The sequence below is a fragment of the Macaca mulatta genome, chromosome Y, assembly GCF_049350105.2.
Source record: "Macaca mulatta isolate MMU2019108-1 chromosome Y, T2T-MMU8v2.0, whole genome shotgun sequence".
In the NCBI taxonomy this organism is placed as follows: Eukaryota; Metazoa; Chordata; class Mammalia; order Primates; family Cercopithecidae; genus Macaca; species Macaca mulatta.
The window spans coordinates 9798633-9931331 of NC_133427.1; the positions used below are offsets into that span (position 1 = coordinate 9798633).

The window sequence follows — 132699 nt, forward strand, 5'->3', positions numbered from 1 at the left end:
GAGAGGAAGAGCCCCAGGGCCTGGGGCCAGGAAGGAGGGTGAGGAAGAGGAAGGGAAGAAATAGGAGTGAGACAGGCAGTATCCTTGAAGGCTGGGAAGGGAGGAGAGGGAGGAAAGGAGAGAGGGGCTTGGAAAGAAGATTGGGAAGGAAGAGGCTTGGGAGAAAGGGGAGAGGGGGCGCGCCCTTTCCGGGCTCTAGCACTGCTGGGTGGTCCCGCTACCTCCCCCTCTGCAGGGTGGCAGAAGCTCGGAGCGGTGGCACCTGGGAGGCCCTGGCAGCCTGACCCTGGCAGCACCATGTGGAGCAGCAAGGCCTGGCCTTCCGAGGTCCCTGTGTCAGGGGAAGAGAAAGAGGTCAGAGGGAGACAGAGACAGGGCAGCCAGAGGGGCGGGCCCTTACTTTCCGAGTCTTCCTCTGCGGTGTCTTTGAGGCGGTAAAAAGCACAAGCACACATGCAAGAGAAAAGCCAGCATGGCTGCGGGGGAGCAGTGGGCATGGGGTGTGTGGTGGACAAGGGGCCCCTTTCACTCGGACCTTCTCTTCCCCAGGGTGTGCCTATGGGTCCATACAGGTGCCCCGAGCTTAGGCCGGGGAATCGATGCTTGCGGACAGGGTGGAAGGGGCTGGGTGCCCAGTGGAGCCCCTCCCCTGAAGATCTGGTGGAGAGGAGGGGGCCATGGGGACCTCGTGGGGCAAGGTAGGGGACTAAGAGCACTGGGTCTCATCTGTCCCCCAGGTCTGTCCTCGGGTCTGGCAGGGCCAAAATTGGAATCTGGGACCCTCACCACCAAGAGGGCGTAGCAGCTGGGATGGGTGCCGCCCCATCGTTTGGTGCTTCCCAGAGTGTGACCCCTGCCTGTAAAGTCTGCGTTACTGGGTAGAACTCATCAGGTCATGGAATGACTACAGGCCCTCAGGCATCAGGAGCCTCTGCCGGCAACGTGATGTCTAACTCCTTGCTGGTCTCAACTCTAGGAGCCCCTACCCGAGTCCAGAATGTCCACCACAGCTGCTGTCCACGGGCCAGGAGCCCAGGTGAGGTCATCCCTGACCTCCCCAGGGCCTGCCCGCTGACTGCCACATGGCTGCTCTCCTGAGACTGGGACGGGCCCCTTTGGGACACCCCGCTACTTCTCCCTGGCCACCTCTGGGGCCTGCCTGGCCTGCCCTGGCCACCCTCATAACTGGTGGTTTCCTTTCGGGTACACTCTGCTGCTGGACCCTGGGTTGGACCTGGCTGTCCTGGCCCAGCTGGGCCCAGAACGGGGGTCTGCTGCCGGCCTAAAGGCACTTGCCCACCCTGACCCATCAGTCCCTGCTCTGGGCCTTAGGTGGCAGCAAGGTCGCTGACACACGATGCCCTCAACCCTCTGAGTCTGAACCAGTGCCCTCCTCTGCACTTGGCTGAGGTCAGCAGGCCTGGGCCTGGGGGTGGGAGTGGGGGTGCTGCCCAGGGGTGGGGGTAGGGTCCTGCCTTGCCAGTGCCCAGCCCAGTGCACACTGGCCCTCGAGTGTCCTCACTGGCAGATCTCTCGTTGCCTGGGAGCCCCCTGCATATACCGCAAAGCTCCTGGTTTTGCTGGTGGGCCTGAGGTCACCCGTTCTGGATACCTTAGTGGGTGTGTGTGCATGGGGAGTGAGCGGTGGGATATCCTGAGCACTGCAGTCTGGCCAAGGGCCCAGAAGGAGTGGCGTGGTGAGGACGAAGAATGGGCTGCCAGCCCCGGCCTCCCTGACTTAGGGGTCTTGCTGGACGCAGTACCTGGCTAAGGAGGAACCCCTTGTGGTGGTAAGGCTGGCCAGAAAGGAGTGCGAGGTCTGGTAAGAGGCTGAGTGCTTGTGGGGAGCGGCCACAGAGCCAAGCGGCAAAGCTCTCCTGGTGGCCCTGCCTCCTCTGCTCCTGTCCCACTCTGCCCTGCTGTCTGTCTGTCTGTTCGCTCACTGGCCTCAGTGCTGCTTCCAGAGTGACCTGGTGGCCCTGTGTCTCCCACAGGCCATCTATTGGACACCTTCTCCCTGCATGGCTGGAGCCCCATCCCCCTCCTAGCATGTCCATCCTTGTCCCAGGGAGTCTCTGGGGCTGGAGTCATGCAATAGCTCAGTCCCAACACGCAGGAGCCCCTCAGCCCCACAGGCTTGTGAATGGGGGGAGCTGGGAAGCACTCCCCACCTGGGGCCCCTGACTTGAATCTGCAGCTCTCCGACCTCTACCAAGTGGTACTGCCGGCCCCACTGCCAGGGAGGCCAGGCCCACCCAGGGGGTATCCTCATACCGGGTGTGTCTGGCTCGGGCCCAGGCGATGGGTGGGATGCTAGGACCTGACTGTGCCTTTGCATGCATGGCCCCCGGCTGTTTCAGGTCCCCAGCATTCCCACCTTGGGCCTCAGCCTGGCTTTCACTCCACTTGCTCCTCCACAATCCCTCCCACCTCACTCCTCCCTACCTTCCTGCTTCTGGCTTGCCAACTGGGGCAGGGTGGAGGTTTCTCCTCCTGCACTCTTCCCACCCTACCCCCGTGGATGCAGAGGGTCCCACTGGACCCCAGCACTGTCCTCCCAAGGCCTGTTCTGCCTCGGACTCAAGGTTGGCCACCCCCAACTCTCATCTTCCTGTCGGTGGCCCATGAAAAGCCTCGTCCACAAGCTATAAATCAATCCTCTCTGCCTGGGAGACCTGCATTCCATCGGCCAGCCATTCCTCAGCCAGGGTCCTCACTCTGTCCCCAGCCCAGAGGCCAGATCAGGTTAAGTGTTTGGTGGCAAACCTCACAGGGGGTGTGCAAGAGGGAGGAAGTGAAAGAGGACAGAAGGGAGGACAGGGGCTCTGACCTGGAGGCTGGGGAGCACCGGCATACCTTCTTGAACTTCCTCTGCAGAAGCATCATCATGGTGGGCAGAAAGGGCAGGAGGGAGAGAGAACCGGTGTGAGTGGTGGCAGCCCAGAGAGGAGGAGAGGGCAGGGTCGAGGCGGTGGTGTGAGCAGGCCAGGCTGTGTGGGGTTACGGAGCCCCTCTTGTTTCTTCTTGGGTTCTGCACCCCCCACATGGCCACACCTGCCCATGTGGTATTGAAATCATGCACATACCTGGTACATGAACTTCATGGGACAAGGAGGCCACTGAACAAGAGGTAAAACCGTAGGTCAGCGGTCAAAGGAGAAGGGTCCAAAGTTAATGGAAAAGCCACCCATCACCACTGTAGCCCAAGGGTGGGGTGTGTGCGGGGAGCTAGCGAGACACGGTGGAGAGTTAGCCCAGGAGCCGCCACTGCCCCAGTCCCATGTCCCCAAACCCTGATCTCAGCATCTGGGAGCACCCCAGATGGGGAAACTGAGCCTCAGAGGGTGGCCGGGAGCTGTGGCTCTTGCCCTTAGTGGTGGAGGTTCAGAACTGGGGCTGGGCAGTCCTTTGCTAGTCCCCATCCCCTTTCTGTCCCAGGGCACCTCCGAAGGGTGTCCCTGCCTTTGGTTGGGGCGCCAAGGCCCATGTGTGAGGTTGCAACTTGGCTGGGCAGCACCAGGGGCCCCCAAGGGCAGGGCTGGTGGCCCTGGGAGGCAGAGCCACAGATGGGCTATGGGAGGAGTCCCCCGGACCCCCACTCCCTGCCATCCCAATAGCTGACGACCCATTCGTTCTTTCCCTGATGGGATTCTTTCCACCCTCCCAGGGTACTGGCAGCCCAGGGCGCCAATGACAGCTCTGTCTGCTGATCTGGGCATGACACCCCAGCCGTCTTATCTGCCCCCAGGCTGTGTGCACCACAAGGGTCTCATAGCAGAAGGCTGTGCGGGGGCCTGGCGGCGGGGGTGGCAAGGGCATGCGCACAAGGGAGCTGACAGTGCCAGGTTGCAGGGCTCTGCCCCCTGCTTCCTTCTCTCCCCTCACCCTTTACTGTCCCAAGATGTGGCTGGGGTCCTGGCCAGGCCCAGGGGTCAGTGCCACCACGGACTCTCGGCTGCCCACCCTGGGGTGGAAGCCTAGGCTGCGCCCGCTTCTGGCCACGAAGCATCCCCTCTGGCCCATGCCTGGGGATGCCCTGGTGACAAGGAGGCTAGCCTGCACCTGCCTGGGGAGTCCCTGGCCCTACTGCTGCCTGGAGGACTGTTGGGAAGGGGTCCCACCCTCGAGACCCCATTCGCTCTCTGGTCAAGCATTGGCCGTTGTTAGTGGGTCACATTAGGTCCACTTGTGGGGGCCCCTTGGCTGGCTGGTAGCTCGTGCCCCTTGGCTGTTGGGTACCCTCTCCCACACTCCCATGTGGGCTCAAGCCAGGCCCTGGGCCCCTCATGGGAACCAGAAGTCCTGTGTTCTCATACCTTTCCTCATGGATTTCTGCAGCTGATGAGAGCTGGGGCTTGCAGGTGGCAGGGGGAGATAGGAGAGGATTAGACAGGGACACACGGCAATCCTTAGAGGTGAGGTGGACGTCAATGTCTTGTAGGGCAGAAAGGCTGGGGAGGGGGAATGGGGATCGGGGCCTCGGACCCCACTTACCTTCCCCCAGGGCTTCCTCTGAGAGCTGGAGAAGTCTGGAGCAGGAGAAGGCGGGGTTGGGGGAGAGAAAGAACAGAGACGGTGATTAGCGCGTACTCAGGTCGCAAGGACAGGAGGCTGCCTGGCTGAGAGAAGAGGCCTTGGGCTTACTTGGCTGGGGTGAAACATGGGGGTCAGTTCTGAAATGTGGATGTTACAGTTCCCTGATGAGCCTTTCTCCCTCAGCCCATGAATGGTCTGGGTTTGTTCACTGCAGTCTCTTTTCTGAACTTTGGGTTCTCCAGGCGTCTCATAGCTCCAGTACCCACAGGCCTATCAGCCCCCAGCCGTGGCCTCCTCTCTGTTCCCTCTCTGAGGCCCTAACTCCCTCAGGTAGTACTACAGTGGATTGAGCTACAGGCCCTGGCTGATGATCTGGGGGACTGGGGAAAGTGTTCCAGGACATGTCAGGTCTTGGCTCAAAGTCAATTCCCCAGAGGCCAAGGAATAACCCCCAAGCTCCTTTCACATGAGGCTCCACAGTGGCCCCACCTCAGCAAGGCTGCAGTCTTAGGCATTCACAGTCAGGCAACCAGCTGAAGAACCTCAGTTAGGCAGAGTCCTGCTGGTAGCTGGGGCTTGACCTTCATGATCCCGAAACCCCTAGCCTGCAGTGGAATGAGAAACCCAGTATCCTAGAGGGAGAGGGGTCCCAAAGTCTTATGCCAGGTGTACCCTTCCACATACCACCTCCCCTAACATGCTGCGAGGCACTCCTTTTAGGAGGACGCCAATGCAGTGCTCCTTCATGATCACTTCCATGCAGAAGTAAGTGTGGTGAGAAGAGGGAAACTTCATCCTGCTGCACGTTCCCGGGACGGCTGAGTTCTGCCACCTGCCTGGCTAAGAAGGAGAAAGGGGAGAGACTCAAGGGACCATTTCATCTAGATGGGTGGAGGTGGTCTGCTAGCTGGGTGAAGCATGCTTTTCTTCTTCTCAGCTCTCCCGCTGAGACACCTTGTGGCACCAGGGTGACATCAATCTGACGCGGAAACGCCACCTCTTCCCCAGACACAATCTCCACAGCCTGACATGCAATTCCATCATGTAGTTAAGCAGGACTTCATGTTGTGTGATCCGGGCTGACTTCTGGGTGTGCACGTTGGGTTTTTGGCATGAGCCTGCTGGAAACAGGCATGGGGAGTGGCGATGGTTTCATGGCTGGCATGGCCATGCAGACTCCCCTTCCTCCAGGGACTTTCCAAGAGAAAAGTGCCCTTCAACAGTCTGCTGTGTGTGAAGGGTACTTGGCGCTGTTATTCTCCATTGTTAGTGATGATCTTGGCTCCCCGTCCCTACCATGTGCTCTTGCGGCACCTGCAAACAAGCTGCCCTCCTATCTATAGGAGCCTGACCTTGGTGTCCCTCCTGTTTTCCATCCCCTATCTTCTGGCTGACCCTGGGCAGCTCTGGCCTGGCCCCACCCCATCTTGCCTTGGGAAGCCTAACACCCAGCCCCAGCTGCCAGCCATCCGGAACAGGCAGCTGCAAGGTTTAGGATCTGGCCCAGAAACTGGGGATGCCCTGGGGTCTGGGGTGTTCATGTAGCCCAGCTCCAAGAGAAGAATGTTCAGAGTCCTTTGCTGGCTGAGGCCAGAGCCAGGGCCAGTCTGTGCCCTCTGATCCATCTGCTGCCACTTGGTGTCGGCCTCCTCCCTGGCCTCCACCTGGACCACCGCCATTATGTTGTCCACAACCAGCACTGCATCCTCCCTCAAGGCCGCCTCCTCCCTCTGCACCACTGCCGCGCTCTCCTGCCTCAAGGCTGACCACGGGGGCCCTCCTCCAGAGCTCCCACAGTCCACGGCCTACTCCTTCCTCCCCACACCTCTGCAACATCTGGCCTCTGGGGGCTGCTCCCCTGGAGGACCGCGGGCGTCTCCTGCTGACTATCCTTTGCCACACCTACGTGGACACAGTGCTTCTGGTAAGCCCCACCGGGCCCGCAGCCCGCCTTACCCGCTGCGGGCCCTGGGCCGCTGCAGGGTCACTGGCGTACAGGATTCTAGGGGCCATAGGCAGAAGTCCTGGTCTTGCGGAGCCCTGCCAGCAGACATTGCGGCCGCAACTGCGCTTGCGGGAGCCTCTGGGTCAGTAAGGCAGCACGGCACAGCGTCCACAAAGGCCATCGATGGGCATCCCTGGCTGCTGGCCTCCAGTGTACCCAGGGCACTGTAGGAGAGGTCCTTCGGAATGCTCAGGGAGAAAGCATGATACTGGGAGCCTGTATTTGCTAGACCTGCAGGAGTCCCTGCAAGGGTTTTGTCCTCAAGAGCAGGGGAATTCCTGTACTTCTGTAATAGAAGGCGACTTTCCTCCCACGCTCCCGCCCGACTCCACTGTGCCTAAGCCGCCCAAGCACCCGGCGCTGGTCCCTCTCTCTACACACTAGATCGGCAATTCTCAGTAATATCTACCTGGTCAACCAACCGAAGAGAGATGTTTCATGTGTTCACTGTGGGTCAATGGCTTACAACAGTCAGCATGCCAGTTAGGGTGCAGGACTTCCAAGCACCCAATTTCAAAGTGCACACTGCCGGTGCCACCTGATAGAAGCTCTGATGGCTTCTCGCAGGAGTCTTTCCCCGGGAGGCTGGAACTGCAGGCCTCCCGGATGCGGGAAACCCCGGAACACGCCCACCACCCACGCACTGATAAGTCGCGGAGAGTGGCGCCTGTTCCGGCACTTCCGGCGCCCTTGGCGTAAAGTGCGGATGTGGCATCGTACGCCCCAGTCGGCCAACCGTCGTCTTGAAGCCAAGTGCGTGTGCCGTGAGGGCCCCGGAACCCAGAGGCTGTTTGTCCTACTCAAAAGCATCTTTATTTTTTGTTTCTCTGCTCAGGTTGGTCTCTCGGCAAACATACAAAGACAGCGAGCTTTTTGGGTGTTGTCTGTAAAAGCGGATGGGTTTTCAATGTGTGGGTGTTGAATTATGGGAGGAGAAAGTAGGGAAAGAAATCGCTAGTGTTATTAAGGAACTCATTTTTATGAATTCATTGTCTGTTTCTTGAGGATTCTTCCCTTTACCGTCGGCCGTGTCTGACCGGTGGGTAAGTTGTGGGACAGCGAGCTAGGGCCCCGTTGTTTTCATGTTCACTTTTTATTATAGCGGTTTTTCTTTGTGAATGTGGTCATAATTTAAATATACAGGCGGCCGGGCGCGGTGGCTCAAGCCTGTAATCCCAGCACTTTGGGAGGCCGAGACGGGCGGATCACGAGGTCAGGAGATCGAGACCATCCTGGCGAACCCGGTGAAACCCCGTCTCTACTAAAAAATACAAAAAACTAGCCGGGCGAGGTGGCGGGCGCCTGTAGTGCCAGCTACTCGGGAGGCTGAGGCAGGAGAATGGCGTGAACCCGGGAGGCGGAGCTTGCAGTGAGCTGAGATCCGGCCACTGCACTCCAGCCCGGGGAACAGAGCGAGACTCCGTCTCAAAAAAATAAATAATAAAATAATAAAAATAAATAAATAAATAAATAAATAAATAAATAAATAAATAAATAAATAAATATACAGGCAATATACTTTACCACTGTGATTAAAACCTTGTCCTTTTACTCAGCACGTGTCGCATGTCTGATTTGCCTGGCAGGAATCAACTTTGGAGGTAAATTGCGTTACTTTAGTGTATGTAGAAGTCTGAGGCCATAAATAATCACAGTTCAAATTTGTGTCTGTAAAGCCTTGAAATGTCTGCCTTCTTGTAAGACAGTATTGGTAGTGTTTCCTGTATCTCTGGTATGGTAAATACTTTAAACCGGGTAGGTGAGTGTAATCCAGATAAATGGCGATAGATAGCCTAAAATGGAAACGAAATAATCGCACTCAAGTTATTTTATTAACCTAGCACGCCGATGTACTCTGGTAATCCTGGCATTTTGAGAAGTCAAGGTGGGAGGGTGGCTTGTAGTCAGGAGATGGAGACCAGCCTGTGTAACATAATGAGCTCCTTTAATCTGTTGCCATTTTGGCACCAAGGACTGGTTTAGTGGAAGGTGATTTTTCCCCAGACAAGGGGTGGGTAGGGTGAGAAGGCTGAGCGCTGGACTCGTCGGGGTGGATGGTGGGCATCAGGGCCCCAGTGGGTACGGGAAGTGGCGGGGCTTCGGGTCAGAGCAGTGTGACGGGGGTGGGGATTGGGCAGCCAATCTGTGAGGGGGACAGGGCATGGCAGCGGGAGGATAGGTGGGATGGTTTCCAGATGAAGCTGTTCCACCTTAGGTTGTTCTCAGACATTACGTTTTCCTAAGGAAATTGCCACGTAGGTTTGTCGCATGCACAATTCACAGTAGCGTTCCTGTGAGAACGCAGTGCCTCCGCTGATCCCACAGGTGGCTGGGCTCAGGCAGTGGGAGTGGTTCACCACCTTTTGTGCACCCGGATTGCTAACAGGCCAGAGACAGGTACCCGCTGGAGGCCAGTGTTTGGGGATCCCTGATCTCTTGTATATTTCAAATCACTAAACATTTGTAAAATATTTAAAATATTCTCCCCCAAGAAAGCAAGTACTTTAATTAGGTGAATTAAATCATTTATCCAAATATCAGTCTTGGCGTGGTGTTTCACCATTGAAATCCCATCAGTTTCATAGCCTCATGCCGTCAGATCACTTGAGCCCAGCAGGTCGAGACCAGCTTCGACAACATAGGGAAACCTGTGTGTATTCACACACACACACACACACACAGACACACACGCCCAGCTAAGGTTGCAAGGGCCTGTACTCCCAACTACTTGGGAAGCTGAGATGTGGCACGATCACTTGAGGCTGGCTGGAGGACACTTCAGTCCTCCTCTCAGGAACAATGAGAGAAAGAAGTCAATATTTATTTAATGCTATTAATGGAAGTACACTTTGGCTAAAGGAAATTGAAGTCTCTGGGGGAAAAAAAGGAAACAAACACACAAACAAAATCACATGTACCTCCTAAATGTATAGTTTTCAAATTAAAGTATTTAAATGCGGGCTTCCTGAGTATTGCAACTTTAGAAAATCACAATAGCTTTTGTTATCTAAGTTTTATAAACGAGTTTTTGTGAGGTTTATGGTAAAATGCAGCGTTTGTCCATGAAGTTGGTGCTTCTTTTGCTCTGTATGTTATACCTTTTTCATGTTTCAAGTAAGAAATACAAAGAAGATGTCAGCCTCTGTAAGGGTATTTCACTTGAGGTTTCAACACAGTATGTAATAAAATTTTTATCTTTTGGGCTTCCTTCTTGTTATCTGACTGTAAATAATTTTTTACCCTTTACAGCTAAATGATGGAAGTGAATCAGCCTGGCAAGCTTTTCATTGGTGGGCTAAGCAGAGAAGCCAATGAAAAGACGCTTAAAGCAGTATTTGGGAAACATGGTCCCTTGTCGGAAGGTAACTCTTAATGCCAACATATATTTCTGTATATTTTGTATTTATTTTTTACCACAGTAAACATATACTCAAAATATTTCCTTAAATTCTTAAAGTGTTTTCTTGTTTTGTTTTTTAACTGTTGTTTTGAAGTTTCTGTTTGATATTCGGATAATTCTCATGGCAGCAGCTGAAGGGTTTGTGGAAAGGGTCACCTACTACTTCAGAAGGAAAACGAGCAAAAGTAAATTATTTGTGCAGCTAGTGAGCAAAATGAAATATAATAGGCAGACTATACAGATGACTTAGTATTAAGAATCATAGTGATGATGTGAAATGCAATTTTTTTAAATTTCATGTAACTCTAAGATGTTTAGTACTATGATAAGTTAGTTATATAAATGTAAAATGTTTTCATATATTTTAGTTGTTTGGAAGAAAGATCGAAAAAACAAGTGTAGAGGCTTTGCATTTATTACGTTTGAGAACCCTGCAGATGCTAAGAATGCTGCCAAAGATATGAATGGAAAGGTAAGGGTCCCTAGTGAATAATGTTTTAACTCCGTTTTTCAATTAGCAGTATCACTAGGTCCTCTTAGTATTACTAAACTTTTGAAGATAGCAGATCGCCATATGATTTAAATGCTTTAGCCATCCTCTTCTTTCTGCCTCATAGATGCAAGTGTGTTTGAAAGCATATAGAAATAAACATTATATGAATTACTGTATGGTAATCCAGTGTCCGTGTTTGTACTTCAATACGAGTGTAAATAGATTTTCAAAAGCTTACAAAGGTTTAAAACTTAGAAAGAACCCTCAGGAATATGACAGAAAGAAGTCAATGTTTATTAAATGCTGTTAATGGAATTACTTCCAATTCCTGGAAATACTTTTGTAGCATAGACAAACTGTGGATATATACCTAGACACACTTACAAGAAAGAAATCTTCTGTAAAGAGACACCTAGACAGACTCACAAGATGGAAACATTCTTGTCCATTCTCTGAAAATATATTCTAGAGAACGTATATTTAAAGAAGACCTTTTCACTGAAGGAAGTGTTAAGAAGTTGAACATAGAAAATAATGTGAGAACGTTGAATTTGGATAACAGAACAACTGACTGCCATTTTTGCCCCATTGTTGCCCTTTTCTCCTAAGAACATTTTTAGTCTGTCACCAAAGTGATTTATGTAACATGCGTACATAATTCCTGATTTTCCCAGTGTATTGGTGGACTTGTTTTGATCCAGTCCATGGTCTCTTGTCCTACTGAATCTTAAATTTGAGGGAGTGTGTGTTTATTACAGCTTTAAACTTTTCTGTAATACTGTTAGCTACTGAATTCCTGTACGTTTTGCAGTTAAGGTCATTCCATTCTGGACCCTTTGGAGCTTTTTGTGTTTTATAACATTATCACATATCACAATCTGATTTTAGTTTCTGTTACCCTTCATGCTATCTCGAGTATGCTTTCTTGGACTTGGTGAGCATTGCTGTTCTCTGTAAATGTCTAAGAAATAATAATTTATTCTTCAAAAACACCTTAGATTTTATAGTTTCTTCCTAGGCATATATACTAGGTGTTTTGTACTCCCTGTACCATGTATTAATCTCTCGATTGTTAAATTGTCTTTAGTGCATATTTAAACTTTCCTAGTTGCTTTTATTTCTGTTACATCTAGCACACTTCCTGGTACATAGCAGACAGTATATTTTTATTCACTCTTATACTCTTGTATTTGAAGGTGTGGTAGAACATGCTTTCTGTTCATGTCATGGTGTCGGGACTGGAGATAATTTTGACTTATGTGTAGTAGTAATCTATGATAATTGTTTCCACTAGATTTTAAGCAGCAGAAGAGGTAATTTTTGTAGATGTGATTTCTAAACCCCTTCATCTCACATATTTTATTGTATAAAAATAAATATAAATGTTATATGCACATAACTATTAAGAATGGAAATAAGGAGGTACTTAGAGTTTTCAGGAGGAATGAAGAGTTTAAGAAATTTTGGCTGACCTTGGAATACTGGGAAGCAAGCAGCCAAGTGCAAATCTGGGGAAAACGTTTTTGCCGAGAAATAGCAAAAGAAGTCTCAAGGTAGGACCAACTGGCTATGTGGCTGCAAGAGATCTTGGAAGGTATTTAAGATCTTCCCTCAAATAACAAAAGCCATGTAATTTTTAAATAGAGTTCTTAGCTGAACTGTTTTCAAACATTACTTTGGCCTATAGAAAAGATAAAACTGAAGAAAGTTATTGTGAATTTAATTAGGACATTTAAGCATTTCTGAGAAATAACATGCAGTACTCTACTAAGAACTGTTTTATAGGGACACATCTAACGCCAAATAAGAAATTAGTACAGCAGAAAACATGAAGGAGACCAACTCTAGGTCACATTTAAGGAAACAGAAGTAGAGTAAATATAGAATTGTAAATCATACTGGGAGATTGTAGGTAAGTGTGAGCACAATAAATAAGAAACTGTTCAAAATGAATAACTAATGTCTTTGAATAACTAACATTACTTTTTAAAATGACACATTCTTTTATATGCACTTGAAACACTGAAGCTTTTAAATAAGTGAAGTGGGTGCAAAGATGAAGTAAATTATGTATTGTAAAGAACAGATGTGCTACATTGTCTGACTGAATGTGTGATGGGTTAATTTTTTTGAGGTGTTATTTTTTAATACTGGAGGCTTTTCAAGGAATTTGAATAATAGAATTTGTGTTTATCCCTTCATGGAAGGCATGAGCTCAGCAAATTGTGAAGGACGTGATAATTTCAGGAAAAAATAAAAAGAAAAGAAAAATGTTTGTGTTCAGTGAAAACATGTAGAACTGAAATATAGTTGATGTAAAATGTTTGTAAAATGTGTTTAGGTTAAATGTGACAACTATTGATAGTATACTTTATTCTTTCAGTTTTTGTATGGAAAAGCAATAAAAGTAGAACAAGCCAACAAACCATCCTTTCAAAGTGGTGGTACGCGGAGAATACCACCTCCTTCAAGACACAGAAGCCCCTTGGGAAGTCTGAGATCTACAAGAAGTAGTGGAGGAACAAGAGGGCGGCATCACTCACGTGGAGGACACTTGGGTAATGTTTTAAAACATAAAGATGGAACCATAGGACTGAAAGACAGTGTTGGAAGATGTAGAAATTTCTCAATTTTATTTACTTCCTAGGAAAAGTAAATTCTTGTTAATAAGCAAAATCATTTGTAAATACTAAAGATGTATTATAAGAAAGATTGAACTAATATCTAAAATTTGTTTTAAAATCTTAATTACTTTGCTTGGGAATAATGTAAATTTCTAACTGAATTGAGTTTATGAATGCTGATTGTCTGTACTCAGCAGGTTTTCTGCAGAACTCATTCACATTCATAATACTTTAGAGTTTCTACTTTGGGGCCCCGTAATTCATAGATACTGCATTGTCAAAATACAGTGAAATCTTGAAAACCTTCCAAAAGGACATTAGAAACTCAGTATTTTAGGATTGCTTTCACAACATTTATTTTTCTGTGTATACACGTAGACACATGGATGCAAATATTTTGATAGGGATAATTTGCATAGTGGCCTGCCATAAAGCATTTTCCACTTAAGGGATGTGGAACGTTAATTATTCAAAAGAGTCTGTGACTCAGGAAATATCTAAGTTTAAGTCTTTCTTGAACTTCAAAATCCTACTCTTGGCCGGGCGCGGTGGCTCACGCCTGTAATCTCAGCAGCGCTTTGGGAAGCCAAGGCAGGTGGATCACGAGGTCAGGATATTGTGACCATCCTGGCTAACCCAGTGAAACCCCGTCTCTACTAAAAATACAAAAAATTAGCCAGGCGTGGCAGCAGGCACCTGTAGTCCCAGCTACTCGAGAGACTGAGGCAGTAGAATGGCTTGAACCCAGGAGGCAGAGCTTGCAGTGAGCAGAGATCATGCCACTGCACTCCAGCCTGGGGAACAAAGCAAGACTCCGTCTCCAAAAAAAAAGAAAGAAAGAAAAAAGAAAAAATCCTATTCTGACACTTCTTTTAAATAAAACCTTTTGACTATTGCAGGCCTAATGAATATCCTGACAACAAAGGCAGAGGAAAGCAGATATTTCCTAATAGTACTTTAACTGATTCATGCTTTAGTGGTATCAGTAAAAATGTTGAAATAGGTCAACATACCTTCTATTATTTTATCATCACCGCAGGGACCTCTCGTGGTGCACCACGTGAGCGAGGGCCTCGGATGATGTAGGTGGAAGGAGGCACCACGTTATAACAGTATACGAGATAGACATGGCAGAAGTCTGAGAGTTACTCAAGGAGCCATGGTGATTTCTGTTCCAGTGGTGGTGAGCATGGTGGAAGAAGGGAACGGCGCACCACCCTCCTTGTGAAGCACATTGTAGCTCAAGTTACAGGGCTTCTATAAGTTGTGTTAGGGAAAGCCGATCTGAAGGAGGAAATGGAAGTAGATATTTAAAATAATAGTTCTTGCATATCAATTCTTGCTCACATATCGAAAATTAAAATGGTGTTTCAGCATTATTACCTGAGTACCACTATAAGAAATAGGTTTGTTTTTTATACCTTGTAAGGAGAGGTAGATACTGATTTCTTCCATGAGTTTTTTGAGGTATTCTGAATAAAAGGAATTTTTTCAAAGTAATTTTATAATTTTGAATGCTATTTGAAAACTGTCTGTTTAGATGTAATATCTGTAACTCAGTATTTTTTTTTTTTTTTGAGGCAGAGTCTGGCTCTGTTGCCCAGGCTGGGATGCAGTGGGGTGATCTTGGCTGACTTCAAGCTCCGTCTCCTGGGTTCATGCCTTTCTCTTGCCTCATCTTCCCAAGTAGCTGGGACTACAGGTGCCCGCCACCACACCTGGCTAATCTTTTTGTATTTTTAGTAGAGATGGGGTTTCACCATGTTAGCCAGGATGGTCTCCATCTCCTGACCTCGTGATCCTCCTGCCTCGGCCTCCCTGTAGTGGGACAGGCCGCAGGCATAACCTCTGAGATACCAAGTTGTAGAAGGAAGGGCTTTATTCAGCTGGGAGCATCGGCAAGCGACCGTCTCAAAATCCAAGCTCCCTGAGTGCACAATTTCTGTCCCTTTTAAGAGCTCACAACACTAAAGATTTCCCAGGAGAGGGTCGTGATTGATTTGAGCAAGCAAGGGGTATGTGACAGGGGTTGCATGCACCGGTGGTCAGAGAGAAACAAAACAGGGCTGGGAGTTTCACTGCGTTCTTTTACATAATGTCAGGAACATCAGTCATAAGTTGATTTTTAACTATTAGGTTTAGGCCGGGCAAACCCGGCCAGGCTGCCTGTCTTTAGTTTTGCTTCATTGTTTCTATTATTAATTTTTTAAAGAACAAGTGCTGAGGATACAACATTGTGAGAGGGTCTTTTTCTTTCCTCAATTCCCCCCTTTGAGACTTTCACTCATTTTATTAGTGGGAGCTCTCACTCTCATTATTTATGTTTTCCTGTGTAATAGATTGATAGTGATTTATATAGTACGCTTGTGCTGAAGCATTTTGGTGAACTAAAGTAGCGACGAAGCTTTTTATCATTTGGAGAAGTATAGGTATCATACACGGGAGCAGTAAGCAGATTCCTGTTATTATTATTATTCCTATTATAAGAGTTTTAAATCATCCTATTGCTGGAAACCAATTTCCAAACATGGCTTCCAGATTAAATCCATGCCACATTTGCATGGGTACATGTGCCAGTTGTGTAACTATATCTTCGGCTACCTGCCCCGATCATCTATGTGTAGACAACCTGCCCCTGATCATCTATGTGTAGACAACCTGCCCGTGATCATCTGTGTGTAGACAACAATTAGTAAGGTTGAATTTTCCACAAACTCCTCCTTCAGCTGCTAGCAAGTAGTCAAGAACTAGTCTATTTTGATAGATAGCATTTCTCATTAGAGTTTCTTACTGGGCAAGAATAGTCAAGGTTTGACCGGTTTTATTATTAATAATTTCTAAAACAGCTTGTAACCGTATGATTCAGTTGAGCATGTAGATGGGGGTCTGATATCCCCATGAGTCATCTTGAGCCCACGTGGCGGGGCCATAGTATTGTATGATTCTTTCTGGGGGCCATTCATCATCTTTCCAGTTACTTATGGCTCTGCTCCATTTTTTGTGGGAAGCATAAACTGGGAAGCCCAGGAGTTCACCTGTTTTTATGGGCAGTAAGAAGAAAGATGGCTTAATGCTACCAATTACACAGCTACCTGTCCACTGATCAGGCAGCTTAGCATAAGCTCTGTGTCCCCGTATCCAGTATAACCGCCGTCCAGTCTTGGTGGAATTCTGGGTGGGCCCAAACAGTCTGCAACTTTGGAAGTTTACTGAATGGATTTCTTTCTGTGTAGTTGGAACTCCACCGTGTAACTGTCTTTGTGGTACCATTATACAGCTTTTGCCCAAGACAAGTCAGCCGCCCTACGGATGAGTGAATCCCTTTCCTTCTCTAGCTATGCAATACTGTCTAATAATTGAGGTTTTTAGAACCCAAAAATTGTTAGGGTGGTTCTTCTGGGCTGGGAACTCATCAGGAACTGGGTCTGTAGGAACTAATTCTCGGGCTTCCCATGGCCAGTGATCTCCTGTTACGGTTCCTCCACAAACATAACATGAAGTGACATTTAGAGACTGGGCTACATGCTCAGCTACTTGCAAAAACAAATTTTTAGTTTTTCCTGGAATCTCAGGTACTGGCACATTTAGTTCATCATAGAAAGTCTGAAATACTGGTTCTGGGGAGCATCTTTGAATATCTCCTTTTATTAGGAGGCTTACGCTAGGATCTACTCCTTTCCCATCAATGCCTCATGTTGCATATTTTCCCTGATTCCATTCTGGGTCTGAGGGGTTTGTGATGATCAATTCTAAAGGATTGCAGCCCCCACTCATCCAGGAGGGGCTGGCTTTTCCTTTTTGGAGGAGCCAAACAGGACCTTTTCCATCTTCTTTCCAGGTAGCCCAAATGACACAAGACCAGTACTGACACATGTCATGTGAATATGATTCTTGACAGATATACTTATTTTCTGCTGTGTAACTTTTTCCCCAATCTAGAGAACGGCATCCTATCCTGTGCAGCTTATTATTAATAGTGGCACAGGCATCAAATTTTAAGGTTACATTTTTGAGGACCCCCCTTTCTTCTGTTTTAACTATTATTTTACTTGTGTCTTTTAGGAAAGGACCAGTCCTTAGTCTTATTTCAAAGACTGTGATCATGGGAGGTTGAGAGGGGTCCATGTTATAAGGAAAATAAGTCCCACGACAATTTTCCTCATGCTTCGGCCATGCGTAGACCAGTCAGCTTCCGGGAGTGACTGGAGCAGGGCTTGTCGTTTTCCTCAGGGTCACTTTGCAGTGATTGTCCAGGCTTGGTTTGACCTCCCAGGTCTCAGCTGCTGCAGGCTTCACACGACTATGGTGACTCCAGGCTGGGATTCCTTCCACCTTTACAGCTGTGGGAGTGGTCGGGACAACAGTCTGGGGTCCCTTCCACTGTGGCCGCAATGGAGTCACGTTCCAGTCCTTGATCCACACATGGTCACCTGGAGAAAAAGGGTGAACTGCGGAGAATAAGCTGACTGGGCACCTCTGATTTACCCAAGCTGAGATAGTCTGGGCAATTTTCCCCAAAGCCGGTAGCTGCCGCTGTAATTCAATCTCACCTAACTCTTGGGGAGTACCCGGAAGTCCTCGCAGTATAGGAGGAGGCCTGTGATATAGAATTTCATAAGGGGAGTATCCTGTTTTCTTAGAGGGGTACACCTAATTTTAAACAATACTGTAGAAAGGGCTTGTATCCGTTTTAATCCTGTCTCCTGACATACTTTCCCTAGACTATTTTTGATAGTTTGATTCATTTGCTCTACCTTTCCGGAACTCTGAGGTCGATAAGCAGCATGTAACTTCCAAGTGATTCCTAATATCTTTGCCGTCTTCTGTGCCAAGTCAGCCACAAATGCTGGCCCACTATCTGAGCCAATTCATAGGGGCAGTCCAAACCTAGGGATGAGATCTCGAAGAAGCACACAGGTTACTTCATGAGCTTTTTCGGTTCATGTTGGATAAGCCTCCACCCACCCAGAGTAAGTACACACTAGAACCAGTAAATACTTGTTACCTCTGCATTTAGGCATCTCTGTGAAGTCTACCTGAAGATCTTCAAAAGGAGCTGCTCCATAGGCTTGTATGCCGGGAGGCACAGAGGGGCCTTGTTTTGCACTGTGTTGTCGACAGGTAACGCATCGCTGAGCCACTGTTTTAACAAGAGCTGGCAAGTGTGAGATGTAGAAATACCGGCCTAACAGCTTTTTGAGTGATTCTTGGCCTAGATGGGTAGTTTCATGTACAGCCAGCATGACTGCAGCTCCTAACGGCTGTGGCACAGCTATTCTTCCATCTGGCAACTTTATCCATCCTTCCTTTATTGTTTGTCCTCCCTCTGTTTGAAGAAAGTCTTTTTCCTCTTTAGAATAAGTTGGCACCAGGTCAAGCATTTGAGGGAGTAGTGGGGCTGTGACTGACGCCCGGTAAGGAGTAGATGCTGCTTTTTGTGCCTCTGTGTCTGCTCAGGAGTTTCCTTGGCTCACTGAGGTGGAAACCCGCTGGTGTCCCCTGCAATGCATGACTGCCACCCTTTGTGGTTTCCACACTGCTTCTAATAATTGTAGAATTTCTTGTTGATATTTTATGTCTTTTCCCCCAGAATTTAACAGGCTTTTTTGTTTATATAATGCTCCATGTACTTGAAGGGTTAGAAAGGCATATCGAGAATCAGTATAGATATTTACAGTCTTACCTTCACTGAGTTCCAAAGCCCGAGTAAGACCAATGAGTTCTGCTTTTTGGGCCGAAGTGCCCTGAGGCAATGGCTTAGCTTCAACAACGTCATCCAAAGTTAGTACTGCATATCCTGCACACCTTTCTCCTTGCGAGTCGATGAAGCTGCTCCCGTCCACATATAATTCCCAGTCTACCGATGCCCACGGCTGGTCTCGAAGATCTGGTTGGCTAGAATAGACAGAGTCCAACACCTCTACACAGTTATGTTCAATAGGGCTGTCAGATACCGGGAGCAAGGTGACAGGATTTAAAGTGTTACAGACTTCAATGGTTATGTGGGAGTTTTCACGTAACAAGCCTTGGTACTTAGTTAATCTGGCATTTGTTAGCCAATGGTGTCCTCTGGTATTCATTAAGGTTGCCACCGCATGGGGGGCTTTTATATTTAGGTTCTGTCCAAGGGTTAGCTTGTCAGCTTCTTGTGCTAACAGGGCCGTTGCTGCCAAGGCTCTTAGACATGGAGACCAGCCTTTAGAAACCCCATCTAATTGTTTTGAGAGGTAGGCCACTGGTCTTGGCCAGGGCCCCACAGTTTGAGTTAAAACTCCCACTGCCATTTTTTCTCTTTCTGACACATAGAGCGTGAAAAGTTTTGTCAAATCTGGTAATCCTAAAGCTGGGGCCAACATAAGTTTTTCTTTTAACTTATGAAAGGCTTGCTGTTGTAGAGTCCGCCATTCAAAGGGCTCTCTGTCGCCCCCCCTTTGTAACTCCATACAGTGGTTTAGCTAGCACTGCAAAGTTTGGGATCCATAATCTGTAAAATCCCACAGCCCCTAAAAATTGTCTTACTTGCTTCCGGGTTTTAGGTTCCGGTAGGCTGCAGATGACCCGCTTTCTTTCTGACCCTAGGCTGTGCTCCCCTTTTTGAATAGTGAATCCTAGGTAGCATACCTGTTGTCTGCAGATATGAGCTTTCTTCCTGGACACCTTATACCTACAGTCCTCCAGGTGCCGAAGCAGGGCATCTGTCCCTTTTGCACCCCCGACTGCCATGGAGTGTCCTAGCAGAAGGTTGCCTACGTACTGGAGCAGGGTGCAGCCTAGGTCTTCAGCAGGAAACTTCTGGAGATCCCGAGCCGACGCTTCCCCAAAGATGGTGCGGGAATTTCTGAACCCCTGGGGAAGCCGAGTGCAAGTGTACTGAGTGGTGACACCTGACCCTGGATCTCCCCACTGCAAGGCAAACAGCTTTTGGCTCTCAGGAGCTAGCCTGATGCTAAGGAAGGCATCTTTCAAGTCCAGGCAAGTAAACCAGCCGTCCTCAGCTGGCAGCAATCCTAACAGTGTTGTATGGGTTAGGAACTGCTGGGTGCAGAGTCACTGTAACTTGGTTTACCAAGCGTAAGTCCTATACAGGTCGATAGTCTTTGGTCCTTGGTTTAGGGACAGGTAGGAGGGGGGTGTTCCATGGAGACTGGCAAGGAACTATAATCCCGAAGCCTTTTAAGTGTTTAAGATGAGCCTGTATTCCTATAAGGGCTTCCCTGGGAACCGGATACTGCTTTTGTCTGAGTGGCTGGGCCCCAGGCTTAACTTCTGTGAGTATGTTTGGGGCTTGATTGATTGCCAGCCCCAGAGGATTGTCCTCTGCCCATACTCGGGGCCATCGCTCAGCTAGAGCTGGTGTTATTTCCTGGCCTGACTGGGTTAGGAAAAGTCTCCACTCTTCTTTGCGGGGTACTGTAAGGGCCATGATGACTGCCGTTTCTGGTAACTCCAGCTGTGAAAAGCCCTGTTTTGTAAAGGAAATATTGGCTCTCATCTTGCTAAGCAAGTCTCTTCCCAACAAAGGCAATGGGCAGTCAGGCATATACAGAAATTGGTGAGTCACTTTATGCCCTCCTACCGAGCAGGTCTATGGTTGTAGAAAGCCTGCTTGGCGGACACTCATGTTGCTCCAATTATATCAATGGTCTTTTTAGATAAGATAGCCACTGGGGTGGTTACTACTGAGTGTTCAGCTCCGGCATAGACCAAAAACTTAATGTCCTTGCCCCCTATTGTTATCCTGACCATGGGCTCCTTGCGGGACATTTGAGCCCGGTCCCCTTCAGTCTAGCAGCCCTTCAGCTAGATTGAACAAAATTCCTTCATCTTTGTTTGAGATCTTTTGCTCTGCATCAGTCTGTTTTTCTCTTGGTTAGGGACATTTGTTTTCCCAGTGTCCTGTTTCTTTACGATAGGCACACTGGTCACATTGCAGACGTGAGTGATTGGACTGGGCATTCCTTCTGGAACCCCCCTTTTCTGGCCCTTTCTGGGGGATCTCTTTAATTGCCGCAGCCAGCAAATCAGCGTTTCGCCTGGCCTGGCGGCTTGTTGCATCTCTATTTACAAATACTTGATTAGCTATTTCCAGTAGCTGTGAGGTATTCATTCCTGCAAGCCCAGCCTGTTTTTGCAATTTTCTCTGGATATCTTCCACTCTAACTAAAGCCATATTAATCATACGCTTGTTTTCAGGACTATTCGGATCCAAAGGAGTGTACATACATACAGTAAGCTTTACAGAGTCTGTCATAGAACTGGGCTGGACTTTCCTCCTTTCCTTGGATGACTTCAGAAACTTTATTTACGTTAGTAACCTTTTGAGCCCCTTTTCTTAACCCTGCAGTTAATGCCTCCTGGTATTGTTTTAGCCTCTCCATATCTGGTCCTTCATTTGGGTCCCATTGAGGGTCCGTTCCTGGCAGCTGAATTCTTAAATATTCCTGAGGATTTTGATAATCAACTGGGATGTGCTCCTCTAGTCATTTAGCTGCTGCCTGCAGCACCCTTCGTCTTTCACCTGTGTTAAAGAGGTACATGAGTAGCGGGTGGCAATCAGCCCAAGTAGGATTATGAGTCTGGATAATTGTTTGGAGCAAGTCAATTAGAGCTTGAGGCTTTTCAGCGTAAGATGGAGTGTTATTTTTCCAGTTGAGGAGGTCAGCAGAGGTGAAAGGGTGATACACAAAGGCACGCCTTTCCACTATGTGTCCGTCCTCATCTACCCGGTATATCGCTGCTCTCTTAGGGGCCTTTGGATTCCAGTCTTGGGCTGTAAGCAGGCTGCCAAGGGAGGAGTTTTTCCTGCAGCTTCACTTTCTTTTTTGTCTACTCTGGATGGTCTAGGGGGCTTCAGGTTCAGGAGAAGGGGGCCTCCCCGCTTGATAAGCGGGGGTGGGGGGCACAGTTGGTGCCATCTCTTGCCATGAGTCCTCGGGCTCTGAGTCAGACAGAACTTTAGGAACCGGCTTCCTTTGTCCGGTGGAGCGAGAACCTTCCTTAACCAACTGTCCCTTTGCTACTGGTAGTGCTGCTGCCTGCCCCCTTAACAACTGCGGGGGATCTAAAACTAGCTGTTACCAGGAATCTATATATGGAAATTGATCTGGGTGTCCAGGCTTGCCTGTTACTTTGTGCCATACTTTTGAAACTAAAGACCTGTCTAAGCTTCCTTCTGATGGCCAGCCTACACCTAATGCTGGCCAGTCTATTTCACACAAAGTTCTAAGTTTTCCTGAAGTCATAGTGACTCCATAGTCTCCACTGAATCTTCTCTTGAAAGTTTTTAGCATAGTTCCCAATGGGGTGGGCTTGCTTTGTGCCTGACCCATGTTCTCCAGGACAAAATACCACACTCTCACCAGAAACACTCACCACAAAACAAAGAACGGGTAAAAAGGGCACACACACACTTTTATCGTTTATACCAAACCAAAATCAGAACACCACAAAATTCAAAATCCGAGCACCAAGAGATTTAAGCCAAGTCAAAACCAAATCCAAAGTATCCAGCAATTCAAGTCAAGACAAAACCAGAACAAAAGTGCCAATCCAGGCACACCGTGGGTGATCAGGCCACGCTTCCACTCAGATGGAGTGGGGCAAGTTCCAAAGACTAGTCTTACCAAGTTTCAGATGTCCGGACTCCAAGTGCCAGTTCCTTCCCAGTGTTCAGCCACTGCGTTAATCCTCCTTGGGGGCCTGCCGTGCACTGCTCTGGTGAGGCGTTCCACTGGGGCAATTGCCTATGGGAGCGCTCTTTGGATGGTGTCACTCAGGCTGGCCGGAGTCCCCCACAGGGATGCTCCATAGGGCAGGCCTAAGCCGCCTAAGGGACTGCCTTGGCCATCGGTCAGTTACCTCGCTTCCTGGTCAGGGAGCCAAGAAATGTAGCAGGACGCGCGGCAGGCAAGACCTCTCAGACATCAAGTTGTAGAAGGAAGGGCTTTATTCAGCTGGGAGCATCGGCAAGCGACCGTCTCAAAATGCAAGCTCCCTGAGTGCACAATTTCTGTCCCTTTTAAGAGCTCACAACACTAAAGATTTCCCAGGAGAGGGTCGTGATTGATTTGAGCAAGCAAGGGGTACGTGACAGGGGTTGCATGCACCGGTGGTCAGAGAGAAACAAAACAGGGCTGGGAGTTTCACTGCGTTCTTTTACATAATGTCAGGAACATCAGTCATAAGTTGATTTTTAACTATTAGGTTTAGGCCGGGCAAACCCGGCCAGGCTGTCTGTCTTTAGTTTTGCTTCATTGTTTTTATTATTAATTTTTTAAAGAACAGGTGCTGAGGATACAACATTGTGAGAGGGTCTTTTTCTTTCCTCATCCCAAAGTGCTGGGATGACAGGTGTGAGCCACCACGCCCGGCCGTAACTCAGTATTTTAGGATTGATTTAACTATATTTGTTTTTCTGTGTATACATGTGCAAGCATCTATGCAAATCTATTTTATTTTTCATTTCATATGGAGAATTTGCAGATTGGCCTGTCATATAGCATCTGCCATTTAAGGAATGTAGAACTCTAATTTCTTCAGAGAGTCTGTGACTCAGGAAAAGTCTAAAAATCACTGCACTGCTTCACAAATAAGTATGTAACTTTCTTTGCTGGAGGATGAGTCACTGTAAATGGTGTTTGTGATTGATTTACTCGATAGGAATGAGGGGTCAAATTTTACTTAAGAAAACCAAAGCAAACCATGCATTAAAATATACCTGTTAGGTAAATTGTATTATCTCTTAACATTTCATTTGGAGTTTGAACAACTAGATGTGTGATTCATTAGAGATGTTTGCTCAAGTTGAAATTGCAGCATATGATTCATTCTAAGAGACAGAGCTTTGTGTCTTTTTTGATCCAATTGATCTTGCTCTGCCATGTATGAGAATATCCCTGTTATTACATGTGACACCACCAGGGAATTGGAATCTGTCCATCCATCTATCTATCTATCTATCGCTTGATCGATTGTAATATTTTTCATTATTTAATGTGCAGTTCTTAAAGGTTACTATAATTGAGCATAGCCCAAGCTGAAAATTGCTATTAAATAAGGGAAATTTAAGAATTCTAAATTATGTTAACAAGTTTCAGAGACCATGTATTTTTCTAAGGTGTCACTTTTTGATTCTGTAATTATTTGAGTTCCTTTGAGTGGAATTTAATTTTACGATATGTTTTGATGAAGCTTTCTTCATGCCCGAATGATATGAGTAGCCATTTATCACTGATATCCTAATATGTTTTTCTTGATCTAGATTATGTTTAGAAATTTGACTTGTAGATTTCTGCTCTCTCTTCACTCTCCACGTATCCCACATCTCTCTCTCACACCAATGTATAAAGATTTCTGATTATTTTTGTGGATTTTCTAAATGGACTTTTATTGCTTGAATTAAAGTAATTTCATATAGAAACACTAAAGTTTATTAGTTTAGAGAATTGTGCAATTTTACGATTATAATGTGCAGGAAATATTTATACACATCTAAAATTTAGCCATTTAAGAAACAGTGATGTTTCTCAACTAAAAAGATTTTGTATGAAACACAGGTGATGGCGGATACACTCTTAATCTCCACATGAGTTCTTCTAGGGGAACGTTTGGAGTTAAAAGAGGTCCATATTCAAGAATTGGAAGTCCTCCTCCTAAAAAATCTGCTCCTTCAACTGTGGCAAGAAGCAATGATGGGATGGGAGGCCAAGGTAAATGCTACCTGAGAGCCAGACCGTAGTTTTTGTATGACTGAAAATGAACTATTTATCTGAATGCTTAAGATTGAGGAACATATTAGAATTGACACATACATGGGCCTATTTATTGATTGATAGCTTTTATTTTAGTTTGAATCTCACTAGGCGAATTTCAGATTTATGGTGAAGAAATATTTGACCTTCTAACTGCAGATCAAAGAAATGATTACAAAGAGGCAAACGCTCCATTTAATGCTTTTTTTGCTAGAAAATTCCTTTTAATTGTTCTTAAAGTTCCTGGCAGTATTCTTTGATAGGAGGCTTCTTAATCTAAGGAATCCTTCCATATCCTACGTCCCTTTGTATTTGACCCTGGTGTTCCAACCTAAAAATTGCATGTTCAGTTTTTTTTGTCAGGTTGGAGTCTTGCTCTCACCAGGCCAGACTGCAATGGTGAGATGATGGCTTACTACAGCCTTATATTCCTGAGCTCATGCAATCCTCCTGTTTCAGCCTCCTGAGTTTCTGTGGCTCATGGCATATACCACCACACATATCCAATTTTTCTTTCCCTATTTTTGTAGAGACAGGATCTCAGTACATTGTCATAGCTGACAGTAAAGCCCTGGGCTCAAGCAGTGCACCTGCCTCAGCCTTCCAGAGTGGCTCGAAGCATGAGCCACTCTGCCTGTCCATACAGTTTCTGTGACCTTGGTAATGCTTGTGTGCAAGGCATTCTTACTGGTTCTTTGAGGATACTACAAGAGCATTTAGCAGAAAAGCAGTCACTGGGCTTTAATACTATTTAACAGGGTAAGTAGGCATTGAAATGGAGACATGAAGGAGTCCAACATTTTTCACAGAAATGCAGAGTTGTGAAATTCAGGGGCTGTATATCTACCATTAAGATTGTACAGGGATGTGTACGCCTTCACACAAGTTCCTTAGTGCAGGATTTGAAATTATTTGAGGAGAGAATTTAGAGCTAAGCAATAAGAGGTGAGCAGTAGGATTGAACAGAAGTAATAATCTTGAGAAGGAGGAGAAGAGTAAGATTTCAGACTGAACAGAAGAAAGCAAGGCAAAAAAGTGACAGTTCTCAGCAAAGAAGCTTAAGCAGAACAAATTAAAATTCTTACTAAGGCGTGCATCATATTGTGGAGGAAATGGAAACCTTCCATTTTCAATTTTCCATTTTGTATTAGAGGATTGGTGAAGTTAAATAGTAATTGAGTTCACAATACATAAGCTAGCAGATTTCCACTAAAAGATTAGCCAGTGAACACATCATAGGTGAGAGACTGACCTGTAAGAAATAGCATGTGAAGAGTATATTACAGGAAAACCTGTTTTGTTTTGAATGAGGCACAATGATGTAGTGACTTTTTTACCGGTAGTTTTTATTCCATGTAAAATAAATCTTAGCCATCATTAGAAAAGCTTGAGTAGCATATTTTAATTTGTCCTCATTTAAGATAGAGCCAACCACTTAGAGATAAAGGAGAACTTTTATGTATAAATTTCACATTCGGTAGTTCACAGGTTACAGTACTTGTGTGTGTGAGATGGACTGAACAAGGTGGATAAATTTACTTTTTTCAGGTGAGATAGGATGATACATGTAAACTTTAATATCAGTGTACATTTTGATGGTTTTACATGTTTTCCCTGTGTCATTAATAGTCATCAGTAATTCATATGGAAAGGAAAATAATAACTAGCTAGTTGTTAACAGTTAAGAATGAACTGTTACCCTGAGAATTAATGTTTAGCTTAAGCTGTGTTTAAGAAGAACTGGGCTTGCAGGAGCCAAGAGATTATACAAAGCTTTAAGCTATAATGAGGGTGTCATGAATGTCTGGTAACTCAGGGAAAGAGAAAGAGAGTCAGGGGAGAAATAATTTTTAAAGTCGTTTTAGAGAAGAAACGATAGTATTTGAAATTCTCTGTACTTTACATAATACGTAATCATGTTAAATTAAAGGTCCCATGTCACGTGGAAGAGAGAGCTACGCAGGTCCTTTACGCAGAGAGCCATTCTCCTCCTGGAGAAACGACAGTATGTCACCAAGAGATGATGCTTATGCAACTAAGGATAGGTAAAGGAAAATTGAAAAAATAGTTGATTTTTGTTGTGGTGATGAAATTCACATAACAAAATTAAACATTTGGGGGTTAACAAATAAGTGACATTTAATACATTCTGTGTTGTGCAACAACCACCTCTATTTAGTAGAAAAGCATTTTCATCACTCCAAACTACAACTACACTACCGGTTAAGCAGTCCCTTTCATTTTCTTCCTTTGCGCAGCCTCCAGGAAACACCAATCTGTGTTCTGTTTGTGAACTTACCTGTTCTGGGCATTTCCTTGTATTGGGCTCAAACACTACACGGCTTTTTCTGTCTGTCTCTTTTCTTTCTGCTGGATGCCCTGAAGGTTTATGAACATCGTAGCACTTCACTCCTTACACAAGCCGTTAACTCATTATTTTGTTTGGGTTGTTTCCACCGCAGTATCTCTAGGCACAAATATTAGTTTGAGTACACTTACTCAATTCTGGATATATATGTGTGGAGTTACTTGATCATATGATAATTATGTTTGTTTTCTTGAGGACCCACCACATGTGTCCATAGTAGCTGCATAATTTTCCATTCCAACAAGCACTGTTTCATGGTTCCAGTTTACCTACGTCTTCTCAAAGACTCTATATTTCTAGCTTGTTACAGTTTATAGGCATTCCAGTATGTGGGAAGCATGGTATCACATTTTGGCTTAGAAATGCATTTTCTGAATCCCTAATTATGAGTATCAGTTCCACGTGCTTTTTGGGTATTTGCATATATTACATTTGGAGAAATGTCTGTTTAGATGTCTGGCCCTTTATTTATTTATTTATTTTAGTTGTAAACAGGTTATGTTTTGGATACTAGAAGTTGATCATTTGAAATTTGTTTCTTTGACTTATGCAAGCAGAAATCATCCAGGTTTTCGAGACACCAGGTGTTATGCTCCACCACGTAAAGACTATGCATGGTGTGATTATGGTCGTTCTCGCCGTGATGAACATTCCTCTAGAGGATACGGGTACTATATAACATTTTCTGGTTTTGTTCAATATATATCTTAAACTGTTCATTCTGACACTAACAAAGTATTGTGTGTGTGTGTGTGTGTGTGTTTTGTAGTGAACATGATGGCCGTGGTAGAGATGATTCAGAACCAAGTGGATGTTCTTACAGAGAGGCATATCAGAGTTATTGTAACAGTCCAGGTATGTTTTGTAAATTATAGGATTATATTTAGTAGACCAGATCATTGTTGTAACAAAATTTTATGGAAAATTACAAAGGAAAAACATAACATGTTTAAATATTGGGAAATGTTAACACTATAAAGCCTATGGATCTATATGAAGGTTAGAACTTCAATTCATTTACAGAAAATGTGACTCAACCTTTATTTTAGAATAAAGTTTCTTAAGCTTCCAAATACTACTCTGACACTTCTTTCAAATGAAACATTTTGGCTATTGCAGTCACAATTAATATCCTGTCAACAGAGGCAGAGGAACGCAGATGTTTCCAAATAGAACTTTAACTGGTTTCTGGTTTAGTGATACCAGTAAAAATGTTTAAATGTAGTTTAACATAAGTGCTATTATTTTATCAACCCTGCAGGGACCTCTCGTGGTGCACCACCTGCACCAGCTCCTCGTATGACTTTTGGTGGAAGCAGTCGCCATGATTATAACAATACACGAGATAGGTATGACAGAAGTCGGGAGAGTTACTCAAGGAGCCGTGGTGATTTCTATTCCAGTGGTCGTGAGCACAGTGGCAGAAAAGAACGAACATATCCACCTTCAGTGGATAGGGTGCGCCGTGATCCTCATGAAGAATATGGGAGCTCAAGTTACAGGGCTTCTAGAAAAGATGTTGGGGGAAGACGATCTGAAAAAGGAGACTGAAGCAGATATTTAAAATAATAGCTCTTGCATACCAAACCTTCCTTGGTTATCGAAAATTAAAATGTTGTTTCTGCATTATTACCGGAGTACCATTACTAGAAACAGGTTAGTTTTGTGGGGAGAGGTAGATATTAACTTCCTCCATGAATTTTTTGAGCTGAAAAGGAATTTTTTTTCAAAATAATTTCATTATTTTTAATACTGTTTGAAAGCTATCTATTTAGGTGTAATGTGTGTAGTAAAATTTTCAGAATAAACCTATACATGGAATGCAGAATGCCTGATTTTATTGCTACACATGCTGAAAAGCAAATTCAATAGGAGAGTAAATTGTGTTGTTTGTAAAAAAATGCCTTTGTTGGTTTGCACATAAATACGTACAGAAGTAGGCACATGTGAAGTCTCCCTTGGAAGCTGCATAAGTTTCCTAATTAGGCTGTGTTTCTTTTTTAAAAACTTATCAGCTTCAGCTGGGCAAGGTGGTTCACACCTGTAATCTCTTCTCTTTGGGGGACCTAGTAGATGAATCACAAATTCAAGTTTCAGAAGCCTTCAGAAACTGTCTGCCTCACGCTGAAATGTTTATCCTTTGGAGGAATAGTAAAGGTCAAAAAATAATACTTAGATATTGTTGAAACTAGAGTTTAAAACATCCATTCTTCTTGAAGCATTCTGTGACTGAAGCGGGACAGTGGTAATGAAAACATACTTTCCACGGAAATCAAAACTGAACCGGCTAAGTTTCTAGGTACATAGCGTAATGAAATTAAATGGTCCTAGTTTACATAGTGAAAAATGAGTGTTTAGTTTTGGGAGGTACTCACATTAATATTGTCTTCAAATATTTGGCAATGGATGTTGTAAGCAGTGTTTTAGCAATATATTCTTACAAATAGGAATAATCTAGGAGGGTTGCAAATTTACTTTTTTTTTTTTTTTTTTTTTGAGACAGAGTATAGCTTTATCATAACCTAAGCCATGGTCCAGTGACTGGACCTTGGCTCACTGCAACCTCCCTCTTCTAGGTTCAAGCTATTCTCCTTTCTCAGCATCCCGAGTAACTGGCATTGAAGGTGTGTGCCACCACAGCTGGCTGAAATTTTGTATTTTTAGTACAGACAACATTTGATTATGTTGGCCAGGCTTCTCTAAAAATCCTGATCCACCCTCTTCTGCCTCTCAAAGTGCTAGGATTACAAGCAGGAGCCACCACGCCAAGCCTATCAGATATCATTGAAGATATGAATAGGAATACTTTAAACCATATGCTTTTTGGAGAGTTAAGTGTATAAAACAACGGCATAAAATTTCAGATAGGGGATGGCTTAAATATTTAATAAATTATCTGATGACAAAAATACAAAGAATAGGAGTCACGTAAGTAAACCATTTAACTTTCCTGAACATGCAACTTACAGAATGGAATATATGAAGTTCCATAAGTTTTATAGCCCATAATTCTTCAGTTAGCAAAATAATCTGCAAGGAGGAAGCACTTTCATGAGAAAATGTTGACAGGATCATCAATGTTTAAAGGAAAAGGCTGCAAATAATTTTAAAGGAGAAGTTACCAACTTTGATTTTCAAGTGAGTTATTTATGTTACGAAGTTATGTTTTCCTTCACCTATAACGTAGGACTGTGAGGATTAAATGGAAAGATAAAACTCTCTAGTATCTTCACAGTGGCATCATAAGAAATAGTGTCTTTCAAGATGTGATGGTTCAGTTCTTTAATTCCAGCATTTTTGGAGTCCAAAGCGGGCATAGCTCAGGAGTTTGAGACAAGCCTTGGCAACATGGAGAAATCTTGTCCCTATAAAATAGACAAAAAATTGCTGGATGTGGTAGGGCATCCATGCAGTCCCCCTCGTTTGGAACTGAGGATCACTTGTGACCATGAGGACAAGGCTGCTGTGAGCATGTTTGCTCCACTGCATTTTCACCTGGGTGACAAAGTGAGACCCTGTCAAAAACAAAACAAACAAACAAACAACAACAAAAAAAAACAAAGTGTCTATGATACTCTGGGAATTTTTAACCTAAATTATCACCATGAGCCATTCTGTCATAATGATTTAAAGGAGTGGGGAACTGAAGCGTAACCTGTAAGATACAATTTGTATCTTGGAATAGGGGAATAGGAATATTCCCTTGGAATAGGGGCTCTGTTTCTGCAGGTTACAGTAAATGGTGAAAAGCCTTTATTTAACAAGAGCTAAAGCCTGATTGCTTAATTTTCTTAGGAAAGTTATGCTTTTAAATGAATAATAGGGTACATTTTATGATCTGTGGTCACTAGGATTGTTACGAGAAAATACCTGGACTTGGTGGTTTATAACAAACATTTCTTGTTATCTTAGAGCCTGAAAAGCCCAAGATGATGGCATCAGCAAATATAGTATTCTGGCAAGGGCCCACTTCGTGGATTTTAAGCAGCCGTCTTGCTGAGTCTACACATGGTAGAAGGGGCTTGGAACTCTTGAGTTGCTTATAGGAGAGTATTAATAACATTTATGAGGGTGCTGTCTTCCTGACTTGATCAGTTCCAATCAAAGGCCCTGTTCCCCATCCAGAGGTCAGCCAACTGACATTTCTCTATGTTGAGATTAATGTATATATTTTAGATGATGGAGTGAGGATGGCAGTGATGATTGAATGAATTCCCTGGTTTGCCGTTCTTAGTGTCTCCGCTGTTACCATCAGGTATTAACAGCGTGAAGATGATTTTCTTAAATGTTGGTACTGAGTCATCCAGCTTCAGATTACAAGGTTTGCGGACAATTGGGCAGTTTTAGATTTCAGTGTTGCTAAATCATGAAAGGGGGACACAGTGTTGAAGTTTGAGTTTGGAGCGTTGTAGCAATATATTGAATAAAACAAGAATTGAAATGTAGACTAATAAAACTTGTAAGATATCGCATGTGGATGTTCTATAGTTTTCCATTGAAGCATAATTCTCTTGACTCTTATTCACAGTTACTTCTCTTGACTCTTATTCACAAAGGAAGCCTGGTCTTACTAGTTTTGTCATTATTTATCTAAATGCAGTAAGAGTGGTCATTGACCACAAAGGCCTTTATTTATTTATTTCTTTATGTATTCATTATTCCTTTTTAAATTAGAAAGAGTGTCTGACTCATTGCAGCCTCTACCTCCTGGGCTCAAGTGGTCCTCCTACCTCAACCTCTGGAGTCACTGAGACCACAGGCACACACCATCATGGCTGGCTAATTTTGTATGTTTGCTTGTTTGTTTTTGTCTACTGTGTTGCACCATGTTGCCTAGGCTAGATGTGAACTCCTCTGCTCAAGTGTTCCTTCCACCTTGGCCTGTGGGAGTGCTGGTATTACAGGTGAGAGCCACCATTCCTGGCCACAGAGGCCTCTCCAGTTTGCCTTGTGAGAACTTTCTTTTCTTTTTTTTTTCCTTTCTCTGTGTTGAGCTTAATGTATATTTTAGATGGTAGAGTGAGGATGGCAGTGATGATCTGAATGAATTCCCTGGAGTGCAGTGGCTCAATCTCAGCTCACTACAAGCTCTGCCTCCCAGGTTCATGCCATACTTCTGCTTCAGCCTCCTGAGTGCCTGGGATTACAGGCGCCCGGCTAATTTTTTTTTGTATTTTTAGTAGAGACGGGGTTTCACCCTGTTAGCCAGGATGTTCTTGATCTCCTGACCTCATGATCCACCCGCCTTGGCCTGGGAACTTTCTATAATTAGTCTCAGATTATATTTTGTAAAGCCTTGAGACTAGATGCTAAGCCAGGAACTTCTCACCAGGCTTTTCTGTGAGAACTCGTACATTGGGTTGAATTCCTCTCCTCTCAGCATCCCGAAATATCATGAGTTTCCAGAACTGCCCAGAAGTGACCTGTCTTTCTCATCTCTTAGGCTAGGAACTCTGTAACCAATTACGAGGCTGCTTTTCCCAAGAGGGCTTTGTAAGTATTGTCCCGACAGTCACCTTTAGTTTTTAATGCTGCCTGGTTATATTTGATTCCACAGAAATCATTCTTAAATGTGTTTGATATTTCAGACAAGGCTTGGCAATAAAACCAGTTTCCAATAACATTCAATTCAAAAAAGAACACTTTTTTACTGAACAGCAGAAATGCCTCTATTGTTACAAAAAATGCTTTTAAAATATTAAATGTCCAGTGAATGTAATGCAGCTCAATTAGTGAATTGGTAAATCTAAGAAGAATCCAAATGTGTTCTCCTTTTTAAGGTTTTTTGTTTGTTTGTTTGTTTGTTTGTTTTCACCGACACGGTCACCCTCCTTCACCCAAGCTGGAGTGCAGTGGTAAGATCTCAGCTCAGTGCAACACCTGCCTCCTGGGATAGAGCAATTTTCCTGCCTCGACCTTCTGTGTAGCTGGGATTACAGGTGTGCACCACCATTCCTGGCTGACTTTTGTATTTCTAGGAGAGATGGAGTTTTGCTGTATTGGCCAGGCTTCTCTGGTCTCAAACTCCTGAATTCAGATGATCCACCTGCCTTGGCCTCCCAAAGTGCAGGGATTACAGGCATGAGCCACCATGCCTGACCCACAAATGTATTCTTGCACTTGATAATAACAACAACTCGTAATATGTGTCTGTGTGCAATAAACCATTTTAAACTAATCTCATTTACTAAATATTTGCATGAGTCATGTGAACTTGGTCATCTATTTCTGGGATTTTTAAGAGTGTGTAATTCACAATAATGCTCACTTGCCTCTAAGCCAATTAATATGGTACCCTTTTAAGTGATATTCAAAATTAACTGGGTGATCACATCCAGAGGTAGTAATATATCACACACACACAGTGTATATGCAAAAAAATACAGATAGTGGAAAACAGATTTTACAGCTCTCCTAAAATTTAGTCATGAAGTAAGCAACAGGGTAATATAAATCTTACTGGTTTATATCCATTTTATATTTAATCTGAATTGTGCTTCCAGAAAAATGAGACAAGGTTACCTATTCAATAGGAGGTCTAATACGTTTTGTCTGTACTGGTAAAGAAGAATTTTCTGAGATTATTTTGCCATAGTATTTAATCTAGTGAGTCAGAGGACTGCATTTTACTTAAAACTGATACATCCAGTGACAGTCTGGATGACTCCAAAAACTGGCTAATTAAAATGCTCATTCTCTTCTAATTAGCCATTTTTCTTTCTGCTTCAGTTAGGTAATTTTTTGGAGGGTGGGGAAGATCCTGGAGTCCCTCAAGAGCCTCTGATTTAGAAAGCCTAAATTTCTCGTGACTATAGTGGTTGAGAGGCTGAAATAGAAAAGGGCTTGTTTAGTGGATAGAAGGATGGACAATGAGAGGTTTGAAGTAGGATATGTCCAAGAATTCAAGGGAGCTGAATAGTAGACAGAAGATAGTAAGAGGACAAGCAAGGAACACGAGTAATAGGAAGGAAGACATCAAAATGCACCAGTGTGGGGAGTTGTTAAGTTTCTCAAAGATCATTGAAGTTCCAAAGTATCCTTAAAAACGCATCCCAACAACAAGGATGTCTGTTTAGCAAAGCCTAAATTCACCATGGTTCAAGAAGATGGGTTTTAGTTGACTAAGAGAGTCTCATGGCAGAAGCAAGTATCCAAATAAAGAACAAAGAGGTGTCAAACAGCTTTAATTGAGATAGAGATAGAATTAGAGAGATATAGAGATAGAGACAGAAATACAGATACATAGAGATACAGATACAGACACAGAGAGATATAGACATAAAGACATAGACCTTGACATGAACATAGACATAGACAGACATAGTCATAGATGTAGACCTTGACATAAAGATAGACATAGACAGATATAGTCATAGACATAGACCTTGACATAGACATAGATGTAGACGTAGACATAGTGACATAGAGAGAGAATCTTCCACAAAGATCAGGCAAATGGGAAAATTGGGCTCAAACCTAGGGAGTCACTAAATAATGTCCACTCAGGAAATATGCTAGAAAGATGGGAACCAAACCCATGGTGTTGCCCCACTACTTGGATTGCTGGATCATATGGTGGGTGGTTCTGCTTGTAAATTTCTTAGGAGTCTCCGTATTTAAATGGATGTAAAGCCCTGTGTAAGGCCTGCACTAATTTATATTCTCACCAAAAGGGTGCGTGTATATCCTTTACTCTGCATCCTCACCAGAAATGCATTTCTTTTGTCTTTTGGATAACAGCCATTCTGACTGAAGAGAGATGACATTTCATCGTGGATTTGATTTGCATTTACCTTATGGTTTAGGGATGATGAGCACTTTGTAGTATGCCTGCTGGGCAACTGTATGTCTTACTTAAATAAATGAGTATTCACATCATTAGTCCATTCATTTTCATGCGCTTTAGTCATTTGAGTCCCTTATGTACTGTAAGTATTCACTCATTGTAAGATGTATGAGGATCCAATAATTTCTCCCATCCTGTAGGATGTCTCCTCCCTCTGTTTAGTTTCCTGTGTTCTTCTGAAGCACCTTAGTTTGACATAACCCCATTCTCTATTTTTTATGTTCTTTACTGTGCTTTTGCAGTCACTTTGAGATCATCATTACCGTTGTCATGGAGCTTCTTCCTTCTGATTTCTTCTGGTATCCTTATCATTGCATGTCTGACATTGGTGACTGGTGGGAAGTTATCCATTCTTTTATTTTTTATATATTTATTCATTTATTTTTGAGACAGAGTTTTGCTCTTATCATTCTAGTGGAACTTCAGTGGCAAGATCTTGGCACACTGCAACCTCTGCCTCCCGGGTTGAAGAAATTCTCCTGCCTCAGCCTCCCAAGGAGTTGGGGTTACAGTCACCTGCCATCATGCCTGGCTACTTTTTGGTGTTTTTAGTAGAGACAGATTTTTGCCATGATAGTCAGCCTGGTCTCGAACTCCTGACCTCAGATGATCCGCCCACCTCAGCCTCCCAAAGGTCTGGAATCTCACACGTGAGCCACCGCACATGGCCAAAATAATCCAATTTTAAAATCCTTTACATAGATATTCAGATTCTTCTTCACCTAGTTTATAGAAGAAACTCAATTTTACATCGTACATTCTTGCTTCCGTGGGAAAAGGTCGAGAGAAGCAAAAGCAGTGACTTACTTCTGTGCCCCTATTGTTTTTCTCTAGCTCGTGTGTCTTCATTTCCTCCAGTGCTGTGCTATTTTCCTAAGTAACACTTTGCAGAATATTGTGAAGTCAGGTAGTGTGATGCCTCCAGCTTTGTGCTTTTTACTGGCTTGCTGTGGCTCTTTAGGATCTTCTTCAATTTCATAGGAAATTTAGGATTTTCAGTTTGTTCTTTTGTGAAGAATGGTTGTTGATATTTTTACAGGGTTTGTGTAGAATCTGTAGATCACTTAGGTAGTATTGATGCAAACGTCATTTAATCCTTGTGACTGGGTGCACATGCTTAGGGACAAGTGACACTGGGTGTTTGCATCAATACTTAGGTGGACTGTAATGCCCAGCCACATTCCATCCCTGGACACACACCCATTGTCCCCTGCCATTTGGACCTCTCTTCAATTTCCTCCCTTCTGTGAGCTTAGTATGGTCACCCAGATTCGCTGTGCAGTGGCCTGACTTGTCTGCGTTGCCGTGGTAGGGTAATTGTGGATTGCAGAGGGGAGAAAACATGTTAAGAAAGCCTGGGGTCATGGTAAAAGTATGTGACTGGCCTGGGAGAGCCATTCTGAAGGCACATAGATGTAGACGAACCTGGGTTGGACATCGACATAGAGGGTGAGAGGGCCCCAGCTGAGCCCAAACTGAGCCTCAGGTTGTAGCAGACCTCAAGGCGGGAAAGGAAGCCTTTACGGGATGATGAAGCAGCTATCCATTGAGACTTGCTTATGCCTCTAAGATGGCTTAAGGTTTCGCAATCCTGAAATGTCGATGTTACCGTTCCCTGATGGGCATTTCTGCTTCAGCCCATGGATGGCCTGGGTTTGCTCACAGGAGTCTCTTCCATGAGCTTTGTGTTCTCCAGGGGTGTCCCAGCTCCAACACCCACAGGCCTCTCAGCCCCCAGCTCTGGCCTCCTCTCTGTTCCCTGTCTGAGGCCCTAACTCCCTCAGGTAGTACTACAGGGGATTGAACTACAGGCCCTGGCTGATTATCTGGGGGACTGGGGAAAGGGTTCCAGGCCACATCAGTTCTTGCCTCAAAGCCAATTTCCCAGAGGCCAAGGAATAACCCCCAAGGTCCTCTCACATGAGGCGCCACAGCGGCCCCACCTTAGCAATGCTGCCGGACTCTGGGCAGTCACGGTCAGCTAACCAGCTGAATAACTCAGTTAGGCCGTGTCCTGCCTGTTGCTGGGGGCTTGACCTTCATGATCCCAGAACCCCTGGCCTGCAGTGGAATGAGAAACCCTGTATCCTGGAGGGAGAGGAGTCCTGAAGGGTTATGCATACCCTTCCACATATCACCTTCCCTACCATGCGGGGAAGCGCTCCTTTAGGAGGACACCAACACAATGCTCCTTAATGACCACTTCAGTGCAGACCTAAGTGTTGTGACAAGAGGAAAACTTCATTCTGCTGCCAGGACCCAGGATGGCCGAGTTCCTCCACCTGCCTGGCTAAGAAGGAGAAAGAGGAGAGACTCAAAGTGACCATTTCATGTAGATGGGTGAGGTGGCTTGCTAGCTGGGGTGAAGCAAGCTTTTCTTCTTCTCAGCTCTCCTGCTGAGACACCCGGAGGTACCAGGGGGACATCAGCCTGACTCAGAAACCCGACCTCTTCTCTAGACCGAGTCTCCACAGCCTGACATGCAGTTCCATCATGTAGCTAAACAGGACTTCATGTTGTGTGATCCGGGCTGACTTCTGGGTATGCACATTGGGTTTCTGGCATGAGCCTGCTGGAAACAGGCATGGGGAGTGGGGATAGTTTCATGGCTGGCATGGCCATGCAGACTCCCCTTCCTCCAGGGACTTTCCAAGAGAAAAGTGCCCTTCAACAGTCTGCTGTGTGTGAAGGGTCCTTGGTGCCGTTATTCTCCATTGTTAGTGATGATCTGGGCTACCCCTTCCCTACCACGTGCTCTCACAGCACCCGCAAACAAGCTGCCCTCCTATCTACAAGAGCCTGGACTTGGTTTCTCCTCTGTCCTCCATCCCCTGTCTTCTGTCTGACCCCCTGCAGCTCTGGCCTGGCCCCACCCCATCTTGCCTTGAGAAGCATAACACCCAGCCCCAGCTGCCAGCCATCCCGAATGGGCAGCAGCAAAGTTTAGGATCTGGCCCAGAAACTGGGGATGCCCTGGGGCCTGGGGTGTTCAGATAGCCAAGCTCCAAGAGTTGGATGTCCAGAGAGTCCGTTGCTGGCTGGGGCCAAGGCCAGGCTGTGCCCTCTGGTGCTTCTGCCACTTCTCATCGACCTCCTCCCTGGCCACGACCTTGACCATCGCCATTATGTTGTCCACCACCAGCACTGCATCATCCCCCAAGGCTGCCTCTTTGCTCTGCACCCCAGATGCCCTCCCCTGCCTCTAGGCTGAACAGGGGCACCCTCCTCCAGAGCTCCCACATACCATGGCCTACTCCTCCCACCCCACACCACCGCAACCCCTGGCCTCTGGGGGCTGCTCCCCTGGAGGTCGGTGGGCGTCCCCTGCTGACAATCCTTTGCCACACCTACGTTGACCCAGGGTTCCTGGGAAGCCCTGCCAGGCCCACAGCCCGCTGCACTGACTGTGGGACCCTGGGCCACAGCACGGTCTGCTGCGTACAGAAGTCTAGGAGCCATAGGCCAAAGCCCTGGTCTTGCAGAGCCCTGCCAGCAAGCATCGCGGGTGCCTCTGTGCTTACAGGAGCCTCGGGCTTGGCAAGGCAGTGCACAACAGCATCCACACATGCCATCCATGGGCATCCCTAGCTGCTGGCCTCTGGTGTTCACAGGGCACTGGGTGAGAGGTCCTTCAGAATGCTCCTGGGAGTTCAGCATGGTATCATGCTCAGGGAGGAACTATGGTACTGGGAGACTCTATTTGCCTAGACCTGCCAGAGTCCCTGCAGGATTCCTGGCCTCAAGAGCAGGGGAATTCCACTGTACAAGGCGACTTTCCTCCCACACTCCTGCCCAGGCCCAGTGCCCCAAGATGCCCAAGCAACCAGCGCTGATCCCTCTCTCTCTCCACAAGATCGGCAATATGCAGTACCATCTTTCTGGCCTGCCAAAGGAAGAGAGATGTTTCATGCGTTCACTGTGGATCAACGGCTTGCAACTGTCAGGATGCCGGTTAGGGCATGGGACATCCAAGCACCCAATTCCAAAGTGCACAATGCCGGCGCCACCTGGCACAAGCTCTGATGGCTTCTCGCAGGAGGTTTTCCCCAGGAGGGTGGAACTGCAGGCCACCAGGGTGCGGAAAGCCTCAGAAGATGCCCACCGCCCTCGCACTGATCAGCCTCAGAGAGAGGCTGGGTTTTTCCAGCACTTTCGGCATCCTTTAGGTATAGTACGGATGTGACATCTCACCCCGCAGTTGGCCACCTGTGGTTCCAAAACCAGATGCATGCGCCGTGAGGGCCCCGTGACCCAGAGGCTGTTTGTCCTACTCTAAAGCAACTTTGTTTTCTATTTCTGTGGTCAGGTTGATCTCTCAGCAAAAATACAAAGACAGCGAGGTTTTTGGATGTTGTCTATAAAACAGGCTGGGTTTTTAATGTGTCTGTATTGAATTACGGGAAGAGACAGTAGGGAAAGAAATCGCTAGTGTTATTTAGAAACTCATTTTTGTAAACTCATTGTCTGTTTCATGAGGATTCTTGCTTCTACTGTCAGCCATGTCTGACAGGTGGGCAAGTTGTGGGACAGCGAGCTAGGGCGCCTCATGTGCACTTTTTATTAAAGCAGTTTTCCTTTGTGCATGTGGCCATAATTTAAATAGACAGGCAATCTACTTAACCACTGTGATTAAAAACTTGTCCTTTCAGTTAGCACATGTCAGATTTCTAGTTTTGCTTGACAGAAATTATGGATATTTGACATAAAATGCGTTACTTTAGTGTACGTAGAAGTCTGGGACCATGAATAATCACAGTTTAAATTTCCCTCTGTAAAGCCTTGAATTGTCTCCCTCCTTACATGACAGGATTTGAAACTTGTTTCCTGTATCTCTGGCATAGTAAATAATTTAATCCGAATAAGTGAGTGCAATCAAGATAAATGGCAATAGCCTAAAACAGAAGCAAAATAAATGTGCTTAAGTTATTTTATTTACCTGGGACACTGACTTACTCTTGTAATCCTGGCATTTGGGAAGGTGAAGGTGGGAGGATGGCTTGTGGTCAGGAGATGGAGACCAACCTGAGTAACATAATGAACTCGTTTAATCTGTTACCATTTTGGCACCAAGGACTCGTTTAGTGGAAGATGATTTTTCCCCAGACTAGGAGTGTGTAAAGGGAGAAGGCTGTGAGTTGGACACGTTGGGGAGCCTGGAGGGCGTCAGGGTTCCAGTGCGCACGGGTTGTGGCGGGGCTGCGGGTCACAGCAGTGTGACGGGGGTGGGGATTGGGCAGCGGATCTGTGAGGAGGACAGGGCGTGGCAGCGGGAGGATAAGTAGGACGGTTTGCAGATGAAACTGTTCCACCTCAGGTCGTCCTCAGATATTACATTTTCCCAAGGAGAGCGCCACCTAGATCTTTCGCATGCGCAGTTCACAGTAGGGTTCCTCCGCTGATCCCACGGGTGGCGCGGCTCAGGCAGTGCGAGTGGTTCACCATCCAGGTTGCCAACGGGCCAGAGATAGGTACCCGCTGGAGGCTAGTGTTTGGGGATCTCTGATCTCTCGTATATTTGAAATCACTAAAAGTTAGTAAAATATTTAAAATATTATCCCCAAGAAAGCATGTACTTGAATTAGGTTAATTTAGTCATATATCAAAATATCAGGCTTGGCGTGGTGTTTCACCCTTGAAATCTCATCGATTTTATAGCCCCATGCCAGCAGTTCACCTGAGCCCAGGAGTTTGAGACCAGCTTCGGCAACATGGGGAAACCTGTGTGTATTCACGCACACACACACACACACACACACGGACACACACGCACATACACATACACATACACACACACACACTCAGCTAAGGTTGCGAGCGCCTCTACTCGCAGTTACTTGGGAAGCTGAGACTTGGCACGATCACTTGAGGCTGTGTGGAGGACGCTTCAGTGAGCAGTGCACTTTGGCTAAAGGAAATTGAAGGTTCTCGAGGTGGGGGCGAGGGGCGGGGGGCGGGGGGGAAGACAAGAAAACAAACAAAATCACATTGTACCTCCCAAATGCATAATTTTCAAATTAAAGTGTTTAAATAGGCTTCCTGTGTATTGCAACTTTAGAAAATCACAAGGCTTTTCTTATCTGATTTTCACAAGCAAGTTTTTGTGAGGTACATAGTAAAATGCAGCGTTTGTCCATGAAGTCAGTGCTTCTTTTGCTCTGTATGTTACACATTTTTCATAGTTCAAGTAAGAAATACTAAAAAGATGTCAGCCTCTGTAAGGGTACTTCACTTGAGTTTTCAACACCGTATGTAATAAAATTTTATCTTTTGGGCTTCCTTATCGTTATCTAAATATAGATAATTTTTTACCATTTACAGCAAAATGATGGAAGTGAATCAGCCTGGCAAGCTGTTCATTTGTGGTCTAAGTAGAGAAGCCAAGGAAAGGATGCTTAAGGCAGTATTTGGGAAACATGGTCCCTTATCAGAAGGTAACTCTTAACACCAACATCTATTTTGGGTATTCTGTATACATATATTTTTACAAGTACAAGTAAACATATACTCAATATATTTGCTTGAATATATGCGTCCAAAGTGATTTTTTGTTGTTGTTTTTAAACTGCTGTTTTAAGTTTCAATTTGATATTTGAAAAAATCTCATGGCCTGCAAGTGAAGGGTCTGTGGTAAGGGTCACCTACTACTGTGAAAGGAAAACAAGCAAAAGTACATTATTTGTGCAGGTAGCGAGCAAAATGAAGTAAAATAGGCACACTATACGGGTGACTTAGTATTAAATCACAGTAATGATGTAAAGTGCATTTTTTTTTTTTTTGGTTTGATGTAACTTTCAGATGGTTAGTACTATGGTTATTCCGTTACATAAATGTAAAATGTTTTCATATATTTTAGTTCTTTTGAAGAAAATCGAACCGACAAGTGCAGAGGCTTCACATTTATTCCTTGTGAGAACGCTGCAGATGCTAAGAATGCTGCCAAAGATAGGAATGGAAAGGTAAGGGTCCCTAGTGAATAATATCCTAACTCCGTTTTTCAGTTAACAGTATTAGTAGGTCTTTTTAGTAGGATTAAACTTTTGAAGATAGCAGAATGCCACATGAACTGAAATGCTTTAGCCATCCTCTTCCTTTTGCCATATAAATGCAAGTGTAGTTGAAACGATATAGGAATGCACATTACATAAATTAGTATATGGTAATCCAGTTTCCATGTTTGTATTTCAATAGGAGTGTCAGCAGGTTTTCAAAGCTTACAAAGAGCGGTACAACTTAGAAGAAATCCTCAGGAAAATGAGAGAAAGCAGTCAGTATCTATTAAATGCTAGTAATGGAATTATTTCCAATTATAGAAATAATTGTGTAGCATATACACACTGTGGATAGACACCGAGTCTGACTTACCAGAAAGAAATCTTCTGTAGAAGACACCTAGACAGACTCACGTGATGGAAACATTCTTCCCCACTCTCTGAAAGTACATTCTAGAGAAAGTATATTTAAAGAAGGCGTTTTCATTTAAGGAAGTGTTAAGAAGTTGAAAATAGAAAATAATCTGAGGACATTGAATTTGGATAACAGAACAACTAACTGGCATTTTTACCCCATCGTTGCCCTTTTCTCCTAAGAATGTCTTTAGTCATCAGAGTGGTTTATGTAACATGCATACGTAATTACTAGTTTTCCCAGTGTATTGGATAACTTGTTTTGATGCAATCAATGGTCTCTTGTCCTATTGAGTCTTAACAGTCAAGGGATTGTTTGTTTATTGCAGCTTTAAACTCTTCTGTAATACTATTAACTACAGAATTCCTTTACGTTGCAGTCAAGATCATTCCATTCTGGACCCTTGGGAGCTTTTTGTTTTATAACATTATCACAATCTGATTGTAGTTTCTGTTACCCCTCATGCTATCTTGAATATGCTTTCTTGAACTGCGTGAGCATTACTGTTCTCTGTAAATGTCTCAGAAATAACAATTTACGCTTCAAAAACAACTTAGAATTTATAGTTTCTTCTTCATCCTATATAGTAGGTATTTTGTACTCCCTGTGCCATGTATATCATATCTCTTGATTGTTAAATTGCCTTTAGTGTATATTTAAATTTTCCTAGTTGCTTATATTTCTGTCACATGTAGCACACTTCCCAGTACATAGCAGACAGAACATGTTTATTTATTCTTCCACTTTTGTATCTGAAGGTGTGGTAGAACCTGAGAGTTTCTTTTGGTTCATTGCATGGTGTCAGGACTGGAGGTGTTTCTGACTTATGTATAATAATCTGTGATAATATTTTTCCACTAGTTTTCAAGCAGAAAACAGGCAATTTTTGTAGATGTGATTTCTAAATTACTTCATGTCACAAGGTTTATTGTGTGTGTGTATATATATACTATAGGTAGTATATATATTTATATTATATTATACATACATGTGTGTGTGTGCGCGCGCGTGTGTGTTATATGCACCTAAGTATTAAGAATGGACACAAAGGAGGTACTTTCAGGGGCAAAGAACAGTTTAAGAAATTTTGACTAACCTCAGAATACTAGGAAGCAAGCACCCATATGCAAATCTGGGGAAAATCTTTTAGGACTAGAAATAACAAAAGAAGTCTCAAAGTAAGAAAAGTTGGCTATGTGACTGAAAGAGATCTTGGAAGGGATTTAAGATCTTCCACCAAGGACCAAAGCCATGTAATTTTTAAATAGAGTTCTTAGCTGAACTGTTTTCAAACATTACTTTAGACTATAGAAAAGATTAAACTGGAGAAAGTTATTGTGAATTTAATTAGGACATTTAAGCATTTCTGAGAAATGACATGTAGTACTCTACTAAGAGTTGTTTTTTAGGGACACATAAGAAACGAGTAAGGCTGAAAACATGAACGACACCAACCAAGGATCACATTTAAGGAAACAGAAGTAGAGTAAGTGTAGAATTTTAAATCATACAGAGACATTGTACATAACTATAAGCCAAATAAACAAGAAACAATACAAAATCAATAATGTGACTAATCACTTTGACTAAATAACCTCACCTCACTTTTTCTTTTCTTTCTTTTTTCTTTTTCTTTTCTTTTTTTTTTTTTTCAGATGGGGTCTCCCTCTGTCACCTGGGCTGGAATACAGTGGCGTGATCTTGGCTCACTGAAAGCTCCACCACCCAGGTTCACGCCATTTTCCTGCCTCAGCTTCCTCTAGTAGACTACATCACACCCAGTTTTTTTTTTTTTTTTTTTTTTTTTTTTTTCTGTAGTAGAAATTCAGGTTTCACGGTGTTAACCAGGATGGTCTCCATCTCCTGACCTCATGATCTGCCCACCTCAGCCTTCCAAAGTGCTGGGATTACAGGCATGAGACACCACGTCTGGACAATAACCTTACTTTTCTAATGAGACATTCTTTCATATACACCTGAGACACTGACGTTTTTTAGTTAATGATGTGGATGCAAAGATGAAGTATATTATGCATTGTAAAAAAAGATGTGCTACCTTGTCTTATAGAATTTATGACAGGTTAATTTTTCTTGAGGTGTTATTTTTTAACACTGGAGGCCTTTCAAGAAATTTGAATAATGGAATATGTGTGAATCCCTTCATGGAAGGGCATGTACTCCGTAAATATCTCAAGTTTCACCTTGTGAATGGTGTGGTCATTTCAGGAAAAAAAAAAAAAGAAAAAAGTTTGTTTCAAAGAAAACATCTAGACCTGAAATACGGTTGTTGAAGAATGTTTGTAAAATGTGTTTAGGTTAAATGTAACAATTGTATTGATAGTATACTTAATACTTTTAGTTTTTGCATGGAAAAGCGATAAAAGTAGAACAAGCCAACAAACCGTCTTTTCACAGTGGTGGTACGTGGAGAACACCATCTCCTTCAGGACACATAAGCCCTTTAGGAAGTCTGAGATTGAAAAGAGGATGTAGCGGAGGAACAAGAGGATGGCATCCCTCAGGTGGAGGACACTAGGGTAATATTTTAACACATAAAGATGAAACCAGAGTAAATGAAAGACAGCGTTTGGAGATGTAGAAATTTCTCAATTATATTTACTTCCTATGAAAAGTAAATTAAATTCTTGTTAATGAACAAAATGGTTTGTAAATCCTAAAGAAGTATTACAAGAATGATTGAACTTATATCTAAAAATTGTTTTCAAATCTTAATTACTTTGCATAGAAATAATGCAAATCTCAAACTGAATTGAGTTTATGATTGCTGATTGTCTATACTCAACAGGATTTCTGTAGAACTCATTCCCATTCCTATTACTTTAGAGTTTCTTACTTTGGGACCCCAAAGTTCATAAAAGTTGCATTGTCAAAATACGACGAAATCATGGAAACCCTCCAACAGGACATTAGTAACTCAGTGTTTTAGAAATGATTTCACAATATTTGTTTTTCTCTGAATACACGTGCACACACGTAGGCAGATCTATTCCTTTTTCATTTTGATATGGAGAAGATGCACATTGGCCTGCCATACAGAATCTTTCATTTAAGGAATGTAGAACTTTAATTTCTCCAAAGAGTCTATGACTCAGGAGAAGTCTAAAAACCACTGCTTCACAAACAAGTATGTAACTTTCCTCGCTGGAAGATGAGTCACTGAAAATGGTATTTCTGAGAGATTTACTCGATAGGAATGAGGGGCCAATTTTTACTTAAAAAAACAAAAAGCAAACTATGCATTAAAAATATACCTATTGGTTAGATTGTATTATCTATCAACCAACCTTCAAAAACCTAACATGTCATTTGGAGTTTGAACAACTAGATGTGTACTTCATTGAAGATGTTTTCTCAGGTTGAAATTGCAGTGTATGTTCCACTCTCTTATAAGAGACAGAGCTTTGTGTCCTTTTTAGTCTCAATTGATCTTGAGGTTGAAGTTTAATAATACTCTGCCATGCAGGAGAATGTCACTGTTGATGCCTGTGACACCACCAGGGAATTGGAATATAACTACATTTTTTGTAGACATATAAAAATTTTTCATTATTTAGAATGCAATTCTTAAAGATTATTAAAATGAGCATAGCCTAAGCTGAAAATTACTGTGTTTCATAAAGGAACTGTAGGAATGCTAAATTCTGTTAGCACATTTTACAGAGAATTAATTTTTCTGAGGTGTCACTTTTTGATTCTGTAACTATTTGATTTCCTTTGAGTGGAATTTGGTTTAACATTCTGATGTTTTGATGAAGCTTTTTTCATACCATAATGATATGAACAGCCATTTATCATTGATCTCCTAATATGTTTTTCTTGATTTAGATTATAATTACATATTTAACTGATAGCTTTCTGCTCTCCACTCTCCACTTATCCCATATCTCTTTCACACACCAATATATAATGATTCCTGATTATTTTTGTAGATTTTCTAAACGGACTTTTATTGCTTGAATTACACTAATCTCATATAGAAATGCTGAATTTTATTTAGAGAAATGTGCAATTTTAAGATTGCAATATGTAAGAAAGATTTATAACATCTAAAATTTAGCCATTTAAGAAACAGTGATACTTCTCAAGATTTTGTTTGAAACACAGATAAGGGCAGATACACTGCTGATCTCCACCTGAGTTCTTCTAGGGAACATTTGGAGTTAAAAGAGGTCCATCTTCAAGAATTGGAAGTCCTCCTCCTAAAAAAGCTGCCCCTTCGACTGTGGCAAGAAGCAATGGTGGGATGGGAGGCCAAGGTAAATGCTACCTGAGAGCCAGACCGTAGTTTTTGTGTGACTGAAAATGAACTATTTACCTGAAAGCTTAAGATTGAGAAACATATTAGAATTGACACATACATGGACCTATTTATTGATAGATAGCTTTTATTTTAGTTTGAATCTCACTAGGCGAATTTCAGATTTATGGTGAAGAAATACTTGACCTTCTAACTGCAGATCAAAGAAATGATTACAAAGAGGCAAACGCTCCATTTAATGCTTTGTTTGCTAGAGAATTCCTCTCACTTTTCCTTAAAGTTCCTGGCAGTATTCTTTGATGACAGGCTTCTTAATCTAATCAATTCTTCCATTTCCTAGGTCCCGTTTTATTGGACCCCCGGTGTTCCAACCTAAAAATTGCATGTTCAGTTTCTTTGTCAGTTTGGAGTCTCGCTCCCACCAGGCCAGGCACTGGTAAGATGATGGCTCACTGCAGCCTCAAATTCCTGAGCACATGCAATTCTTCTGTTTCAGTCTCCTGAATTGCTGTGACTAGTGGCATGCACCACCACACCTATCCAATAGTTTTTTTCTATATTTTTCTAGAGACAGCATTTCACTACATTGTCAGAGCTGACATTAAAGCCCTGGGCTCAAGTAGTCCGTCTGCCTCAGTCTTCCACACTGGCTCCAGTGTGAGCCACTGTGCCTGGCCATAGTTTCTGTGACTTCAGTATATGCAAAGCATTCTTACTGGTTATGTGAGGATACTAAGAACTACAAGAGCATTTAGCAGAAAAGCAGTCACTGGGCTTAAATACTATTTAAAAAGGAAAGTATTTGTAAGCCTTCAAATGTGGACACGGAAGAGTCCAACATTTTTCAGTTAAGTGGGTATCACCGAAACGCAGAGTTATGAAACACGAGGGGGCTGTATATTTATCATTAAAATTGTACAGGGAACTTTACACCTTAACACAAGATCCTTAGTGCAGGATTTGAAATTATTTCAGGAGAGAATTTAGAACCAAGCAACATGAAGCGAGCAGTAGGATAGAAAAGAAGGAATAATCTTGAGGAGGAGAAGAGTAAGATTTCAGACTGAACAGAAAAAACGAAGACAAAACAGTCACAGTTCTCAGCAAGAAGTTTAAGCAGAACAAATTGAAATTCTTACTCGAGCCTGCATCATAACATGGAGGAAATGGAAAACTTCCATTTTCAATTTTACATTTCAATTAGAGGATTGCTGAATTTAGGTAATAATTGAGTTCACAATACACCAGCTAGCACGTTTCCACTAAAAGATTAGCCATGAACGCATCATTGGTGAAAGACTAACCTCTAAGAAATAGCACGTGAAGAGTATATTAAAGGAAAACTTTAACAGACGTTTCTGTGTGTGTGTGTGTGTGTGTGTGTGTGGGTGTGTGGGGGTGTGTGTGTGTGTGTTGTTGGGTCTCAAGCACCTGGGATGATGTTTCTGTATGTGTTTGTGTTTTTGTGTGTGTGTGTGTGTGTTCTGGGGCCACACACCTGAGATGATGCTTGTGTGTGTGCGTGTGTGTGTGTTGTGGAGGGGTGATTTTGTGTGTGTTTATGTTATGGGGTCTCACACACCTGGGATGATGTTGCTGTGTGTGTGTGTTGTGGGGTCACACACCTGGAATGATGTTTGTTTGTGTGTATGTGTGTGTTGTGGGTTCACACACCTGAGATGATGTTTCTGTGTGCGTATGTGTTGTGGAGGGGTAACGCTTTGTGTGTGTGTTTGTGTGTGTGTTGTGGGGTCTCACACACCTGGGATGATGGTTCTGTGTGTGTGTGTGTGTGTTGTGGGGTCTCACACACCTGGGAATATGTTTCTGTGTATATTTGTGTGTGTGTGTGTGTGTGTGTGTGTGTGTTGTCAGGTCTCACACACGGGGTGATGTTTCTGTGTGTGTGTTCTGGGGTCACACACCTGAGATGATGTTTGTGTGTGTGTTGTGGAGGGGTGATATTTTGTCTGTGTGTGTGTTGTGAAGTCTCACACACCTGGAATGATGTTGCTCTGTGTGTGTTTGCATTGTCGGGTCACACAACTGGAATGATGCTTCTGTGGGTGTGTGTTTGTGTGTTCTGGGGTCACACACCTGAGAAGATGTGTGTGTGTGTGCGCGCATGGTGGAGGGGTGTTTTGTGTGTGGGTGTGTATTTGCTCTCACACACCTTGGATGATGTTGCTGTGCGTGTATGTGTTGTGGGGTTACACTCCTTGGATGATGTTTCGGTGTGCGTGTTTACATGTTGTGGGTTCACACGCCTGAGATGTTTTTGTGTGTGTGTGGCCCCCTCATGCCTGGCTCCGCCTTTCTGGGGGATGGCAAAGTCTCCTTGGCAGCCTTGCCCTCCTCTCTCACCCCCTCCTGAGGCAAACTTTCTCTGCCCCCAGTGGATTTAGAGCTAGCATGGACGGATGGGGTCTGGGGCTGGTGGTGAGGTCTGCAGATCTCTCCTGCATGAAGACCCCGTGGAAGTGGAGAGTAGAGGGGTCCTATAGGCTACAGCAGGAACAAAGCCGACATTTTAGAGGAAAAAGCCATGGGCAGCATCTGATGGGCATTCGGGCACTGCCCTGGCTGTAGCAGCTGGTGGCACATGCTGGCCAGTCCTCTCCTCAGCTGGCCTGCAGGTGGCCAGGATGCTCTGCCTTTGGGCAGCCCCTACCCTCCCTCACCCCATGTCGCCCAGGGCCCCCATGCAAAAGCAAGAGCACACTGTGGAGGGAGGTCTGAGGCTTTATTCACAGGCCACGGGAGGACGGAGGCAGCGAGGACAGAGATGGGGGCGGTGCTCCAGGATGGCCTCTCCACCCCCAGGATTGTCAGGGAGCCCCTGATGATAAGATTGTGGGGCTGGAGGATGCGAAGTCCCAGGAGAGGCGGAGGGTCTCTGCCTTGAGGGTCCTTTCTGGCCTCTCTACTTCCAGCACCCACCCACTTTGCCCTTGGCCCAGGACCCAGCCTTCTTGCTCTTGCAAGTGGGAAGCAAGTGGTCCTTGAGGGTCAAGGCCTCTGGCCATACCCCTTTCACTCCCCGACTCTGGGAGGACTGTCAGCCCAATGCCAGGCCGCTCTCAGGGCGCACACCCAGTTTCAGTCCAGGCAGAGCGCACTCACCTGTGCCTGGCGGGCCTGGGTCGTTAGTGTGGTTAGGGGGCTAGCACGTGAGCCCGGGACACACTCCCTCTGTCCTTCCTTCCTTGCCTGAGGTACCACTGCAGACAGACCCCCAGCTGGGGAAGACTGTCTTGGCAGACAATAATCCTCCCAGATGCTTGGCCTCAAAGGAGCTCATGGCCCTCCAGGCGGTGGCCTCCGAGGGGTGATGATCCCAGGAGCCTGCCCCATTTGTCAGAGGGCTTCACATGGCCGTTGAGTGAGGAGGAGCTGGGTGTGGCTGAGGGATGGAGGCAGGCGGGGGAGAGGAGTGCTTGGGCCTGCCAGGCCAGCCCCTTTCAGACAAGGCTACTCAGCAGGATGCGTGGCTGGGAAAGGTCGTGCCCTCACACGTTCCTGAGCACCCTCAGCACATGCACACGTGCACACACGCAGGCACATGCACACCACGCCAATTGCCTGCCCTCAGAAGGGCCTGCACAGGATCTCTGACAGCACAACGGGGAAGCTGTGACGTCACCTGCACTGTGGAGGAGACTGCCCTAGGCGCCGCAGGGAAGCCAGGGCCACAGGAGGAGGGAGAAGAATCCCAGAAAACATCCAAACTCCAAGTAGCCCCCAAACACGGCGATCCTTGGGGAAATGGAACTGGCTGCACAGCTGGGCTTGGTGACAGGATGCCCAGCGTGACATCGTTGGGAGCACCCTGAGTGCAGCCCCGTGCAGGTGGTCGAGTAGCTGTGCCAAGGGATTCCACAGCCTCCAGGGACACGATTTTATGGAAGAGGCATCACCATCCTGAGGAGTCCATGATTTTGCCCAGCGTCACAGAGGGGCTGGTGACAAAGCCCTGGCTGCTTAACTTCCTGTCCTAGGTCCCTGGGAGGGCAGGTCACTTGAGGGCCCCGGTTGGCCACACCAAAGGCCACCCTCGCAGCTCCATCCGGAGGTCCCTTGGCTGCCTTCTCCCTGCAGCCAGTGCCAGACTCGGGGCGAGGGCATGATGGGCGAGTCCCACTGGGCTCCCTCCTCCTGACTCTGCCATCCGCCAGGGCTCCCCTGGGTGCAGGAGAGGGAGGAGGCTCCAGGTCGCTGGTCACAGGCCTGCAGATACTGGCCCGAGTGGCCTGGCCAGATTAGTCTTGTTTCTGTCCTGCTGAGACCGGCCACCACCAGCCCGTGTTAGGGATCAGCAGCTGGTCCCACAGGCCCCTGTGCCTGGCATGGAGCAAGGACGGCAGGACTACTCATTGCTTCTGGGCCTGGTCAGTGTACCTCCTGAGCATGGTGATCTGTGAACAACACGAGTGACTCACTGTGACGACCCGAGGGTCAGGCCTGCGTGCGTTGGTCAAAGGCCCATCTCCACCACAGGGTGGGCGGGGCTGCTGGGACCCCACCAGGGCTCTTCGGTTCCCTTACTGTCTCCTGGCTCCTTGTGCAGGGCGACGCCGTCCTTTGGCCCTCTGGCTCGTACCTGGTCTTACTCTCAGTGGCCTGTACTGGACTCGGCTGCCACACACAGCAGTCCAGACCTGGCCACTTACCTTCAGCCTGTGGCAGGATGTGGGGCGGGGAATGTGAACCATGAATGGGGCAAAGGTGCAGGTGACGCCTGCGGACACCTCCTTCCCAACTCTGGCTCCCTTCAGCCTTGTCCCTGAGGCAGAGGAAGTGGTGAGGCTTACCTGAATAAGCCCCCAAGGTAGGGCCAGGCCCCTGGAGTCCTCCTCCAGCCAGCGAGGAACAGGGGCCTGGGGTGCCTGGGGAGGAGTTGCCAGGTCCTGCAGGGTCACCCCCCGACCCTCAGGGCTGAGTCCTGCAACATCTACCCCTCACCTCAGTTTGTCTTCACTGAGGTGGTTGATATCGGATCTCTCAGACAGAATCTTCTTCATTTTGCAATCCGTCTGCTTCTTACCTTTCTTCTGGTCAGCCTGTAGGGTCCAGGCCCAAAGAGAGGGGCCTGGTCTCTGGAGGGCACTGGGAGCAGCCCACACTGAAGGCTGCCACCATGCTCCCAGCAGCGGTACGCACCTTGACCAGATAGCTGCTGTAGTTGGCTGCCATGGAAGACAGAGCCTTCCTCTTCTTCAGATTGTTCTCTGCCTTCCTCATGGTGTCCTCCTCCTCACTTCTGGCTTTTTCCTCCAGTGGAGACCCTGGCCCCAAGATGCTCAGGGATGGAGGGAGTGCTGTGCTTTCTGGGCAGGCTTTAGGGACCCACCCTGGGCTTAGAACTGTCTGGAAGGAAGCTCCAGGTCTTGGCCAGGATTGGTTCCCTTGTGCGGGTTACTGCAGGGTGTGGGGGTCTTAGTCAGTGGCTCTGCTCATTGGCCAGTGACCATGAGAAACCCGGGAGGAGGAAGGCCTCAGCCCCCTACATTTCTCTGGACCTGGGTTTCATTCACTGATGAGGCAGTGGTGGGGATGGTGCACTCCTCACTGCCAGTCTGACCTGGCGTTCCCTCTCCTTCTCTGCCCGAATCCTCTGCTCCTCTGCTGTCTCTGCACGGGTGCTTCTCCTGCTGCCAGAGACCGGGGTCTGCTCAGCCATGTCCCCAGCTCCTCCCAGGGTGCCCACCAGTCCGTGCTGCAACCTGAACTGCCCTTCTCACGATTCTCTCCTTGAGAGCGATCAGCTCTTCTTCCTCCTTCTTCCGAGCCTCAACGTGGCTGTCAATGAGGGCCCGGAGCTCCATTAGGTCTTTGTTCGGACGCTTCTTTTGGATGTGCTGTGGGCAGGGTCAGTGGGCGTCAGCCCCAACCCTCTCTCCAAATGCTGCCCTGCCTGGCCTGCCTTGCAGCAAGAGGCCCCTTCCCTTGCTCCAGCAGAGAAGCCCTGTCTCCCTTGGCCACCATGAACATGGCAAGTGGCAAGGAATGTTTTGCCTTCTTCACATTCCCATGGCTGCTATCCCCATAGGGGCCAAGGGTGACCTGACTGCAGAGCCACAAAGCAGGGATGGTGCCTAGCCAGAAGGTCCTCAGCATCGTTGGGATGGACTGATTCTGACTTGCTCTGTCATCAACCTCAGAGTTGCCCTAAATGGGCCTGACAGAGAGAAGACTGCCGAATGAGAGAAATTTGTTGGATAAATAGATGGGCATGTGAACAGATGAACTCATGGATGGGTGGATGAGTGATATAGGATGGAGACAGATGAGTGGGTGGATAGATGGATGATTGGAGAAATGGAGGATGGATGGATGGATGGATGGGTAGGTGAATGGATAGAAGAGTGGGTGGATAAGTGGGTGAGTTTACAGATGGGTGATTGGGTGGGTAGATGGATTGATGAATGGGTGAGTGGATACGTGGCTGGTTGGATGGATGGAAGTAAGGATGGATGGATGGATGGATGGATGGATGGATGGATGGATGGATGGATGGATGGATGGACAGATGGACGGATGGATGGATGGGTGGATGAGTGGGTGGGTGGGTGATTGCATGGGTGAGTGGATAATGGATGGATGAATGAACGGAAGGGTGAACGGGTGAGTGGATGGATGGAGAGATCTATGGTTAGGGGGGTGCATGGGTAGGTTGGTGGGTGGGTGGATGGATGAATGAAGGGATAGATGGTTGGGTGAATGGGTGAGTGGGTCGGTGAGTGTATTGATGGGTAGGTGAATCCGTAGGTGCTTATGTGGGTGGGTGGATGGATGGATAGAAAGATAGATGGAGGAGAAGGGAAGAGAGATGTTTGTTTTTACAGAGGATTCCTCTGGTCCAGGAAAAGGTTATGGTAGAATTGCCTGGATCCAGGGGTCCTCAGCTGTGCGTGCTGGGGAAGAAGTGACCTTCTGAGGCCTGGCCTGGAGCCGAAAAGCTGGGGTGTGGGGAAATGGTGGCCATGTTGACCGGAGCCCTATAAACTTGCATGGAAGTCCACTTTCTCCTTTTCTGGGATCTTAGGAGCAGTGAGTCTCAAGAGCAGACAGAGAGGCTGCTGAGTAGAGACCCGGGAAGCCATCCCAGAGGGTCAGCCTCGTGCCTTTCTCTGCCTGGCTCCTCCTGACCCTGGTGACCTCCTGCTCTGGCCCCCTCCTGAGGATGCCCTGCCTAGTGGTATGTTTGCCCTAGCTTTATGCTTCTGAGGTTTGTAGCCCACCATCCCAAGAGTGGCTTGAGCCCCGTCAAGAAGGCCTCAGCTCCAGCGCCGCTGTCTGCCTTTTGGCTTTCGGCCATTGCAAGTGTCGCTGCACCCCAGCTACCAGGAAGGGTACCTCCGTTTCCTTCTCAAACAGATAAACTAACGCAGTCAGGTCGTGTGAGCAGCTATGGTGCGGTGGACTCCCTGGGCAGGAATGGCCGCTGCAAGCCTTTGCCTTTCCCCAACTCCTGATTTTCTCCAGCCCCTCTTTTTCCCCAGCCCCTCTTTCATCTTTCTCTCTGGGGACCCAAAGGAAAGAGGAGAGGAGGCTGTGAAGAAAGCAATCTGAAGGGGAAATGAGGCCCCCTCTACGGATGGGTGTGTGATCCCCTCCTCTCACCAACACATTCCAGATGCAGCAGAGTTAAAACAACACTTTTTTTTTTTTTCAACAATATCAATCAAAAACTGGAGGAGGGAAGGGTTTCCTAAGCTCAGAAGCAGCAGAAGGTGGCTCTAAGGGAAGGAAAGCCAGATGACGCCACACAAATGAAAAACTTATGTATGTGAAAAAAAAAGAACAATATAAAGGCCAAAAAGAAAGACTCAAAATATATTTTCAGCAAATACAGAGAGGACTTACATCCTTAGGCAAACTGATGACTAAGAAAACACAGAGACGCCTCCACCATGAGACAAATGAGCAACGGCCATAGCTACGAGTTCTTAGAGAGACGACCCATCCACAAATACAGGGAAACGTTGGCCCCAAGTGACTATCGGGGCACAAAGCCAAGCAACCATGAGGTGCTCTTTCTCATCCATCACAGGCTGTGACATTAAAGCACGTTTCTGTGCTTGAGTGAGGAGGGTGTAGGACACAGACCCGTTCACATCGCACGTAGAAGACAATGTTGGCCAGGCCTCATGGGAACCAATTTGGCATTGGATGTCAAAGTCTTAACAACATTCATACTCTTTGAGATAGTAATTCCAGTTCTGGGAATGTGGCCTACGGAAATAACCCTAAAGACCAAAAACGCTTTCCAACCAATGTTATTTATGACAGTAAAGTATTGGGGAAAGCCTGCAATAGGGGAATGGTGAGGAAAATTACGGTTTGTCCAATTGATGGAATATTATGTGGCCATTCAAAATATTTAAAAAGACTGTGTAAAAACATGGAAAAATACTTACGAATAGTGCTACATTGTACAAAAGCAGAATTCAAGGCTGTATAGACAGTATGATGTTTGAAAAACAGTGCCCAATTTAAGTCTTTTTTTCGAGGCCCTATGTATGGGAAAAAGGAACAGATAAGGCTCTTTATTTATTTCTTTTTATTATCTCTTTTCCACAGTGTGGCTGGCTGGGTGGGAGAATTATAGATGACGTTTTTTCTTCATTTGACTTTTATATATTTCCAAATGCTCTTTCATGAGGTGCCTTGTTTTCTTTTTTTTTCTTTCTTTCTTTTTTAAAATTATTATAATACTTTTAAGTTCTAGGGTACATGTGCGTAACGTGCAGGTTTGTTACATATGTATACTTGTGCCATGTTGGTGTGCTGCACCCATCAACTCGTCAGCACCCATCAACTCGTCATTTACATCAGGTATAACTTCCAATGCAATCCTTCTCCTCTCCCCCCTCCCCGTGATAGGCCCTGGTGTATGATGTTCCCCTTCCCGAGTCCAAGTGATCTCATTGTTCAGTTCCCACTTATGAGTGAGGACATGCGGTGTTTGGTTTTCTGTTCTTGCGATAGTTTGCTGACAATGATGGTTTCCAGCTGCATCCATGTCCCTACAAAGGACACAAACTCATCCTTTTTTATGGCTGCGTAGTATTCCATGGTGTATATGTGCCACATTTTCTTAATCCAGTCTGTCACTGATGGACATTTGGGTTGATTCCAAGTCTTTGCTATTGTGAATAGTGCCGCAATAAACATACGTGTGCATGTGTCTTTATAGCAGCATGATTTATAATCCTTTGGGTATATACCCAGGAATGGGATGGCTGGGTCATATGGTACTTCTAGTTCTAGATCCTTGAGGAATCGCCATACTGTTTTCCACAATGGTTGAACTAGTTTACAATCCCACCAACAGTGTAAAAGTGTTCCTATTTCTCCACATCCTCTCCAGCACCTGTTGTTTCCTGACTTTTGAATGATTGCCATTCTAACTGGTGCAAGATGGTATCTCATTGTGGTTTTGATTTGCATTTCTCTGATGGCCAGTGATGATGAGCATTTTTTCATGTGTCTGTTGGCTGTATGAATGTCTTCTTTTGAGAAATGTCTGTTCATATCCTTTGCCCACTTTTTGATGGGGTTGTTTGTTTTTTTCTTGTAAATTTGTTTGAGTTCTTTGTAGGTTCTGGATATTAGCCCTTTGTCAGATGAGTAGATTGCAAAAATTTTCTCCCATTCTGTAGGTTGCCTGTTCACTCTGATGGTAGTTTCTTTTGCTGTGCAGAAGCTCTTTAGTTTAATTAGATCCCATTTGTCAATTTTGGCTTTTGTTGCCGTTGCTTTTGGTGTTTTAGACATGAAGTCCTTGTCCATGCCTATGTCCTGAATGGTATTACCTAGGCTTTCTCCTAGGGTTTTTATGGTATTAGGTCTAACATTTAAGTCTCTAATCCATCTTGAATTAATTTTCGTATAAGGAGTAAGGAAAGGATCCAGTTTCAGCTTTCTACTCATGGTTAGCCAATTTTCCCAGCGCCATTTATTAAATAGGGAATCCTTTCCCCATTTCTTGTTCTTCTCAGCTTTGTCAAAGATCAGATGGCTGTAGATGTGTGGTATTATTTCTGAGGACTCTGTTCTGTTCCATTGGTCTATATCTCTGTTTTGGTACCAGTACCATGCTGTTTTGGTTACTGTAGCCTTGCAGTATAGTTTGAAGTCAGGTAGCGTGATGCCTCCAGCTTTGTTCTTTTGACTTAGGATTGTCTTGGAGATGCGGGCTCTTTTTTGATTCCATATGAACTTTAAAGTAGTTTTTTCCAATTCTGTGAAGAAACTCATTGGTAGCTTGATGGGGATGGCATTGAATCTATAAATTACCTTGGGCAGTATGGCCATTTTCATGATATTGAGTCTTCCTATCCATGAGCATGGTATGTTCTTCCATTTGTTTGTGTCCTCTTTTATTTCACTGAGCAGTGGTTTGTAGTTCTCCTTGAAGAGGTCCTTTATATCCCTTGTAAGTTGGATTCCTAGGTATTTTATTCTCTTTGAAGCAATTGTGAATGGAAGTTCATTCATAATTTGGCTCTCTGTCTGTCTGTTACTGGTGTACAAGAATGCCTGTGATTTTTGCACATTAATTTTGTACCCTGAGACTTTGCTGAAGTTTCTTATCAGCTTAAGGAGATTTTGGGCTGAGACAGTGGGGTTTTCTAAATATACAATCATGTCATCTGCAAACAGGGACCATTTGACTTCTTCTTTTCCTAACTGAATACCCTTGATTTCTTTCTCTTGTCTGATTGCCCTAGCCAGGACTTCCAACACTATGTTGAATAGGAGTGGTGAGAGAGGGCATCCCTGTCTTGTGCCAGTTTTCAAAGGGAATTTTTCCAGTTTTTGCCCATTCAGTATGATATTGGCTGTGGGTTTGTCATAAATAGCTCTTATGATTTTGAGATACGTTCCATCAATACCGAATTTATTGAGCGTTTTTAGCATGAAGGGCTGTTGAATTTTGTCAAAGGCCTTTTCTGCATCTATTGAGATAATCATGTGGTTTTTGTCTTCGGTTCTGTTTATATGCTGGATTACGTTTATTGATTTGCGCATGTTGAACCAGCCTTGCATCCCAGGGATGAAGCCCACTTGATCATGGCGGATAAGCTTTTTGATGTGCTGCTGGATCCGGTTTGCCAGTATTTTACTGAGGATTTTTGCATCAATGTTCATCAGGGATATTGGTCCAAAATTCGCTTTTTTTGTTGTGTCTCTGCCAGGCTTTGGTATCAGGATGATGTTGGCCTCATAAAATGAGTTAGGGAGGATTCCCTCTTTTTCTGTTGATTGGAATAGTTTCAGGAGGAATGGTGCCAGCTCCTCCTTGTACCTCTGGTAGAATTCAGCTGTGAATCCATCTGGTCCTGGACTTTTTTTGGTTGGTAGGCTATTAATTATTGCCTCAACTTCAGAGCCTGCTATTGGTCTATTCAGGGATTCAGCTTCTTCCTGGTTTAGTCTTGGGAGAGTGTAAGTGTCCAGGAAATTATCCATTTCTTCTAGGTTTTCTAGTTTATTTGCGTACAGGTGTTTATAGTATTATCTGATGGTACTTTGTATTTCTGTGGGGTCGGTGGTGATATCCCCTTTATCATTTTTTTATTGCATCTATTTGATTATTCTCTCTTTTCTTCTTTATTACTCTTGCTAGCGGTCTATCAATTTTGTTGATCTTTTCAAAAAACCAACTCCTGGATTCATTGATTTTTTTGGCGGGTTTTTTTGTGTCTCTATCTCCTTCAGTTCTGCTCTGATCTTAGTTATTTCTTGCCTTCTGCTAGCTTTTCAATGTGTTTGCTCTTTCTTCTCTAGTTCTTTTAATCGTGATGTTACAGTGTCAATTTTAGATCTTTCCAGCTTTCTCTTCTGGGCATTTAGTGCTATAAATTTCCCTCTACTCACTGCCTTAAATGTGTCCCAGAGATTCTGGTATGTTGTATCTTTGCTCTCATTGGTTTCAAAGAACATCTTTATTTCTGCCTTCATTTCGTTATTTACCCAGTAGTCATTCAGGAGCAGGTTATTCAGTTTCCATGTAGTTGAGCCGTTTTGATTGAGTTTCTTAGTCCTGAGTTCTAGCTTGATTGCACTGTGGTCTGAGAGACAGTTTGTTATAATTTCCGTTCCTGTACATTTGCTGAGGAGTGCTTTACTTCCAATTATGTGGTCTATTTTGGAATAAGTGTGCTGTGGTGCTGAGAAGAATGTATATTCTCTTGATTTGGGGTGGAGAGTTCTGTACATGTCTATTAGGTCTGCTGGCTGCAGAGCTGAGTTCAATTTCTGGATATCCTTGTTAACTTTCTGTCTCGTTGATCTGTCTAATGTTGGCAGTGGGGTGTTAAAGTCTCCCTTTATTATTGTATGGGAGTCTAAGTCTCTTTGTAAGTCTCTAAGGACTTGCTTTATGAATCTGGGTGCTCCTGTATTGGGTGCATATATATTTAGGATAGTTAGCTCTTCCTGTTGAATTGATCCCTTTACCATTATGCAATGGCCTTCTTGTCTCTTTTGATCTTTGAGGGTTTAAAGTCTGTTTTATCAGAGACTAGCATTACAACCCCTGCTTTTTTTGTTCTCCATTTGCTTGGTAGATCTTCCTCCATCCCTTTATTTTGAGCCTATGTATGTCTCTGCATGTGAAATGGGTCTCCTGAATACAGCAAACTAAATGGGTCTTGACTCTTTATCCAGTTTGCCAGTCTGTGTCTTTTAATTGGAGCATTTAGTCCATTTACATTTAAGGTTAATATTGTTATGTGTGAACTTGATCCTGCCATTATGATATTAACTGGTTATTTTGCTCGTTAGTTGATGCAGTTTCTTCCTAGCCTCGATGGTCTTTACATTTTGGCATGTTTTTGCAGTGGCTGGTACCGGTTGTTCCTTTTCGTGTTTAGTGCTTCCTTCAGGGTCTCTTGTAAGGCAGGCCTGGTGGTGACAAAATCTCTAAGCATTTGCTTATCTGTAAAGGATTTTATTTCTCCTTCACTTATGAAACTTAGTTTGGCTGGATATGAAATTCTGGGCTTAAAATTCTTTTCTTTAAGAATGTTGAATATTGGCCCCCACTCTCTTCTGGCTTTGAGAGTTTCTGCCGAGAGATCTGCTGTTAGTCTGATGGGCTTCCCTTTGTGTGTAAGCCGACCTTTCTCTCTGGCTGCCCTTAACATTTTTTCCTTCATTTCAACTTGGGTGAATCTGGCAATTATGTGTCTTGCAGTTGCTCTTCTCCAGGAGTATCTTTGTGGCGTTCACCTGTATTTCCTGAATTTGAATGTTGGCCTGCCCTACTAGGTTGGGGAAGTTCTCCTGCATGATATCCTGAAGAGTGTTTTCCAACTTGGTTCCATTTTCCCCCTCACTTTCAGGCACCCCAATCAGACGCAGATTTGGTCTTTTTACATAATCCCATACTTCTTGAAGGCTTTGTTCATTTCTTTTTCTTCTTTTTTTCTTTAGATTTATCTTCTTGCTTCATTTCATTCAGTTGATCCTCAATCGCTGATACGCTTTCTTCCAGTTGATTGAGTCGGTTACTGAAGCTTGGGCATTTGTCACGTATTTCTTGTGTCATGGTTTTCATCTCTGTCAGTTCGTTTATGGCCTTCTCTGCATTAATTATTCTAGTTATCAATTCTTCCACTCTTTTTTCAAGATTTTTAGTTTCTTTGCGCTGGGTACGTAATTCCTCCTTTAGCTCTGAGAAGTTTGATGGACTGAAGCCTTCTTCTCTCATCTCGTCAAAGTCATTCTCCGTCAAGCTTTGATCCGTTGCTGGCGATGAGCTGTGTTCCTATGCAGTGGGAGATGTGCTCTTATTTTTTGAATTTCCAGCTTTTCCGCCCTGCTTTTTCCCCATCTTTGTGGTTTTATCTGCCTCTGGTCTTTGATGATGGTGACGTACTGATGGGGTTTTGGTGTGGGTGTCCTTCATGTTTGTTAGTTTTCCTTCTAACAGTCAGGACCCTCAGCTGTAGGTCTGTTGGAGATTGCTTGAGGTCCACTCCAGACACTGTTTGCCTGGATATCAGCAGCAGAGGCTGCAGAAGATAGAATATTGCTGAACAGCGAGTGTACCTGTCTGATTCTTGCTTTGGAAGCTTCCTCTCAGGGGTGTATCCCACCGTGTGAGGTGTGGGGTGTCGGTCTGCCCCTAGTGGGGGATGTCTCCCAGTTAGGCTACTCAGGGGTCAGGGACCCACTTGAGCAGGCAGCCTGTCCGTTCTCAGATCTCAACCTCCATGTTGGGAGATCCACTGCTCTCTTCAAAGCTGTCAGACACAGTCCTTTGCATCTGCAGAGGTTTCTGCTGCTTTTGTTGTTGTTGTTGTTTAACTGTGCCCTGCCCCCGGAGGTGGAGTCTACAGAGACTGGCAGGCTTCCTTGAGCTGCTGTGAGCTCCACCCAGTTGGAGCTTCCCAGCGGCTTTGTTTTCCTACTTAAGCCTCAGCAATGGCGGGCGCCCCTCCCCTAGCCTCGCTGCTGCCTTGCAGTTAGATCGCAGACTGCTGTGCTAGCAATGAGGGAGGCTCCCTGGGCATGGGACCCTCCCGGCCAGGTGTGGGATATAGTCTCCTGGTGTGCCCGTTTGCTAAGACCCTTGGTAAAGCGCAGTATTGGAGTGGGAGTTACCCGATTTTCCAGGTGTTGTGTGTCTCAGTTCCCCTGGCTAGGAAAAGGGATTCCCTTCCCCCTTGCGCTTCCCAGGTGAGGCGATGCCTCGCCCTGCTTCAGCTCTTGCTGGTCAGGCTGCAGCAGCTGACTAGCACTGATTGTCCGGCAATCCCTAGTGAGATGAACCCAGTACCTCAGTTACAAATGCAGAAATCGCCCGTCTTCTGTGTTGCTCGCGCTGGGAGCTGGAGACTGGAGCTGTTTCTATTTGGCCATCATCCTTATTTTCTTAATGAATAAACAAACACTTTCTCTAAAATGAGAAAATATCTCGTGATCCGGCATTACTTTACTTAAAATCACTGAAAAATAAAATGGAAAGGATGGAAATATGCCGGCGATACCCTTTGGATGTTCTCACTCTTCTTCTGAGACTCTGCAATGCTCCCCAAGTGGGAGCCAACAGTGAGAGTGTGCTAACATACTCTAAGATTGCCCCCGGTGCAGAGCAAAACACAGGCAAAAGCACTCAAGAGATGAATCACATAGTGAGTGCTGTGGCTTCTGAGTACTGATCAAAAGCAGAAAAGTTGCAAGAGCTGCAGTAAAAAAACAAATCCATGAACTGCTCACAAGCAAGTACGATGAGAATAAGAGCCTCCAAATTCTGCCCCAAAGGGGAACAGGGGCCCCTGCACAGCAAGCTATTTTGGACATGGTCAAGGTGTCATTCTGAGGGGGGTTTCTGGGGTGAGTCCCCCACCTTTCTCCCACTGCCTGATTCACTTTCCCGTTGATTTTCACATCTAGGGCTCTGGGAGTCCTCGAAGTATGGTGGGGCATACTGCAGTCTCCCGAAGCCTGTGGGTGTTGCGGTGGTCTGACTCCCTGCACCCTGTCTTCCTTCCTTGACTCTCTCCCACCCACCTCTCCTCCTTCCTTCCTCATCGGTAGCCTCCTCCTGCATGAAGCCCTCCTTGTTTGCACCACATGACCTTGGGCAAAATCACATCCTGCTGGGCCTCCCAAGCCCATCTCCCAGGTGACCCTCGTCCCTCCCACCCTGCACTCTGAGCATTCCTCCAAGCATCTCTCCGAGTGTAGGCTCCAGCCAGCTGGCCCTGGCCCACTCCCCTACCCCCACCATGGAACACACTTGGTGCCAGGCCTGCCAGGACCTCACACTCATTTGGGTCTTGGCTTCTCCTCTGGTCAGCACATCACCAGCGTGGGGAGAGGGAGAGAGACAGCTTGCATGAGACTAGGCGGCCTGGAGCCTTGGGTTCCCCCTGCTGAAGGCTGCCCTCCTTTTCAGCTGGGCGTACCCCTATCCCCCAGAAACAAGACAGTCCGGTTTCTGCTCTAGGCCTCCAAAAGCCCCAAGCAGAGTTGGAGAGGAAGAGCCCCAGGGCCTGGGGCCAGGAAGGAGGGTGAGGAAGAGGAAGGGAAGAAATAGGAGTGAGACAGGCAGTATCCTTGAAGGCTGGGAAGGGAGGAGAGGGAGGAAAGGAGAGAGGGGCTTGGAAAGAAGATTGGGAAGGAAGAGGCTTGGGAGAAAGGGGAGAGGGGGCGCGCCCTTTCCGGGCTCTAGCACTGCTGGGTGGTCCCGCTACCTCCCCCTCTGCAGGGTGGCAGAAGCTCGGAGCGGTGGCACCTGGGAGGCCCTGGCAGCCTGACCCTGGCAGCACCATGTGGAGCAGCAAGGCCTGGCCTTCCGAGGTCCCTGTGTCAGGGGAAGAGAAAGAGGTCAGAGGGAGACAGAGACAGGGCAGCCAGAGGGGCGGGCCCTTACTTTCCGAGTCTTCCTCTGCGGTGTCTTTGAGGCGGTAAAAAGCACAAGCACACATGCAAGAGAAAAGCCAGCATGGCTGCGGGGGAGCAGTGGGCATGGGGTGTGTGGTGGACAAGGGGCCCCTTTCACTCGGACCTTCTCTTCCCCAGGGTGTGCCTATGGGTCCATACAGGTGCCCCGAGCTTAGGCCGGGGAATCGATGCTTGCGGACAGGGTGGAAGGGGCTGGGTGCCCAGTGGAGCCCCTCCCCTGAAGATCTGGTGGAGAGGAGGGGGCCATGGGGACCTCGTGGGGCAAGGTAGGGGACTAAGAGCACTGGGTCTCATCTGTCCCCCAGGTCTGTCCTCGGGTCTGGCAGGGCCAAAATTGGAATCTGGGACCCTCACCACCAAGAGGGCGTAGCAGCTGGGATGGGTGCCGCCCCATCGTTTGGTGCTTCCCAGAGTGTGACCCCTGCCTGTAAAGTCTGCGTTACTGGGTAGAACTCATCAGGTCATGGAATGACTACAGGCCCTCAGGCATCAGGAGCCTCTGCCGGCAACGTGATGTCTAACTCCTTGCTGGTCTCAACTCTAGGAGCCCCTACCCGAGTCCAGAATGTCCACCACAGCTGCTGTCCACGGGCCAGGAGCCCAGGTGAGGTCATCCCTGACCTCCCCAGGGCCTGCCCGCTGACTGCCACATGGCTGCTCTCCTGAGACTGGGACGGGCCCCTTTGGGACACCCCGCTACTTCTCCCTGGCCACCTCTGGGGCCTGCCTGGCCTGCCCTGGCCACCCTCATAACTGGTGGTTTCCTTTCGGGTACACTCTGCTGCTGGACCCTGGGTTGGACCTGGCTGTCCTGGCCCAGCTGGGCCCAGAACGGGGGTCTGCTGCCGGCCTAAAGGCACTTGCCCACCCTGACCCATCAGTCCCTGCTCTGGGCCTTAGGTGGCAGCAAGGTCGCTGACACACGATGCCCTCAACCCTCTGAGTCTGAACCAGTGCCCTCCTCTGCACTTGGCTGAGGTCAGCAGGCCTGGGCCTGGGGGTGGGAGTGGGGGTGCTGCCCAGGGGTGGGGGTAGGGTCCTGCCTTGCCAGTGCCCAGCCCAGTGCACACTGGCCCTCGAGTGTCCTCACTGGCAGATCTCTCGTTGCCTGGGAGCCCCCTGCATATACCGCAAAGCTCCTGGTTTTGCTGGTGGGCCTGAGGTCACCCGTTCTGGATACCTTAGTGGGTGTGTGTGCATGGGGAGTGAGCGGTGGGATATCCTGAGCACTGCAGTCTGGCCAAGGGCCCAGAAGGAGTGGCGTGGTGAGGACGAAGAATGGGCTGCCAGCCCCGGCCTCCCTGACTTAGGGGTCTTGCTGGACGCAGTACCTGGCTAAGGAGGAACCCCTTGTGGTGGTAAGGCTGGCCAGAAAGGAGTGCGAGGTCTGGTAAGAGGCTGAGTGCTTGTGGGGAGCGGCCACAGAGCCAAGCGGCAAAGCTCTCCTGGTGGCCCTGCCTCCTCTGCTCCTGTCCCACTCTGCCCTGCTGTCTGTCTGTCTGTTCGCTCACTGGCCTCAGTGCTGCTTCCAGAGTGACCTGGTGGCCCTGTGTCTCCCACAGGCCATCTATTGGACACCTTCTCCCTGCATGGCTGGAGCCCCATCCCCCTCCTAGCATGTCCATCCTTGTCCCAGGGAGTCTCTGGGGCTGGAGTCATGCAATAGCTCAGTCCCAACACGCAGGAGCCCCTCAGCCCCACAGGCTTGTGAATGGGGGGAGCTGGGAAGCACTCCCCACCTGGGGCCCCTGACTTGAATCTGCAGCTCTCCGACCTCTACCAAGTGGTACTGCCGGCCCCACTGCCAGGGAGGCCAGGCCCACCCAGGGGGTATCCTCATACCGGGTGTGTCTGGCTCGGGCCCAGGCGATGGGTGGGATGCTAGGACCTGACTGTGCCTTTGCATGCATGGCCCCCGGCTGTTTCAGGTCCCCAGCATTCCCACCTTGGGCCTCAGCCTGGCTTTCACTCCACTTGCTCCTCCACAATCCCTCCCACCTCACTCCTCCCTACCTTCCTGCTTCTGGCTTGCCAACTGGGGCAGGGTGGAGGTTTCTCCTCCTGCACTCTTCCCACCCTACCCCCGTGGATGCAGAGGGTCCCACTGGACCCCAGCACTGTCCTCCCAAGGCCTGTTCTGCCTCGGACTCAAGGTTGGCCACCCCCAACTCTCATCTTCCTGTCGGTGGCCCATGAAAAGCCTCGTCCACAAGCTATAAATCAATCCTCTCTGCCTGGGAGACCTGCATTCCATCGGCCAGCCATTCCTCAGCCAGGGTCCTCACTCTGTCCCCAGCCCAGAGGCCAGATCAGGTTAAGTGTTTGGTGGCAAACCTCACAGGGGGTGTGCAAGAGGGAGGAAGTGAAAGAGGACAGAAGGGAGGACAGGGGCTCTGACCTGGAGGCTGGGGAGCACCGGCATACCTTCTTGAACTTCCTCTGCAGAAGCATCATCATGGTGGGCAGAAAGGGCAGGAGGGAGAGAGAACCGGTGTGAGTGGTGGCAGCCCAGAGAGGAGGAGAGGGCAGGGTCGAGGCGGTGGTGTGAGCAGGCCAGGCTGTGTGGGGTTACGGAGCCCCTCTTGTTTCTTCTTGGGTTCTGCACCCCCCACATGGCCACACCTGCCCATGTGGTATTGAAATCATGCACATACCTGGTACATGAACTTCATGGGACAAGGAGGCCACTGAACAAGAGGTAAAACCGTAGGTCAGCGGTCAAAGGAGAAGGGTCCAAAGTTAATGGAAAAGCCACCCATCACCACTGTAGCCCAAGGGTGGGGTGTGTGCGGGGAGCTAGCGAGACACGGTGGAGAGTTAGCCCAGGAGCCGCCACTGCCCCAGTCCCATGTCCCCAAACCCTGATCTCAGCATCTGGGAGCACCCCAGATGGGGAAACTGAGCCTCAGAGGGTGGCCGGGAGCTGTGGCTCTTGCCCTTAGTGGTGGAGGTTCAGAACTGGGGCTGGGCAGTCCTTTGCTAGTCCCCATCCCCTTTCTGTCCCAGGGCACCTCCGAAGGGTGTCCCTGCCTTTGGTTGGGGCGCCAAGGCCCATGTGTGAGGTTGCAACTTGGCTGGGCAGCACCAGGGGCCCCCAAGGGCAGGGCTGGTGGCCCTGGGAGGCAGAGCCACAGATGGGCTATGGGAGGAGTCCCCCGGACCCCCACTCCCTGCCATCCCAATAGCTGACGACCCATTCGTTCTTTCCCTGATGGGATTCTTTCCACCCTCCCAGGGTACTGGCAGCCCAGGGCGCCAATGACAGCTCTGTCTGCTGATCTGGGCATGACACCCCAGCCGTCTTATCTGCCCCCAGGCTGTGTGCACCACAAGGGTCTCATAGCAGAAGGCTGTGCGGGGGCCTGGCGGCGGGGGTGGCAAGGGCATGCGCACAAGGGAGCTGACAGTGCCAGGTTGCAGGGCTCTGCCCCCTGCTTCCTTCTCTCCCCTCACCCTTTACTGTCCCAAGATGTGGCTGGGGTCCTGGCCAGGCCCAGGGGTCAGTGCCACCACGGACTCTCGGCTGCCCACCCTGGGGTGGAAGCCTAGGCTGCGCCCGCTTCTGGCCACGAAGCATCCCCTCTGGCCCATGCCTGGGGATGCCCTGGTGACAAGGAGGCTAGCCTGCACCTGCCTGGGGAGTCCCTGGCCCTACTGCTGCCTGGAGGACTGTTGGGAAGGGGTCCCACCCTCGAGACCCCATTCGCTCTCTGGTCAAGCATTGGCCGTTGTTAGTGGGTCACATTAGGTCCACTTGTGGGGGCCCCTTGGCTGGCTGGTAGCTCGTGCCCCTTGGCTGTTGGGTACCCTCTCCCACACTCCCATGTGGGCTCAAGCCAGGCCCTGGGCCCCTCATGGGAACCAGAAGTCCTGTGTTCTCATACCTTTCCTCATGGATTTCTGCAGCTGATGAGAGCTGGGGCTTGCAGGTGGCAGGGGGAGATAGGAGAGGATTAGACAGGGACACACGGCAATCCTTAGAGGTGAGGTGGACGTCAATGTCTTGTAGGGCAGAAAGGCTGGGGAGGGGGAATGGGGGCCGGGGCCTGGACCTCAGACTTCCTCTGAGAGCTGGAGAAGCCTGGAGTAGGAGAAGGTGGGGTCTGGGGAGAAAGGATACAAAGACAGTGATTAGAGCGTACTCAGGTTGCAAAGAAAGAAGGCTGGTCAGCCAGGAGAAGAGGGCCTGGGGCTCCCTTGGTTGGAGTGAAAGATTGTGTTCAGTCCTGCATCTCTGGCCAGCCTCGGAAGAAACGACTCCCACCAGCAGAGCTGGTCAACATCAACTGGACTGGGCCTGGCCCCTGAGGGGGATTCTGAGGCCCTCTCCCTCTTGGGGGCCTGCTATTCTCATACCTAGAGGCATTTGTACACAGAGGCCCTTGCTGTGTCCTGCTCTACAGGTGACACAAGGGAGGATGGAGACAAAACCCAAAGGGCTTGGGGGAAACCCCGGCTCTGTGTGCACCCAGAAACAAGGCTGGCACTGAGGGGTCTTTGGGGACATGTCGCATGAAGACCCCTTGATGGCATCTGAGCCTGCTACGTGGCTACCTCAAGAGAAAAGATGGCTCCCTGGAGCCACATTTCCCTTACAGAAATGAGTCTTTCCACCTTTTTGGCAGTAAGAGAAATATTTTGCTTACGTTCTTAGGGTAGCTAAGTATTTTCAAAATATTTTGAAAACATAGTACTCAGTACTCCTCACAGGACAGCCCTGCCCCTGCAAGGTTGTGGGAACCTGCTCCCAAGTTGAGTGGGTGCCAGGGATTCCAGGGCAGTGCCATTGACCAGAGAACTGCCACCCTGCGTGGTTCCCAGGTGTGCCCACACCTGCCCACACCTGCCCGGGCACAATGGAGGCACCCACAGACCAAGCTTTGCCAGCACAGGGAGGAGGCTCCAGGCTCTACCCAGGGTTACAGCACAGGGTGGGAGTGGGTGGTATGGAGAGATGGAGATAGACAGAGATGAAGATGGAGGTGCGGAAATGGAGACAGAGAGCCCAAGAGAGACAGAGGTTGAGAGAGAGAGGCAGGGGGAGACAGAGACCAAGAGGCTGAGAGATACAGAGACAAAGAGAAGCTGAGAGATACACAGGCACACAGAGAGATGAGGGTGCCAAGAGAGACATGGAAAGGAACTGGAGAGAGCTGGAGAGACTCAGATGCTGGGAGGGCAGAGATAGAGAGAGACACTGAGAGACAGCAGCACTGGGCATGGTGGGGCATTCAGCGTTAATGACAGTGAGGCCTTCATGACCAGCCCCAGCGAACCTCACACAGCCTTGCAATTGGAGGATGAAAGATTAATGAAGGATCATGAGTGTATATTAATTAATTAAAGAGATTGAGATTAGTGATGATTTAGTGACTGTCATTCGTCATTATTTAAGTGATGGTGAGAGGTGAAGCAGACTGGGCCTCTGGGTCGGGTGAGCACTTGGGGAACTTTTCTGTGTAGCTAAAGAATTGTTAATGCACCAACCAGTGCTCTGTGTCTAGCTAAAGGTTTGTAAACACACCAAACAGCACTCTAAAAACGAACCAATCAGCACTCTGTAAAATGGACCAATCAGGTCCCTGTAAAATGGACCAATAAATGGACCAATCAGGTCCATGTAAAATGGACCAATCAGCTCTACATAAAATGTACCAATCAGCAGGATGTGGATGGGATCAAATAAGGGAATAAAAGTAGGCCACTTGAGCAAGCTGTGGCAACCTACTTGGGTCCCCTTCCACGCTGTGGAAACTTTGTTCTTTTGCTCTTTGCAATAAATTTTGCTGCTGCTCAGTCTTTGGGTCTGCATTATCTTTATGAACTGCAATATTCACCATGAAGGTCTGCAGCTTCACTCTTGAAGCCAGTGAGACCATGAACCCACCAGGAGGAACAAACAACTCTGGATATGCCCCCTTTAAGAGCTGTAACATTCACTGCGAAGGTCTGCGGTTTCACTCCTGAAGCCAGCGAGTCCAGGAACTCACTAAGAGGAATGAAAAACTCCAGACACACCACATTTAAGAGACGTAACACTCACTGTGAAGGTCTGCTGCTTCACTCCTAAAGTCAGCAAGACCACGAGCCCACCAGAAGGAAGAAACTCCAGACACATTTGAACATCTGAAGAAATAAACTCTGGACACACCATCTTTAAGAACTGTAACACTCACCACGAGGGTCCGTGGCTTCATTCTTAAAGTCAGCAAGACCAAGAACCCACTGGAAGGAACCAATTCCAAACACATTTTTGCAACCACAAAGGGACAATCACCAAGTGGTCAGTACCATCACACCCCTGTCTCTTTCTATTCTGCCCTATTTTTCCTTAGAATTTGGGGTATAAATACCAGACACCTGTTGTCCAATTAAAAGCAATTAGTGCAGCTGTTGGACTAAAGATAAGGGTGTCAGGCTTTCTGGGAAAGGGCTCTCTAACAACCCCTGACACTCTTCAGAGTTGGGAGCGTGGGTTTGCCTGGAACTAGCTTCTGCTTTTCCTGTACTTCTGGTCTGAGCCCAGGGTTGACAGAGAGGAAAGCCATTCAGCTCCAGGGGCCTGACAAGTTGGTTGACCCTGTGGTCATGAGCAGAATTCTCAAAGTCATGTCGCCCAAGTGAGACTCACTCGTCTATCCTATCTATTCTGACCCTTGCCTCATGGTTAGTAATGCCTGTCAGACAAATTTCCTCTTGCCTCTCTTCTGTGAGGTTACTCCCACTTCTAAAAACCACTCCTTGTCTCTGGTGCTTTTCTAGTTTCTCCTATAAGAATGATTTCTAGTATAAATTCCAGGACTCTGTTACATTCTTTTGGCACCTGGTCTCACCAATCAGAAAGACATAATTTTTGCCTGAAGCCCCATCAGGGCGGGGGCTATCTGGAATTTTAGGCTTGGCCCTCAGACTAGCAGGCATAGCAAAAGCTATTCCTGCAACCGGGATATGGGGAGCCTCAGAAATGATATCCTTCCTATTCAAGTGAGGACAAAAGGCATCACTCTTCCAACCCTGGAGATCCCTTCCCTCCCTCAGGATATGGTCCTCCAGTTCATTTTTGGGGCATAACATCTTTATAGGACAGGGGTAAAATCCCAATACTAAGAGGAGAATGCTTAGGACTGTAACAGGGCTTTTGAGGATGTGTCAGTAAGGGCCATCAAATTTGATTTTTCTCAGCCTCCCTGTGGTCTAGGAGGACAGGCAAGGATGCAGGTTTTTGAGAATGCATTGGTAAGGGCCACTAAATCTGACCTTCCTCAGTCCTCCTTGTGGTCTAGGATGAAAATTAATGTTTCTACTTCTGCATTAGTAAGCAGAACTATTCTGATCAGCAGGGTCCAGGGACCATTGCTGGTCCTTGGGCAGGGGAAGAAACAAACAAGCCAAAATCACAGATGGTTTTGTATTTCAGATGAGAAACACTCAGGCATCAATAGGCTCAACCTTGAAATGCATCCTAAGCCATTAGGACCAATTTGACCCACAAATCCTGAAAAAGAGGTGGCTCATTTTTTTTCCTGCACTGTGGCCTGGCCCCAATATTCTCTCTTTGATGGGGAAAAATGGCCACCTGAGGGAAATATAAATTGCAATACTACTCTGCAGCTTGACCTCTTCTGTAAGAGGGAAGGCAAATGCTGTGAACTGTCCTTATGTCCAAGTTTTCTTTTCATTGAAGGAGAATACACAACTATGCAAAGCTTGCAATTTACATCCCACAAGAGGACCTCTCAACTTACCCCATATCCTGGCCTCCCTATAGTGCCCTTTCATATTAATGATAAGCCTCCTCTAATCTCCCCTGCCCAGAAGGAAACAAGCAAAGAAATCTCAAAAGGGCCGCAAACACCCCTGGGCTATCTGTTATGTCCCCTTCAAGCTGTAAAGGGAGGGGAATTTGGCTCAACCAAATTCCTTTTACCCCTCAGGTCCTCTTATCCCTCTCTGATTTAAAACAGATCAGGGTAGATCTGGGGACATTTTCAGATGACCCTGAAAGGTACATAAATGTCTGACAGGGTCTAGGGTAAACCTTTGATCTCACTTGGAGAGATATAATGCTGTTGTTAGACCAAACCCTTGGCCTTTAATGAAAAGAATGCAGCTTTAGCTGCAGCCCAAGAGTTTGGAGATACCTGGTATCTTAGTTAAGTAAATAATAGAATGACAGCCAAAGAAAGGGATAAATTCCCTACTGGTCAGCAAGCTATCCCCAGTATAGATCCCCACTGGGACCTTGGCAAAGATCATGGGGATTGGAGTCATAAACATCTGTTGACCTGTGTTCTAGAAGGACTAAGGAGAATTAGGAAAAAGCCCAGGAAGTATTCAATGATGTCTACCGCAACTCAGGGAAAGGAAGAAAATCTTTCTGCCTAACTTGCATGGTTATGAGAGGCCTTAAGAAAATATACTCACCTGTCACCCAACCCACTAGAAGGTCAACTGATTCTAAAAGATAAGTTTATTACCCAATCAGCCTCAGATATCAGGAGAAAGCTCCAAAAGTGAGCCCTGGGCCCTGAAGAAAATCTGGAGGCATTATTAAGCCTGGCAACCTTAGTTTTCTATAATAGGGACCAAGAAGAACAGACCCAAAAGGAAAAGAGACATCAGAAAAATGCTGAAGCCTTAGTCTTGGCCCTCAGATAAACAAACCTTTGTGGTTCAGAAAGTACAGAAAATGGAGCAGGGCAATCACCCAGTAGGGCTTGTTATCAGCGTGGTTTACAAGGGCACATTAAAAAACGTTGTCCAGTGAGAAACAACCTGTCCCTTGCCCAGTTCCACTATGATGAGGCAATCACTGGAAGGTGCACTGCCCAAGAGGACAATGTTCTCTGGGCCAGAAGCCTCCAACCAGATGATCCAACAACAGGACTAAGGGTGCCTGGGGCAAGTGCCAGCTTATGTCATCAACCTCACTGAGACTCGGGTATGTTTAACCATTGAGGACCAGGAAATTGGCTTCCTCCTGGACACTGACACAGCCTTCTCAACGCTAATCTGCTGTCCTGGTGACTGTCCTCAAGGTCTATTACCATCCAAGGAATCCTGGGACAGCCTGTAACTAGGCATTTCTCCCATCTCCTCAGTTGTAATTGTGAGACATTGCTCTTTTCACATGCCTTTCTTGTCATGCCTGAAATTCCCACACTGTTATTAGAGAGGGATGTATTAGCCAAAGCTGGAGCTATTATCTACATGAATATTTGGAGCAAGATACCATTTGTTATCCCCTACGTGAGGAGGGAATCAAATGAAAAGTTTGGTGGAAGGTTTTAAGCACTTTCCACTGGCAGGCTTTGGGAATAAGTACCTTTCCTTCTTCAGTCATTAACCACCCTGAGGAGAGGAAACTTTGCCCCTCTTAAAGTTCCCATTCTGTTTCAGTTGGGGTATACTGGGATTTAATGTCTTGCAGGGAGTTTTTCCATACCAAGGGTCCTTCTGTAGGTATTTCTACTGGGACGTTCTGCCTGGCAGAAATTTTGGCCTCAGCATCTGCCCAAGCGTTTCCTTCTACCTTTTCTCCTTCACATTTCTGATGGCTTTGGCAGTGTAAGACTGCCACCTCATTGGGTTTTTGCACTGCGTGCAATAACTCATAATTTCATTTTGGTATTTAATGGGCGTTCTCCCAGAGGCTAGGAATGCCCTTTCTTTCCATATTGCAGCATAGGCATGTGGGATTAGATAAGCATACTGGCTACCTGTATACACATTTATTGTTTTTCCCTTTCCCAGTGCTAAGGCTTGGGGAAGTGCCACTATTTCTGCTAACTGAGCACTGCTCCCTGGTGGAAAAGGCTTACTTTCAAGTATGGTTACATCACTAACTATGGCATAACCTGCACTTCTTATCCCATTCTCCACAAATGAACTTCCATTGGTATATAAGTTTAGGTCAGGATTAGCTAAAGAGACTTCTAAAAGATCATCTTAGGCAGTGTAAGTCTGGACTGTAATTGGTTGGCAGTCATGTTCGATTGGTTCCCCATCCTCTGGGAGAAAATTGACAGGGTTGATGGCCACACACGTATGTATTTGAAGCACTGGTCCCTCAAGGAGTAGTGCCTGGTATCTAAGTAGGCTGTTGTCTGATAGACAAACTTCCTTTGGTACCTAATATGCCATTTACATCATGAGTGGTCCAGACAGTGAGATCCTTTTCTTGTATTATTTGGATATCCTCTGACACTAAGATGGTCACCGCCGCAAGTGTCCTTAAACAGTGAGGCCAGTGTTTTGCTACTACATCAATTTCTTTTCTTAGGTATGCCTCTGGTTGTGGGGTTGTCACAGGAGTCTGAGTAAGGACTCCAAGAGTTATTCCTGCTCTCTCTGTGACATATAAAGTGGAGTTTGGCCTGTGGGAAGGCTTAAAGCTGGAAATCATACTAGTGCCTACTTTAAGATTTTGAAGGCTATTTCTCTCCCTGCTTCTCTCCCTGCAAATACCCAGAGTATTTGCCCTGTGGGTCTCATTGATTGGAGCATAGAGGGGCCTGGCTATCTCACTGTATCCGAGAATTCGTAGTCAGCAAAAGTAGGTGGTTACTGGGAGCCCCCACACTGTTTTAATGTCTTAGTGTGAGGATAAGCCAGTAGAGGCTGTATTCATCCCTTGCTGAAGGACCTTGTTCCTCTGACTAATATTTGGCCTAGATATTTGACCTGCTGTAGACAAAGCTGTGCCTTCAACCTAGACGCCTTATACCCTTGATTAGCTAGAAAGTTCAAGCGATCTAGAGTAGCCTGCTGGCATTAGGCTTCTGAATTGGTAGCCAAAAGAAAATCACACACATACTGTAGGACTAGAGTGCCTGGACTTCAGAAGTGGCCTAGATCTTGCGCCAATGCCTGACCACACAGGTGAGGGCTATCCCTAAACCCTTGGAACAAGACTGTCCACATAAGTTGGGAAGTGTGGCCTATGGGATCCTCAAAGGCAAAAAGCAACTGGCAGTCAGAGTGCAGGAGAATACAGAAAAAGGCATCCTTGAGGTCCAGAACCATGAACCATTCTCCTTTCTCTGGTATTTGAGAGAGCAGGGTGTAGGTGTTGGGTACAGCTGGATATAGAGGAATTATTGTCTCACTGATGAGTAAGATCTTACACTAGTCTCTACTGATCATTCGGTTTTTGTACTCCTAGAATTGCGGTGTTGTAGGGACTGCCACATTTCCTTACTAAGCCTTGAGCTTTTAAATATTTAACAATGTGCTGTAATCCTTTATGAGCTTCAGGCCTTAAGGAATATTGCCTCTCATAAGGAAAAGTGGTGAGGTCTTTCAGCCTGATTTGGACTGGGTAGGTATTTTTGTCCTTCAAATTGTACTTCCAATGCACAGACTTCAGGGTTGATTCCCTCCTCAAGTAGGGGATAACAAATGGGTATCTTGCTCCAAATATTCATGTAGATAATAGCTCCAGCTTTGGCTAACACATCCCTCTCTAATAACAGTGTGGGAATTTCAGGCATGACAAGAAAGGCATGTGAAAAGAGCAATGTCTCACAATTACAACTGAGGAGATGGGAGAAATGCCTAGTTACAGGCTGTCCCAGGATTCCTTGGATGGTAATAGACCTTGAGGACAGTCACCAGGACAGCAGATTAGCGTTGAGTATTGAAAACACTCATCAAATTGAAAAATCCCTGTTTACAGGGCCAAATATCCTCTGGACCATCCGACAGGTAGTCAAAACCTGTGAGGTGTGCCAAAGGAATAATCCCTTTGTCCATTGTAAGGCCCCTTTAGGGGAAGAAAGAATACGTGACTATCCTGGAGAGGACTGGCAGTTAGACTTCACCCATATGCCTAAGTCCAAGGGATTTCAATACTTGTTGGTCTGTGTTGATACCTTTACATATTGGATAGAAGCTTTATCCTGCAAGACAGAGAAGGCTCAGGAAGTGATCAAAGTCCTAATTCATGAAATAATTTCTAGATTTGGGCTTCCCCAAAACTTAGAGTGACAATGGTCCTGCTTTTAAAACCACAATAACTCAGGGAATTTCCAGGACACTATGGATACAATATCACCGTCACTGCGCCTGGAGGTCACAATCCTCAGGAAAAGTCAAAAAGGCAAATGAAACACTCAAGAGGCACTTAAGGAAACTAACACAACAAACTAATCTCCCATGACCTACTTTTTTGCTCTTGTTGAGAATCCAAAATTGTCCTCACAAAATGGGGCTCAGTCCATATGAAATTCTATATGGACGACCTTTTCTAACAAATGACCTCCTACTTGATCAGGAAACGGCCAACTTGGTCAAAGATATAACTTCTTAGAAAAAATACCCACAACACCTTTAAAACCTATCTGAAAGATGTTACAGAGAAAAGAGAACAGAGTTGTTTCAACTAGGAGATCTAATGTCGATCAAATCTTTCCCTTCTACCTCCCCATCTATGGACTTTTTGTGGGAAGGACCACATTCGGCAATCCTCTCTACGTGCACTGCAGTTAAGGTGGGAGGAGTGGAATCTTGGATTCATGACAGCCGAGTTAAATTTTGGAACCCCCCAAAGAACCTGCAGGACCGTCAACTCAGGAGTCCCAAGATCAGCCAGATCAGCTTAGATATACCTGCGAACCATTGAAGGAATTGTATCTCCTATTTTGGAAGGAAACATCCCAGACTAAAAAGGCTCCTACCACTGATCCTGAAGAAAAATCCCTTCCTCCTTAAAAATGATAAGTAAAAACCTACATATTCTTTATCTTTAACACCACTCCTTACTCCTTTAATGGAATCCTTTTACTATTTCATCATATTATTAAGCAGCATACTAACCATACTCTTTGCAATAGGACTATATACCGTAGCTCCTGCCAGGTCAAAAATCCTAATCACATCCACCTTCTTTCTATCTTCCTTCCTTCTGACAGAAATATACTCCTACCTTTAACTCAGGCTGGATAAAATGATCTCATCTTCCAGAGCACCCTCTTTACCTTCCTAAATACTCTTTGCCTATCTATCCCTCCTGCTTCCTTGGATACCTCATACAATCACCCCTCCTCTTCCACTAGCTCCTAGTTACCTCTACAAGACTCTCAACTTAACCCACTCCCTGTGAAACCAGTCCAATCCTTCCCTGGCAAATGACTGTTGGCTTTGTATCTCTTTATCAACTTCTGCTATATTGCCACTCCCATTCCCACAAAAAAAAACTGGGTCTTTACCAACTTAATCTACCACCTTCTTTATGAAAGAAAAGACCCTTTCTAACTTCTAAATATGCAATCATTAGCTGACTTCCCCATCTCTGATAGTACCAAGAATACCCTAACAGGACATGCAATCCAACTTTTACATTCTTATATTTCCAACCTCACCAATTGCACAGCAATGAAAAGCCCATACACAGCCTTGTAACTACGAATATCATCTTAACTTTCTTTTTTTTTTTTTTTTTTTTTTTTTTGAGGCAGAGTCTCGCTCTGTCGCCCAGGCTGGAGTGCAGTGGTGCGATTTTGGCTCACTGCAAGCTCCGCCTCCCGGGTTCCCGCCATTCTCCTGCCTCAGCCTCCCGAGTAGCTGGGACTACAGGCGCCGCCACCACACCCGGCTAATTTTTTTGTGTTTTTAGTGGAGACGGGGTTTCATTGTGTTAGCCAGGATGGTCTCGATCTCCTGACCTCGTGATCCGCCCGTCTCGGCCTCCCAAAGTGCTGGGATTACAGGCTTGAGCCACCGCGCCCGGCCCATCTTAACTTTCTAAGCCCCTTTATGCATCCAATGCAACCTGCTATCAGGCCTGCCCCTGGGGCACCTACTACCCCATCAGTGTAATTACACCCTACAACTTCAACCACCAACTGACCATAGTAACTTCTGAGTCACTCAAACATCTCCATTCAGATGGCTTGTAAACTTCTCAGGACCTCCAAAAAATCATCACCTCCTCCCTGCTTAACAAACGTCCAGATTTTGTAATGGCAAACATACTCCCTGTATGATGATTCATCCCTGGACCCCGTGCAGCAGCACCCACACCACTAATGAATGCCTTCTCATCCTCTGTTTCAATCACTCTCTTGAAGGGTTCCTTCACCCTGATGCAAAATGAGTTTTTTCTCCAATGGGAAAATAGAACACAGGGAGCCACTGAGTTACCTCTCAACATCCCTTTACAGCCACTCATCAGAGCTACCTTGGCAAGTACTCTAGGAGAATGGCAAAATGAAAACAACAAACTCACCCACATTTTTAACATACACAACAAGTTCTTTCTACCAACCCAAATTATATTCTTTTTATGTGGAAAGTTGACATATATCTGTCTCCCCACTAAGTGGACAGGTACCTGCACCTTAGTCTTTCTAAGTCCTAACATTAGCATTTCTCCAGGAAATCATACCTTATCAGTACCCCTCAAATCTCAAGTCCATCAGTGCAGAGCCATACAACTAATACCCCTACTCATAGGGTTAGGAATGGCTACTGCTACAGGAACTGGAATAGCCAGTGTATCTACTTTATTATCCTGCTACCACACATTTTCAAAGTAGTTCTCAGACTGTTTGCAAGAAATAATGAAATCTATCCTTACTCTATAATCCCAATTAGAGTCTTTGGCACTCTCCAAAACCACCGAAGCCTATACCCCCTCACTGCTGAGAAAGATGAACTCTACACCTTCTTAGGGGAAGAGTGTTGTTTTTATACTAACCAGTCAGGTATAGTATGAGATACCACCAGGAGTTTACAGGAAAAGCCTTCTGAAATCAGACAATGACTTTCAAACTCTTATACCAACCTCTGGAGTTGGGCAATATGGCTTCTCCCCTTTCTAAGTCCCATGACAGCCACCTTGCTGTTACTTACCTTCAGGCCCTGTATTTTTAACCTACGTATCAAATTTGTTTCCTCTAGGATTGAAGCCATCAAGCTACAGATGGTCTTACAAAAGGAACCCCAAATGAGTTCAACTAACACCTTCTACTGAGGACACCTGGAGAGACCTACTGGCCCTCTCACTGGTCTAGAGAGTTCCCCTCTGGAGGACACTACAACTGCAGGGCTCCTTTTTCATCCCTATCTAGCAGCAAGTAGCTAGAGCCATCATTGCTCAATTCCCTGCAGAAGTTGGGGTGTCCTGTTAGAGGGGGGATTGAGAGGTGAAACTGTGGGGACTTGCGGAAATTTTCTGTCTAGCTAAAGGACTGTAAATGCACTCACTCCCATCAGTGCTCTGTGTCTAGCTAAAGGTTTATAAATGCACCAGTCAGGGTGGTTCCAAGATAGCCGAATAGGAACAGCTCCAGGATCCAGTTCTCAGCATGAGCGACACAGAAGATGGGTGATTTCTGCATTTCCAACTGAAGTACCAGGTTCATCTCACTGGGGCATGTTGGACAGTGGGTGCAGGACGGTGGGTGCAGCCCACTGAGTGAGAACCAAAGCAGGGTGAGGCATCGCCTCGCCCAGGAAGTGCAAGGAGGAAGAGAATTCCCTTTCTTAGACAAGGAAACCATGACACACAACACCTAGAAAATCGCGTCACTCTCACCCTAATACTGCGCTTTACCAAGGGTCTTAGCAAATGACACTCCAGGAGATTATATCTCAGACCTTGCTCGGTGGGTCCCATGCCCATGGAACCCCCTCATTGCTACCACAGCAGTCTGAGGTCTAACTGCAAGGCAGCAGTGAGACTGGGGGAGGGGTGCCACCATTGCTGAGGCTTGAGTAGGTAAACCAAGTGGCTGGGAAGCTCAAACTGGGTGGAGCCCACCCGCAACTCAAGGAGCCCTGCCCGCCTCTGTAGACTCCACCTCTGGGGACAGGGCATAGCCAACAAAAGGCAGCAGAAACCTCTGCAGACTTAAATGTCCCTGTCTGACAGCTTTGAATAGAGTAGTGGTTCTCCCAGCACAGAGTTTGAGATCTGAGAATGGACAGACTGCCTGCTCAAGTGGGTCCCTGAACCCCGAGTAACCTCATTGGTAGACACCCCCCACCAGGGGCAGTCTGACACCACACACCTCACATGGCTGGATACCCCTCTGAGATGAGGCTTCCAGAGGAATGATCAGGCAGCAACAATTGCTGCTCAGCAATATTCACTCTTCTGCAGCCTCCGCTGCTGATACCCAGGAAAATAGAGTCTGGAGTGGACCTCAAGAAAACTCCAATGGACCTGAGGCTAAGGGTCCTGACTGTTAGAAGGAAAACTAACAAACAGAAAGGACATCCACACCAAAACCCCATCTGTATATCATCATAATCAAAGACCAAAGGTAGATAAAACCACAAAGATGGGGAAAAAGCAGTGCAGAAATGCTTAAAATTATAAAAATCAGAGCACCTCTCACCCTCCAAAGGAATGCAGCTCCTTACCAGCAATGGAACAAAGCTGGACAGAGAATGACTGACGAGTTGAGAGAAGAAGGCTTCAGATGATCGAACTTCTCCGAGCTAAAGGAGAAAGTTTGAATATATTGCAAAGAAGCTAAAAACCTTGAAAAAAGATTTGACAAATGGCTAACTAGAATAACCAATGTAGAAAAGTCCTTAAGTGACCTGATAGACCTGAAAACCATGACATGAGAACTACGTGATAAATGCACAAGCTTTGGTAACCAACTTGATCAACTGAAAGAAAGGGTATCAGTGATGGAAGATCAAATGAGTGAAATGAAATGAGAAGAGAGATTTAGAGAAAAAAGGCTAAAAAGAAATGAATAAATTCTCCAAGAAATATGGGACTATGTGAAAAGACCAAATCTACATCTGATTGGTGTACCAGATAGTGACAGGGAGAACGGAACCAAGTTGGAAGACACTCTGCAGGATATTATCCAGGAGAACTTCTCCAACCTAGCAAGGTAGACCAACATTCAAATTCAGGAAATACAGAGAATGCCATCAAGATACTCCACAAGAATAACAACCCTAAGACACGTAATTATCAGATTCACCAAAGTTGAAATGAAGGATAAAAAGTTAAGGGCAGCCAGCGACAAAGGTTGGGTTATACACAAAGGGAAGCCCATTGGAATAACAGTGGATCTCTTGGCAGAAACTCTACAATCCAGAAAAGAGTAGGGGTCAATATTCAACATTTTTGAAGAAAAGAATTTTCAACCCAGAATTTCATATACAGCCAAACTAAGTTTCGTAAGTGAGGAGAAATAAAATCCTTTAAAGAAAATCAAATGCTAAGAGATTTTGTCATTACCAGACCTGCCCTACAAGAGCCCCTGGCAAATTAGATAAAGAATCAAGACCTATTAGTTTGCTGTATTCAGGAGACACATCTCACATGCAGAGACACACATAGGCTCAAAATAAAGGGATGGAAGCAGATCTAGAAAGCAAATGGAAAACAAACAAACAAAAAAAGCAGTGGTTACAATCCTAGTCTCTGATAAAACAGACTTTAAACCAAAAAAGATCAAAAGAGACAAAGCAGGCCATTACATAAGGATAAAGGCATCAATTCAACAACAAGGGTTAACTATCCTAAATATACATGGTACCAACACCGGAGCACCCAGATTCATAAAAGAAGTCCTTAGAGACTTCCAAAGAGATGTAGACTCCCACACAAGTATAATGGGAGACTTTAACACCCCACTGCTAACATTAAACAGATCAATGAGACAGAAAGTTAACAAGGATATCCAGGTATTGAACTCAACTCTGCACTAAGACATCTACAGAATTCTTCACCCCAAATCAACAGAATATACATTCTTCTTAGCACCACATTGCACTTATTCCAAAATTGACCACATAGTTGGAAGTAAAGCATTCCTCAGCAAATGAAAAAGAAACGAAGTTATAACAAACTGTCTCTCAGACTACTAGAACTCAGGATTAATCAAACTAGAACTCAGGATTAAGCAACTCCCTCAAAACCACTCAAACACATGGAAACTGAACAACCTGCTCCTGAATGACTACTGGGTAAATAACGAAATGAAGGCAGAAATAAAGATGCTCTTTGAAACCAATGAGAACAAAGACACAACATATCAGAATCTCTGGGAGACCTTTAAAGCAGGGTGTAGAGGGAAATTTATAGCACTGAATGCCCACAAGAGAAAGCAGGGGCGATCTAAAATTGACACCCTAACATCACAATTAAAAGAACTGGAGAAGCAAAAGTAAACACATTCAAAAGCTAGTAGAAGGTGAGAAATAACTAAGATCAGAGCAGAACTGAAGGAGATAGAGACACAAAAAACCCTTCAAAAAATCATTGAATCCAGGAGCTGGTTTTTTGAAAAGACCAACAAAATTTATAGACCGTTAGCAAGATTAATAAAGAAGAAAAGAGAAGAATCAAACAGACCCAACAAAAAATGATAAAGGGGATATCACCACCAACTCCACAGAAATACAAACTACCATCAGAGAATACTATAAACACCTCTATACAAATAAACTAGAAAACCTAGAAGAAATGGATAAATTCCTGGACACATATACTCTCCCAAGACTAAACCAGGAAGAAGTTGAATGTGTGAATAAAACAAAAACAGGCTCTAAAATTGAGGCAATAATTAAGACCCTACCAACAAAAAAAAAGTCCAGAACCAGACGGATTCACAGCCAAATTCTACCAGAGGTACAAGGAAGAGCCGGTACCACTCCTTCTGAAACTATTCCAATCAATAGAAAAAGAGGGAATCCTCCCTAACTCATTTTATGAGGCCAACATCATCCTGATACCAAAGCATGGCAGAGTCACAACAATGAAAGAGAATTTTAGACCAATATCTCTGATGAACATTGATGCAAAAATCCTCAATAAAACACTGGCAAACCGAATCCAGCAGCACATCAAAAAGCTTATCCACCATGATCAAATGAGCTTCATCCCTGGGATGCAAGCCTGGTTCAATATATACAAATCAATAAATGTAAACCAGCATATAGACAGAACCAAAGACAATAACCACACGATTATCTCAACAGACGCAGAAAAGGCCTTTGACAAAATTCAAAGGCTAAAAACTCTTAATAAACGCTAAAAACTCTTAATAATAAATGTTAAAAATTCTTCATGTTAAAAACTCTTAATAAATTCGGAACTGATGGAACGTATCTCAAAATGATAAGAGCTATTTATGACAAACCCACAGCCAATATAATAATGAATGGGCAAAAACTGGAAGCATTCCCCTTGAAAACTGGCACAAGACAGGGATGCCCTCTCTCACCACTCCTACTCAACATAGTATTGGAAATTCTGGCCAGGGCAATCAGGCAAGAGAAAGAAATAAAGGGTATTCAATTAGGAAAAGAGGAAGTCAAATGGTCCCTGTTTGCAGATGACATGATTGTATATTTAGAAAACTGCATCATCTCACCCTAAAATCTCCTTAAGCTGATAAGAAATTTCAGCAAATTCTCAGTATACAAAATCGATGTGCAAAAATCACAAGCATTCTTATACACTAATAACAGACAAACAGAGAGCCAAATCATGAGTGAACTCCCATTCACAATTGCTTCAAAGAGAATAAAATACCTAGGAATCCAACTTACGAGGGATGTGAAGGACCTCTTCAAGGAGAACTACAAACCACTACTCAATGAAATAAAAGAGGACACAAACAAATGGAAGAACATTCCATGCTCATGGATAGGAAGAATCAATGTCATGAAAATGTTCTTACTACTCAAGGTAATTTATAGATTCAATGTCATCCCCATTAAGCTACCAATGAATTTCTTCACAGAATTGGAAAAAACTACTTTAAAGTTCATATGGAAACAAAAAAGGGCCTGCATTGCCAAGACAATCCTAAGCAAAAAGAACAAAGTTGTGCCAACTGACTTCAATCTATACTACAAGGCTACAGTAATCAAAACAGCATGGTACTGGTACTAAAACCAAGATATAGACCAATGGAATAGAACCGAGCCCTCAGAAATAATACTTCAAATCTACAACCATCTGATGTTTGAAAAACCTGACAAAAACAAGAAATGGGGAAAAGATTCCCTATTTAATAAATGGTGCTGGGAAAACAGGCTAGCCATAAGTAGAAAGCTGAAACTGCACCACTTCCTTGCACCTTATACCAAAATCAATTCAAGATGGATTAGAGACTTAAACGTTAGACCTAAAACCATAAAAACCCTACAAGAAAACCTAGGCAATACCATTCAGGACACAGGCATGGACAAGGACTTCATGGCTAAAACACCAAAAGCAATGGCAACAAAAGCCAAAATTGAGAAATGGGATCTAATTAAACTAAAGAGCTTCTGCACAGCAAAGGAGACTACCATCAAAGTGAACAGGCAACCTACAGAATGGGAGAAAATTTTTGCAATCTACTCATCTGACAAAGGGCTAACATCCAGAACGTACAAATAACTCAAACAAATTTACAAGAAAAAAGCAACCCCCTGAAAAAGTGGGCAAAGGATATGAACAGACACTTCTCAAAAGATATTTATGCAGCCAACAGACCCATGAAAACATGCTCATCATCACTGGCCATCAGAGAAATGCAAATCAAAACCACAATGAGATACCATCTCACACCAGTTAGAATGGCGATCATTAAAAAGTCATGAAACAACAGGTGCTGGAGAGGATGTGGAGAAATAGGAACACTTTTACACTGTTGGTGGGACTCTAAATGAATTCAACCATTGTGGAAGACAGTGTGGTGATTCCTTAAGGATCTAGAACTAGAATTACCATTTGACCCAGCCATTCCATTACTGGGTATATGTCCAAAGGATTATAAATCATACTGCTATAAAGACACATGCACATGTATGTTTATGGCAACACTATTCACAATAGCAAAGACTTGGAACCAACCCAAATGCCCATCAATGACATACTAGATTAAGAAAATGTGGCACATATGCACTATGGAATACTATGCAGCCATAAAAAAGGATGAGTTCATGTCCTTTGTAGGGACTTAGATGCAGCTGGAAACCATCATTCTCAGCAAACTATCACAAGAACAGAAAACTAAACACCGCATGTTCTCACTCATAGATGGCAATTGAACAATGAGACTACTTGGACACAGGAAGGGGAACATCACCCACAGGGGTCTGTTGTGGGGTGGGGGGAGAGGGCAGGGAGAGCATTAGGAGATATACCTAATGTAAATGACGAGTTAATGGGTGCAGCACACCAACATGGCACATGTATACATAAGTAACAAACCTGCACGTTGTGCACATGTACCCTAGAACATAAAACATATATACATATAAAAGCACCTATCAGTGTTCTGTATGTCTAGCTAACGGTTTGTAAATGCACCAACCAACACTCTGTAAATGGACCCATCAGCGCTCTATAAAATGGACCAATCAGCTTTCTATAAAATGGATCAATCAGCAGGATGTAGGTGGGGCCAAATAAGAGAATAAAACTGGCCCTCTGAGCCAGCAGTGGCAACCTGCTTAGGTTCCCTTCTGCATTGTGGAAGCTTTGTTTGTTTGCTATTTGCAATAAATCTTGCTGCTACTCACTCTTTGGGTCAGCTCTACCTTTATGAACTGCAACACTCCCCTTCACTCTTGAAGCCAGGGAGATCACAAACCCACCAGGAGGAATGAACGACTTGAGACAAACCACCTTCAAGTGCTGTAACACTCACTGTGAAGGTCTGTGACTTCACTTCTGAAGTTAGCGAGACCACAAACCCACTGGGAGGAACTAACAACTCCTGACGTGCCACCTTTAAGAGCTGTAACACTCACTGCAAAGGTCGATGGCTTAACTCCCAAAGTCAGTGAGACCACAGGCCCATCAAAAGGAAGAAACTCCAGACATATCTGAACATCGGAAGAAACAAAATCTGGACACACCATCTTTAAGAACTGTAACACCTTGCGTGTCTGCAGCTCCATTCTTGAAGTCAGTGAGACCAAGAACCCACTGGTAGGAACCCCAATTCTGAATACAATGGCCTCATTCATCATTAATGATGAATGGTGATTATTAATGACTAAAGATGAGGAAGATAGATAGTTGATTGACAAGCTGAAGGCAGCCTGGAGCAGACTGGGGAGAGGGCTCTGTGAGTGAAAAGAGAGTTAATTTCCAAGGAGGGGCTGGAGGGCTTCTGGCAGTTGTCTTAGTTATCTTCTTTGTAGTGCTCTGCATTGGAACAGAACAAAACAGGGGAACCACATTAGAAGGAGCTGCCCATGAAGGGAGGAGGTCCACTGTGTCCCAGCCCCGGACAGACCAGTGACTCCCCTGGCCAGTGGCAGGAAATTAGTGGTCCTTGGGCCTAGAAGAGGCACTGTGGAAGGCAGAGGCTCTAGTGATGATGGTGGCTTTTGGAGGGCTCAGTAGTACTGGATGTCCAGGTCCCACAGTGAGCATGAGGGGCAGAGACACAGGACTCAGAGCCTGACCTTTCCCTGCAAGACCCTCAGCACTATGTGGTCACATGTTGGGGAAAAGACAAGGCCCCTGTCAGAGAGCTGTTTTCAGGGGATCACTTGGAAGCCACCCATGGAATGGAAATGAGGTAGGGCTGTTGGGAGAAAAGCTGACTATTGGGAGAGAAGCTGAGGCAGGGCTTGCGTGTCTGGTAGACTTGCTGGTTCCTTGCTTCTAGCATTCTCATTATCTCAAGTAGCCATATGTTTCAAAGGAGATGCTACACTTCACAGCTGTAGCTCATTCAACTTGATACACTGCTTCCTTTCAACCCCCACATTTTCACCACCTGTTTCTTTTTCTGACTGACAGTAAATAGTGTGGGCTTCTCTAGCTTGGTGACTTCTCAGCCACCATACTAGCATTGGCCCCCTTGTCCCACCTTCTCTCCCAACTTGTCTTTTCACATTCCTTTGACTCCACCAGAGTTAGTAGCCCCTACAGCCTGGTGTTGGGTCTGATTACCCCAACATAGAGCTGCCAAGGGGACACAGGGTATGCACCATTCAACCCCTGCCCGTGTGTAACACTTGCATCTAGAGCAGGAGTAGAAAGAAAATGGCTGTTACACTTATCCTCCACCTGTTCACTGTGGGGTAGGGAGAGGGAGAGAAAGAGAGAGAGAGAAGAGAGAGAGAGAGGTGGTGAAACTGGGCTTTACTTGGACTTGTGCAAGTTAGTGTATGCTCCAGCCCCACACAAGCCAAGGGGCCAAGTTCCTGAGCCAGGTGGGGGGCAGCTACCAGCTGGGTAATCATACTTCCTCGTCAGACTTGGTGAAGGTGGGTGTTTTCTGCTGTCAGGTTGAGGGAGGGAAAGAAGGGGGGGGGGAGGGAGAGAGAGAGAGAGAGAGAATGAGAGAGAGATCTGTCCCTGTCTAGAAGCTCCATGCCCGGGACTGGCTGCCCTGTCTATGTGCATCGGTGATGCCAGGACAGCATGCTGGGGACTGTCTCTCTGTGAGCTGGCCACCATTCACACCAGGGTGGCCAGGCCTGGGGAAGTTCTGAGCAGCTGCAACGGCATGATGGCCGGGGTTTTAGAAAACAAAGTTCATTACAACACAGTACTGATCACTGGAAGACAATAGTTATCGTCCTCCCAGGAGTGTTGTATAAGAAAACACATGTACATCAACTAAAAATGCATCTACATTACATCCCTGAGGTGGGAACTGTTTTCCAAACCCTCTGTCAAGATTGTTAATTTTCCCAGAGCAACTTAAGCTCCAAGCAAAATTACCCAGCAGATAGCTATCTTCCAGGCCATGGTGGCAGCTTGTTCCTATCCCAGAATCTCTTCCTGAGACTGCTGCACCTCAGATTAAGCCTCTTGTAACTGCCATGGCTGGGCAAGGGTCTCCTCAGTCCTCAACCCCACCAGCCAGCGTTACCCAGGCCCCTGGTGTGACCCAGCCCTGGGTTGCCCACCAGCCCCTTTGGCTCCTCTTTGCCCTTGGTGCTGTCCTCCCAGTTGGTTCAGGCCCCAAACCCCAGAGCCTCCTCTAGGGTCACCCTCTGTAGAGAGGAAGGTCAGTGAAGAAAGGGAATGGAGCCTGGCCCCACCCTGCTCTGCCCACCCCGAACCCAGCTGTGCTGGCACCTGTAGGCAGCCCCAAGATGTGGGCCATGCCACCCTCGCCTGAGGTGAGTTATTTATAAGGAACCAGTGACTGCTGAGGTGTCCAGAAATAGACAAGATATTTCTGCCCAGAAATCCAAGGTATGGGTTAAGCGGTTGTAAAAGCTCAGCCCCCCTTAGCCACAATGGTCCCCTCACACTTGGGCAGTGACGCCCTCCCTAGCTCCTCATATTTCCCTCCTGTGCCCCTGGCCAGAGTCAGATGGGTGCCCTAATACCCCTAGGCAAGGTGACCTCAAGGACTCCAATGTTAGGTGGGAAAGGCCCACTCTCCAAGTGGGGAAACTGAGGCATCTGCTTTTCTGCTGAGTGCCTGGAAACAACACAAGGCTGCTCTATTCCCCATACTGTGGGCTGTGTCATCGCCCCTTTTGCAGGGAGGGCTTGGGGGCAGGGGATGTCATTTCAACAGCTGAAGAGAAAAGCAGGTGTCCAGTAAGTTCCTGCCTCAGATGGGTTGAGTAAAAATAACCTATGCCATCAGGTTCCTTGGGCACATGTATCACCCTTCCCTCCTTCAGAGGTGACAGGGCCAGGGCAGGTTGGGGAGGCAGGAGCCACTGCCCCTTACCTGCTGTGGCCCTGACCATGACCCTAGACCTGTTGTCCACCCAGCCAGCCTTTGCCTTATCCCATGTCTCCCCATGGACTTCAGGAGGAGCGGCCAAGCACTGATCAGATGACACAAGTTGGGGGGACCTTGTCCAGGGCAGGGAGGGTGGCTGGGGACTCCAAGAAGCACCAGCTCCTCCAACTTCCAGCCAATGGGAAGTGATGAAGCCCAGTCTCTCATTCAAGCCCTGTCCTGTCCCAGTCCCGTCCCTGTCCAATTCTGTCCTGCACCTCCAGACGCTGGCCCCTAAGGCTGCATGGGCTTTAGAGGCCCACATCCTGACACACTACTCAGCTGGCCATACTTAAGCCCCTGCCCTTCTGTCCTTGTTTTTGTCTCTATACAATGGCAGTTTTGTAGGGCAAGGCTGTGAGAGCAGCATGGCAAGGCCAGGACTAGCCCAGGCAAATGTCTGTCTGCATGGTGGCCGCAAGCCAGCAACCTAAACTCTGGCAGCGCCCCTGTGTGGCCTCTCCCATGCCGCTCTCAGTCCACGCTTCTCTCCCTCCTGCCTCAGACCACTGGGCTGGGCTTCCCTGAGCACTGATTTTCCCCCTCCCAGCTTCCCATACTCTGCCTTCTGCATCCTCCTGGTGCTGAGACCGTCATAGCACTGTGTCAAATCACAGACTCTCCAACCCCTACAGCAGCCACCTGGGGGCTCCGAACCATGATGTTTCAACTTGAGATGCTTGGTACCACAAGAGCCTGGGACCTCGGTGCCCCAGGACCCCAGAGTGTCCCTCGAACAAGGGGCCATCCACCCACATGCCCAAGGCCTCACCGGCCACACCCTTGGGTGGCTGCTCCTGCCCATACCCACTTGCGGGTTGAGTGTGAGAAGGACCTGAGCTCCCTGTGGACAGTACTGGCTGCAGACACTGGCGCCCAGCTCACACTTTCCTGTTTAGTGACATTTTTTCTTCCTAGCAGCCCATTGGCCAGTGGCTGGGTGGCCACAGTGTGTGGGAAGTGTGTGGGGCTGGGGGGCTGTGCCCTTGCAGGCCCTTTACAAAATATAGGAATGGCCAGTGGAGGAGGCTGAAGGAATCCAGGATGCATGGGATGTGATTGTGGGAGGCAAGGTCCTCCTCCTGCCTCTAGGAGATGTAAGCTTCTATTTTTACTCCCAGCAGTGTGTACATTCTAGTTGGGCTGAGGAGGGGAAAAGGACAGTGTTGGGTGGCCCTGGGGCACAAAGTCAAGGGGTCTTTTAGGGCCAAACTGGTGTGGCAGTCACCAGAACCAGACTGGCAAGTTTCCCAGCATGTTTTGTGAGAGTAAACATTTGGTTCAGGAAATGGGTCTGCACAGCCAGGGTTCCCTCCTACTACCGGGCCCAATGCCCCAGGCCCTTCGCTGTCTCCCCCTGGGGAGGAAGCAGCCTGAGGCCTGGGAGACCCCCCCATGGAACTGAGGCCAGACCCCCAGCCCATCTGAGACCCCCTTAGAAGTCAACTGTGCTTTCCCAGGTGGACACCACTGGGTCCCACACAATAAGCAGGTGAGAGACATGTCCAGGCTGGCTGCAGCCCAAGTCTACTCTACTTCCCATGGGACTGGTGCCGGAAGACGTCCCCAGTGGGTGGAAAGCTGGTCACAGATGTCCAGGGGACAGGGCTGTATGCTACCTTCAAAGCCTTGCCCATCAAGGACACAGACAGGGAGAAGAAGGCGTGCAGTGCCGAGAAAGCCACAGACCCAGAGCAGGAGGACAGTGATGTTCCCAGCAACTAAAACTCCAACAACCTTCCCAGTGCCCAGCACTCAGGAGGAGGAGGCAGTCAGGGGATGGTCCTTGTCTTTTGAGTTGGCAGCCTAGGGCCAGCCCACCTTGTCATTGGCCTCAGGCACATTCTGCCTGTACCTGGGCTCTGTGGCATTGTTATTCCATAGAGGCGTTGAATGAGGTGCCAACCATCTTTCATAGCAGTGACAGTACAGAGCAAGCACCAGTGTCCTCGAGGGCCTGCAGCAGATAACCTGTGCCCTGCTGCCATGTGGCCTGACTGGGTGGTCCAAGGAGAGGAGGCAAAGTAAGGGCCTCCTGGGGGTCACTGTAGACCTGGATGGGTGCATGATACAAGAGAGTCCCAGCCTGGGTTGGGGAGGCATTTCTACTCAGGAGTCTGAGGATGGACCACGGGACCTTGGCTCAAAGGCGGTTGTTGGGGGTAGGGAGTTTCTGAAATTGGAGAATACTAGCTGAGCCCAGAGAGTGGGGAGCAGGCTCTGGGAGGGAGGGCAGTCTCTTGAGTGTCTTGGCTCCAGTTCCCTGCCTGAGTGATACCCAGATGGTGGCCAGGGCCTTCAATTTAGTTCCCAGCACCCAGTGTGCATGGCTGGGGATGGTGGAGACCTAGAGGGTCCAAGTCTCTACTGGTGCCCTGAGTTGACCTGAGTGCCCAAGATAGATCCAGCCTGGAGCCCACTTGGCCTTGCTGTGGTCTTAGACACTGCCAGGCCCAGGATAGGAGCAGTTGACACAGCACTTGTGGACTGAGGTTCTCCAATCCCAGGTAGCTGCCTCCCCACATAGTCCTGATTTTGGTCATGGCCTCACCTCCAGATTTCTAGGAGCAGGGGCATGGGTTTGCTGTGGCTATGGAGGGGAGGCTGCACCAGAAACACAGCAGAGTTGTGACTGGGCAGAGCTCTGAAGGACAAGCCCTGGGACTGAGCCGAGGGGTGCAGAGGATCTGACGAGGGACCAGAGTTGGTCAGGGGCTGGGGGGCGGGCAGTGGCTGCCTCCTCAGCACTGCTGACCCCAGCTATCACCTGCCCCGGTGCTGTCCACTCTACACTCCAGTGTTGAGTGCCCAGCTGTGGCCTTTAGGCGTACCTCTGCCAGCTGCCCTTGGTCACCTTCCCATCTGGATCAGATGGGAAAGGATGGGAGTGCTGTCACTGGGTAGCTCCCCAGCTGGGCAGGGTGACCTGGATGATCTCTCAGTGGCTGGGGCCTCTGAGAAAGGATGGGAGCATGTCATTTCCCTTGTGTTGGTGGTGGGTCTGTCAAGGTTTCACTTTTCTGAGCTATGTGTATTCATGAGGCAAGCAGTTTGACATGAATCCTTCAGAAAATAGTGCCTCTGAGGAGCCGATGAAATGGCAAAATGAAAGCTAGAACATCAGAGGTTGGAGGATCTGCTCCTCAAAGGGGCTTCCCAGACACTGAGGGCTGCAGGGCTGAGTGTCAGGCCCCAGTGTTGGACCTGGGAGAGAAGGGAGAGGAGGGAGGATGTCCCTAGGCTGTCTGCTACTTTTACAGTTGTCAATTCATCCACCCATCTATTCATTCCCATGCATTCACTCTCACTTTCACTACTTCCATCTTCCCTCCTTCTTTTCCATCATCCCTCCCTGTGTCTGTCCATCCCTTCATCCACCCATACAATCACCTAACCATCCAGTCATGTATCCCTCCATTTCATCTATCCCTCTTGCCATCCATCCATCCATCCATCCCTCATCTATCTATTCATTGATCCCTCCATCCACTCGCACATACATATACATCTATCTACTCTAGCTATTATCTATCTATCTATCCATCTATCTATCTATCTATCTATCTATCTATCTATCTATCTATCTATCTCATCATCCAATCATCTACCCATCCACGCATCCATCTATCCCTCCCTCCCTCTCTCCATCCACCCATCCATTCACCCACCATTCAGTCAGCCATCCATCCATCCATCCATCCATCCATCCATCCATCCATCCATCCATCCTTCCTTCCCCTCCCTACCTCCCTTCATGCATCCATCCACATGCCCACTCATCCATCCCTCCACCTACCCACCTACCCATGGATTCACTCATTCCTTCCTCCATCCATCTCTCTCTCCCTATGTCCATACATTCATCCATTCCCTCACCCATTCATCCACGTCCCCATTTACCCATCCACTCATCCATCCCTCCATTCATCCATCCACCCATCCATTCACTTTCTCACCTATCTATCCATCCGTCCTTTCAACCATCCATTCATCTACCCATTCACACACTCACCCCCCATTCATACATCCACCTATTGATCCATTCATCCACCTCCATCCATCCATCTGCCCACGTATGCATCCATCCTTTCATTCACCCATCCATCCACTCATCCACCCATCCATCCATCCAACCATCAACTCATCCTTTCATTTATCCCTTCGTCCTTCTATGCATCGATCCATCAACCTACACTTCTACCCATCCACTCACTCATCCCTCACCCTATTTCTCTCTCCCTCCCTCTGTTCATTCATGCAGTCATCCCTCCATCCATCCAGTCTCCCTTCATCCATCCAACCATCCTCTCATCTACCCATCCACTCATATATCCCTCCATTCATTCATCCACCTATCCATTCACTAAACCATCAATGCATCCATCCATCCATCCATCCATCCATCCATCCATCCATCCATCCATCCATCCATCCATCCTCCCAACTACCCATCCATTCACTCACCTATTCACCCACTCATCCATCCATCAATCTATCCAGGCACCTACTTACTCATTCACCCATACATCCCTCTATCCATTCATCCATACCTTATTCATCCCCTCACTTATTCCTCCATTAACCCACCCAAACATTCATCCACTCACCCACCTACCAATCCATTCACCCACCTATCCATCCAGTCATGCATCCATTCATCTATTTATCTATCCATTCGACCACCCACCCACCCATCTATCCATCCACCCACCCATCTATCCACTCACCCACCCATCCACCCATTTGTCTCTTCATAAAACTTTCACTGAGCACATGCTGGCAGGGTTTTGGGGTAGACCTTGATGTGGATCTTGCTGGCTAATCATACTGGGGGTAGTATATCACAGACATTCTGGAAAAGGAAGCCTGGACCCCACCCATTTTGTGTGCCCTGACTTAGGCCACCACAGAGCTTATGTGGTGGAGGCTTACACTGCAAAGGCCATGAGACAGGGCAGACTGTCTGAACCCAGAGGCCACAGTATACTGTGTGGTGTGGAAAAGGGCTGTCCACTAGCCTAGATTTTCCATCCTGGGCAGCCCTGCCCCCTTAATGAGTACAAGACAATCAGCACACAGGAATACACAGTGAGCTTTATTACACAAAACGGGTGAGTGAGGGGTGGCAAGCAGAGTGCAGGGGGGAGGCAGCATAAAGCATCCTGCATGGTTATTCTCAGTCCTTGACCTGCAGTTTCCCCTCGGGTCGGGGGGTGACCCACCTTCTCTTCACAGGCTATGCCTCAACATCCTACCTTCCTAGAAGGCACTTGACCTCTCCAAGGATAAGTCCGTTTGGCCAACGATCAGGAGTTTCTTTCCTCCCCCAAGTAATGAGAATCAGAGCTGTGGGGGTCAGAGAGTGGAAGGGCAGGGAAGTTAAAGGGTCCAGGAGCAAAAGAATGTGGCAGCGGGGGGTGTCAAGGAGACTAGGGTAGGCCATGCTGGCAACAAGCAGCAGCTCCTTAGCCAGGACAGCGGGGCAGCTGTCTGGCCAGGATCTCACCTGGATACATGGAGGGTGCCACATGGCTGGACTTGCAGACCCAGGAAGCTGGAACATAGGCATAGGGTATAGGGGGCATTAGGCTGAGGTCCAGGGAGGGGCCACAGACCTGCCTCCTGCAAGCCCACAGAGCCTGCTCCCTGTGCCTATCTCTGCTGGCTTCCCTGCCCTGCCCACACCCTGTTTCCACCATGGGACAAGACACCCTGCCTGCCTCAGAGGTCTGCTTCTCAGCATGAGCACTTGTGCCCTAGGTCTGGGCCTCTGGCTGGAGACCTGACTCCAGGTGGAGGGAAAGTGGCCTGCCTGCCAAGCAGCCTGCCCACCCCAGGAGCTAGAATGCGGTTTTTGTGGTTACTGCAGTCCCGGTGTCCAGAGGAGCCCGGAGGCTGAGAGTGAGTCCTGGACAGGCTCCTTCCATCCTCACCCCTCCAGCAGCTCTGTTCTTGCCTTGGCAGAACCCCACCAGCAGCAGCCCCAAGGTCTCCCTCCTTCTCCAAACTAGACAGCCTCTGGCTCAGACAGATGTCATTAATCAATGTCTTTGCAAACATGTGGTGCCCACACACCAGGGTGGGGAGCTTGGTCAGGCCACCCCAGATAGGAGGTTTGTGGGAATATCCCATTTAGCATACTTCAACGAAAACTGCTCCCACCTTCTGGCCAGTATACCTGTGATGACGCAGCCTCAGCTTTCTGGAACCTCGTGGCTGCCACCCCTCACTGCTTGCTCGCAGTGGATGCAATCGTGGTCAGGCTGGCTATGGCAGGGCACCCCTCATGTGTTTGCAGCCAGCCACTCTTCCAGCCCTTGAGTGGCTGGCAGCTGGCCAGGGGCATGCCTCTCACTTGCAGCTCACCTGCATCCTCCAGCCTGGCCCACACGGCATTGTGACCTGACCCAAGCTGTGTACCTGGGGCCTGCTTTCTGCCAGGGTGGGATGGAGGACAGAACCTCTAGGCAGGTTGTAGCCCCATCCCCAGAGACAATCAGACTCTGTGACCTCATTTCTACACGAAGGTGATGGTGGGGTCGCCCCAAAGCCCCTGAGGCACAGTTGAGTTCAGGACACCCTGGGCAGGTTCTGGGTGCTCACGAAGCAGAATGATCAGGTCTCCATACTCCTGGCCCCAAGTTCTCCCTGGACTAAGGGAGACACAGTCTTCCCACCTCAGGAGGGAGGAAGACTGGCCTGACCGCTGTCCCTCCCACCCCAGGACACAGCCGTGCTCATCTGGGCTGCATGATGGCACCCATGGTGCATGGCCTGAACCTTCAGGGAACCCCTGGACTCCCATCGCCCCTGCTGTCCAAGTCTGGGAGGGACTACCTGCATCTGCAGAAGCTCCTGAGGAAACCAATCTGGAAAAAGATGACAGGGGGTGCACACCTTGCCCCACTCAGGACCTTCCACACTTCCCTAACCTCCATGAGTGAGGCCGGCCTCGACCAGGACTCCAGTGGTTGGCTGGTGGGAGAAAAAGGGTCTCAGCATTGGCCATGCCCAGGCTTTGAAAACTGGGTAAGGAGGGAGCCCTCAGTCCCAACCCTGAGAGAACAGGTTGGCCAAGAGCAGCCAAGAAGGGGCTGTGGCCCCAGTAGGGACAGGGGAGGGGCCCAGTCAGCAGTCAGCCAGGCCCCAGTCAACAACCACAGGAGTGGGACACAGAAGTACCAATAAAAGCTTCTGCTGCAGCTGCTTGAGAGTCAGGTTTAGCAGGGAAAGATGGCAGGAGGCCGCCTGCCCCATCTTGGGGTGTGATGGGTGCTAGAATCGGAGCTCCAGGCGCAGGTCACAAATAAATGTGTTTCTAAGCATGGCAGGAGTGGCACTGCTCTGTCTGCAGCATAAGATGGGGAGGGCATTAGGACCCCTGAATGTTCCTCGGCTGGGACAGGGAGTAGGACCTAAGTTCCTGCCCCTCTATGGACCCCCAGCACACAGATAGGCAGGGAAGCTGAGCTCCATACCATCCCCTTCCAAATGCTAGCCGTTTGGTGGCCAGACTGCCCCTCACTTCCCTCATGAGCATTGCTGGGGCTTTTGGGGAGTCCCAGATGGAAGTCTTGAGCTTCCCTTTTGGAGCAGTGGCTGAGCCAGGCTGACTGTGGTGAAATGAGCAGACTTTGAATCTTGTGTCAGGTGAGGGAGGCGGCATCTGCACAGCGCTGGGAGACAGAGCTGGTCTGGGTTATGGCCAACTCAGGGCCCACTCTTGTAGCCTGCAACAGTGCTCCATGCCCCCTCCAGCTTGCCAACTTCTCAGCATGGTGCATGTGTGTGCACCTTGTCCTGCTCTCTGGGTTGCCAGGGACTCACCGAGATGGGAGGCCTAGGGCACTGGCCCCCTTCCACAAGCACCTTCTCATTCTTCCCATGCCCAGTGGCCACAAATGGGGTGCTCTGTTGGGGAAGGAGACTAAGAATGAAGGTCAGAACCGCAGAAAGGAGATGATGTTGGCTTCGCCTCTGGGAAGCCCTCCCAGATACACAGAGGACAGTCCCTGTTTGCCCTCCCGTGCTGCACCCACCCTGCTTGCCCAAACCACATTTAGGCTATCCCTTAATTGGTGATGAGGTCTTGGAGCCTCCCTTCTGCTCTCAGAGGCTTTTCTTGCTCATTCTCCAGGCACAACATCCTGGGGGCAGCAGTACAATATGTCACAAATGCAGGCTCCTGTATCTCAGGGAGTAGAAGCCCTGGGCCTTTCTCTCTTGCTTTGCCTTATCTGGCCAGCATGCCTGGGAGCTACCTACCTACGCTTTCTGTGCAATCCCAGTGTAAGAGGCAGGGAAAGGCATAAAGGTGCCATCCACCTCTGCTTGGTCAACACCAACAAGGGTGAACCCAACCCTACTGCAATTTCTCAGTGTTCTGTCTACCCACCTTTATGCTGGACAGTCCCATGTTAGCCTTAACAAGGAAACCTGGCCTGCTGCTAAACTCCCAGGCACTGGCTCTGCAGCCCAGCCTTGCCCCTGGAGGGGACCTTATATTACAGGACAGAGTCTTGAACACAGGCTGAACCTGCATCTCACCTGTCTCCCACCGACCGTTGGTACTGGCCAAAGCCATGCTCTCTGGAGGCCTGGCAGGCTAGCTTGGGGGTCCAGCCAGACACAGAGGAGGTAAAGCATCAGAGTTACCTTAGTGGACAACCACTGCAGACACATCAGAGGGACACACCAGGCAACTCTCTGCTTTGTCTTTATATTTTCCCTGGGAGCACTTTCCCAATGCAGCCCTAAAGTGCGGATCACTGAAAAGATGTGCCTTCATTCACTGGATGGAATTGTGAGACACTTCCCTGTCCTGAAGAGCACCTAGGAGATTATGGCACACAGGACAGATGTGGGTCTGCCTCCATGCTGCTCATGGGGTAAAGCTGGGGGACCATGGTTGCGATGGAGGGGCATTGAATGGATGGAGGGACAGTGGTTAAATTGCAAAGTATTGGTTGGATGGAGGAGCATTGATTAGATGGAGGAGTACTGGTTGTATGGAAAGGTGTTGATAGATGAAGGAATATTGATTGGATAGAGAAGTATTGATTATATGAGGGAGTCTTTGTTAGATGGAGGGGCTTTGATTGAATGAAGTAGGATTGGTTGGATACAGCCATACTGGTTCAATGAAGGGGGACTGATTGCATGTAATGACATTGATTGGATGAAGGAGTATTGGTTGGATGGAGCGGCACTGGTAGGATGCAACAGTATTGACTAGATGGAGAAGGAGTGAATGATTCAAGGAGTATTGATTGGATGGAGGAATATTGATAGGATACAGGACCATTGATAGGATGGAGGATTACTGGTTGGATAGAGATGCATTAATTGGATGGAGAAATATTGGCTTGATAGAAGGGTGTTGGTTGGATAGAGGAACATTGTTTGGATAGAGGAGCACTGGTTGGATGGAGGAATATTGGTTGGTTGAAGGGGGGTTAATTAAAATTGGAAGTATTGGTTGAATTGGAAGGTTGTTGATTGGGTGAAGGAGTAACGTATGGATGTAGGATCATTAATTGAACAGAAGTGAACTGACTGAATGGAGGAAAACTGGTAACACAGAGAAGTGCTTATTGGATAAGTGAGTACTGGGTGGATGGAGGGGCACTGGATGGATGAAGGGGCACTGATTTAGTAGAGGAGTATTTGTTGGATGGAAGGATACTGGTTATATGGAGATGGCCTGATCAGATAAAGAAGTATTGGTTGAATAGAAGGGCACTGATTGGAAGGTCAGGCATTGACTGGGTGAAATTATTTTTTTTAGATGGAGGAATAATGCTTGGATGGAGGGAAATTGATAGAAGGCCATTGATTGGATGGCAAGGCATTATTGGATAGAGGGGCACTGATTGGATGAAGTTGTTTTGTTGCCTGGAGGAATAGTGTTTGTATGGAGGGGAATTGATTGAATGGAGGAGCACTGAATGAACAGGAGTACTGATTGGATGAAAGTGTATTGGTTGGATTGAAGGGAGTTGATGGATAAAGGAATATTGATTGGATGCAGGGATGTGGTTTGAATGTAGGAGTATTGGTTGAATGAAGAAGCAATGATTGGATGGAGAGGCACTGATTGATTGAATGGAGGGTCACTGGTTACCTGGAGAGCCATTAATTGGATAGTCGAGTATTGGTTGGATGGAGGGGTATTGGTCAGATGGAGAAGCATTGATGGATGGAGGAGAATTGATTGGATGGGAGGGACATTGATTGGGTAAAGGGGCATTGATTGGATGCAGAGGCATTGATTGTATGGAGTAGTGGTGGATGGATGGAGAAATCTTGATTGGATGGAGGGACATTGATTGGATTAATGAGCACTGGTTGGATAAAGGGGCATTGGTTGACTGGAGGAGTATTGGCTGGATATAGGAGCATTGATAGGATGAAAGAGCATAGATTGGACGGGGGAGCATTGATTGGATGGTGGAGTATTGTTCCAATAGGGGGCATTGATTGAATGGAGGAACACTGAATAATTGAAGGAGTATTGGTTGCAGGAGCATTGGTTGTACAAAGGAACATTAATTGGGTCTAGCACCATTGATAGGATGGGAGATTATTGTTTGGATGGAGTAGCCTTGATTGAATGGAGGGGTGTTGATGACATGGAGAGACAATGATTAGATGGGGGAGCACAGGTTGGGTAGAGGGGCACTGATTTGATGCAGAAGTATTGGTTGGGTAGGGTGTTGGTTGAATAGTGCGGCATTGATTGGATGGAAGGGCGTTGGTTGGATGAGGGAATGGTGTCAGGATAGAGGAGGGACCTGGCAGCAGAGGGGAGTCAGGTCATAACTCGATGGCCGCTATTCAATCTTGGAAATGGGCAAGTCTCGCTGGGACTTCTTCACACTGTTACTGGAGGGTAGAAGAGGTGTCAGGCCCCATGTCTCCCAATAAGGCTCCTCCCAACATGCCTAAGCCTCTCCCAGAGCCCTGTTTTGTCTCCAGATCTCTACCTTGTGACTCCTTTCAGCCTCCATTTGGGGAAACCTAAGATCTGAGCCCAGAAAACAGGCAGGCTGACAGACAGGCAGACAGACAGATCTCTTCTCTATGGAGCAGTTTAGGGACTGGGCCCTGTCAACGAGCAGAAGGTGGAGACAGACACGGGTCGGCAGCAGCCGAGGCAAAGCCCACCCTCCATCTCCCCAAAACTCAATCCACCAATCCAACCTCCAATCCTTATATCACAGGGGTTTTCTGAGCACCAGGTAACAGCAGAATAGTAGACAAAAGCCAGGTCTGTGCTTGGTCTTCCTGTGGCTGGCATGTGGGATTGGCCTTTTGTGTATGAGTCTTGAAGAAGGGGAAGTTTGGTAGTCTTGGCAGCTTAACCTACTTTGGTGGTGGTGCTCAGGAGAGGTGGCTCTGTTCGATGGTCCCCTCCAAGACCAAGGAGCTGAGTTTCCGGGGCTGCTGACATTTCTGATCCTAGGGAAAAATAAAACCAGACATCCCAGATGACCTCCTGCTTGTTCCTTTCCTGCCCCACCCAGCATCTGTGGGAACAAATGCTGTCCCTTCCCTGGGCCTGAGGTTTTCTATGGCTCTGATGTGCTCCAGTTCTGGAGCTAGTGGTGATGAACTGAGGAGTCTGGGGAAATGTCTCCGGATCTTGCAAGAGGGTAACCAAGCCTTGCCCTCTCAGAAAACGTGGGACCAGAAAGGACTGCAAGGTCTACAGGTGTGAGGTGCTGACCCACTCTGGGCTAGTCCCCCAGAGCTCACAGAGTGTGGACAGCAAAAGCAGGCTTATCCATGGGGTGGGGGTGCACTCAGATCCTCTGAGGCAGAGCCATCACCTCCTCCTGTTCCTACTCAGCCCCTGGGGCCCCCAGGTTGTCCTAGACATTGTCCTCTGGTTCTGGTCCCTCCTTGCTCAGACTGAACTCCTCCAGGTGGACTTCATCACGGTCCTCCTTTTCGCAGGTATGCAGGCTGGTCCTGTTGGTGGAAAGGGTGGCAAAGCCATTCTAGGGCCATTGGATTCTACTTCCAAGCCTCAGTTTCCCCATCTGTAAAATAGGGGCAGTCAGCCTAGTTGAGTGCCAGGTGTCTGAGACCCAAGCCCATTGGGAAAGAAGGTCCAGGGGCTTCAGAGTCAGTGCAGTCTACACGGGCCCCGGTGTCAGGGCCTGAGGCTGTTGGGGATCTGCCCACTCCACACTGGGCAGTGCTCTACAGACTAAGGGTCCCGCAGGGGCAGAGGCTGGGTTCAACCCTCTGCTTTCCAGCTGGGCCTCAGCCTGGCAGTTGCTTGCCCACCCAGTTAGTCTTGTGGGGTCCCCGGGGGACAGGATGCTGGGATTCATGCTCTGCTCCCTGAAGAGGCCTATGGGTGTTGTAGCCACACAGAGGGGCCATTCCGGAGCAGGTCCATGTGGCCAGGCAGGTGCAGGGAATATTGTGACAGTCGCAGAGCTGGGCTCTAGGGAAGACTCAAAGTGGCCCCTGCTGCTGGGAGCAGCAATACCTTCCTAAGCCTGAGGCCAGGGAGAAGGCAGCTGCCTATCACAGAAATGCAGGGCCACTGATGCCCAAGCACGTATGGAGGGACTGAGGCTGAGGTTAGGGGGCCAGGTGGTGGGCAACACACCAGGCCAGGACCAGTGGCTCTTGGGGAGTGGGAGCCTGGTTGTAGGAGGATAAACGAGTGTGGCTCAGCAACACCAATCTCTAGAGCTTCAGGCTGCTTTAGGGCCTCACAGGGGCCAGGAAAGACCATGACCATGGAAAACTGTCAGCTCAGCTATGGGCTCTGGTCCCAATCAAGGCAAGGGGGCCCTGAGCAGGGCTGGGGTCTTAGATGGCCTGGGCCACGCAGGGTGAGTGGGGTCGGCCGTGTTGTGTCCACAGGTGACTGAGAGCGGCAAGGACCCTGAGCAGGGGTAGCGAGGTGGGGCTGGGGAGCAGCCCCTGTTGGGCCTGCCTGAGTTCAGACAGGAACAGGCACATCCACACATCCATAGAGTGTGTTCTCCCAGCTGACTCTGAGCATGGACATCTGGAAATACCTGCTTCCCTCCGTGGGCATGGAGATCAATGAGCCCCGAGGTAGGAAGGGGCCGTGGTGGCAGGCACTCAGTCTGCATTAAGGAAGCGGTCGCAACTGTGTGTTGATGTGACAGCACCTGGCCTGGCCTCTGCCTGGATGTGGTCCAGGGGCCCTGAGGAACCCCAAAATGAGGTTTACTCACGGCCTCTTGCCAGCTGCCATGCTCTTTCGCCCTCTTACTCCCTTCCCTCCTTTCTCCCTGTTTCCTGGCCATGGGGACATTTCAGGGACTGCTTGGAAAGGGGGGCACAGGGTGGCCGCTGAGGTTCAGGTTGGGGGCCTGAAGGGAGAGCCCTGCTCTCCCTAGCGCCAGCCCTCTACACCCCCATTCACCCGTCTTCTTGCTCCCCTTTAGGACTCCTGCACTGCCGGGTACTCTCTGTTGTCCGAGGCGCCTTTGGCCCCGTCTCGCTGCTGCTACTGCTCTGGCCTCTGGGACCAGTCACCAAAGACGTCATCCTCATCCAGTTCAGGGGCCTCTGATGACCTCACACTGAGTCTAAGGTATGGCATGGGGGAGTTTAGGACTAGGTGGCTGCTGCCTTCTCTGCCTGGGGCCCACACTCACCTCAGGGCGCCTGCTCATGTCCTGGGCTCCAAGTGTGAGAAACCCTGTCTGCCACAGAGCTGGTTCTGGGCTGTGTCTCCTGTGATCAGAGAATCCCTGTGGGCAGGTCTGTGCCTCCCCTATCAGTCTGCGGCTCCCTGAGATCTGTGCTTCCTCCATCAGTCCAGTACTCCTTGAGGCTTGGCAGGGCTGTGCCTCCTCCATCTGTGTCGGGCTCCTTGAGGGCAGTGCTGTGCCTCCCCTGTCAGCCTGTGGCTCCCTAAGAGTAGGGCAGTCCATTATCAGTCTGGGGCTTCTTGGAGCAGGGCTGGGCCTCCCCCATCAGTCTAAGGCTCCCTAGGACAGAGTGGGCCTCCCCTATGAGTCTGGGGTTCCTTCCCATACACCAATCTCTGTTCTGTGTGTGAACTTGCAGTTCTGGGAGTTTCCTTTTAATGGGCTCAAATGCTACACGAGTTTTTCTGTCTTCTTTCCTTTAGCCGGATGCCCTGAAGTTCATTTACATCATAGCACTTCACTCCTTACACAAGCTGTTAACCCATTATTTTGTTTGGGTTGTTTCCACCACAGTACTTCTGGGCACAAATATTAGTTTGAGTACACTTACTCAATTCTGGGTACCTATGAGTGGAACTGCTTGATCATATGGTAATTATGTTTATTTTGTTGAGGACCCACCACATGTCTCCATAGTTGCGCATCATTTTGTATTCCAACAAGCACTGTTTCAGGTTTCCAATTTACCTGCATCCTCTCAAAGACTTGATATTTCCAGCTTTTTACTATTTATACATATTCCTGTGTGTGTGAAGTGTGGTGTTTCATTTTGGTTTTTAAGTGCAATTTCTGAATCCTTAATTATGAGTATCTGTTGTTCCACATGCTTTTTGGGTATTTGCATATTGTATTTGGAGAAATATCTGTTTAGAGGTCTGGAACTTTATTTTTTTTAAGTTGCAAATGGTTAGGTTTTGGATACTAAAAGTTGTTCATTTAAAGTTTGTTGCTTTAACTTTTGCAAGCAGAAATCATCCAAGTTCCCGAGACACCAGGGATTGTGCTCCACGATGTAAAGACTTTGCTTGCTGTGATTATGATTGTTTTTGCCGGGATGAACATTCCTTTAGAGAATACAAGTACTATGGTACTATAACATTGTCTGGTTTTGTCTAACAGATCTCTTAAATTGTTCGCTGTGACACTAAAATTTTCTTTTTAATATAGTGATCATGATGGCTGTGGTAGAGATCATTAAGAATGTCCAAATGGATGTTCTTACAGAGATGCATATCAGAGTTACTGTAAGAGTCCAGGTGTGATTTGTAAATTATAGAACTATATTTAATACAGCAGATCATTCTTTTAAAGAAATATTAAGGAAAATTGCAAAGGAAAATAATAATGTGAAAATATTGAGAATTGTTAATAGTATAAAGCATTTACATGAAGGTTGGAACTTCAATTTATTTTCAGAAAACGAGACTCAACCTTTATTTTAGAACAGACTTTCTTGGGCTTCAAAATACTACTCTGACACTTCTTTTAAATAAAACATTTCGACTACTGCAGGCATAATTAATATCCTGTCAACAGAGGCAGAGGAAAGCAGGTATTTCCAAATAATACTTTAACTGACTCATGGTTTAGTGATACAAGTATAAATGTTTAAATGTAGTTCTACATAAGTTCTATTATTTTATCAACCCTGCAGCAACCTCTCGTTGTGCACCACCTGCTCCAGGTCCTTGGATGAACTTCAGCGGAAGTGGTCACCATGATTACAATAATACACAAGGTAGATATGACAGAAGTCGGGAGAATTACTCAAGGAGCTGTGGTGATTTCTATTCCAGTGATTGTGAGCAAGGTGGTAGAAAAGAACACATCTATCCACCTTCAGTAGATAGGGTGCACTGTGCTCCTTGTGAAGCATATGGTAGCTCAAGTTACAGTGATTCTAGAAAAGGTTTTGGGGGAAGCCAAACTGAAAAAGAAGACTAAAGCAGATATTTAAAATAATAGTTCTTGCATATGAAACCTTGCTTGCATACTGAAAATTAAACTGTTGTTTCTGCACAATTACCTGAGTACCACTACAAGAAATAGGTTGATTTTGTGTGAAGAAGTAGATACTAATTCCTCTGTGAAGTTTTTGAGGTACTCAGATGAAAAGGATTTTTTTCAAAGTAATTTCATAATTTTTAATGCTCTTTGAAAACTTGTGGTTTAGGTGTAATGTCTGTATTAACAGTATCAGAATAAAATTATACTTGTAATGTAAAATACATGATTTTATTGCTATACATGCTCAAAAGCAAATGCAATAGGAGAGTAACTTGTGTTGTTTGTAGAAAATTGCCTTTGTTGGTTTGCACATAAATAGGCACAACCTTAGGCATATGTGAGGTCTCCCTTGGAAACTGCACAAGTTCCCTAATTAGTCTGTATTTCTTTTTAAAAACTTACCAGATTTGGCTCGGCAAAGTGGCTCATGTCTGTAATTCCTGCACTTTGGGGCACCTAGGTAGATGGATCATGAAGTCAAGTTTCAGAAGTCTTCAGAAAGACTACAAAACTGTCTGCCTAACCCTAAAACACTTTTACTTTAGAGGAATAGTAAAAGTCAAAGGAAATAATTAGATATGGTTCATACTAGAGTTTAATATTCTTCTTGAAGCCTTCTGTGACTGAATTCTCTTCTTGAAGCATTCTGTGACTGAAGTGAGACAATGGTAAAGAAAACATAATTTCCACCAAAATCAAAACTGAACCAGCTAGGTTTCCTAAGTAGATAGCTTAATGAACTTAAATGTTCCTAGTTTAAATAGTGGAAAATGGGTGTTTACTTTTGGGAAGTACATTAATATTGTCTTGAAATATTTGACAATGGTTGTTGTAACCAACAGACTAGCAATATATTCTTATCAATAGGAATAACCGAGAAGGATTGAAAATTTATCAGATTATTTTTTTGAGACAGAGTCTAGCCTTATCACCTAAGCTGCGGTGCAGTGACCTGATCCTGACTCACTGGAACCTCCACCTTCTGGGTTCAAGGTATTCCACTTTCTTAGCATTCCAAGTAACTGGCAATACAGGTGTGTGCCACCACAGCTGGCTAAAATTTTGTATTTTTAGTACAGAGAGCATTTCACCATGTTGGCCAGGCTTGTCTTAAAATTTTGATCCCCTCTCTCAGACTCCCACAGTGTGAAGATTACAAGCATGAGCCACCATGCTCAGCCTATCAGATATTGAAGATACGAATAGGAATACTTTAAACATTATGCTTTTTGGAAAATTAAGTATATAAAACAACAGAATAAAGGTTCAGATGTGGGATGACTTAATGGTTCATGAAATTATCTAGTGATAAAAGTATAAAGAATAGGACCCAAAAAAAGTAAACCAATTTAGCTTCCTGAACATACAACTTACAGAAATGGAATATATGCAGTTCCAGAAGTCACTAATTCTTACAATTAACAGAATAATCTGCAAGAAGGAAGCATTTTCGTGAGAAAGTGTTGACAAAGTCATCAATTAACAGAATAATCTGCAAGAAGGAAGCATTTTCGTGAGAAAGTGTTGACAAAGTCATCAATTCTTATAGGGAAAGGATACACATAATGTTAAAGGAAATGTTACCAACTTTGATTTTGAAGGGAGTTATTTATGTTATGAAGTTTTGTTTTCCTTCACCTATAATGTAGCATTGTGAGGATTAATTGAAAAGATTCATCTCCCTAGTCTTGTCTATCTTCACAGTGGCAAGAAAAGAAATGGTGTCTGTCAAGTTGTGATGGTTCAGATCTTTAATCCCAGCATTTTGGGAGGCTGTGGCAGGCATATCACTTTAACTCAGGAGTTTGAGACAAGCCTGGGTAACACAGAGAAACATTGTCGATATAAAACAGACAGAAATTTTCTGAATGTGGTAGTGTATCTATGCAGTCCTGCTCCTTGGACTGAGGCAGAAGAATCGCTTGTGGCCATGAGGACCAGGCTGTAGTGAGCGTGATTGCTCTACTGCATTTTTGCCTGGGAGACAAAGTGAGACCCAGTAAAAAAAATGAACAAACAAATAACAGCAACAACAACAACAACAAAGAAGCACAAAGTATCTATGACACTCTGACCCTGGGAGTTTTGAACCCAAATTATCTCCATGACACATTTTGTGGTAATGATTTAAAGGAATGGGAAACAGAAGCATAAGCTGTAAGATACAATTCATCAACCTTCAAATAGGGTCTGTGTTTCAGCAAGTTAGAGTAAATGGTGAAAAGTCTTTATATAATAAGAGGCAAACCCTTATTCCTTAATTTTCATAGGAAAATTATGCTTTTTAATGAATAATAGAATACATTTTATAGTCTTCGGCCCCTAGGATTGCTATGAGAAAATACATGGACTTGGTGGTTTATAACCAACATTTCCTGTAATCTTAGAGCCTGAGATGCCCAAGATGATGGCATCAGCAAATATAGTATTCTGGCAAGGGCCCACTTCGTGGATTTTAAGCAGCCGTCTTGCTGAGTCTACACATGGTAGAAGGGGCTTGGAACTCTTGGGTTGCTTATAGGAGGGTACTAATAATATTTATGAGGGTGCTGTCTTCCTGACCTGATCAGTTCTAATTGAAGGCCCTGTTCCCCAACCACAGGGCAGCCAATTGACATTCCTCTGTGTTGAGCTTAATGTGTATATTTTAGATGGGGGAGTGAGGATGGCAGTGATGATTGAATGACTTCACTGGTTTGCAGTTTTTACTGTCTCTAGTGTTGCCATCAGGTATTAATGGCATGAAGGTTGTTTTTTTTAAATGTTGATGCTCAGTCATCCAGCTTCAGATTATAAGATTTGGGGACAATTTGGCAGTTTTAGTTTTCAGTGATGCCAGATCACAAAAGGGGAACACAATGTTGAAATTTTACTTTAGAGAGTTGTAGCTATATATTGAATAAAATAAGAATTGAAAATATAGACTAATAAAATTTGTAAGACATCTCATGTGGGTGTTCTATAGTTTTCCACTGAAATGCAATTCTCTCTGCAGTTACTTCTCTTGACTCTTGTTCACAAAATAAGTGTGGTCATACTAGTTTTGTCATTATTTACCTAAATGCAGTAAGAATCGTCATTGACCACAAAGTTCTTTATTTATTTCTTCATTTATTCATTATTTACTTTTTAAATTAGAGACAGTGTCTGGCTCACTGCAGCCTCAACTTCCTGGGCTCAAGTGGTCCTCCCACTTCAGCCTCTGGAGTAACTGAGACCAGAGGTACACACCATCATGCCTGGCTAATTTGGTATTTGTTTTATCAGAACTTGTAGACTGGGTTGAATTTCTCCTCTCTCAAAGTCCCTAAATATTGTGGATTCTAGAACTTGCCCACAAGTGACCTGTCTTTCTCATCTTTTAGGCTAGGAACTCTATTACCAATTATGAGGCCACTTTCCCCAGGAGGGCTTTATAAGTATTGTCCCCACAGTCAAATTTAGTTTTAATTCTGCCTGGTTATATCTGATTCTATGGAAATCATTCCTAAATATATTTGATATTCAGACAAGGCTTGGCAATAAAACCACTTTCCAATAATGTTCTGTTAAAAAAAAAAAAGAATGCTTTTTACTCAACAGCAGAAACGCCTCTATTGCCATAAAAATGTTTATAAAATGTTGAATATCCAGTGAATGTAATGCAGCTCAATTAGTGAAATAGTAAATTCAAGAAAAATACAAATGTATTATTTTTCTTTCTGTTTTTTTGTTTGTTTGGTTTGTTGGTTTTTGTTTTTGTTTTTGCTTTTTTCACTGACAGAATCACCCCCTTTTGCCTGGGGTGGAGTGCAATGGTGAGATCGTGGCTCACTGCAAACCCTGCCTCCTGGGAAAAAGCAATTGCCCTGCCTCAGCCTCCTGCATAGCTAGGATTACAGGTGTGCAACACCATTCCTGGCTGACTTTTTATTTCTAGTAGAGATTGGGTTTTGCCATACTGGCCAGGCTGGTCTGGTCTCAAAGTCCTGAATTCAGATAATTCACCTGCCTTGGCCTCCCAAAGTGCAGGGATTACAGGCATAAGCCACCATGCCTGGCCCACAAATGTATTCATGCACTTAATAATAACAACAACTCTTAATATGTGTCTGTATGCAATAAACCATTTTAAACTAATCTCATTTACTAAATATTTGCATGAGTCGTGAACTTGGTCATCTATTTCTGGGATTTTTAGGAGTATATAATTCACAATGGTGCTCATTTATCTCTAAACCAATTAGAATAGCACCCTTTTAAGTGATACTCAAAATTAATTGGGTAATAACATCTGGTGGTAGAAATATAGCACACACACATAATGTAAATGCAAAAATTGTAATTAGCAGCAACAGATTTTATAGCTCTCCTAAAATTTAGTCATGAATAAAGCACTAGAATAATATAAATCTCACTGGTTTAAATTCACTTTATATTTAATCTAAATTGTGCTTCCGAAAAGTGAGACAAGGTTGCCTATTCAATAAGAGATCTAATACCTTTTTTCTGTGTTGTTAAAGAATAATTTTTCTGAGATTATTTTCCATAATATTTAATCTAGGGAGAAAGAGGAGTGCATTTTACTTACAGGATACATCCAGTGACAGTCTGAATGTCTTCAAAAGCTGGGTAGTTAAAATCCTCAATCTCTTCTAATTAGTCATTTTTCTTTTCCACCTCAGTCAGATAATTTTTTGGAGGTGGGGATGATCCTTGAGTCCCTCAAGAGTCACTGATTACAGAGTGTAAATTTCTCATCCCTATAGTGGGTTGAGAGGCTTAACTAGAAAGAAGAAGGCTTGTTTAGTGGTAGATAGAAGAAGGATGGATGATGAGAGGTTTGAAGTAGGATATGTCAAACTATTCAAGGGAGATGAGTGGAAGATAAAAGTTAGTAAAAGGATGGGTAAGGAGCACAAGTAATAGCAAGGAAGATATGAAAGATTCACAAATGCAGGAAGATACTAAATTTCTCAAAGATCACTGAGGTTTCAAATTATCCTTGTAAAAGCTTCCAAACTCCAGGATGTCTATTTAGCAAAGTCTAAATCCACCAGGGTTCAAAAAGATGGGTTTTAGTTTACTAAGAGATTCATATGGCATAAGCAAAAATCCAGATAAAGAGCAAAGAGGTGTCAAACAGCTTCAATTGAGATAAGGATAGAGTTAGAGAGATACAGAGACAGAGACAGAAATAGAGATACAGAGACACAGACAGACAAGAGAGATAGAAATAGACATATAGAAATAGACCTTGACACAGATGTAGACATAATGATAGAGAGAAACTTCCAGAAATACCAGGCAAATGGTAAAAATACCATTAAGGAAAATGAATCTCAAACATAGGGAGTCAAGAAATAATGTTCACTCAGGAAATATGCTAGAAAGAAGGGCACAAAACAAATGATTCTGCCCTACTATTCATATTGCTGGAGCATATGGTGGGTGGTTTTGCTTGCAGATTTCTGAGGACTCTTCACACTTAATTTGACATAAAACTCTGTGTAAGTCCTGCACTAATTTACATTCTCACCAAAAGGGTGCATGTATATCCTGTTCTCTGCATCCTCACCAGAAATGTGTTTCTTTTGTGTTTTGGATAATAGCCATTCTGACTGAAGTGAGATGACATTTCATCATGGATTTGATTTGGATTTGCCTTATGGATTAGGGATGATGAGGACTTTGTAGTGTGCCTGCTGGGCAACTGTATGCTTTACTTAAACAAATGAGTATTCACGTCATTAGCCCATTTTCATGCTATTTAGTTGTTTGAGTTCCTTACGATCTGTAACTATTCACCCATTATAAGATGTATGGTGATCCAATAATTTCTCCCATCCTCTGTTTAGTTTCCTGTGTTCTCGTGAAGCACCTTAGTTTGATATAACCCCATTCTCTATTTTTCATATTTTTTCCTGTGCTTTTGCAGTCACTTTGAGAACATCGTTACCCACACCATTGTCATGGAGCGTCTTCCTCCTCCTTTTTTGTATTTCTCATAGAGACAAAGTTTTGCCATGTTGGGCAGCCTGGTCTTGAACTCCTGACTTCAGGTGATCCACCTGCCTTGGCCTCCCAAAGTGCTGGACTTACACGAGTGAGACACCGCGCCTGGCCAAAATAATCTAATTTTAAAATCCTTTACGTACATATCAAAGTTCTTCTTCACCTAGTTTATAGAACAGACTTGATTTTGCATCGACCATTCTTGCTTCTTTGGGAATAGGTCATGAGAAGCAAAAGAAGTGACTTAGTTCTGTGCCCCTATTGTTTTTATTTAGCTCATTTCTCTTCTTTTCCTAGAGTGCTATGCTATTTTGGTAAGTAAAACTTTGCAGTATATTTTGAAGTTAAGTAGTTTGATGACTCCAGCTTTGTGCGTTTTACTGGTTTGCTCTGGATCTTCAGGATATTCTTCGACTTCACAAGAATTTTAGGATTTTCATATTGTATTTGTATGAGGAATGGGTCATTGATATTTTCACAGAGTTTGCATAGAATCTGTAGATCACTTAGGTAGTATTGTTGTGAATATCATTTAATCCTTGTGACTACATGCACAGGTTCAGGGACAAGTGACACCGGTGTTCACATCAATACTTAAGTGGGACTTAATGCCCATCAAGAGTCCCTCCCTGGACACACACAGAAGGTCTCCTGACACTTGGCCATCTCTTCAATTTCCTCCCCACTGTGAGTCCAGTATGGTCATCCAGATTCCCTGTGTAGTGGCTTGTATTGCTGGGCATGCCATGTATGAGTGATGATGGCAGATGGAAGACAGCATGTTAAGAAAGCCTGGGGTCATCACAAAGTATATGATGGGCCTGGGAGAGCCATTGTGGGAGCACATAAATGTAGACAAGCCTGGGATGGACATCTGCATAGAGGATGAGAGGGCCCTAGTTGAAACCAAACTCCACCTTAGGTTGTAGCAGACCTCAGGGCAGAGAAGGGAGCCAGCAAGGGATGATGAAGCAGCTACCTATTGAGACTTGCTTCTCTCCCACTGAACTTAGCCACTTATGCTCTTAGGCAGCTTAAGGTTCCATAATCCTGAATTGTTGATGTTACTGTTCCCTGATGAATCTTTCTCCCTCAGCCCATGGATGGCCTGGGTTTGCTTATGGCAGTCTCTTCCCTGAGCTTTGTGTTCTCCATGTGTGTCCCGCTTCAGCACCCACAGGGCTCTCAACCCTCAACACTGGCCTCCTCTCTGTTCCCACTCTAACTCCCTCAGGTAGTACTACAGGGAATTAAGCTACAGGCCCAGGCATACCCTTCCACATACTGCCTCCTCTACCATGCCTGGAGGCACTCCTTTCCAAGAATGCCAAGACGATATTCCTTAATATTCACTTCAATGCAGAAGTAAATGTGACAAGAGGAAAACTTCATCCTGCTACCGGTACCTGGAATGGCTGAGTTCCTCCACCTGACTGACTAAGAAGGAGAACGCGGAGAGAATCAAAGTGACCATTTCATCTAATCTAGATGGGCTGAGGTGGCCTGCTAGCTAGGGTGAAGCATGTTTTCTTCTTCTCAGCTCTCCTGCTCAGACACCCCTTGATGTATATCAACCTAAGTCAGAAACCTGACCTATTCCTCAGGCCCAATCTCCACAGCCTGACATGTAATTCTTCATGCTTTATGATCCGAGGCAACTTATGGATGTGAACCTTTGGTTTTTGGGGTTAACCTGCTGGAAACAGGCATGGGGAGTGGGGATGGTTGAATGGCTGGCATGGGCATGCAGACTCTTCTTCCTCCAGTGACTTTCCAAAATAAAAGTGCCCTTCAGAATTCTGCTATGCATGAAGAGTCCTTGGCCCCCTTATCCTCCCTTGTTAGTGATGATGTTTTCTCCCCATCCCTACTACATGTTCTCAGAGCACCCACAAGCAAGCTGCCCTCACATCTACAGGAGCATGGCCTTGTATTCCCTCCTGTCCTCCATCCCCTGTGTTCTGGCTAACCCCCTGTGCCTCTGGCCTGGCCGTGCACCACCCCTCCTTGGGATGCCTATCACCCACCCCCAGCTACCAGCCATCCCTAAAGGGCAGCTGCAAGGCTAAGGCTCATTCCCCAAAGCAGGGTATGCCCTGGGGGTTAGGGTGTTCATGGAGCCCAGCTCCAAGAGAAGGATGTTTAGAGAGTCCATTGCTGGTTGGAGCCAAGGCCAGACAGTGCCCTCTGATCCTTTTCTGCCACTTGGTGTTGGCCTCTTCCCTGGCCACCACCTGGATTAGGTTGTCTACCACTAGCACCGCCTCCTGCCGCAAGATCGCCTCCTTCCCGAAGGTCTCCTCCTCCCTCTGCACTCCTAAGGCCCTCTTCTGCCTCATGGCTGACCATAGGAGGAGGCTCCAGAGCTTCTACACACCAGGGCCTACTCTTCCCATCCCACACAACCTTGACAGCTGGCCACTGGGGGCTGCTCCCCTGAAGACCCATGGGCCTTCCCCTGCTGACAATCCTGTGCTACACCTACGTGGACCCAGTGTTGTTAGGAAGCCCTGCAGGTCCTGCAGCCCACTGCACTCCCCTTGGGGCCCTGGGTCACTACAAGGTTACCTGTGTAGAGGAGCCTAGGAGCAAAAGGCCAAAGTCCTGGTCTTGCAGAAACCTGCAGCAGGCATCGTGGCTGCAGCTGCACTTGTGGGAGCCTCTGAGTCTCCAAGGCAGTGCACAACAGCCTCCACACAGGCCATCAATGGGCATTCCTGGCTGCTGGCCTCCAGTGTGCCCAGGGCACTGGACCAGAAGACATTAGGAATGCTCCTGGGAATATAGCATCCTCAGGGAGGAAGCATGGTAGTGGGAGCCTGTATTTGCCTAGACCTGCGAGACAGTCGGTGGAAGTGGACTGTTCTGGCACTTCCCGTGTCCTTGATATAAAGTCTGCATGTGGGATCTTTCCGCAGTAGGGCAACCGTCATCCCAAAGCGACCCTCACTGTTTGTCCTACTCAAAAGCATCTTTATTTTCTGTTTCTCTGCTCAGGTTGGTCTTTAGTCAAAAACCCAAAGACAGCGAGGTTTCTGGATGTTGTCTGTAAATGGGGATGGGTTTTCTATATGTTGGTAGTGAATTATGGGAAGAGACAGTAGGGAAAGAAATCGCTAGTGTTATTAAGAAACGCATTTTTGTAAACTCATTGTTTCTTGAGGATTCTTCCCTTTACCGTCGGCCATGTCTAACAGGTGGGTAAGTTGTGGGACAGCGAACTAGGGCGCCGTTGTTTTCATGTTCACTTTTTATTATAGCGGTTTTTCTTTGAGAATGTGGCCATAATTTAAATATTCAGGCAATATACTTAACCACTGTGATTAAAAACTTGTCCTTTTAGTCAGCACATGTCAAATTTCTGATTTGCTTGGCAGGAATTATCAAATTTGGATGTAAATTGCGTTACTTTAGTGTAGGTAGAACTCTGGGGCCATAAATAATCAAACTTTAAATTTGTCTCTGTAAAGCCTTGAATTATCTCCCTCCTTTTATGATAGTATTTGAAACATGTTTCCTGTATCTCTGGTATCGTGAATAATTTAAACGGAATAAGTGAGTGTAATTGAGATAAATGGCAATAGTCTAAAACAGAAACAAAATAATCTCATGCTTAAGTTATTTTTTAAATCTGGCTTGCTGATTTACTCTTGTAAACCTGGCATTCTGGGAGGTGATGGTGTGAGGATGGCTTGAGATCAGGAGTTGGAGAACAGCCTATGTAACGTAATGAGTTCCTTTTATCTGTTGCCATTTTGGCACCAACGACTTGTTTAATGGAAGATGATTTTTCCCCAGAGGGGTGGGTTTGGGGAAAGGCTGTAAGTTGGACACAGTGGGGAAGATGGTGGGTGTCAGGACCCCAATGGGCAGGGGGTGTGGCAGGGCTTCGGGTCAGAGCAATGTGATGGGGGCAGGGACTGGGCAGCGGATCTGTGAGGAGGACAGGGCATGTCAGGGGAAGGATAGGTAGGATGGTTTCTGGATGAAACGGTTTCACCTTAGCTCATCCTCATACATTACATTTTCATAAGAAGATGCCACCTACATATTTTGCATGTGCAGTTCACAGTAGATTGTCTGTGAGAATCCACTACCTCTGCTCATCCCACGGGAGGCAGGGCTGAGGCAGTACAAGTGGTTCACAATCTGTTCTGTATCCGAGTTGCTAACAGGCCAGAGCCAGGTACCCGTTGGAGGTCAGTGTTCGGAGATCCCTTATCTCTTGTATATTTCAAATCACTAAGAGTTTGTAAAATATTTAAAATATTCTCCCACAAGAAAGCATGTAATTTAATTGAGCGAATTCAATCATTTATCAAAATATCAGACATGGCATGGTGTTTCACCCTTGAAATCCCATCAATTTCACAGCCTCATGCCCACAGATCATTTGAGCCCAGGAGCTTAAAACCAGCTTTGGCAACATGGGGAAACCTGTGTCTATTAAAACACACACACACACACACACACCCCCACCCAGCTAAGGTAGCAAGTGCCTGTACTCCCAGCTACTTGGGAAGCTGAGATGAGGCATGACCACTTGAGACTGGGTAGAGGACACTTCAGTGAGCAGTGTGCTTTGTCGAAGGGAAAAAGTGCACTTTTTTCCTAGACACTTTGTTGAAGTCTCTAGGGAAAAAAAAAAAAAAGAAAACAAACAAAGAAAATCACATTGTACCTCCTAAATGTATAGTTTTCAAAGTAAAGTATTTAAATGGGGGCTTCCTGAGTATTGCAACTTTAAAAAATCACAATAGCTTTTGTTATCTAAGTTTTAAAAACGAGTTTTTGTGAGGTATGCAGTAAAATTCAGCATTTGTCCACGAAGACAGTGCTGCTTTTGCTCTGTATGTTACACGTTTTTCATATTTCAAGTAAGAAATACTGAAAAGGTGCCAGCCTCTGTAAGCATATTTCACTTGAGTTTTCAACACAGTATGTAATAAAATTTTATCTTTTTGGCTTCCTTATTGTTATTTAAATGAAGATAATTTTTTACAATTACAGCAAAATGTTGGAAGGGAATCAGCCTGGCGAGCTGTTCATTTGTGGTCTAAGTAGATAAACCAATGAAAAGATGCTTAAGGCAATATTTGGGAAACATGATCCCTTGTTGGAAGGTAACTCTTAACACCAACATATATTTTCATATATTCTGTATATATTTTTTACCCAAGAAAACATATACTCAATATATTTACTTGAGTACATAAATTCAAAGTGATTTTTTGTTTTATTTTGTTTTTAAACTGCTGTTTTGAAGTTTCCATTTGATATTTGAAAAATTCTCATGGCCTGCAGGTGACGTTTCTGTGGTAAGGGTCACCTACTATTGTGAAACGAAAATGAGCAAAAGTAAATTATTTGTGCAGCCAGCGAACAAAATGAAATAAAATAGGCAGATTATGTGGGTGACCTAGTACTAAGAATCATAGTAACTGTGTGAAATGCAATTTTTTTATTTCATGTAACTCTTAGGTATTTAATACTATGGTGAGTCTGTTACAGATATGTAAAGTGTTTTCATATATTTTAGTTGCTTGGAAGAAAGGTCAAATAAACAAGTGCAGAGGCTTCACATTTATTACTTTAGAGAACCCTGCAGATGCTAAGAATGCTGCCACAGAAATGAATGGAAAGGTAAGTGTCCCTAGTGAATAATATCCTATTCTGTTTTTCAATTAGCAGTATTACTAGGTCTTTTTAGTATTACAAAACATTTGAAGATAGCAGAATGCCATTTGGACAAACATGCTTCAGCCATCTTCTTCTTTTTGCCATATAAATTCAAAAATGCAAGAACTATTATTTTAAATATCTGCTTCAGTCTCCATTTTCCGATTAGATTTCCCCAACACATTTTCTAGAAGCCCTGTTATTTGAGGTGTTGGCTATTCTGCCACCATGCTCACGACCACTGGAATAGAAATCACCACAGCTCGCTGAGTAACTCTCCCAACTTCTGTCATATATATCTTGTGTATTGTTATAATCATGGTGACTGCTTCCACCAAAAGTCATTCGAGGACATGGTGCAGGTGCTGCACCATGAGAGGTCCCTGAAGGGTTGATAAAATAACAGAACTTATGTTGAATTACATTTAAACATTTTTACTGGTATCACTAAACCATGAGTCAGTTAAGGCACTATTCAGCAATGTCTGCTTTCCTCTGCCTCTGTTGACAGAATATGAATTGAGACTGGCATGAACCAGTAGTAGAGATGGAGTTTCACTGGTCTCGATCTCCTGACCTCGTGATCCACCCACATCGGCCTCCCAAAGTCCTGGGATTACAGGTGTGAGCTTCCACACCCAGCCAGTAGAATCCTCTTGCAAGACAGAAAAGTTCTCTGAGTCCCCACCCGACTCAGAAGTCCAGCTGGCTTCACCTCAAAATCAATCCTAAAATACTGAGTTACAAGCATTACATCTAAACAGATGTTTTCAAATGGCATGAACCCGGGAGGCAGAACTTGCAGTGAGCCGAGATTGCGCCACTGCACTCCAGCTTGTGTGACAGAGTGAGACTCTGTCTCTGAAACAAACAAACACACAAACAAAAAAAACCGATACTGGGATGGGAGGCCAAAGTAAATGCTGAAATGACTGAAAATGAGCGATTTACCTGAATGCTTAACTTTAAGATTGAGAAACATATTAGAATTGACACATTCATGGACATATTTATTGATTGATAGCTTTTATTATAGTTTCCATCTTACTAGGTGAATTTCAAATTATTGTGAAGAAATACTTGACCTTCTAATTGTAGATAGAAGAAGTAATTACAGTGAGGCAAACATTCCATTTAATGCTTTGTTTGCTAGATAATTCCTCTTAATTTTTCTTAAAGGTCCTGACAGTATTCTTTGATGGGAAGCTTCTTAATCTAATGAATCCTTCCATATCCTAGGTCCTTTTGCATTTGACCCCTGGTGTTCCATGGTAAAAATTGCATATTCGGGTTCTTTGTTAGGTTGGAATCTTGCTCTCACCAGGCCAGACTGCATTGGTGAGACGATGACTCATTACAGCCTCAAATTTCTGAGCTCATGCAGTTCTACTCTTTCAGCTTCCTGAGTTGCTATGACAAGTGGCATGCACCACAACACCTATCCAGTTTTTCTTTCCGTATTTTTGTAGAAACAGGACCTCACTACATGTAACTAATGTCGTAGTTGACATTAACGCCCTGGGCTCAAGTGGTCCGCCTGCCTCAGCCTTCCACCCTGGATAGCAATGTGAGCTACTGTGCCTGGCCACCCAGTTTCTGTGACCCTGGTGGTAATGCTTATGGGCAAGGCATTCTTACTGGTTATGTGGTGATACTACAAGAAGATTTAGGAGAAAAGCAGTCACTGGACTTAAATACTATTTATAAGAAAAGTAAGACTTGAAATGTAGACAGGAAGGAGTCCAATATTTTTCAGTTAAGTGGATATCACAGAAATGCAGTGTTGTGAAATAAAGGGGGCTGTATATTTACCATTAAGATTGTGCGGGGATGTTTAAACCTTAACACAAGTTCCTTAGTGCAGGATTTGAAATTATTTGAGGAGAGAATTTAGAACTAAGCCACATGAGGTGAGCAGTGAGATTGAATAGAACTAATAATCTTGAGAAGGAGAAGGGTAAGAATTCAGACTGAACAGAAGAAAGCAAGACAAAAAGTTACAGTTTTCAGCAAAGAAGTTGAGGCACAACAAACTAAAATTCTTACTAAGGCCTACATCATAATATGGAGGAAATGGAAACCTTCCATTTTCAATTTTCCATTTCGTATTAGAGGATTGGTGAAGTTAGATAGTAATTGAGTTCACAATACATAAGCTAGCAGATTTCTACTAAAAGATTAGCCAGTGAACACATCACAGGTGAGAGACTGACCTGTAAGAAATAGCACTTGAAGAGTATATTAAAGGGAAAAACTATTCTATTTTGAATGAGGCACAATAATGTAATGACTTTTTACCAGTATTTTTTATTCCATGTAAAATAAATCTTAGCCATCATTAGAAAAGCTTGAGTAGCAAATTTGTCCTCATTTAAGATAGAGCCAACCACTTAGAGATAAAGGAGAACTTTTATGTATAAATTTCACATTCGGTAGTTCACAGGTTACAGTACTTGTGTGTGTGAGATGGACTGAACAAGGTGGATAAATTTACTTTTTTTAGGTGAGATAGGATGATACATGTAAACTTTAAAATCAGTGTACATTTTGATGGTTTTACATGTTTTCCCTGTGTCATTAATAGTCATCAGTAATTCATATGGAAAGGAAAATAATAACTAGCTAGTTGTTAACAGTTAAGAATGAACTGTTACCCTGAGAATTAATGTTTAGCTTAAGCTGTGTTTAAGAAGAACTGGGCTTGCAGGAGCCAAGAGATTATACAAAGCTTTAAGCTATAATGAGGGTGTCATGAATGTCTGGTAACTCAGGGAAAGAGAAAGAGAGTCAGGGGAGAAATAATTTTTAAAGTCGTTTTAGAGAAGAAACGATAGTATTTGAAATTCTCTGTACTTTACATAATACGTAATCATGTTAAATTAAAGGTCCCATGTCACGTGGAAGAGAGAGCTACGCAGGTCCTTTACGCAGAGAGCCATTCTCCTCCTGGAGAAACGACAGTATGTCACCAAGAGATGATGCTTATGCAACTAAGGATAGGTAAAGGAAAATTGAAAAAATAGTTGATTTTTGTTGTGGTGATGAAATTCACATAACAAAATTAAACATTTGGGGGTTAACAAATAAGTGACATTTAATACATTCTGTGTTGTGCAACAACCACCTCTATTTAGTAGAAAAGCATTTTCATCACTCCAAACTACAACTACACTACCGGTTAAGCAGTCCCTTTCATTTTCTTCCTTTGCGCAGCCTCCAGGAAACACCAATCTGTGTTCTGTTTGTGAACTTACCTGTTCTGGGCATTTCCTTGTATTGGGCTCAAACACTACACGGCTTTTTCTGTCTGTCTCTTTTCTTTCTGCTGGATGCCCTGAAGGTTTATGAACATCGTAGCACTTCACTCCTTACACAAGCCGTTAACTCATTATTTTGTTTGGGTTGTTTCCACCGCAGTATCTCTAGGCACAAATATTAGTTTGAGTACACTTACTCAATTCTGGATATATATGTGTGGAGTTACTTGATCATATGATAATTATGTTTGTTTTCTTGAGGACCCACCACATGTGTCCATAGTAGCTGCATAATTTTCCATTCCAACAAGCACTGTTTCATGGTTCCAGTTTACCTACGTCTTCTCAAAGACTCTATACTTCTAGCTTGTTACAGTTTATAGGCATTCCAGTATGTGGGAAGCATGGTATCACATTTTGGCTTAGAAATGCATTTTCTGAATCCCTAATTATGAGTATCAGTTCCACGTGCTTTTTGGGTATTTGCATATATTACATTTGGAGAAATGTCTGTTTAGATGTCTGGCCCTTTATTTATTTATTTATTTTAGTTGTAAACAGGTTATGTTTTGGATACTAGAAGTTGATCATTTGAAATTTGTTGCTTTAGCTAATGCAAGCAGAAATCATTGAAGTTCCTGAGACACTAGGGATTATACTCCACTATGTAAAGACTATGCATGGCATGATTACGATGGTTCTCACTTTGGTGAACATTCCTCTAGAGGATACAGGTACTGTAAGATATTCTGATTTTGTCGAATATGTATCTTAAATTGTTCATTTTGACACTAACAAAGTTTTTATTTGTTTAATATCGTGATCATGTTGGCCATGGTAGAGATCATTCAGGACCTCCCCATGGAAGTTCTTACAGAGATGCATATCAGAGTTATAGTAAGAGTCCAGATATGGATTTGTAAATTATAGAATTACATTTAATAGACCAGATCATTGTTTTAATAAAATTTAAAGGAAAATTACAAAGGAAAAAATAATATGTTTAAATATTTGGAAAAGTTAACAATATAAAGCATAGGAATCTATAAGAAAATTAGAACTTCAATTCAGTTACAGAAAATGTGACTCAACCTTTATTTTAGAATAAACTTTCTTAAGCATCAAAATACTACTCTTACACTTCTTTTAAATAAAACATTTTGACTATTGCAGTCCCAATTCATATCCTGTCAACAGAGGCAGAGGAAAGCAGACATTTCTGAATAGTGCTTTAACTGATTCATGGTTTAGTGATACCAGTAATAACGTGTAAATGTAGTTCAACATAAGTTCTATTATTTTATCAACCCTTCAGGGACCTCTCATGGTGCAGCACCTGCACCATGTCCTCGAATGACTTTTGGTGGAAGCAGTCACCATTATAACAATACACAAGATATATATGACAGAAGTTGGGAGAGTTACTCAGCGAGCTGTGGTGATTTCTATTTCAGTGGTGGTGAGCACGGTGGCAGAAGGGAACGAACCTGTCCACATCAGTGAATAGGTGCACCATGATCCTCGTGAAACATATGGTAGCTCAAATAACAGGGCTTCTAGAAAATGTGTTGGTGAAATCCAGTTGGAAAAAGGAGACTGAAGCAGATATTTAAAATAATAGTTCTTGCATATTAAACCTTGCTTGCATATTGACAATAAAAATGTTGTTTCTGCATTATTACCTGAGTACCACCACAAGAAATAAGTAAGTTTTGTGTGGAGAGGTAGATACTAACTTCCTCCATGAATTTTTTGAGGTATTCAGATGAAAAGGAATTTTTTCAAAGTAATTTCATAATCTTTAATGCTATTTGAAAACTATCTGTTTAGGTGTAATGTCTGTAGTACAATTATCAGAATATATTTATACATGGAATGCAAAATGCCTGATTTTGTTGCTACACATGCTCAAAAGCAAATTCAATAGGAGAGTAAATTGTGTTGCTTGTAGAAAATTGCCTTTGTTGCTTTGCACATAAGTAGATACAAAAGTAGGCATATGTGAAGTCTCCCTTGGAAGCTGATCAAGTTTCCTAATGAGGCTGTATTAAAAAAAATACAGTCTCAGCTGGGCAATGTGGTTTACTTGTCATCTTGCAAGGTGGCTCCTTTGCAAGGTTGTGACGTTCACTTCTAGGGACCAAGCTGGTCGAATCAAGAAGTCAGGTTTCAGAAGTCTTCAGAAAGACTACAAAAATGTCTGCCTCACCCTAAAACGTGTAACCTTTACAGGAATAGTAAAGGTCAAAGGAAACAATTAGATATGGTTGATACTAGAGTTTGAGACATCCACAACATTCTTCTTGAAGCATTCTGTGATTGAAGTGGGACAATGGTAATGAAAACACATTTTGCACCAAAATCAAAAGTGAACTACCTAAGTTTCTTAAGAACATAGCTTAATGAAATAAAATGGTCCTAGTTTACACAGTGAAAAATGAGTGTTTAGTTTTGGGAGGTACATTAATATTGTCTTCAAATATTTGGCAATGGATGCCCTAAGCAATGTTTTAGCAATATATTTTTACAAATAAGAATAATCTAGGAAGGTTGGGAATTTATCAATTTTTTTAAGATAGTCTAGCTTTATCACCTAAGCTGTGGTGCAGTGACTGGATCTTGACTCACTGCAACCTGTACCTTCTGGGTTCAAGCTATTCTGCTTTCTCAGCAACTCGAGTAACTGGCATTAAAGGTGTGTGCCACCACAGCTGGCTGAAATTTTGTATTTTTAGTACAGACAATATTTCACTATGTTGGCCAGGCTTCTCTAAAAATCCGGATCCATCCTCTTCTGCCTCTCAAAGTGCTCAGATTACAAGCGTGAGCCATCACGCTGAGCCTATCAGATATCATTGAAGATATGAATAGGAATACTTTAAACATTATGCTTTTTGGAAAATTAAGTGTATAAAACAATAGCATAAAATTTCTTATAGGGGATGGCTTAAATATTTAATAAATTATCTGATGATAAAAATATAAAGAATAGGAACCAAATAAGTAAACCAATTAACTTTCCTTGAACATAAGACTTAAAGAAATGGAATATACAAAGTTCCATTTTTTGTAGTCCATAGTTCTTACAATTACTGGAGTAATCTGCAAGCAGGAAGCATTTTCATGAGAATATGTTGACAAGATCATCAGTGTTTAAAGGGAAAAGCTGCAAATAATTTTAAGGGAGAAGTTAACAACTTTGATTTTCAAGTAAGTTATTTACATTATGAAGTTATGTTTTCCTTCAACTATAATGTAGGACTGTGAGGATTAAATGAAAGGATAAAACTCCCTAGTCTTTTCTATCTTCATAGCAGCATCATAAGAAATGGTGTCTGTTAAGGTATGATGGTTCAGGCCATTAGGATTGCCACGAGAAAATACCTGGACTTGGTGCTTTATAGCAAACATTTCCTGTAAAGTCAGAGCCTGAGAAGCCCGAGATGAAGTCATCAGCAAGTACATTGTTTGGGTGAAGGTCCACTTCCCAGATTTTAAACAGCCGTCTTGCTGAGACTACACATTGTAGAGGGAGATTGGGAACCCTTGGATTTCTTTAGGAGGGCACTAACAACATTTATGAGGGTGCTATCTTTCTGACCTGATCACTTATAATCAAAGGCCCTGTTCCCCATCCAGAGGTCAGCCAACTGACATTTCTCTATGTTGAGATTAATGTATATATTTTAGATGATGGAGTGAGGATGGCAGTGATGATTGAATGAATTCACTAGTTTGCCATTCTTAGTGTCTCCGCTGTTACCATCAGGTATTAACAGCATGAAGATGATTTTCTTAAATGTTGGTACTGAGTCATCCAGCTTCAGATTACAAGGTTTGCGGACAATTGGGCAGTTTTAGATTTCAGTGTTGCTAAATCATGAAAGGGGGACACAGTGTTGAAGTTTGAGTTTGGAGCGTTGTAGCAATATATTGAATAAAACAAGAATTGAAATGTAGACTAATAAAATTTGTAAGATATCTCATGTGGATGTTCTATAGTTTTCCATTGAAACATAATTCTCTTGACTCTTACAGTTACTTCACTTGTCTCTTATTCACGAAATAAGTCCGGTCTTACTAGTTTTGTCATTATTTATCTAAATGCAGTAAGAGTGGTCATTGACCACAAAGGCCTTTATTTATTTATTTCTTCATGTATTCATTATTCCTTTTTAAATTAGAAAGAGTGTCTGACTCATTGCAGCCTCCACCTCCTGGGCTCAAGCAGTCCTCCCATCTCAGCCACTGGAGTAACTGAGACTAGTCTCAGATTGTATTTTGTGAAGCCTCAGGATTAGAAGCCAAGCCAGGAACTTGCCACCAGACTTCACTGTCAGAACCTGTAGATTTGGTTGAATTCCACTCCTCTCAAAGTCTTCAAATATCATGAGGTTCCAGAGCTTGCCCAGAAGTGACCTTTCTCATCTTGTAGGCTAGGAACTCTGTAACCAATTACCAGGCTGGTTTTTCCAAGAGGCTTTATAAGTAGTGTCCTCATGGTCAACTTCAGTTCTTTTTTTTTTTTTTTAAATTTATTTATTATTATTATACTTTAAGTTGAAGGGTACATGTGCATGACGTGCAGGTTTGTTACATATGTATACTTGTGCCATGGTGGTGTGCTGCACCCATCAACTCGTCATTTACATCAGGTATAACTCCCAATGCAATCCCTCCCCCCTCCCCACCCCCATGATAGGCCCCTGTGTGTGATGTTCCCCTTCCTGAGTCCAAGTGATCTCATTGTTCAGTTCCCACCTATGAGTGAGAACATGCGGTGTTTGGTTTTCTGTTCTTGTGATAGTTTGCTGAGAATGATGGTTTCCAGCTGCATCCATGTCCCTACAAAGGACACAAACTCATCCTTTTTGATGGCTGCATAGTATTCCATGGTGTATATGTGCCACATTTTCTTAATCCAGTCTGTCACTGATGGACATTTGGGTTGATTCCAAGTCGTTGCTATTGTGAATAGTGCTGTAATAAACATACGTGTGCATGTGTCTTTATAGCAGCATAATTTATAATCCTTTGGGTATATACCCAGTAATGCGATGGCTGGGTCATATGGTACATCTAGTTCTAGATCCTTGAGGAATCGCCATACTGTTTTCCATAATGGTTGAACTAGTTTACAATCCCACCAACAGTGTAAAAGTGTTCCTATTTCTCCACATCCTCTCCAGCACCTGTTGTTTCCTGACTTTTTAATGATCGCCATTCTAACTGGTGTGAGATGGTATAAAAACAAACAACCCCATCAAAAAGTGGGCAAAGGATATGAACAGACATTTCTCAAAAGAAGACATTCATACAGCCAACAGACACATGAAAAAATGCTCATCATCACTGGCCATCAGAGAAATGCAAATCAAAATCAACTTCAGTTCTTAATGCCACCTGGTTATATCTGATTCTATGGAAATAATTCTTAAACATATTTGCTGTTTCAAACAAGGCTTGGTAATAAAACCACTTTCCAGTTATGTTCTATTCAAAGTAGAATACATTTTTACTAAGCAGCAGAAATGCCTCTGTTGCCATAAAATGTATATAAAATCTTAAACATCCAGTGAGTGTATCGCTGCTCAATTAGTACATTAGGAAATTCAAGAAGTATACACATGTATTATCTTTCTCCTTTTTTTTTTTTTCCTGACAGAGTCGCCCTCTGTCACCCAGTCTGCACTGAAGTGTTGTGATCTCAGCTCACTGCAACCTCTGCCAACTGGGATCAAGAAATTGTACTGCCTTAGCCTCCTGTGTAGCTGGGATTGCAGGTGTGCACCACCATTCCTGGCTGACTTTTGTATTTCTGGTAGAGATGGGATTTCATCATATTTGCCATGCTGGTCTGGTCTCCTGACCTCAGATGATACACCCGCCTTGGCTTCCCAAAGTGCAGGGATTACAGACGTGAGCCACCATGTCTGGCCTGCAAATGTATTCTTGTACTTAATAACAAAAACTCGTAATATGTGACTGTGTGCAATAAAGCATTTTGAACTAATCTCATTTACTAAACATTTGCATGAGTCTTGTGAACTTACATATCTATTTCTAGGATTTTTAGGAGTATGTAATTCACAATACTGCTCATTTATCTCTAAGCCAATTTGGATAGCACCCTTTTAGGTTATATTGAAAATTAACTTGGTAATAACATCCAGAGGTAGAAATATATCACACACACTTAATCTATATGCCAAAAGTATAGATAAAGGCAAGCACATTTTATAGCCTTCAGAAAATTTACTCATGAATAAGGCAATAGAGTAATATAAAACTCACTAGTTTATATCCATTTTATATTTTATCTAAATTGTGCTTCTGGCAGATGAGACAAGGTTACCAATTCTATAGGAGGTCTAATACCTAGCTGGAATTACAGGTGTGCACCACTATGCCCAGCTAATTTTTTGTATTCTTAGTAAAGATGTGGTTTCACCATGTTGTCCAGGCTGGTCTTGAACTCCCGACTGCAAGTGATCCACACACCTCAACCTCCCAAAATACAGGGATTACAGGTGTGAGCCACCACACCTGGCCCTAATAACCTGTTTTAGACCTCACTGGTTTTTTATTCTGTTTGATCTGTTTTGCTGGTGAGAGTCTCTTAAATTTTTCACTTCGGCCAATGTTTTCCTAGTTCCAGGATTTTATAATTTTTAAATTATTTCTTTTTAAAAATTTTCTCTCAGAAGTTTGTTAGTTCTTTTTCTGTGTCATTTTAGAGATCTGAGTTTCCTGAAAACTGCTATTTTGAATTCTTGATTAGAGAACTCGCTGATAGCCATCTCATTAGTTAGCACTGGTCAGTGGTTTAGTGCTTTGTCCATTTGGGAAGATTATGATTCCTTGTTTGGTGTTATTTCTAGTGGTTATATATCTATATCTTTTTATTGAAGGACTAGTTATTTAGTTCATTCTCTTCTCTGTATTATTTTGTGTTTTATTGAGTATGTTTGCCTTGAGATTTTTTTTACAATACACCTATTGTGGGGGTTTTGCTTGCCTGCTTTTGCCTAGGTCAGTTCCTCTTTTTTGACAGTAGTTGCTTTCTTAAGCCCAGGTTTGCCTTAGCTCTAGCAAGTTTAGAATCACTGCCAGTCCCCTATCAGAGAGATCCTAAAGGGGATATGCTAACAGTGAGGGGAGGCTGGCTATGACTTTGTGCTTAGGGAAATTATGAAATATACCTCCTACCTCATGGTACTGCTGCACAGGCACTCTGGTTTGGCATATCCTGTGACTGAGATGTCAAAGCTGGATGTAGCAGTCCTGCATTTCTGCTTTGTCCCTGGTTGTCCTCAGGAATTTTTCTTCTTTCAGGCATTCACAAGGCTTCCTGTGGGTTAAGACAGACAGGAACAGGTTTCCTGCCAGGAAATCAAAAGTGGCTTGTGTTGTCCACCTCAACTTTATTTAATCCAGTATAGTAACCATGAAACAAAGGATTTTTTTTTTTTTAACACTTGGTTGCCAGCAGACTAGAGGGAGAGTGTCATGAATATAAAAGCCAAACTTTCTTACCATCTGCCTGGTTTCTTTACTTCTCTGTCACCGGGGGAACTGTCTCATCCTCATATTTGAGTTCTGAGGTATTGCTGGTGATAACCTCTGCACTGTATATTGGTTTTTGGTTTCTTATATGTGTTCTCGGGGGGAGGGGGAGTTAGGGTTTGGGGAGAAAGATGCTGACTTCCTTTACTATGTCAGTTTTTTTTTTTTGTGAAAGTACTCTTCTCTAGTTTGCACTTTTTCTACTTGTGTGTAAATTTGTGTTATAATTTTACATTTCTTCTTCATCTATGTGTTTGCAACTATATATTTCTCAGTATTGGTTTTGCTGCATTCCAGAAGTTTCAGTATGTTTTAATTTTTCATTTATGTTCAAGGATTCCTTAATTCCTTGCAGATTCTTCAGTTAGCGATAGATTGTTGAAGAGTGTATTGTTTAGTTTCCAAATATACATTTTTCAGTTTTTAGAAAATGGGACACAGGTGGGCATAGTGGCTCACATGTGTAATCTCAGCATTTTGGGAGTCTGAAGGGGATGGATCACTTGAGATCAGGAATTCAAGACCAGACTGATCAATATGGTAAAACCCCATCTCTACTAAAATTACAAAAGTTAGACACATGTGGTGATGTGCACCTGTAGTCTCAGCTACTTGGGAGACTGAAGCAGTAGAATCACTTGAACATGGGAGGCGGAGTTTGCAGTGAACTGAGATTGTGCCACAGCAGTCCAGCCTGGGTGACAGAGCAAAAACCCATCTTAAAAAAGGAGGGGGGCAATCTCTAGTTTTATTCCATTGTGGTTGGAAAAAGCATTATGTGTGATTTCAATAACCTTAACTATGAGACTTGCTTTGTGGTCTACCATAAAGACTATTCTGGACCCATAAACCCTTTAGAAGAATGTTTAATATGTTTGAGGAAGTGTAGTGTTTTTGTATATGTCCAATAGCCTTCTTTGGTTTATAATGCTGTTCAAGACATTTGTTTTCTTACTGAACTTCTGTTTGGTTGTTTCATCCATTGTCGAAAGAGGGATGTTGATCTCCCCAACTATTATTGCAGAACTGTCTACCTCTTCAAATCTGTTTGTTTTTGTTTCATATATCCTGAGGATATTTTATTAGGTAAATATGTAAGTATAATTTCTTTCTGATGAATTAAACATTCTTGATATTTACATAGTTCCTCTAGCTCTATTTTGGTTACTGTTTGAATTAATTTTTCCCTCTCTTTTAATATATTTAAAAAGTTGTTCTATCAATCTTTGACTTTCAACTGGAGTTTAATTTATCTCTATTTAAGGTAATTACTGATAAGAAAGAATTTCTTTTGCTATTTTTGTCCTTTTTTCCTACAAGTTTGTTGTTGTCATTGTTATTCTTCAATTCCTCCAAAACCTGCTCATTTTTGCATTTGATTGTTTTTCTAGGGTACCATTTTAACTGTTTCATTTCTCTTTAGTATATTTTAACAGTTATTTTCTTAGTGGTCATTAAAGGTATTATAACTAATACCTTAAATTTATAATAATATAGTGTGAATTATCACAACTGAGTGTTTACATTGTATAAAAGTTATTTTCCCATACTGCTGTCCCTCCATTCCTATGCTTTTTTTGGGTCAAAAATTGCTTCTTACACAATATGTACTAATAGCACAGATATATAATTCTTATTTTATTATATATGTCATTTCTTTATTTTATTATTTTATTTTATGTTACTTTACTGAGACATGGCTTCAGTCATGCAGGCTAAACATGGTTCACTACAGCCTCGAGCCCTGGGCTCAAGGGATCTTCCTACCTCCACCTCTCTTGTAGCTGGGGCTAGAGGTACATTCCACCATACCTGGCTAATTTTCTTTATTTTCTGTAGAGACAGGGTCATACTTTGTTGCCCTGGCTGGTCACAAACTCCTGGGCTCAACCAATCCTCCCACCTTGGTTGGGATTACAGATGTGAAATACTATGCCATACCACTTGTCATTTAAATCTAGTAGAAAAATAAAGTCACAGAAACCCCAAATACAATAATATTGGCTTTTCTATTTCCTGGTGTAATTACTTTATTGATGTTATTTATTTATTTATTTGCACATGGGTTACTGTGTATTGTTCTTTCATTCCTTACTTCCTTTATCATGTTTTGTAAGGCTGATCTAGTAGTAATGTACTCCCTTTAATTCTATTTGCTTGGAAATATATTATTTACTCATAAATTTGAAGTTTGATTTTGCCAGACATTGAGTGTATGATTGATTTATGTTTTCTTTCAGCACTCTAAATATGTCACCCCAGTGACTTCTTTCCTCCATAAATTTTAATGAGAAATTGGCTGTTAATGTCATTGAGGATAACTTGCACGTGATCAGTTACTTCTGTCTTGCTTCTTTTAAAGTTCTCTATTTGTCTTTTGTCAGTTTCAGTGTATGTGTTTCAGTGTAGATATCTTTGAGGTTATTCTCTGAGTATTTTTTTTTGAGATTCTTGAATAAGTAAATTTGTATCTATCAGTACATTTGGGAAGTTTCAGCCATTGTTTCTTCAAATATTCTTTTTATCTCTATCTCTCCTTTTCCTGTGGGGTTCCCATTATGAATATGTTGATATAGTTGATGTTGTTCCATGGCTACCTTAGTTTTATTCATTTTTCTTGTTTTTCTCTTCTTGTACCTTCCTTAGCCTGAGTATCAAACAATCCATCTTCAAGTTCCTTGATTATCCTTCCTGCATGCTCATGCATACTCTTCATGCATATTACCGGGTATTAATTTCATTTTAAAAAATGCATGCAATTAATACAGATTATTAATTTCATTTTTAAAAGTAATTTGTAGGCCTTTACTGGTATTTTCCGTTTGTGAAACACTGTTCTCCTGGCTTCTCTTAGGATTTGAGAATAATTAAATCAAGTAAATTGAAATATTTGCCTAGTATATACCATGCCTGGGATTCCTGAAGTACAGTTTCTGTTCATTATTTTCCCATTGAGTTTGCCATTTTTTTTCTTCCCTTTGAATGCCTTGTATTTTATTGTTCAACACTGGATATCATTCAGCATATCCAGAAAATGGATTCCTGCCCTCCATAATTGCTTAGTTTTGGGGGTCATTTACTTATTCTGCAACCCTCTAAAGCTATTTTTGTATTCTGTATTCTTTGTCATGTATGGACACTTAACCTGTGTTCTGTCCTCTATTTGCCATCTACTGTTTTTGACACATTTTTAGAAAACACTCCAAGCAAAGAAAAGGAAAAAGGGAAAAGAAAGAAAAGTAAAACTGCCCAGACTTTGCAGATTGACTCTTTGAGAAACTCCAGTGTTTAGCCCAAGGTCAAGGAAAAGTGAAAGCTTCAGGAGCTTCTCTGTGCATACATCCAATACTGGACATATTTATAGCCTTCTAAATATACCAGTAGGAGGCTGGGCATGGTGGTTCATACCTGTAATCCCAGCAGTTTGGGAGGCTGAAGTGAACAAGTCGCTTCAGCCCAGAAGTTCGAGACGAGTTTTGGCAATATGGCAAGATCTTGTCTCTACAAAAAATACAAAAATAAGCTGTGTGTGGTGACCCATGCCTGCACTGTGGGAGGCTGAGGTGGGAGGATCATGGAATCCAGAGAGGTTGAGCTCTTGAGGAAACTGAGGTGGGATCACTTGAGCCTAGGGAGGTTGAGGCTGCAGTGAGCCATGATCATGCCACATGACTCCAACCTGGGCCACAAGGCAAGACTGTCTATTTAAAAACAAAAGCAAAGCAAACAACAACAAACTGTGAGAGTTTTTCAAAGCTGAATTTCCACAGCTTCCCCAGCCTCTACCTTCTAAATGTTCTTTGTGTACTGCTTGACTTGACTGCCAGGTGGCTCACTAGTATACTTCCCTTCCACAAATGCCTCTTGGGAGTTGACTTCTGACACCAAGAAAGCTATGAGGTGGGCTAAAGACTCAGCTAATAATCTTCAAGAGAACTTCAGAGAGTTCAAATCATAAAACCACTATTATTATTACTATTATTATTATTATTTGAGACAGAGTCTCACTCTGTTGCACAGGCTAGAGTGCAGTGAGAGAATCTCAGTTCAACGGAACCTCCACCTCCCAGATTCAAGTGATTCTCCTGCCTCAGCCTCCTGAGTAGTGGGACTACATGCTTCTTCTGCCAGGCCCAGCTAATTATTGTATTTTCAGTAGAGACAGTGTTTCACCATGACAACCACAATTATTTGAGATAAGCTCCATATTTTTCCCACATGCATCAAAAGCTGCACCTAGAACTTAATTTTCTTCACTGTTGCCATGAAGCCATGGAGTGGGTAATGATGGACAGTTAAAATACCACATACTGGCTGGGCGTGGTGGCTTACGCCTGTAATCCCCACACTTTGGGAGGCCGAGGCGGGTGGATCATGAGTTAAGGAGACCGAGACCATCCTGGCTGATGCAGTGAAACCCCATCTCGACTAAAAATACAAAAAATTAGCCAGACGTGGTGGCACACACCTGTAGTCTAGTTATTTGGGAGGCTGAGGCAGGAGAGTCACTTGAAACCAGGAGGCAGAGGTTGCAGTAAGCAGAGATCGTGCCAGTGCACTCCAGCCTGGGTGACAGAGGGAGAGTCTGTCTCAGAAAAAAAGAAAGAAGGAAAAGAAGAAAAAAAGACATACTGTCTTCCCAAACTCAGGGGTAAGGTCTTCCTTAACCACTCCCCTGAGTTATGTTATTAGACTCCAGAGCTCCAAGAGTCAAGTCTGAGGTTTCTTTCTCTGCCTTATACCCCTTAACTTTTAACCCAATTAAATGTAATGAGAGCATAAAATATAAACTTGCTTAAATTTATCTTGCTTTTTAATGTTAAGGCGGCATTCAGCCTGTTTAGTAAGATTTCATCCAAGGCTGCTTCCATCATTACTATGAGAGCCATTCTCTCTTTCATGTAATAACAAATAGTTGGCTGGTCACAGTGGTCCCAGCCCTTTGGGAGGCCGAGGTGGGTGGATCACAAGGACAAGGGCCATCCTGGCTAACAGGGTGAAACCCTGTCTCTACTAAAAGTACAAAAACTTAGCCGGGCATGGTGGCACATGCCTGCAATCCCAGCTACTTGGGAGGCTGAGGCAGGAGAATCACTTAAACCCGGGAAGCTCGGAGGCAGATGCTGCATTGAGCCTAGATCACGCCCTTGCATTCCAGCCAGGACATTGAGAGTGAAACTCCTTCTCAAAAAAAAAAAAAAAAAAAAAAAAAAGAAAGAAAAAAAAATAATGATACAAGGAGACAATAAATAATAAATAAATAGGTATTTTAAGAAGCTGTGAAATCTAAAGCAAAGGTAAAGATGGTTATAGGTAGGAGCAGAAAAGATTACACAAATCCACATAAGCTTAATTTTCGGTGGTGATTTCTCATCAGGAAAAAAAAAACATAAAAGGAAATATGAATAAGAAAATTGTCTACATTGCTTTGGTAGAAAAAAGTAGGAGGAAAAACAAAAACAACAAAATAATGAGCATTATATAATATTAAGCTTTAATGTTCTTCATCATTTCTCATGGGGATCGTTTCCCCAAGAAATAATGGAAGCAAAATAGTAGAAATGGAAGGACACATAGGCCTATATTACTGTCTATGTGTATCAAGCCAAGTTTAACTTTAATTCATTCTTTTAGAAATTTTATTTTAAATTAACAATTGTAAACATTTATGGGACACAAAGTGATTTTATAATACATGTATACACTGCAAAATAATTAAATTGGGCTAGTTAACATATACATCACGTCACACACTTATCATTTCTTTGTGGTGAGAATATTTAAATTCTACTTTTCCAACATTTTTTTTAGGTTGGAGTGCAGTGGTGCAGTCTCGGCTCATTGCAACCTCCACTGTCCAGGTTCAAGTGATTCTTCTGCCTCAGCTTCCTGAGTAGCTGTGACTATAGGTATGTGCCTCCAAACCTAGCTAGTTCTTTGTATTTTCTGTAGAGACAGTGCTTCATCATGTTGGTCAGGCTGGTCTTGAACTGCTGACCTCTAGTGATCTGCCTGTCGTGGCTTCCCAAAGTCTTGGGATTATAGGCCTGAGGCACCATGTCTGCCTTTTTCAGCAATTTTGATGTGTACATTTTTTAACTGTGATCACCATTTTGTGCAACAGATCACCAGAACTTCTTCCTTCCTCACAGAAATTTTTTACCCTTTGACAAATATCATCCCTTTCCCTGTGTATTCCTATCATGACCCCACACTCCAATCTCTCACTACTTTCTGTGAATTTGTATAAAGAGTCAGGATCTTGATGTGTTGGCCAGGCTGGAGGGCAGTGGCACAACTATGGCTCACTGTGGCCTCAAACACCTGAACTCAAGTGATCCAACCACCTCATCCTCCCAAAGTACTGGAGATACAGGCATGAGTCACCACACCCAGCATATTCACTATTTTTATGAGTTCAACTTTTTTAGATTTTACATATAATTGTGACCATGCTATATTTGTTTTTCTGTGCCTATCTTATTTCACTGAGCATAATATTTTCCAATTCCATTGATTTTATCATAAATAAATAACAGAATATTCTCCCTTTTTTTAAAGGCTGTATAGTATATTCCATTGTGTATATGTGACACACTTTATCTGTTGCTCTGTTGAGCACTTCAGTTGTTTCCTTATCTTGGCTATTGTGAATAATGCTGACATGAATATAGGTC

At 45.1% G+C, this 132699-nt stretch overlaps 1 protein-coding gene and 3 pseudogenes across 1 annotated transcript; 2 read left to right on the top strand and 2 right to left on the bottom strand.

Annotated features, from left to right (window-relative positions):
• Positions 1–455, bottom strand: part of LOC144338902 (troponin T, fast skeletal muscle-like) — a 12549-nt pseudogene extending 12094 nt beyond the window's left edge.
• A 9318-nt stretch (positions 456–9773) lies between these two features.
• Positions 9774–28970, top strand: LOC106995411 (RNA-binding motif protein, Y chromosome, family 1 member B-like). Its single transcript, XM_015128653.3, has 8 exons — positions 9774–9903; positions 10310–10413; positions 12818–12992; positions 24614–24766; positions 26739–26853; positions 27734–27844; positions 27946–28031; positions 28438–28970. The coding sequence occupies exons 1-8, from the start codon at positions 9795–9797 to the stop codon at positions 28725–28727; spliced, it is 1143 nt and encodes a 380-aa protein (XP_014984139.1). The 5' UTR covers positions 9774–9794; the 3' UTR covers positions 28728–28970.
• Positions 28971–41344: 12374 nt separating this feature from the next.
• Positions 41345–120056, top strand: LOC144338903 (RNA-binding motif protein, Y chromosome, family 1 member B-like; annotated as a pseudogene).
• On the bottom strand, positions 50605–63153 carry LOC144338895 (troponin T, fast skeletal muscle-like; annotated as a pseudogene).
• Positions 120057–132699: the final 12643 nt, after the last annotated feature.

Excerpts from the sequence above, each read along its gene's own strand:
- LOC106995411 (XM_015128653.3), top strand. The coding sequence starts at position 9,795 with ATGATGGAAGTGAATCAGCCTGGCAAGCTTTTCATTGGTGGGCTAAGC. Across the intron at positions 26,854-27,733 it reads GCTTATGCAACTAAGGATAG|AAATCATCCAGGTTTTCGAG; the intron begins GTAAAGGAAAAT and ends TTATGCAAGCAG. Across the intron at positions 28,032-28,437 it reads GAGTTATTGTAACAGTCCAG|GGACCTCTCGTGGTGCACCA; the intron begins GTATGTTTTGTA and ends TCAACCCTGCAG.